Source organism: Taudactylus pleione, unplaced genomic scaffold, assembly GCF_031769625.1.
Source record: "Taudactylus pleione unplaced genomic scaffold, aTauple2 ptg000631l, whole genome shotgun sequence".
NCBI classification, from domain to species: Eukaryota; Metazoa; Chordata; class Amphibia; order Anura; family Myobatrachidae; genus Taudactylus; species Taudactylus pleione.
In genome coordinates, this window is record NW_028285033.1 from 1,633,317 (window position 1) to 1,777,495 (window position 144,179).

At 45.3% G+C, this 144,179-nt stretch overlaps 1 protein-coding gene across 2 annotated transcripts; it reads right to left on the reverse strand.

Moving 5' to 3' along the window:
- Window positions 1–30,128: 30,128 nt before the first annotated feature.
- CUNH1orf115 (chromosome unknown C1orf115 homolog) lies at window positions 30,129–116,986 on the reverse strand. 2 transcript variants are annotated; one of them, XM_088454764.1, is made up of 3 exons: window positions 116,499–116,986; window positions 47,409–47,470; window positions 31,523–31,608 (listed from the first exon to the last, which is right to left on the reverse strand). In XM_088454764.1, the coding sequence occupies exons 1-3, from the start codon at window positions 116,778–116,780 to the stop codon at window positions 31,566–31,568; spliced, it is 387 nt and encodes a 128-aa protein (XP_088310890.1). In that variant the 5' UTR covers window positions 116,781–116,986; the 3' UTR covers window positions 31,523–31,565. The 2 variants fall into 2 exon arrangements, with proteins under 2 accessions (XP_088310889.1, XP_088310890.1); XM_088454763.1 differs by lacking the exon at window positions 47,409–47,470 and having other exon boundaries at window positions 30,129–31,608; window positions 116,499–116,971.
- Window positions 116,987–144,179: the final 27,193 nt, after the last annotated feature.

The window sequence follows — 144,179 nt, forward strand, 5'->3', positions numbered from 1 at the left end:
ACACTCCCTGCAGTCACTCTCTCACACACTCCCTGCAGTCACTCTCACACACACACTCCCTGCAGTCACTCTCACACACTCCCTGCAGTCACACTCTCACACACTCTCTGCAGTCACACTCTCACACACTCCCTGCAGTCACTCTCTCACACTCCCTGCAGTCACACTCACACACTCCCTGCAGTCACTCTCTCACACACTCCCTGCAGTCACTCTCACACACACACTCCCTGCTGTCACTCTCACACACTCCCTGCAGTCACACTCTCACACACTCCCTGTAGTCACTCTCACACACTCCCTGCAGTCACTCTCACACACTCCCTGCAGTCACACTCTCTCACACTCCCTGCAGTCACTCTCACACACTCCCTGCAGTCACTCTCACACACTCCCTGCAGTCACTATCTCGCACAATCCCTGCAGTCACTCTCTCACACTCCCTGCAGTCACTCTCTCACACTCCCTGCAGTCACACTCACACACTCCCTGCAGTCACTCTCTCACACTCCCTGCAGTCACACTCTCACACTCCCTGCCAGACAGGAAATACTGCTGCTGCTCTGAGTCTCTCCTCTCGCACACTCCCTGCAGTCACTCTCTCACTCCCTGCAGTCACACTCACACACTCCCTGCAGTCACTCTCTCACACTCCCTGCCAGACAGGAAATACTGCTGCGGCTCTGAGCCTCTCCTCTCGCACACTCCCTGCAGTCACTCTCTCACACTCCCTGCAGTCACTCTCTCACACTCCCTGCCAGACACGAAATACTGCTGTGGCTCTGAGCCTCTCCTCTCACACACTCCCTGCTGTCACTCTCTCACACTCCCTGCTGTCACTCTCTCACACTCCCTGCAGTCACTCTCACACACTCCCTTCAGTCACTCTCTCACACTCCCTGCAGTCACTCTCTCACACTCCCTGCAGTCACTCTCACACACACTCCCTGCAGTCACTCTCACACACTCCCTGCAGTCACTCTCACACACTCCCTGCAGTCACACTCTCTCACACTCCCTGCAGTCACTCTCACACACTCCCTGCAGTCACTCTCACACACTCCCTGCAGTCACTCTCACACTCCCTGCAGTCACTCTCACACACTCCCTTCAGTCACTCTCTCACACTCCCTGCAGTTTCACTCTCACACTCCCTGCAGTCACTCTCTCACACTCCCTGCAGTCACTCTCTCACACTCCCTGCAGTCACTCTCACACACTTCCTGCAGTCACTCTCTCACACTCCCTGCAGTCACTCTCACACACTCCCTGCAGTCACTCTCACACACTCCCTGCAGTCACACTCTCACACACTCCCTGCAGTGACTCTCACACACTCCCTGCAGTCACTCTCTCACACTCCCTGCAGTCACACTCTCACACACTCCCTGCAGTCACACTCTCACACACTCCCTGCAGTCACTCTCACACACTCCCTGCAGTCACTCTCACACACTCCCTGCAGTCACTCTCACACACTCCCTGCAGTCACACTCTCACACACTCCCTGCAGTCACTCTCACACACTCCCTGCAGTCACTCTCTCACACTCCCTGCAGTCACTCTCTCACACTCCCTGCAGTCACACTCTCTCACACTCCCTGCAGTCACTCTCTCACACTCCCTGCAGTCACTCTCACACACTCCCTGCAGTCACTCTCTCACACTCCCTGCCAGACAGGAAATACTGCGGCGGCTCTGAGTCTCTCCTCTCGCACACTCCCTGCAGTCACACTCACACACTCCCTGCAGTTACTCTCTCACTCTCCCTGCAGTCACTCTCTCACTCTCCATGCAGTCACTCTCACACACTCCCTGCAGTCACACTCCCTGCAGTCACTCTCACACACTCCCTGCAGTCACTCTCTCACACTCCCTGCAGTCACTCTCTCACTCCCTGCAGTCACCCTCTCATACTCCCTGCAGTCACTCTCTCACACTCCCTGCAGTCACACTCTCACACTCCCAGCAGTCACACTCTCACACTCCCTGTAGTCACACTCTCACACTCCTTGCAGTCACTCTCTCACACTCCCTGCAGTCACTCTCTCACACTCCCTGCAGTCACACTCACACACTCCCTGCAGTCACTCTCTCACACACTCCCTGCAGTCACTCTCACACACACTCCCTGCAGTCACTCTCACACACTCCCTGCAGTCACACTCTCACACACTCCCTGCAGTCACTCTCTCACACACTCCCTGCAGTCACTTTCTCGCACACTCCCGGCAGTCACTCTCTCACACTCCCTGCAGTCACACTCTCTCACACTCCCTGCAGTCACTCTCTCACACTTCCTGCAGTCACTCTCTCACACACTCCCTGCAGTCACTCTCACACACTCCCTGCAGTCACTCTCACACACTCCCTGCAGTCACACTCACTCACACTCCCTGCACTCTCACACACTCCCTGCAGTCACTCTCACACACTCCCTGCAGTCACTCTCTCACACTCCCTGCTGTCACTCTCTCACACTCCCTGCAGTCACTCTCACACACTCCCTGCAGTCACTCTCACACACTCCCTGCTGTCACTCTCTCACACTCCCTGCTGTCACTCTCTCACACTCCCTGCTGTCACTCTCTCACACTCCCTGCAGTCACTCTCACACACTCCCTTCAGTCACTCTCTCACACTCCCTGCAGTCACTCTCTCACACTTCCTGCAGTCACTCTCTCACACACACCCTGCAGTCACTCTCACACACACTCCCTGCAGTCACTCTCACACACTCCCTGCAGTCACTCTCACACACTCCCTGCAGTCACACTCTCTCACACTCCCTGCAGTCACTCTCACACACTCCCTGCAGTCACTCTCACACACTCCCTGCAGGCACTCCCACACACTCCCTGCTGTCACTCTCTCACACTCCCTGCAGTCACTCTCACACACTCCCTTCAGTCACTCTCTCACACTCCCTGCAGTCACTCTCTCACACTCCCTGCAGTCACTCTCACACACTCCCTGCAGTCACTCTCTCACACTCCCTGCAGTCACTCTCTCACACTCCCTGCCAGACACGAAATACTGCTGTGGCTCTGAGCCTCTCCTCTCACACACTCCCTGCTGTCACTCTCTTACACTCCCTGCTGTCACTCTTTCCCACTCCCTGCAGTCACTCTCACACACTCCCTGCAGTCACTCTCACACTCCCTGCAGTCACTCTCTCACACTTCCTGCAGTCACTCTCTCACACACACCCTGCAGTCACTCTCACACACTCCCTTCAGTCACTCTCTCACACTCCCTGCAGTCACTCTCTCACACTTCCTGCAGTCACTCTCTCACACACACCCTGCAGTCACTCTCACACACTCCCTGCAGTCACTCTCACACACTCCCTGCAGTCACTCTCACACACTCCCTGCAGTCACACTCTCTCACACTCCCTGCAGTCACTCTCACACACTCCCTTCAGTCACTCTCACACACTCCCTGCAGTCACTCCCACACACTCCCTGCTGTCACTCTCTCACACTCCCTGCAGTCACTCTCACACACTCCCTTCAGTCACTCTCTCACACTCCCTGCAGTTTCACTCTCACACTCCCTGCAGTCACTCTCTCACACTCCCTGCAGTCACTCTCACACACTTCCTGCAGTCACTCTCTCACACTCCCTGCAGTCAATCTCTCACACTCCCTGCAGTCACTGTCACACACTCCCTGCAGTCACTCTCACACACTCCCTGCAGTCACATTCTCACACACTCCCTGCAGTCACACTCTCACACACTCCCTGCAGTGACTCTCACACACTCCCTGCAGTCACTCTCTCACACTCCCTGCAGTCACACTCTCACACACTCCCTGCAGTCACTCTCACACACTCCCTGCAGTCACTCTCTCACACTCCCTGCAGTCACTCTCTCACACTCCCTGCAGTCACTCTCTCACACTCCCTGCAGTCACTCTCACACACTCCCTGCAGTCACTCTCACACACTCCCTGCAGTCACTCTCTCACACTCCCTGCCAGACAGGAAATACTGCGGCAGCTCTGAGTCTCTCCTCTCGCACACTCCCTGCAGTCACACTCACACACTCCCTGCAGTTACTCTCTCACTCTCCCTGCAGTCACTCTCTCACTCTCCATGCAGTCACTCTCACACACTCCCTGCAGTCACACTCCCTGCAGTCACTCTCACACACTCCCTGCAGTCACTCTCTCACACTCCCTGCCGTCACTATCTCGCACAATCCCTGCAGTCACTCTCTCACACTCCCTGCAGTCACTCTCTCACACTCCCTGCAGTCACACTCACACACTCCCTGCAGTCACTCTCTCACACTCCCTGCAGTCACACTCTCACACTCCCTGCCAGACAGGAAATACTGCTGCTGCTCTGAGTCTCTCCTCTCGCACACTCCCTGCAGTCACTCTCTCACTCCCTGCAGTCACACTCACACACTCCCTGCAGTCACTCTCTCACACTCCCTGCCAGACAGGAAATACTGCTGCGGCTCTGAGCCTCTCCTCTCGCACACTCCCTGCAGTCACTCTCTCACACTCCCTGCAGTCACTCTCTCACACTCCCTGCCAGACACGAAATACTGCTGTGGCTCTGAGCCTCTCCTCTCACACACTCCCTGCTGTCACTCTCTCACACTCCCTGCTGTCACTCTCTCACACTCCCTGCAGTCACTCTCACACACTCCCTTCAGTCACTCTCTCACACTCCCTGCAGTCACTCTCTCACACTCCCTGCAGTCACTCTCACACACACTCCCTGCAGTCACTCTCACACACTCCCTGCAGTCACTCTCACACACTCCCTGCAGTCACACTCTCTCACACTCCCTGCAGTCACTCTCACACACTCCCTGCAGTCACTCTCACACACTCCCTGCAGTCACTCTCACACTCCCTGCAGTCACTCTCACACACTCCCTTCAGTCACTCTCTCACACTCCCTGCAGTTTCACTCTCACACTCCCTGCAGTCACTCTCTCACACTCCCTGCAGTCACTCTCTCACACTCCCTGCAGTCACTCTCACACACTTCCTGCAGTCACTCTCTCACACTCCCTGCAGTCACTCTCACACACTCCCTGCAGTCACTCTCACACACTCCCTGCAGTCACACTCTCACACACTCCCTGCAGTGACTCTCACACACTCCCTGCAGTCACTCTCTCACACTCCCTGCAGTCACACTCTCACACACTCCCTGCAGTCACACTCTCACACACTCCCTGCAGTCACTCTCACACACTCCCTGCAGTCACTCTCACACACTCCCTGCAGTCACTCTCACACACTCCCTGCAGTCACACTCTCACACACTCCCTGCAGTCACTCTCACACACTCCCTGCAGTCACTCTCTCACACTCCCTGCAGTCACTCTCTCACACTCCCTGCAGTCACACTCTCTCACACTCCCTGCAGTCACTCTCTCACACTCCCTGCAGTCACTCTCACACACTCCCTGCAGTCACTCTCTCACACTCCCTGCCAGACAGGAAATACTGCGGCGGCTCTGAGTCTCTCCTCTCGCACACTCCCTGCAGTCACACTCACACACTCCCTGCAGTTACTCTCTCACTCTCCCTGCAGTCACTCTCTCACTCTCCATGCAGTCACTCTCACACACTCCCTGCAGTCACACTCCCTGCAGTCACTCTCACACACTCCCTGCAGTCACTCTCTCACACTCCCTGCAGTCACTCTCTCACTCCCTGCAGTCACCCTCTCACACTCCCTGCAGTCACTCTCTCACACTCCCTGCAGTCACACTCTCACACTCCCAGCAGTCACACTCTCACACTCCCTGTAGTCACACTCTCACACTCCTTGCAGTCACTCTCTCACACTCCCTGCAGTCACTCTCTCACACTCCCTGCAGTCACACTCACACACTCCCTGCAGTCACTCTCTCACACACTCCCTGCAGTCACTCTCACACACACTCCCTGCAGTCACTCTCACACACTCCCTGCAGTCACACTCTCACACACTCCCTGCAGTCACTCTCTCACACACTCCCTGCAGTCACTTTCTCGCACACTCCCGGCAGTCACTCTCTCACACTCCCTGCAGTCACACTCTCTCACACTCCCTGCAGTCACTCTCTCACACTTCCTGCAGTCACTCTCTCACACACTCCCTGCAGTCACTCTCACACACTCCCTGCAGTCACTCTCACACACTCCCTGCAGTCACACTCACTCACACTCCCTGCACTCTCACACACTCCCTGCAGTCACTCTCACACACTCCCTGCAGTCACTCTCTCACACTCCCTGCTGTCACTCTCTCACACTCCCTGCAGTCACTCTCACACACTCCCTGCAGTCACTCTCACACACTCCCTGCTGTCACTCTCTCACACTCCCTGCTGTCACTCTCTCACACTCCCTGCTGTCACTCTCTCACACTCCCTGCAGTCACTCTCACACACTCCCTTCAGTCACTCTCTCACACTCCCTGCAGTCACTCTCTCACACTTCCTGCAGTCACTCTCTCACACACACCCTGCAGTCACTCTCACACACACTCCCTGCAGTCACTCTCACACACTCCCTGCAGTCACTCTCACACACTCCCTGCAGTCACACTCTCTCACACTCCCTGCAGTCACTCTCACACACTCCCTGCAGTCACTCTCACACACTCCCTGCAGGCACTCCCACACACTCCCTGCTGTCACTCTCTCACACTCCCTGCAGTCACTCTCACACACTCCCTTCAGTCACTCTCTCACACTCCCTGCAGTTTCACTCTCACACTCCCTGCAGTCACTCTCTCACACTCCCTGCAGTCACTCTCACACACTCCCTGCAGTCACTCTCTCACACTCCCTGCAGTCACTCTCTCACACTCCCTGCCAGACACGAAATACTGCTGTGGCTCTGAGCCTCTCCTCTCACACACTCCCTGCTGTCACTCTCTTACACTCCCTGCTGTCACTCTTTCCCACTCCCTGCAGTCACTCTCACACACTCCCTGCAGTCACTCTCACACTCCCTGCAGTCACTCTCTCACACTTCCTGCAGTCACTCTCTCACACACACCCTGCAGTCACTCTCACACACTCCCTTCAGTCACTCTCTCACACTCCCTGCAGTCACTCTCTCACACTTCCTGCAGTCACTCTCTCACACACACCCTGCAGTCACTCTCACACACTCCCTGCAGTCACTCTCACACACTCCCTGCAGTCACTCTCACACACTCCCTGCAGTCACACTCTCTCACACTCCCTGCAGTCACTCTCACACACTCCCTTCAGTCACTCTCACACACTCCCTGCAGTCACTCCCACACACTCCCTGCTGTCACTCTCTCACACTCCCTGCAGTCACTCTCACACACTCCCTTCAGTCACTCTCTCACACTCCCTGCAGTTTCACTCTCACACTCCCTGCAGTCACTCTCTCACACTCCCTGCAGTCACTCTCACACACTTCCTGCAGTCACTCTCTCACACTCCCTGCAGTCAATCTCTCACACTCCCTGCAGTCACTCTCACACACTCCCTGCAGTCACTCTCACACACTCCCTGCAGTCACACTCTCACACACTCCCTGCAGTGACTCTCACACACTCCCTGCAGTCACTCTCTCACACTCCCTGCAGTCACACTCTCACACACTCCCTGCAGTCACTCTCACACACTCCCTGCAGTCACTCTCACACTCCCTGCAGTCACTCTCTCACACTCCCTGCAGTCACTCTCTCACACTCCCTGCAGTCACTCTCTCACACTCCCTGCAGTCACTCTCACACACTCCCTGCAGTCACTCTCACACACTCCCTGCAGTCACTCTCTCACACTCCCTGCCAGACAGGAAATACTGCGGCGGCTCTGAGTCTCTCCTCTCGCACACTCCCTGCAGTCACACTCACACACTCCCTGCAGTTACTCTCTCACTCTCCCTGCAGTCACTCTCTCACTCTCCATGCAGTCACTCTCACACACTCCCTGCAGTCACACTCCCTGCAGTCACTCTCACACACTCCCTGCAGTCACTCTCTCACACTCCCTGCAGTCACTCTCTCACTCCCTGCAGTCACCCTCTCACACTCCCTGCAGTCACTCTCTCACACTCCCTGCAGTCACACTCTCACACTCCCTGCAGTCACACTCACACACTCCCTGCAGTTACTCTCTCACTCTCCCTGCAGTCACTCTCTCACTCTCCATGCAGTCACTCTCACACACTCCCTGCAGTCACTCTCACACACTCCCTGCAGTCACTCTCTCACTCCCTGCAGTCACTCTCTCACTCCCTGCAGTCACCCTCTCACACTCCCTGCAGTCACTCTCTCACACTCCCTGCAGTCACACTCTCACACTCCCTGCAGTCACACTCTCACACTCCCTGCAGTCACACTCTCACACACTCCTTGCAGTCACTCTCTCACACTCCCTGCAGTCACTCTCTCACACTCCCTGCAGTCACTCTCTCACACTCCCTGCAGTCACACTCACACACTCCCTGCAGTCACTCTCTCACACACTCCCTGCAGTCACTCTCACACACACACTCCCTGCAGTCACTCTCACACACACACTCCCTGCAGTCACTCTCACACACTCCCTGCAGTCACACTCTCACACACTCCCTGCAGTCACTCTCTCACACACTCCCTGCAGTCACTTTCTCGCACACTCCCGGCAGTCACTCTCTCACACTCCCTGCAGCCACACTCTCTCACACTCCCTGCAGTCACACTCTCTCACACTCCCTGCAGTCACTCTCTCACACTTCCTGCAGTCACTCTCTCACACACTCCCTGCAGTCACTCTCACACACACTCCCTGCAGTCACTCTCACACACACTCCCTGCAGTCACTCACACACTCCCTGCAGTCACACTCTCTCACACTCCCTGCACTCTCACACACTCCCTGCAGTCACTCTCACACACTCCCTGCAGTCACTCTCTCACACTCCCTGCTGTCACTCTCTCACACTCCCTGCAGTCACTCTCACACACTCCCTTCAGTCACTCTCTCACACTCCCTGCAGTTACACTCTCACACTCCCTGCAGTCACTCTCACACTCCCTGCAGTCACTCTCACACACTTCCTGCAGTCACTCTCTCACACTCCCTGCAGTCACTCTCACACACTCCCTGCAGTCACTCTCTCACACTCCCTGCAGTCACACTCTCACACACTCCCTGCATTCACTCTCTCACACACTCCCTGCAGTCACTCTCTCACACTCCCTGCAGTCACTCTCACACACTCCCTGCAGTCACACTCTCACACACTCCCTGCAGTCACTCTCACACACTCCCTGCAGTCACTCTCTCACACTCCCTGCAGTCACTCTCTCACACTCCCTGCAGTCACACTCTCTCACACTCCCTGCAGTCACTCTCTCACACTCCCTGCAGTCACTCTCACACACTCCCTGCAGTCACTCTCTCACACTCCCTGCCAGACAGGAAATACTGCGGCGGCTCTGAGTCTCTCCTCTCGCACACTCCCTGCAGTCACACTCACACACTCCCTGCAGTTACTCTCTCACTCTCCCTGCAGTCACTCTCTCACTCTCCATGCAGTCACTCTCACACACTCCCTGCAGTCACTCTCACACACTCCCTGCAGTCACTCTCTCACACTCCCTGCAGTCACTCTCTCACTCCCTGCAGTCACCCTCTCACACTCCCTGCAGTCACCCTCTCACACTCCCTGCAGTCACACTCTCACACTCCCTGCAGTCACACTCTCACACTCCCTGCAGTCACACTCTCACACACTCCTTGCAGTCACTCTCTCACACTCCCTGCAGTCACTCTCTCACACTCCCTGCAGTCACTCTCTCACACTCCCTGCAGTCACACTCACACACTCCCTGCAGTCACTCTCTCACACACTCCCTGCAGTCAATCTCACACACACACTCCCTGCAGTCACTCTCACACACTCCCTGCAGTCACACTCTCACACACTCCCTGCAGTCACACTCTCACACACTCCCTGCAGTCACTCTCTCACACACTCCCTGCAGTCACTTTCTCGCACACTCCGGGCAGTCACACTCTCACACACCCTGCAGTCACTCTCTCACACTCCCTGCAGTCACACTCTCTCACACTCCCTGCAGTCACTCTCTCACACTTCCTGCAGTCACTCTCTCACACACTCCCTGCAGTCACTCTCACACACACTCCCTGCAGTCACTCTCACACACTCCCTGCAGTCACTCTCACACACTCCCTGCAGTCACACTCACTCACACTCCCTGCACTCTCACACACTCCCTGCAGTCACTCTCACACACTCCCTGCAGTCACTCTCTCACACTCCCTGCTGTCACTCTCTCACACTCCCTGCAGTCACTCTCACACACTCCCTTCAGTCACTCTCTCACACTCCCTGCAGTTACACTCTCACACTCCCTGCAGTCACTTTCTCACACTCCCTGCAGTCACTCTCACACACTTCCTGCAGTCACTCTCTCACACTCCCTGCAGTCACTCTCACACACTCCCTGCAGTCACTCTCAAACTCCCTGCAGTCACACTCACTCACACTCCCTGCACTCTCACACACTCCCTGCAGTCACTCTCACACACTCCCTGCAGTCACTCTCTCACACTCCCTGCTGTCACTCTCTCACACTCCCTGCTGTCACTCTCTCACACTCCCTGCAGTCACTCTCTCACACTCCCTGCAGTTACACTCTCACACTCCCTGCAGTCACTTTCTCACACTCCCTGCAGTCACTCTCACACACTTCCTGCAGTCACTCTCTCACACTCCCTGCAGTCACTCTCACACACTCCCTGCAGTCACTCTCACACTCCCTGCAGTCACACTCTCACACACTCCCTGCAGTCACACTCTCACACACTCCCTGCAGTCACTCTCACACACTCCCTGCAGTCACTCTCTCACACTCCCTGCTGTCACTCTCACACACTCCCTGCAGTCACTCTCTCACACTCCCTGCAGTCACTCTCACACACTCCCTGCAGTCACACTCTCACACACTCCCTGCAGTCACTCTCACACACTCCCTGCAGTCACTCTCTCACACTCCCTGCAGTCACACTCTCTCACACTCCCTACAGTCACTCTCTCACTCTCCCTGCAGTCACTCTCACACACTCCCTGCAGTCACTCTCTCACACTCCCTGCCAGACAGGAAATACTGTGGCGGCTCTGAGTCTCTCCTCTCGCACACTCCCTGCAGTCACATTCACACACTCCCTGCAGTTACTCTCTCACTCTCCCTGCAGTCACTCTCTCACTCTCCATGCAGTCACTCTCACACACTCCCTGCAGTCACACTCCCTGCAGTCACTCTCACACACTCCCTGCAGTCACACTCTCACACTCCCTGCAGTCACTCTCTCACTCCCTGCAGTCACCCTCTGACACTCCCTGCAGTCACTCTCTCACACTCCCTGCAGTCACACTCTCACACTCCCTGCAGTCACACTCTCACACTCCCTGCAGTCACACTCTCACACTCCCTGCAGTCACAGTCTCACACACTCCTTGCAGTCACTCTCTCACACTCCCTGCAGTCACTCTCTCACACTCCCTGCAGTCACTCTCTCACACTCCCTGCAGTCACACTCACACACTCCCTGCAGTCACTCTCACACACACACTCCCTGCAGTCACTCTCACACACTCCCTGCAGTCACACTCTCACACACTCCCTGCAGTCACACTCTCACACACTCCCTGCAGTCACTCTCTCGCACTCCCTGCAGTCACTTTCTCGCACACTCCCGGCAGTCACACTCTCACACACCCTGCAGTCACTCTCTCACACTCCCTGCAGTCACACTCTCTCACACTCCCTGCAGTCACTCTCTCACACTTCCTGCAGTCACTCTCTCACACACTCCCTGCAGTCACTCTCACACACACTCCCTGCAGTCACTCTCACACACTCCCTGCAGTCACTCTCACACACTCCCTGCAGTCACACTCTCACACACTCCCTGCAGTCACTCTCACACACTCCCTGCAGTCACTTTCTCACACTCCCTGCAGTCACTCTCACACACTTCCTGCAGTCACTCTCTCACACTCCCTGCAGTCACTCTCACACAATCCCTGCAATCACTCTCACACACTCCCTGCAGTCACACTCTCACACACTCCCTGCAGTCACTCTCACACACTCCCTGCAGTCACACTCTCACACACTCCCTGCAGTCACACTCTCACACACTCCCTGCAGTTACTTTCACACACTCCCTGCAGTCACTCTCTCACACTCCCTGCAGTCACTCTCACACACTCCCTGCAGTCACTCTCACACACTCCCTGCAGTCACACTCTCACACACTCCCTGCAGTCACTCTCACACACTCCCTGCAGTCACTCTCTCACACTCCCTGCAGTCACACTCTCTCACACTCCCTGCAGTCACTCTCTCACACTCCGTGCAGTCACTCTCTCACACTCCCTGCAGTCACTCTCTCACACACTCCCTGCAGGCACTCTCTCACACTCCCTGCAGTCACTCTCGCACACTCCCTGCAGTCACACTCTCACACTCCCTGCAGTCACACTCACACACTCCCTGCAGTCACTCTCTCACACACTCCCTGCAGTCACTCTCACACACTCCCTGCAGTCACTCTCTCACACTCCCTGCAGTCACTCTCACGCACTCCCTGCAGTCACACCCACGCACTCCCTGCAGTCACTCTCTCGCACACTCCCTGCAGTCACTCTCTCACACTCCCTGCAGTCACTCTCTCACACTCCCTGCAGTCACACTCACACACTCCCTGCAGTCACACTCACACACTCCCTGCAGTCACACTCTCACACTCCCTGACAGACAGGAAATACTGCTGCTGCTCTGAGTCTCTCCTCTCGCACACTCCCTGCAGTCACTCTCTCACTCCCTGCAGTCACACTCACACACTCCCTGCAGTCACACTCACACACTCCCTGCAGTCACTCTCTCACACTCCCTGCCAGACAGGAAATACTGCTGCGGCTCTGAGCCTCTCCTCTCGCACACTCCCTGCAGTCACTCTCTCACACTCCCTGCAGTCACTCTCTCACACTCCCTGCCAGACAGGAAATACTGCTGTGGCTCTGAGCCTCTCCTCTCGCACACTCCCTGCAGTCACTCTCTCACACTCCCTGCAGTCACTCTCTCACACTCCCTGCAGTCACACTCTCACTCCCTGCAGTCACTCTCTCACATTTCCTGCCAGACAGGAAATACTGCTGCGGCTCTGAGCCTCTCCTCTCGCACACTCCCTGCAGTCACTCTCACACACTCCCTGCCAGACAGGAAATACTGCTGCGGCTCTGAGTCTCTCCTCTCGCACACTCCCTGCAGTCACTCTCGCACACTCCCTGCAGTCACTCTCTCACACACTCCCTGCAGTCACTCTCACACACTCCCTGCAGTCCCTCTCTCACACACTCCCTGCAGTCACTCTCACACACTCCCTGCAGTCACTCTCACACACTCCCTGCAGTCACTCTCACACTCCCTGCAGTCACTCTCTCACACACACCCTGCAGTCACTCTCACACACACTCCCTGCAGTCACTCTCACACACTCCCTGCAGTCACTCTCACACACTCCCTGCAGTCACACTCTCTCACACTCCCTGCAGTCACTCTCACACACTCCCTGCAGTCACTCCCACACACTCCCTGCTGTCACTCTCTCACACTCCCTGCAGTCACTCTCACACACTCCCTTCAGTCACTCTCACACTCCCTGCAGTTTCACTCTCACACTCCCTGCAGTCACTCTCTCACACTCCCTGCAATCACTCTCACACACTCCCTGCAGTCACTCTCACACACTCCCTGCAGTCACACTCTCACACACTCCCTGCAGTCACTCTCACACACTCCCTGCAGTCACTCTCTCACACTCCCTGCAGTCACACTCTCACACACTCCCTGCAGTCACTCTCACACACTCCCTGCAGTCACTCTCTCACACTCCCTGCAGTCACTCTCACACACTCCCTGCAGTCACTCTCACACACTCCCTGCAGTCACTCTCTCACACTCCCTGCAGTCACACTCTCTCACACTCCCTGCAGTCACTCTCTCACACTCCCTGCAGTCACTCTCACACACTCCCTGCAGTCACTCACTCACACTCCCTGCCAGACAGGAAATACTGCGGCGTCTCTGAGTCTCTCCTCTCGCACACTCCCTGCAGTCACACTCACACACTCCCTGCAGTTACTCTCTCACTCTCCCTGCAGTCACTCTCTCACTCTCCATGCAGTCACTCTCACACACTCCCTGCAGTCACACTCCCTGCAGTCACTCTCACACACTCCCTGCAGTCACTCTCTCACACTCCCTGCAGTCACTCTCTCACTCCCTGCAGTCACCCTCTCACACTCCCTGCAGTCACTCTCTCACACTCCCTGCAGTCACACTCTCACACTCCCTGCAGTCACACTCTCACACACTCCTTGCAGTCACTCTCTCACACTCCCTGCAGTCACTCTCTCACACTCCCTGCAGTCACTCTCTCACACTCCCTGCAGTCACACTCACACACTCCCTGCAGTCACTCTCACACACACACTCCCTGCAGTCACTCTCACACACACACTCCCTGCAGTCACTCTCACACACTCCCTGCAGTCACACTCTCACACACTCCCTGCAGTCACACTCTCACACACTCCCTGCAGTCACTCTCTCACACACTCCCTGCAGTCACTTTCTCGCACACTCCCGGCATTCACACTCTCACACACCCTGCAGTCACTCTCTCACACTCCCTGCAGTCACACTCTCTCACACTTCCTGCAGTCACTCTCTCACACACTCCCTGCAGTCACTCTCACACACACTCCCTGCAGTCACTCTCACACACTCCCTGCAGTCACACTCTCTCACACTCCCTGCACTCTCACACACTCCCTGCAGTCACTCTCACACACTCCCTGCAGTCACTCTCACACACTCCCTGCAGTCACTCTCTCACACTCCCTGCTGTCACTCTCTCACACTCCCTGCAGTCACTCTCACACACTCCCTTCAGTCACTCTCTCACACTCCCTGCAGTTACACTCTCACACTCCCTGCAGTCACTTTCTCACACTCCCTGCAGTCACTCTCACACACTTCCTGCAGTCACTCTCTCACACTCCCTGCAGTCACTCTCACACACTCCCTGCAGTCACACTCACACACTCCCTGCAGTCACTCTCACACACTCCCTGCAGTCACTCTCTCACACTCCCTGCAGTCACACTCTCTCACACTCCCTGCAGTCACTCTCTCACACTCCCTGCAGTCACTCTCTCACACTCCCTGCAGTCACACTCACACACTCCCTGCAGTCACTCTCACACACACACTCCCTGCAGTCACTCTCACACACACACTCCCTGCAGTCACTCTCACACACTCCCTGCAGTCACACTCTCACACACTCCCTGCAGTCACACTCTCACACACTCCCTGCAGTCACTCTCTCACACACTCCCTGCAGTCACTTTCTCGCACACTCCCGGCAGTCACACTCTCACACACCCTGCAGTCACTCTCTCACACTCCCTGCAGTCACACTCTCTCACACTTCCTGCAGTCACTCTCACACACTCCCTGCAGTCACTCTCACACACACTCCCTGCAGTCACTCTCACACACTCCCTGCAGTCACACTCTCTCACACTCCCTGCACTCTCACACACTCCCTGCAGTCACTCTCACACACTCCCTGCAGTCACTCTCACACACTCCCTGCAGTCACTCTCACACACTCCCTGCAGTCACTCTCTCACACTCCCTGCTGTCACTCTCTCACACTCCCTGCAGTCACTCTCACACACTCCCTTCAGTCACTCTCACACACTCCCTGCAGTCACTCTCTCACACTCCCTGCAGTCACACTCTCACACTCCCTGCCAGACAGGAAATACTGCTGTGGCTCTGAGCCTCTCCTCTCGCACACTTCCTGCAGTCACTCTCTCACACTCCCTGCAGTCACTCTCTCACACTCCCTGCAGTCACTCTCTCACACTCCCTGCAGTCACACTCTCACTCCCTGCAGTCACTCTCTCACATTTCCGGCCAGACAGGAAATACTGCTGCGGCTCTGAGCCTCTCCTCTCGCACACTCCCTGCAGTCACTCTCTCACACTCCCTGCAGTCACTCTCTCACTCTCCCTGCAGTCACTCTCTCACACTCCCTGCAGTCACTCTCTCACACTCCCTGCCAGACAGGAAATACTGCTGCGGCTCTGAGTCTCTCCTCTCGCACACTCCCTGCAGTCACTCTCGCACACTCCCTGCAGTCACTCTCTCACACACTCCCTGCAGTCACTCTCTGACACACTCCCTGCAGTCACTCTCACACACTCCCTGCAGTCACTCTCTCTCACACTCCCTGCAGTCACTATCTCACACTCCCTGCAGTCACTCTCTCACACTCCCTGCAGTCACTCTCTCACACACTCCCTGCAGGCACTCTCACACTCCCTGCAGTCACTCTCGCACACTCCCTGCAGTCACTCTCTCGCACTCCCTGCAGTCACACTCACACACTCCCTGCAGTCACTCTCACACACTCCCTGCAGTCACTCTCTCACACTCCCTGCAGTCACTGTCACACACTCCCTGCAGTCACACTCACACACTCCCTGCAGTCACTCTCTCGCACACTCCCTGCAGTCACTCTCGCACACTCCCTGCAGTCACTCTCTCACACTCCCTGCAGTCACACTCACACTCCCTGCAGTCACACTCACACACTCCCTGCAGTCACTCTCTCACACTCCCTGCCAGACAGGAAATACTGCTGCGGCTCTGAGCCTCTCCTCTCGCACACTCCCTGCAGTCACTCTCTCACACTCCCTGCAGTCACTCTCCCACACTCCCTGCAGTCACTCTCTCACACTCCCTGCCAGACAGGAAATACTGCTGCGGCTCTGAGCCTCTCCTCTCGCACACTCCCTGCAGTCACTCTCTCACACTCCCTGCAGTCACTCTCTCACACTCCCTGCAGTCACTCTCTCACACTCCCTGCAGTCACTCTCTCACATTTCCTGCCAGACAGGAAATACTGCTGCGGCTCTGTCTCTCTTCTCGCACACTACCTGCAGTCACTCTCACACACTCCCTGCAGTCACTCTCACACACTCCCTGCAGTCACTCTCACACACACTCCCTGCAGTCACTCTCACACTCCCTGCAGTCACTCTCACACTCCCTGCAGTCACACTCTCTCACACTACCTGCACTCTCACACACTCCCTGCAGTCACTCTCACACACTCCCTGCAGTCACTCTCACACACTCCCTGCAGTCACTCTCTCACACTCCCTGCAGTCACTCTCACACACTCCCTGCAGTCACTCTCTCACACTCCCTGCAGTTACACTCTCACACTCCCTGCAGTCACTTTCTCACACTCCCTGCAGTCACTCTCACACACTTCCTGCAGTCACTCTCTCACACTCCCTGCAGTCACTCTCTCACACTCCCTGCAGTCACTCTCACACACTCCCTGCAGTCACTCTCACACACTCCCTGCAGTCACACTCTCACACACTCCCTGCAGTCACTCTCACACACTCCCTGCAGTCACTCTCTCACACTCCCTGCAGTCACACTCTCACACACTCCCTGCAGTCACTCTCACACACTCCCTGCAGTCACTCTCTCACACTCCCTGCAGTCACTCTCACACACTCCCTGCAGTCACACTCTCACACACACCCTGCAGTCACTCTCACACACTTCCTGCAGTCACTCTCTCACACTCCTTGCAGTCACTCTCTCACACTCCCTGCAGTCACACTCTCTCACACTCCCTGCAGTCACTCTCTCACACTCCGTGCAGTCACTCTCTCACACTCCCTGCAGTCACTCTCTCACACACTCCCTGCAGGCACTCTCTCACACTCCCTGCAGTCACTCTCGCACACTCACTGCAGTCTCTCTCTCACACTCCCTGCAGTCACACTCACACACTCCCTGCAGTCACTCTCTCACACACTCCCTGCAGTCACTCTCACACACTCCCTGCAGTCACTCTCTCACACTCCCTGCAGTCACTCTCACACACTCCCTGCAGTCACACCCACACACTCCCTGCAGTCACTCTCACACACACTCCCTGCAGTCACTCTCACACACTCCCTGCAGTCACTCTCACACACTCCCTGCAGTCACACTCTCTCACACTCCCTGCACTCACACACTCCCTGCAGTCACTCTCACACACACCCTGCAGTCACTCTCACACACTCCCTTCAGTCACTCTCACACACTCCCTGCAGTCACTCTCTCACACTCCCTGCAGTCACACTCTCACACTCCCTGCCAGACAGGAAATACTGCTGTGGCTCTGAGCCTCTCCTCTCGCACACTTCCTGCAGTCACTCTCTCACACTCCCTGCAGTCACTCTCTCACACTCCCTGCAGTCACTCTCTCACACTCCCTGCAGTCACACTCTCACTCCCTGCAGTCACTCTCTCACATTTCCGGCCAGACAGGAAATACTGCTGCGGCTCTGAGCCTCTCCTCTCGCACACTCCCTGCAGTCACTCTCTCACACTCCCTGCAGTCACTCTCTCACTCTCCCTGCAGTCACTCTCTCACACTCCCTGCAGTCACTCTCTCACACTCCCTGCCAGACAGGAAATACTGCTGCGGCTCTGAGTCTCTCCTCTCGCACACTCCCTGCAGTCACTCTCGCACACTCCCTGCAGTCACTCTCTCACACACTCCCTGCAGTCACTCTCTGACACACTCCCTGCAGTCACTCTCACACACTCCCTGCAGTCACTCTCTCTCACACTCCCTGCAGTCACTATCTCACACTCCCTGCAGTCACTCTCTCACACTCCCTGCAGTCACTCTCTCACACACTCCCTGCAGGCACTCTCACACTCCCTGCAGTCACTCTCGCACACTCCCTGCAGTCACTCTCTCGCACTCCCTGCAGTCACACTCACACACTCCCTGCAGTCACTCTCACACACTCCCTGCAGTCACTCTCTCACACTCCCTGCAGTCACTGTCACACACTCCCTGCAGTCACACTCACACACTCCCTGCAGTCACTCTCTCGCACACTCCCTGCAGTCACTCTCGCACACTCCCTGCAGTCACTCTCTCACACTCCCTGCAGTCACACTCACACTCCCTGCAGTCACACTCACACACTCCCTGCAGTCACTCTCTCACACTCCCTGCCAGACAGGAAATACTGCTGCGGCTCTGAGCCTCTCCTCTCGCACACTCCCTGCAGTCACTCTCTCACACTCCCTGCAGTCACTCTCCCACACTCCCTGCAGTCACTCTCTCACACTCCCTGCCAGACAGGAAATACTGCTGCGGCTCTGAGCCTCTCCTCTCGCACACTCCCTGCAGTCACTCTCTCACACTCCCTGCAGTCACTCTCTCACACTCCCTGCAGTCACTCTCTCACACTCCCTGCAGTCACTCTCTCACATTTCCTGCCAGACAGGAAATACTGCTGCGGCTCTGTCTCTCTTCTCGCACACTACCTGCAGTCACTCTCACACACTCCCTGCAGTCACTCTCACACACTCCCTGCAGTCACTCTCACACACACTCCCTGCAGTCACTCTCACACTCCCTGCAGTCACTCTCACACTCCCTGCAGTCACACTCTCTCACACTACCTGCACTCTCACACACTCCCTGCAGTCACTCTCACACACTCCCTGCAGTCACTCTCACACACTCCCTGCAGTCACTCTCTCACACTCCCTGCAGTCACTCTCACACACTCCCTGCAGTCACTCTCTCACACTCCCTGCAGTTACACTCTCACACTCCCTGCAGTCACTTTCTCACACTCCCTGCAGTCACTCTCACACACTTCCTGCAGTCACTCTCTCACACTCCCTGCAGTCACTCTCTCACACTCCCTGCAGTCACTCTCACACACTCCCTGCAGTCACTCTCACACACTCCCTGCAGTCACACTCTCACACACTCCCTGCAGTCACTCTCACACACTCCCTGCAGTCACTCTCACACTCCCTGCAGTCACACTCTCACACACTCCCTGCAGTCACTCTCACACACTCCCTGCAGTCACTCTCTCACACTCCCTGCAGTCACTCTCACACACTCCCTGCAGTCACACTCTCACACACACCCTGCAGTCACTCTCACACACTTCCTGCAGTCACTCTCTCACACTCCTTGCAGTCACTCTCTCACACTCCCTGCAGTCACACTCTCTCACACTCCCTGCAGTCACTCTCTCACACTCCGTGCAGTCACTCTCTCACACTCCCTGCAGTCACTCTCTCACACACTCCCTGCAGGCACTCTCTCACACTCCCTGCAGTCACTCTCGCACACTCACTGCAGTCTCTCTCTCACACTCCCTGCAGTCACACTCACACACTCCCTGCAGTCACTCTCTCACACACTCCCTGCAGTCACTCTCACACACTCCCTGCAGTCACTCTCTCACACTCCCTGCAGTCACTCTCACACACTCCCTGCAGTCACACCCACACACTCCCTGCAGTCACTCTCACACACACTCCCTGCAGTCACTCTCACACACTCCCTGCAGTCACTCTCACACACTCCCTGCAGTCACACTCTCTCACACTCCCTGCACTCACACACTCCCTGCAGTCACTCTCACACACACCCTGCAGTCACTCTCTCACACTCCCTGCTGTCACTCTCTCACACTCCCTGCAGTCACTCTCACACACTCCCTTCAGTCACTCTCTCACACTCCCTGCAGTCACTCTCACACACTCCCTGCAGTCACTCTCACACACTTCCTGCAGTCACTCTCACACACTCCCTGCAGTCACACCCACACACTCCCTGCAGTCACTCTCACACACACTCCCTGCAGTCACTCTCACACACTCCCTGCAGTCACACTCTCTCACACTCCCTGCACTCTCACACACTCCCTGCAGTCACTCTCACACACTCCCTGCAGTCACTCTCTCACACTCCCTGCTGTCACTCTCTCACACTCCCTACAGTTACTCTCTCACACTCCCTGCAGTCACTCTCTCACACTCCCTGCAGTCACTCTCATACACTTCCTGCAGTCACTCTCTCACACTCCCTGCAGTCACTCTCTCACACTCCCTGCAGTCACTCTCACACTCCCTGCAGTCACTCTCACACACTCCCTGCAGTCACACTCTCACACACTCCCTGCAGTCACTCTCACACACTCCCTGCAGTCACTCTCTCACACTCCCTGCAGTCACACTCTCACACACTCCCTGCAGTCACTCTCACACACTCCCTGCAGTCACTCTCTCACACTCCCTGCAGTCACTCTCACACACTTCCTGCAGTCACTCTCTCACACTCCCTGCAGTCACTCTCTCACACTCCCTGCAGTCACTCTCACACTCCCTGCAGTCACTCTCACACACTTCCTGCAGTCACTCTCTCACACTCCCTGCAGTCACTCTCTCACACTCCCTGCAGTCACTCTCTCACACTCCCTGCAGTCACACTCTCTCACACTCCCTGCACTCACACACTCCCTGCAGTCACTCTCACACTCCCTGCAGTCACTCTCTCACACTCCCTGCTGTCACTCTCTCACACTCCCTGCAGTCACTCTCACACTCCCTGCAGTCACTCTCTCACACTCCCTGCAGTCACTCTCACACACTTCCTGCAGTCACACTCTCACACTCCCTGCAGTCACTCTCACACACTCCCTGCAGTCACTCTCTCACACTCCCTGCAGTCACACTCTCTCACACTCCCTGCACTCTCACACACTCCCTGCAGTCACTCTCACACACTCCCTGCAGTCACTCTCTCACACTCCCTGCAGTCACTCTCTCACACTCCCTGCTGTCACTCTCTCACACTCCCTGCAGTTACTCTCTCACACTCCCTGCATTCACTCTCTCACACTCCCTGCAGTCACTCTCACACTCCCTGCAGTCACTCTCTCACACTCCCTGCAGTCACTCTCACACACTTCCTGCAGTCACTCTCTCACACTCCCTGCAGTCACTCTCACACACTCCCTGCAGTCACTCTCTCACACTCCCTGCAGTCACACTCTCTCACACTCCCTGCACTCTCACACACTCCCTGCAGTCACTCTCACACACTCCCTGCAGTCACTCTCTCACACTCCCTGCTGTCACTCTCTCACACTCCCTGCAGTTACTCTCTCACACTCCCTGCAGTCACTCTCTCACACTCCCTGCAGTCACTCTCACACACTTCCTGCAGTCACTCTCTCACACTCCCTGCAGTCACTCTCTCACACTCCCTGCAGTCACTCTCACACTCCCTGCAGTCACTCTCACACACTCCCTGCAGTCACACTCTCACACACTCCCTGCAGTCACTCTCACACACTCCCTGCAGTCACTCTCTCACACTCCCTGCAGTCACACTCTCACACACTCCCTGCAGTCACTCTCACACACTCCCTGCAGTCACTCTCTCACACTCCCTGCAGTCACTCTCACACACTCCCTGCAGTCACACTCTCACACACTCCCTGCAGTCACTCTCACACACTCCCTGCAGTCACTCTCTCACACTCCCTGCAGTCACTCTCACACTCCATGCAGTCACTCTCTCACACTCCCTGCAGTCACTCTCTCACACACTCCCTGCAGGCACTCTCTCACACTCCCTGCATTCACTCTCGCACACTCCCTGCAGTCACTCTCTCACACTCCCTGCAGTCACACTCACACACTCCCTGCAGTCACTCTCTCACACACTCCCTGCGGTCACTCACACACTCCCTGCAGTCACTCTCTCACACTCCCTGCAGTCACTCTCACACTCCCTGCAGTCACTCTCTCGCACACTCCCTGCAGTCACTCTCTCACACTCCCTGCAGTCACTCTCTCACACTCCCTGCAGTCACTCTCACACTCCCTGCAGTCACACCCACACACTCCCTGCAGTCACTCTCTCACACTCCCTGCTGTCACTCTCTCACACTCCCTGCAGTTACTCTCTCACACTCCCTGCAGTCACTCTCTCACACTCCCTGCAGTCACTCTCACACACTTCCTGCAGTCACTCTCACACACTCCCTGCAGTCACTCTCTCACACTCCCTGCAGTCACTCTCACACTCCCTGCAGTCACTCTCACACACTCCCTGCAGTCACACTCTCACACACTCCCTGCAGTCACTCTCACACACTCCCTGCAGTCACTCTCTCACACTCCCTGCAGTCACACTCTCACACACTCCCTGCAGTCACTCTCACACACTCCCTGCAGTCACTCTCTCACACTCCCTGCAGTCACTCTCACACACTCCCTGCAGTCACACTCTCACACACTCCCTGCAGTCACTCTCACACACTCCCTGCAGTCACTCTCTCACACTCCCTGCAGTCACTCTCACACTCCATGCAGTCACTCTCTCACACTCCCTGCAGTCACTCTCTCACACACTCCCTGCAGGCACTCTCTCACACTCCCTGCATTCACTCTCGCACACTTCCTGCAGTCACTCTCTCACACTCCCTGCAGTCACACTCACACACTCCCTGCAGTCACTCTCTCACACACTCCCTGCAGTCACTCACACACTCCCTGCAGTCACTCTCTCACACTCCCTGCAGTCACTCTCACACTCCCTGCAGTCACTCTCTCGCACACTCCCTGCAGTCACTCTCTCACACTCCCTGCAGTCACTCTCTCACACTCCCTGCAGTCACTCTCACACTCCCTGCAGTCACACCCACACACTCCCTGCAGTCACTCTCTCACACACTCCCTGCAGTCACTCTCTCACACTCCCTGCAGTCACTCTCTCACACTCCCTGCAGTCACACTCACACACTCCCTGCAGTCACTCTCTCACACTCCCTGCAGTCACACTCTCACACTCCCTGCCAGACAGGAAATACTGCTGCTGCTCTGAGTCTCTCCTCTCGCACACTCCCTGCAGTCACTCTCTCACTCCCTGCAGTCACACTCTCACACTCCCTGCAGTCACACTCACACACTCCCTGCAATCACTCTCTCACACTCCCTGCCAGACAGGAAATACTGCTGCGGCTCTGAGCCTCTCCTCTCGCACACTCCCTGCAGTCACTCTCTCACACTCCCTGCAGTCACTCTCTCACACTCCCTGCCAGACAGGAAATACTGCTGTGGCTCTGAGCCTCTCCTCTCGCACACTCCCTGCAGTCACTCTCTCACACTCCCTGCAGTCACTCTCTCACACTCCCTGCAGTCACACTCTCACTCCCTGCAGTCACTCTCTCACATTTCCTGCCAGACAGGAAATACTGCTGCGGCTCTGAGCCTCTCCTCTCGCACACTCCCTGCAGTCACTCTCTCACACTCCCTGCAGTCACTCTCTCACACTCCCTGCCAGACTGGAAATACTGCTGCGGCTCTGAGTCTCTCCTCTCGCACACTCCCTGCAGTCACTCTCGCACAGTCCCTGCAGTCACTCTCTCACACACTCCCTGCAGTCACTCTCACACACTCCCTGCAGTCACTCTCTCACACACTCCCTGCAGTCACTCTCACACACTCCCTGCAGTCACTCTCTCTCACACTCCCTGCAGTCACTCTCTCACACTCCCTGCAGTCACTCTCTCACACTCCCTGCAGTCACTCTCTCACACACTCCCTGCAGGCACTCTCTCACACTCCTTGCAGTCACTCTCTCGCACTCCCTGCAGTCACACTCACACACTCCCTGCAGTCACTCTCACACACTCCCTGCAGTCACTCTCTCACACTCCCTGCAGTCACTCTCACACACTCCCTGCAGTCACACTCACACACTCCCTGCAGTCACTCTCTCGCACACTCCCTGCAGTCACTCTCTCGCACACTCCCTGCAGTCACTCTCTCACACTCCCTGCAGTCACACTCACACACTCCGTGCAGTCACTCTCTCACACTCCCAGCAGTCACACTCTCACACTCCCTGCCAGACAGGAAATACTGCTGCTGCTCTGAGTCTCTCCTCTCGCACACTCCCTGCAGTCACACTCACACACTCCCTGCAGTCACACTCACACACTCCCTGCAGTCACTCTATCACACTCCCTGCCAGACAGGAAATACTGCTGCGGCTCTGAGCCTCTCCTCTCGCACACTCCCTGCAGTCACTCTCTCACACTCCCTGCAGTCACTCTCTCAAACTCCCTGCAGTCACTCTCTCACACTCCCTGCAGTCACTCTCTCACACTCCCTGCCAGACAGGAAATACTGCTGCGGCTCTGAGCCTCTCCTCTCGCACACTCCCTGCAGTCACTCTCTCACACTCCCTGCAGTCACTCTCTCACACTCCCTGCCAGACAGGAAATACTGCTGCTGCTCTGAGTCTCTCCTCTCGCACACTCCCTGCAGTCACTCTCTCACTCCCTGCAGTCACACACACACTCCCTGCAGTCACACTCACACACTCCCTGCAGTCACTCTCTCACACTCCCTGCCAGACAGGAAATACTGCTGCGGCTCTGAGCCTCTCCTCTCGCACACTCCCTGCAGTCACTCTCTCCCACTCCCTGCAGTCACTCTCTCACACTCCCTGCAGTCACACTCTCTCACACTCCCTGCACTCTCACACACTCCCTGCAGTCACTCTCACACACTCCCTGCAGTCACTCTCTCACACTCCCTGCTGTCACTCTCTCACACTCCCTGCAGTCACTCTCACACACTCCCTTCAGTCACTCTCTCACACTCCCTGCAGTTACACTCTCACACTCCCTGCAGTCACTTTCTCACACTCCCTGCAGTCACTCTCACACACTTCCTGCAGTCACTCTCTCACACTCCCTGCAGTCACTCTCTCACACTCCCTGCAGTCACTCTCACACACTCCCTGCAGTCACACTCTCACACACTCCCTGCAGTCACTCTCACACACTCCCTGCAGTCACTCTCTCACACTCCCTGCAGTCACACTCTCACACACTCCCTGCAGTCACTCTCACACACTCCCTGCAGTCACTCTCTCACACTCCCTGCAGTCACTCTCACACACTCCCTGCAGTCACACTCTCACACACTCCCTGCAGTCACTCTCACACACTCCCTGCAGTCACTCTCTCACACTCCCTGCAGTCACTCTCTCACACTCCCTGCAGTCACACTCTCTCACACTCCCTGCAGTCACTCTCTCACACTCCCTGCAGTCACTCTCTCACACACTCCCTGCAGGCACTCTCACACTCCCTGCAGTCACTCTCGCACACTCCCTGCAGTCACTCTCTCACACTCCCTGCAGTCACACTCACACACTCCCTGCAGTCACTCACTCACACACTCCCTGCAGTCACTCTCACACACTCCCTGCAGTCACTCTCACACACTCCCTGCAGTCACTCTCACACACTCCCTGCAGTCACACCCACACACTCCCTGCAGTCACTCTCACACACTCCCTGCAGTCACACCCACACACTCCCTGCAGTCACTCTCTCGCACACTCCCTGCAGTCACTCTCTCACACTCCCTGCAGTCACTCTCTCACACTCCCTGCAGTCACACTCACACACTCCCTGCAGTCACTCTCTCACACTCCCTGCAGTCACACTCTCACACTCCCTGCCAGACAGGAAATACTGCTGCTGCTCTGAGTCTCTCCTCTCGCACACTCCCTGCAGTCACTCTCTCACTCTCTGCAGTCACACTCACACACTCCCTGCAGTCACACTCACACACTCCCTGCAGTCACTCTCTCACACTCCCTGCCAGACAGGAAATACTGCTGCGGCTCTGAGCCTCTCCTCTCGCACACTCCCTGCAGTCACACTCACACACTCCCTGCAGTCACTCTCTCACACTCCCTGCCAGACAGGAAATACTGCTGCGGCTCTGAGCCTCTCCTCTCGCACACTCCCTGCAGTCACTCTCTCACACACTCCCTGCAGTCACTCTCACACACTCCCTGCAGTCACTCTCTCTCACACTCCCTGCAGTCACTCTCTCACACTCCCTGCAGTCACTCTCTCACACTCCCTGCAGTCATTCTCTCACACACTCCCTGCAGGCACTCTCTCACACTCCCTGCAGTCACTCTCGCACACTCCCTGCAGTCACTCTCTCACACTCCCTGCAGTCACACTCACACACTCCCTGCAGTCACTCTCTCACACACTCCCTGCAGTCACTCTCACACACTCCCTGCAGTCACTCTCTCACACTCCCTGCAGTCACTCTCACACACTCCCTGCAGTCACACTCACACACTCCCTGCAGTCACTCTCTCGCACACTCCCTGCAGTCACTCTCTCGCATACTCCCTGCAGTCACTCTCTCACACTCCCTGCAGTCACAATCACACACTCCCTGCAGTCACTCTCACACACTCCCTGCAGTCACACCCACACACTCCCTGCAGTCACTCTCTCGCACACTCCCTGCAGTCACTCTCTCACACTCCCTGCAGTCACTCTCTCACACTCCCTGCAGTCACTCACACACTCCCTGCAGTCACTCTCTCACACTCCCTGCAGTCACACTCTCACACTCCCTGCCAGACAGGAAATACTGCTGCTGCTCTGAGTCTCTCCTCTCGCACACTCCCTGCAGTCACTCTCTCACTCCCTGCAGTCACACTCACACACTCCCTGCAGTCACACTCACACACTCCCTGCAGTCACTCTCTCACACTCCCTGCCAGACAGGAAATACTGCTGCGGCTCTGAGCCTCTCCTCTCGCACACTCCCTGCAGTCACACTCACACACTCCCTGCAGTCACTCTCTCACACTCCCTGCCAGACAGGAAATACTGCTGCGGCTCTGAGCCTCTCCTCTCGCACACTCCCTGCAGTCACTCTCTCACACACTCCCTGCAGTCACTCTCACACACTCCCTGCAGTCACTCTCTCTCACACTCCCTGCAGTCACTCTCTCACACTCCCTGCAGTCACTCTCTCACACTCCCTGCAGTCATTCTCTCACACACTCCCTGCAGGCACTCTCTCACACTCCCTGCAGTCACTCTCGCACACTCCCTGCAGTCACTCTCTCACACTCCCTGCAGTCACACTCACACACTCCCTGCAGTCACTCTCTCACACACTCCCTGCAGTCACTCTCACACACTCCCTGCAGTCACTCTCTCACACTCCCTGCAGTCACTCTCACACACTCCCTGCAGTCACACTCACACACTCCCTGCAGTCACTCTCTCGCACACTCCCTGCAGTCACTCTCTCGCACACTCCCTGCAGTCACTCTCTCACACTCCCTGCAGTCACACTCACACACTCCCTGCAGTCACTCTCTCACACTCCCAGCAGTCACACTCTCACACTCCCTGCCAGACAGGAAATACTGCTGCTGCTCTGAGTCTCTCCTCTCGCACACTCCCTGCAGTCACTCTCTCACTCCCTGCAGTCACACTCACACACTCCCTGCAGTCACACTCACACACTCCCTGCAGTCACTCTCTCACACTCCCTGCCAGACAGGAAATACTGCTGCGGCTCTGAGCCTCTCCTCTCGCACACTCCCTGCAGTCACTCTCTCACACTCCCTGCAGTCACTCTCTCACACTCCCTGCAGTCACTCTCTCACACTCCCTTCCAGACAGGAAATACTGCTGCGGCTCTGAGCCTCTCCTCTCGCACACTCCCTGCAGTCACTCTCTCACACTCCCTGCAGTCACTCTCTCACACTCCCTGCAGTCACTCTCTCACATTTCCTGCCAGACAGGAAATACTGCTGCGGCTCTGAGTCTCTCCTCTCGCACACTCCCTGCAGTCACTCTCTCACACTCCCTGCAGTCACACTCTCACACTCCCTGCCAGACAGGAAATACTGCTGCTGCTCTGAGTCTCTCCTCTCGCACACTCCCTGCAGTCACTCTCTCACTCCCTGCAGTCACACTCACACACTCCCTGCAGTCACACTCACACACTCCCTGCAGTCACTCTCTCACACTCCCTGCCAGACAGGAAATACTGCTGCGGCTCTGAGCCTCTCCTCTCGCACACTCCCTGCAGTCACTCTCTCCCACTCCCTGCAGTCACTCTCACACTCCCTGCAGTCACTCTCTCACACTCCCTGCAGTCACTCTCTCACACTCCCTGCAGTCACTCTCTCACACACTCCCTGCAGTCACTCTCACACACTCCCTGCAGTCACTCTCACACACTCCCTGCAGTCACTCTCTCACTCCCTGCAGTCATTCTCTCACTCCCTGCAGTCACTCTCGCACACTCCCTGCAGTCACTCTCTCACACACCCTGCAGTCACTCTCTCACTCTCCCTGCAGTCACTCTCTCACACTCCCTGCAGTCACACTCTCACACACTCCCTGCAGTCACTCTCTCACACTTCCTGCCAGACAGGAAATACTGCTGCGGCTCTGAGTCTCTCCTCTCGCACACTCCCTGCAGTCACTCTCTCACACTCCCTGCAGTCACTCTCTCACATTCCCTGCAGTCACTCTCTCACACTCCCTGCAGTCACTCTCTCACACTCCCTGCAGTCACTCTCTCACACTCCCTGCCAGACAGGAAATACTGCTGCGGCTCTGAGCCTTTCCTGTGACATGACACATTAGAGATCATCCTGTGTGGGACCTAGCAACAAAGGGAGAGTGTGGAAATCCCGAACAGGCTGTACTACAGCACCAAGACGCCCGCAGCGTCCTCTCCTTGAGGCCCTGCCCACATCACTTCACGCATGCGCAGTCGGCTTCCCGACTTGGCAGTGGGGAATCCGGGGGTTTGATTCAATTTTCCGGGACAGCGGGAGGCTCCGCAGTGAAGCGGGCATCTCTCGCAGGAATCGGGAGGGTAGGCAACTCTGCCCTGTGCTCAAGTAAGCATTGGAGTCATTAGCATATTTTCGCAATTGCTGAGAGATCGTAGCTGCGATGGCATTATCGCCTGCATCGGAATCAGGCCCTAGTTCACTCACAAAAGGCAATTAAATTAGATACAAGTTGCCTCGCATAACAATTTTTCAATTGTAATTCACCTATTATTATTATTAAATGAATAGACTGCCGGTGAGAATCATGTCTGGAAACATTTTTCACGGCATCTCCTAGAGTGAGCTAAATTAAAATCTTATATCCAGATATGATCCTTACTTAGGGTCTTGTCATTTAATTACTCTGGCTACATTAAGTTTGGAAAAATAACATTTCAAGTTTCTTGAGTTTAACAGACTAGTTTAGAGTCTAGAAATGTGCATAACAGGTACGGAAAGAGGACAAAGTTTTTTTAATGCTAAAACCATAAAAACACTAATACAGAAGAATTTTCTTATTTTCCATTGAAAATGTTTCAGGAAAATGAATGGAATATTCAGCAGATACAGTGTTCATCCTCATTTACTAATCATTTTGCTAATCTGGCATAAAAACCATCAACCATATCTAGGCAGCAATTACATTCTTGTGCATCCAGCTAACATTAGTATTTGTGTCAGCAAACTTCAGACAATTCTTTTTAGCAAGCAATGCACCTTAAATACTGTAATAATACCCTGAGTATTAAATGTACAATCCAGCCACAATTAAAAACAGACACAATGGGGTCAATCCAATTAGGTGCTAATTGCGCGTAGCAAGTTTGTTTCTTGAAACTCACAGACTTCGTACGAATGCGCGCTCCAGAAAATTCAACAAACCTATTAAAAATGCCTATTTGCAGTACTCGCAGCGGAGGTTTGTGAATTGACTGCCAAATGAGATGTGAGAGAAGTGAATGAAAAAGTGGGGAGACCATCCTGGACCCCCAAAATTGATTATTTCGTTAGCAGGACTGTATAGACGGCTGTTTGTGGGCATTAGGAAGGTACTGAAGGTTTTTAAATGGTGTCAAATGGCTGATTTGGGCTTTTTTTTTTAAATGCAAAAAAATGATAAAAAGCTAACTTTTTTCGCTTAATCTCAAATGGATTAAACAAAAAAAATGTAAAAAAATTAAAAATTTGCGGGTGCCTAAACTAAAGAAAAAGTTTATTTTGGGATAAATTGAGGACAATTTTTTTTTTACCCCCAAAAAATGACAATAGGGGGGTATCCAAGGGGTACAGCATGCTGTCTCAACATTTTAACCTTAAAATAAAATGACTTTCCATCTCTCACCCTCAGGGAAGTGCGAATGGAAAAATGCTAATTCAGTATGACTGATTCAGTGCGAGTTGCTAATTTGATTGCAAAATGAATTCACTATGCAAATTCTAAGAGAATACAGCAACTCGCACCTCACACAAAATTGTATTGACCCCAATGTATCTTTTGTAAAAATATAAAAAAAAATAATGTGCCCCCTTTGTATTTGTTGCAGTAATACTTTTAGATTATGAGTAAACCTGTGTTGGAACCTTATGAAAATAACTTCTATAATCAAGCTCCAACCACAACTACCATTGCATTTGTTAAGGACAATTCATTAAGTGAAAAGTCAGCCATTGCATTTTTAGCCAGATTGGTTCATTACAAACCACCATCGTGAATAAGACCATGTACTGTCCAGTGCTAAGGAGGAGTTTCTGAAACCATTGGACTCCATTGCTAGGCTAATGTGTATTTTTTCCAAAGTATTTTGGATTTGAAATGTTTGGACAAATTTTTTCATAGTGTATTAGTGTGACATGGATGATAGGACCACCGAAGAAACGCCAAATGGAGCAGTGTAAGCATTCGCCAGCCCTTGAAGTCCAATCAGTAGGTAGCGGCAGCCAGTTCTGACCGCTTTACCAACATTCTGAAATATAAAAAAGAAAAATTAGAATCAATTAGACACGCAGCAGAGTAAGAAAGTGTTGGACCCAGAGCAGCAATTAAGACATCATCACTGCAGCAATCCATGTTGGCTTATGACAGGATACAGACACTATTCAAGGAAACATAACATGGCTTAACGTCAACCTCAATAAGGTTCTTAGTAGGAGCTGGTTAGCAAATTATAGCACGGGGGGCTAGTTAGAGCTGTAACAGGGCTTTACAGCGCTCTGTGCCAGCCATGCCCCATTGGCATGACATCATGCCCAGGTGGTAGGGCTACTACCATAACAGCATCTGTGCTGCCCTGACATATGATTTTATATCCGAAACAAAATAACAAAGTAGTACTATTGGCCAAACATAGCTAGATTAAGGGCCGTATTCAATTAGCGGCGAAAAGTCAGAATCTGTGGAAAAGTATTGCGGGTGACGTCACTTCACCAGGCGGAAACTTTTCCCAAATTAACCTTGGCGTTTGGTGGGGGCCTGTGGTGAGAATGGCTCAGAGGATGTAGCTGCCAACTTGCTGAATTGGAGATTGCCTGTCTCCGATACAAAAAGAGGCTAAACAGGGATATACTGCAAAGTTGCTTTAAAACATCATGAACACTATATCAAACCAAATGTAATAAAAAATACATTTATTGTATTGATACATATAAACAGAACTAGCTGCTCCTGAGAGTATATAAATATTTAACACAAAGCAATCAATAAAATCAGTAGTTTGAGAGCATAGTAACTATGGTAGTACAGCTAATAACATAGAGCCACAATGATGTTAATTGCAGAAATGAATAATGAATAAGTCTCAACTGGAAACTAAAGGTCCAATTTTATATTGCAAAAAGATATGGTTTAAATTGGTCTTCCACAGGTATTAAAATGATAGATCACAAGTCAGCTGGAATAATGATCCTTAATATCGGTAAAGTGTATTGAAACAGCACATAGGGGAAATCCCTTGGTACTTACTGCAGTACACTCCTCTTAATCACTCTGGTCTGGCGTGGTGGTTCCAATGGCTGCTGGGCGCAGTGAAAAGTGTCGGGCCATAGGTGAAGGACAAGGGGTATCAGTAAGGGCGATCGTTCTCAGCTGACCGCCGGTCTCCTGTGCGAGTCCTAGTCCATGCTGGGCCTCCGCAATCGGGATCTCCGCTTGCTCCAGCAAACTAGATAATCAGATGCTCTGGCCAGGGGCATCTCAAGAGAGGAGGGGGCCCGTGTGCACTCCCCGTGTGGGCCCCCCTCCTCTCTGCCCGGTGGCCGGCAGCCAACTGACGCGGCTAGCCAGCCACCGGAGCCTTAGTAGACTCCGGGCACTAGAGTGTGTCCGGAGTCTACTGAGCAGAATGCCGGAAAATGGCCGCAGCAACCATTTTCCGGTATTCTGAGCAGCCCAGACAGTCGCTGTGGGACCACGGACAGGTAGGTATTAAATAATATATGTGCAGTGTGTGCGGTGTGGGGCCCCCCTGGACCCGGGGGCCCGTGTGCCCCGCATACACTGCACCCATTATAGATACGCCACTGGCTCTGGCTGTAGAGTGAATGGAAAGTGAATGCTCCGGGATGAAAGGCACCTGTAGCTTCGACGCGTTTCTCCATAGTGCACGGCTTTTTCAAGAAGCAGGTGTCTGAATCAACTGTGATAGAGCTGGTCCTTCAGAATCACAGCTATCGGGATTCTGACTGCTATCGGGATTCTGTCCACCGGCATAGTCTGCATCGGGATGGTGGCTACAACCCACGTCTACACGTCTGCTATTGTGCTTAGTTGCTATTTGTTATTATACTGAAATTATGTGTACACGTGTGTCTGAATGCCGACTGCCTGACAGTAAAATCTCTGGCTCATGTATGTCACAAATGTAGGGGTTTGTGTTTCTGGACTGGAATCTGGGGTTGGAGATGGATTGGAGCCCTATAGGGGGAAAGTTAATGCAATGTAATAGGCGGAAAAGATTTGCCTTTGAATAGGTGGTGAAAAAAGTGCAGAATTGCGGTTTTGGGGTGCAAACGTCGGGAAACCACTCAGCACCCTTGGGACAGCCCCCCAAAAGGATAACTACGTAAAAAAATCCCTAAAAAAAAGTGAGGTACACCCAATGGGGCAGGAGTTTTTTGATTGCTGGTGCTTGCGGCAGTGGATAGGGCGAATAGCGGGGGCGCACCCGATAAGTTTCCTCCTCCAAAACACGCGATGTACGTGAAAAGTAGATTCCGCCGACGGCTGCGAAATTATCACGGCTAATTGAATACAGGCTTAAGTGAGAAAATGTAACCACCCGTTACACCTTGAACTTCGTACCTTTCAATACAAATTTCTGTAAAGCCTATTGCATAGTTGCCTAACCCTAAGGGGTACATTTACTAAGATTCCAGTTTGGGGGAGTTAACAATCTCTGGAGAGTTTGGGCATTTTTTACCACTCACAAATTTACTAATGACAAACTCAGGAGAGAGAGATCTCCTTTACTACGTGAAAATACTGGAGCGTTAGCAAACTCTCTTCACTTCACCATCGGCTAAACACGAGTAACTTTTCACTAGTGAAGATAAGATTCAGGAATTTACCAAGAGGAGAGTTTATAAACTCTCATGAGAACGGACAACACTCCTGTAAAAATTTGTGAAATCAATTCACCTACCTGTGAGCTGCGAGTTTGGCAGAAACATACACAGATCATTGTGATCCAAGTATGTTTCTGCCTGTAAATAGTAAAAAGAGGGTTACATTTAAAAAAAATAAGTAAATGACGTAGGGCCCCCCCCAAAAGCATAACCAGCCCTGGACTGAGGTGTAATGCCACAGCCAGGAGACCCTATCTACAGGTCTCCATGGCCAAAGCATTTGCACCCCAAGATGGTCAGCCTAAGCCAGGGATCTCAGGGGAGGTGGGGACCCCCCTCTCCCGAAACCCCACAGTCGAAGCCGGATGGTTGGCCGAGACCAAAGTTGTAAAATTGATATCTGCAAGACACTATACTGCGTCGTCTACACGATATCTTCGTGTACAGCGCTATGTTATGATTATTAGCGTCGTGCGTCTGCTACTGCACAATGTTAAAAGTTCTCACAATACCAATACGTACATTTACTAATACATATAATATGAACAACCCCACAAAGTACATTTTATGTTGTACACCACAAACACGAAGACGCACAATGCATACTAGCGTCTTTACTCAATAGCCCCACGCTCATACATGCATACTCTTAATAAAAGGTTCCCTAGCATCAAGGATATTAGAGGTTTTATTCGCAATCAATTATGTTGTGAAATGAATGTATTTGATATCTAAGGTTTAGTACATAGTAGACAGGCCATGTTTGGTATCATTCTAAATCACTTTGTATTTGCAGATCTCTGGTTCCATCGGCAAGGAGATTGCAACATGCGACTGCAAGTTATGGATTATAGAGAGTTATGAATTTGGATGTATACTTCTGTAATGTAGTGTCTTAACCAGTTTAAACTCGTTAATCGGCGGGAAAGATACACAAAGAGCCGTTGGAGGGCTGAACTATCACTGTACAAACTGACCTATGACCTGCATCGTACCAAAAGAACCAAGGGCAACAACCAATGGAATTATGCCAGCTCATTTCTATTGAATTGTCCACTCTCTGTAAGATATATAAATTAGCGCTCTCGGTCCTATAGTCAGTCATCTTCTTTCTTTGACGGAGGCTTCACGTTTGATGCCGGGAAATCTGGATCCAGAGCACTAGCGTATGTGTCGGCTGTACCTTTGATCTAACACAATTAGCGCAAAAGACAATTAAATACAAAGCGTGTAACTCTCTTTTTGTTGCAATAAGAACTTTTTGTGCTTTGGAACCACAATCAAAGTCTGGAAAGCAATTATTTCTGTTTAGCGATTTAGGACTATCGATAGTTGGGGGCTCGTAGATTTGGAGGTCACGCTTCCCGATAGGTCTCACGATAGCGTACGGATCTCAATTTCGCAACAAAGGGTGGAAGGCACCATAAGCATGAAAGAACGCACTGTGGGCCTGATTCAGAGCCGGACGCTATTTGCGCTCGCTCGTTCATAAAAAGGGGCCGGATATTTAAATAGAGCGCTCGCTCTTTGCGGTCTGTTGACGCCTCTATGCCTGAGCGAGCGAACGAAATATGCGCTCGCTATTTTGTAAAGACGCCCCCTGGCCGTTCGCATCATACGTCATCTCCTCTATTTATTAGATTGATTGAGTACATCGAAAGGCGTATGAACTGCTCGCAGTGCTTGTGGTTGGATTTACCTACCGCAATCATGCGAACAGTTCAGCCTAAGAGACAACCAAGTGACGTGGCCGATGACGCTGCTTTGTTAATTATGCACTCCCATTAAATGCCCGTTTTGACCTTTTGGCACGCCTGCGTTCGGATCTCCACTCCCCATTTTCTAGCACCTTCCCCTGTTACCACCCACAAACACCTCATCCTGTCACTCAAATTAGCAGGCACTGGCTATTTTGCGAACACACGATTTCCTGAAGGCACTGACTGGTTGGCGCATGCGCAGATGTGCGAACATCGCTCGGAGCGAACGAGCGGCCGCTTACGAGTGGCTCTGAATCAGGCCCTGTGTTCGAAACCTGCACCATCTAGTGTTGTGAAACCAATATCCGTTGTTATGTGATTTCAAGGAGGGCTGACTAGGACCTGGGGCGGGAGAGAAAAGTTTGTTTCTTTCTTTGTCTGTCTTGGCGCTAGAGTGAGAGTCGCACAATAGCGTATATATGTATTTCCTGTATTGTTGCCACGTGTTCAAACAATCGTTCGGATAGTATTGATAGCATGATTACATTGTTTAAAACTTCTGAATCATACTGCCATATTAGCGAAAAGTCTAGTTTCTGCGCAGAAAACGAAAGGTGTATGAAAGCAGCCGTGTGATTGTAATGTGATAGAGGCTACTACTGTGTGTGGGGCATATGCTAGGTACCATGTGTTGGTCCTAAAGACTCAGTAGCTTTCTGCCTCGTCAAACACCTACCGAGTGTGTACACATAGCAGGTGTATTGCAGCAAGGACAGGGATTTTGTACCTTGAAGAAAACAAGGGGTTTTCGAAATTCGGCTCTCAATAGTGGTCGCAGAGCCCATTGATCACTTAGGTTCTCTGGACACTGTGACTAGACTGCACGGTTGGGTAGACCGTGATTGCGACTTGGGTTGTAGTGGAGAAAATCACTGGAAAGGGTAAGTGTTATTGGAACACAAATTCTAACAGGGGAGAGTACTCAAAAAGAATGAGCTACCGGACAAGGGCTGAAAGGTGTCCGGAAAGACGGTTTAACTGTATAAGACGTTATTCTGTTCCTCGTTGTGCGCGCGCCATCCATAACGGTTAGTGAGCCGGTTGTGCACAACGTGATAGGAGTGCGTGAATGAAGTTCCATAGGAATCGTTCACTGGTCCACATTCACTAGCGGTAAGTTGCTCAGCATTTTCCCAGATGGGTGCTAAGCAGACGCTGGGAATGGTCGACGATGTGCTGCTTTTGGAAGGGCCGACAGGTTCAGCAAGGCATATAATGTATACAGAGTATGGTGCGTATGCAACTGCGTACTGTGATGTAAGGGTTAATATGACCGAGAGATGTGTGAAACCTTTTCCTAAAATTGCCAGTTTTGATGTGGAGGTGTAGAATCATTTTAGAGCTGGCATCTGAGTGATGATATCTCTAAAGAAACGAGTAAAGTATAATGATTGTTTGAAATTATGGCAGCATGAGGGGAACACGTGGTTGAGTGGCGTGCTCGCGCCGCTAAGTAGCGTCGTGAGCACTACGCAAAAGGGTGTGCACGCGACGCAAAACAGCATTGCGCATGCACCTCAAAGTAGCGTCATGTGGCGCTTGTTAGCGTCGGGTGCGCACCACAATGTAGCGTACACGCACCGCAAGGTAGCAGCGCTAAAGGTATAGGTATTCGCGCATGCGCACCTCCACCGCCCTATGTGGCTAAAGGTGATGGTACAGCCGATACTAAAAATGATAAAAATGTAACAAGTAATTTGTACCCTATCCTGAGTAATCATAAGGAAAATGTTTGTGTAGATGATGAACCTGTTGGAATGTCAGCCGTTGCATATGCAGTAAATCTGTTACACACAGCACTAAACCTAGAAAGGGAAGTGATCCAACCAGCTGTATCAGCAGAAGGGATCCCATCAGTTATACCAACAGTAGAAATTGATGAAAGTAATACAGTGCATAGTAGTAACAGATTGAACCCCCAGAGTACTAAGGTAAAAGTTCCCATAAGTAACCCTAAAAATAGCAACGTGGTAGGTGTCTAAGTGGTAGGACAATAACTGTTCCCAATGGGAATCCGGACGTAAATGGTGTAGTACCCACAAGGGATGTAGCAATGCATTGTCCATGGACAAGAGCAGAGTTATATTCAATAATGACAGAATTTCCCGAAAATAATTAGCTAAGTAGAAAAAATTTGTAAAAGATTTAGGTAATGCTCATGAGCCAACCAACAAAGATTGGCGAATGGTATTAAGGGCATGTCTTCCATCGAATACCGATGTGAAAAAGTTTATCACAGATTGTGTATTCAATGGAGATAGGGGCCTATTCATCAACACTAAAATAACGTTTTTAAGGACATTTTCCTTAAATAACGTTATTTTGGTATTCATGAACAGACTTAACACAGGAGATATCACAGATATCTCCTTGCTAAGTTCCCCTGCGTTAATTTCCACACTCCCCATACATTAGTACGTTAGTATTAGTACATTAGTATGGGGATGTGGAAATTGTGGTATTCATCAAATTCCGAAAATTATAAATTTTCGGAATTTGATGCAGTTACTATTCGCCACTGTGAGGTGGCGAATAGCAGAATCCACTTACCTGTATCAGCGTGTGCACGTCCCCCGATGAGTCCCTCCGGCGCTCTGCTCCGTCCTCAGGCTCCGGAGGCTGATCTGTCATGTGTGCTCCCCAGCAGAGCACAAGAAAGTTTAGAAAATGAAAAAAATTATTATTTTTTTTCTAACCTGTCATGTGGTCTGCTGGGAAACATGACAGACCAGCAGGACGGAGCCGGAGGCTGCTGCGCGGACAGGTAAGTCGGGGGGTGGGGGGTGTCGGGGGGGGGGTACGAAATTTAACGCATCTGTAGGCAGTGCTGCGCATGCGCTGGTTTTACAGATGTAACAGCGCATGCGCAGCACTGTTTCTAGATGAGATAAGGTAGTGTAGAGAGGGAAAAGTATCTATTTCCCGAAAAGCTGTCATCGCAAAATTGACAGCTTTCCGGAATAGATACTTATGGAGAGGTGGAATGCTGAATTCCACCTATAATTAGCTAGAACTCCATGAGAGTTCTAAAGCTAATTATCTCCATTGAATTTTTACGGTTAATGAATAGGCCCCTATAGTCCCTTAACTGAGGAGAACAATCAAGGTAACATTACACGTATAGTCACTCAATTGGCCGTATATTTTCGAGTAGTAGTGAACTGGAGCAAAAATTTCACCATCAGGCAAAAGGATAGTGAGTCTGCAGCAGATTATTTCACCCGAGCACTGCTGACAATATCCCAATATACAGGTATAGAAAATATAAAAGACAACACACACCACAGGGAAGTAGCTGTCACGGTACTTATGGATGGTCTTAAAGACACTCTAAAGACCAGGGTTCAAACCTCTCAGCCTAACTGGAGAGGAATTACTGTAGATGCCCTCAGGGAGTCAGCTATAGAACATGATAAAAACATCCTCAGGAAAAAGGAAACGCAAAGTGAGAAGCCAATGGCTGTTAGCATTCAAGCTTTAGAAGGAATGAAAAACACACAGCCACTAAATTCATACCACACACAGCCACAAAACACATATCAACATACCCAGCCACAAACCTCATACCACACGCAACCACAAACTGTCCATGCACAACAACCTACACGACAACTTTCCAACATAAGATGTTACACATGAAAGGACACATAAGTAGATACTGTCAAGAGAGAAATGGGGGGACAAATAATAAGAAAATACATAGGTTCATACCAAAAGGATACCAGCAGAATGTAGGAAATCCTCAGCAGTCAGAAGCTCACATAGTGGCCGTGAATGCTTTACTGGAGAATGATAGTCAGCTCTAGGGGTCAGGTCATACCTGTAGTCTACAGCCAGTCAGGTTAACTGAGAGTACTAGGGAAGAGCCTACAGTGACATTAGATATAGCTGGTACTAAACACTCTTTTCTTGTAGACACAGGGGCGACCAGATCTGTTCTAAATTCTCCATCAAATTTATAGGTGACAAACAAGACAGTACCAGCAATGGGAGTAACGGGTAAAGTGCAGCATTATCCTCTAACCAAATCTGCAGAGATTACTAAACGGGCCGCTGCAAACTAGGCATTCCTTTCTTCTGGCGGCAGCAGCTCCTACTAACCTACTGGGAAGGGATTTGTTATGTAAGATGGGATGTGTCATTTACTGTACCCCTGATGGTATATTTCTAGATATCCCAGAGAAGGTTGCGCATGAGGTAAGGGATATATTGGACACTCCACAAAGGTTAATGCTTCACTCTACCATTTTAGAACAGAACCCATCCCAAGTAAAAGAGATGTTATCTCAAATACCGGGTTCACTTTGTAACAAGGATGGACAGGACACTGGATTGATGGCAAATGTATCTCCTGTAATGGTAAATTTAAAAAGTAATAGGCTAGCTCCAAAAATTCCCCAATATCCGTTAAAGCCAGAGGTAGAACTGGGGGTTTATCCAATAATTGAAGTTGTTACAGGGGATTTTAATCCGTACAGCTAGCCCAGCTAATAGTCCCATTTTCCAGTAAAGAAGGCTGGGGGGAGGGGTTATAGGTTAGTACAGAATCTTAGGGGTGTAAACAAAGTAGTTGAGAGCCAATTCCCCGTAGTGCCCAATCCAGCTGTCATCCTCTTGCAAATTCCACCATCTACAACCCATTTTACTGTCATTGACCTATGTTATGCTTTCTTCTCTGTCCCTCTTCACCCTGTATCTCTTTGCATTCACCTACAGGTGGGTACAATATACATGGACACTATTGCCCCAGGGTTTCATAGATAGCCCCAGTATTTTCTCTCAAGCCTTACACGACTGTTTGCAATCTTTTCAACCAGGCAATGGATCTGTTCTAATTCAATATGTAGATGATTTGTTGTTGTTCTCTGATTCGTTTGTGTCATGTTTAAATGATACTAAACTGTTATTGCTTCATCTCTCACAGACAGGACACAAGGTTGCTAAGGACAAATGACAGCTATGCCAGACTAAGGTTAAATACTTGGGACACTGTCTAACCCAGGGGCTACGACATTTGACAACCGACAGAATACAGACCAAGACACTACCGCAGAACCAACAGGAAATCCATACTTTCTTGGGCATGTGTGTATACTGAAGAACGTGGATCCCAGGTTTTTCTATTTTGGCCTTACCTTTGCAGGAATTGGTGTCATCCTCAAAACCTGACCTGTCACACACACTGAGGAAACAGAGCAGGCTTTCCTTAACCTTAAGTATAGTCTGACAAGAGCACCTGCATTGGGAATACCAGATTATGAAAAACCTTTTGATTTATATTGTACGGAGGCTGATGGTTGCGCGGCAGGTGTCCTCACACAAAAACATGGTGATGAAAGTAGACCTGTAGCAAACTACAGTGCACAATTGGACATTGTGGCAAAATCACTCCCAACGTGTTTAAGAAGTGTAGCAGCAACTGCTCTTTTGGTCAGTAAGTGAGGATGTAGTATTAGGCCATGATATGATTGTTTATACACCCCATGCTGTATCTGCTTTGCTGAATTCTGCCCAAACCAGACATACTTCCTCAGCTAGGTTCACAAAATGGGAACTAGCTCTAATGGCACCTGCAAATATCACCATTAAACAGTGCAGTACCTTAAACCCAGTAACATATTTACCATATGTGCCTCAGAATACACGGTGAAGAGAGGTGAGTCGCTGGTTGAAGGTGAGTTTTGCAGGTATAGTGATACACATGATTGTATGGAATATTTGAATCAGACCTTTACTGCACTACCTGACATATGTGATAAACCAATAGAAAATGCAGATTTGACGTTTTACACGGATGGGAGTTGTCATAGACAAACTGACACAGAATTATGCACAGGTTATTCTGTTGTAGATGACGAGGATGTTGTAGAAGCTGAGCCACTTGGTCCACCTCATTCAGCACAGGTGGCTGAACTGGTGGCATTAAGGAGAGCGTGTGAACTGGCAGAAGGTAAGTCAGCTAATATCTACACTGACTCTAGGTACGCCTTCAGGGTAGTTCACGATTTCGGGACTCTTTGGCGTCTACAAAATTTTATGACAGCAGCAGGCACACCAGTTGCACACTCACACCACATAAAAGGACTCTTGACAGCAATCCAACTACCAAAGGCAGTAGCTGTCATCAAATGTAAAGCCCATACATGTGAAGGAGACCCAGTGTCACTGGGTAGGTATACAATCAGGAAACCGGCTGCCTTAATACCGGCAGCCAGCTTCCCGACTGTCATATCCCGGCGAGGGTGAAATGCCCGGCGTCTAGATGAAGACGCCTGACATTTTCCCAACGCCGGAAGACAGGCGACCGGCATCCCGATCGAAGGGATGCCGGGCGCCGCGAGCGGACAGCTGCGGGGGAGGGTGAGGGTTAGGGAACCCGGGGGGGACTTAGGGTTAGGCTAGGGGGACGGTTAGGCACCCCCGGGGGACTTAGGGTTAGGCACCCCCCCGGGAACTTAGGTTTAGGCAGCAGGGAAGGGGGGATTAGGGTTAGGCACTTGGGGGGAAGGTTACTGTTAGGCACCCCTAAGGAGGGTTAGGGGGTAAGGTTAGTTTATACTTACCTTAGGAATGATCGGGAATTCCAGCGCTGTCGGGCTTCCGCTGCCGGGCTCTGCTGATCTGTCGTGCTGCCGCTGCCGTGAATCGAACTGCTGGCCATGCGGCAGCCGGGATTCCATACCAAGTCCCACTGGGCAATAACAGAGCAAACGAAGCTGGCAAATGGGCAGCAGGGTTAAGAGTTAATATACCAGTTAATCAAATGATGGTTTTTCAGGCAATTGATACGCAGAAATTTATTGAGATGCAAAATTTGTGTTCCATTCAGGAAAAGGCACTCTGGAGATCAAAGGGATGTGGACAGGAGTCCTCTGGACTCTGGAGAGATGGACAAGGTAAGCCGGTGGCACCCAAGGCATACTACCCAAACTTGGCTGAGGCAGCGCATGGTCTGATTCACCTGGGAAAGCAAGGTATGTGCAAGTTGGTCAGAGCGTATTGGTGTGCACCGGGTTTTTCTTCACAAGCTGAAAAGAGGGCAATGTCCTGCATGTCATGCTTTAGGAAAAACAATACTAACCGAGCCATCCCACATCCCTCCGACAGATGGACCTTTTCAGGTAATACAAATTGATTTCATCCAATTACCACCCTGCAGGAATCTCAAGTATGTATTAGTTTGTACAGAGGTGTTTTCTAATTGGGTAGAGGCATATCCAGCGGCCACTAATACTGCTGTTTTTACTTCTAAAAAGATTGTTCAGGAATTTGTATGCAGATATGGTATCCCTAGAATCATAGAAAGTGATAGGGGTACTCATTTCACTGGAGATGTTTTCCAGAACATGTGTAAGTTAATGGGTATTAATAGTAGACTTCACACCCCCTACCGACCGCAAGCCAGCGCAAAGGTGGAGAGAGTGAACAGTACTATTAAGAACAAACTTAGTAAGGCCATGGCTGAAACTGGATTAGGATGGCCAGAAGCCTTACCGCTAGTCCTCCATAGTATCAGGACCACTCCTAGACCTCCTCTTAATCTGTCACCCTTTGAGATACTGTTTGGTAGGTAGCCTCATTTGATTGTAAGTCCACAGGAGGATTTGAAGAGCAACAACGAGGTTACTGGGAAGTATCTCATAACAATGAGTATACAGCTGAAATAGCAACAGCAGAAACTGAAAAGGTTATCACCTAATATGCCAGAAACAAACTGTCATGATGTTGAACCAGGAGAATTTGTTATGATTAGAAATTTTTTACGTTCAGGTTGTCTGACAGATCAGTGGGAAGGCCCATATCAAGTGTTGCTGACAAGTACGACATCCTTGAAAGTGGCAGAGCGAGATACCTGGGTCCATTCCACTCACTGCAGAAAGGTCAACTATCTGGTGGAGATACAAGGCGGAGTTGAGACAGATAACGTGGACCTGTCAATTGCGAGCCTGTTCCGGGAGAGTTAGAGTTTGCAGTGGAACACCTGAGCTAGAGAAATTTGCAGACCACTATTCCAGCAATGGAGTGGTGGGCTGGGGTTGTGTTTCCTTCCAGGGTTCTCATCATATTCATTTGTTTCAGGATTTTCTGTTCTGTGATGGAGGACAGATGATGGAGAGGGAGGTTGATGGTGATATCGATGGAGTGGGGTCAGGATTAGGAGCGATAAAACCATTAGGGTGGTATTTGGCAAAACCCAGTACAGTAATTAAGAGATCTGTCATCCTAGAAACTCGGAGTCAGTGTGAAGGTCTATTGTCTGAGGAATACTGTATGCGTGCAAACTGTGGATCCCTAATTGATGAAAAATGCATCCAGCGATGCCAGTCCAAGAGTAATCTGTATTTGGGCGAGCATCCTTTAGAGGATTACCATTCCTTAGTGGGTAAGGTCTTAAACCAGACTGAGTGTTGGGTTTGCACTCATGTGCCTCAGGGACAACATAATGTAGCTTTAGTACCATTTTCATTAAATGTCTCTGAGGTTCTTGGATTACATAAGGGAAAAATGCTAGACGGGATATTCATTAAGTCCAAACCTCCAAATTTTAAGCTCCACCCGTACCAAGTAGATAGAACTCTCATGTTTAAACTTCACCAATTCCAATAAACCAGGAAGTTGGGAGGTGACCGGGAACAATCAGGCAATGACCTTCTCACTCAGAGTTGATAATGGACCACTAGATGATAAACTTGTACATGACATTACTAACAGTGGGAGATATTTCCAGTATAGGTATACTCATAGTTCCATCAAGGAGATGGTTGGCAGAGTACCAGTAGGGTCCTGTGCAGATATCATATAACCAGAGACATGTATTAGCCAAATGGGAGAACCTGGGATAGGGTCCGTTGTCATAGAAATGTGCTTAATGGTAATGATGCATTCTATTCCCTATGTACTCCCAGACGATGTGTATTATATATGTGGAAGGAAAGTGTACAAGTGGCTCACTCCGAGTTCTGAAGGTTTATGTTATCTGGGAAGGGTACTCCCAGAGGTTATGACCCTTACACATTGTGAAATGCTTGGCATTCATAAAAACACACCATCACCATATCTTCATACACAGTATGAACACAGAGACAAAAGAAACATGATACCTGGTGATGTACAGCCACACAGTTGATTAGCAAAACAACTGGCTTCCAGATTTTGGTAACATTAGATCCCACCAGGTTCGCTCGGGGTACTTTAAATTTTAGATACATCCAAGACCTTGCTAAATTAATAGATAATATCACCGAGATGTATGATGACACGTTCAGGTACACAGGCAAGGAGCTACAGGCCTATAAGAAAGAACTTGTGCAACATAGACTAGTGTTAAATTATTTAACAGCTGTTACTGGTGGATACTGTGTGACTCTGGCCACCCAAATTTGTGTCAAGTGTTGCACTTACATCAAATAATACTAGTGATCCCAAGGAGGTGATAGACCGGAAGATGGATGAGATTCTGCAGCTGAAATGGGAATTTCGAAAGAACCATAATGCCTCATTAACTGAGATAGAGGAAAAGGTAGAAGAGTGGTTCTCGTGTTTGAACCCTGTAAAATGGTTCTCCGGTCGAGGAGAGTGGGTCCAGGAAATGGTTGCTAGCGTAGGTAAACTCCTGATCCTAATATTAGTTGTCATCTTAGTAATTGGCTTGTGTGTCAGATGTGTTCCTACTGTGTTAAAGTGTGGAAAAAGTAATGCTAAGGTAACCCGGGAGAATTAAATTATGATGGTGGTTAGTAGTAATAGTATGAATACCAAGGTAAATGAAGAACTGCATTACAATCCTGAACTAGAATGTACCATCAGATAATGTATAGATTTAGACATGCATGAAATGTATTATTGAATGGTATTTGTAAACATCTTAAATAATGTAAGCCCCTATCCCCTTCAAGACTTCCTTTATAGGTTAGGTGCATCCCCACATCTTTCCCATGATCTTCCGAGATCCGCGGTGTGCGTATAAGGGTAGTTTTATGTCCCTCCCAGGGGCGCATTATTGATGATTTAATGACCGAATTGTGCCATCCCATAATATAACATTAAATAGTATTTTATAGTGTATGACTGAATAGATTAAGAAAAGTAGGTGATAGCGTATTGTTTGCCATCAAAGGGTGGACTGTCGAAGCCGGATGGTTAGCTGAGACCAAAGTTGTAAAATTGGTATCTGCACAACGCCATTTTGCGTTGTCTGCACAATGCCATTTTGCATCGTCTACACGATAACTTCGTGTACAGCGCTATGTTATGATTATTAGCGTTGTGCGTCTGCTACTGCACAATGTTAAAAGTCCTCACAATACCAATACGTACATTTACTAATACATATAATATGAACAACCCCACAAAGTACATTTTATGTTGTACACCACAAACACGAAGACGCACAATGCATACTAGCATCTTTACTCAATAGTCCCATGCTCATACATGCATACTCTTAATAAAAGGTTCCCTAGCATCAAGGATATTAGAGGTTTTATTCGCAATCAATTATGTTGTGAAATGAATGTATTTGATATCTAAGGTTTAGTACATAGTAGACAGGCCATGTTTGGTATCATTCTAAATCACTTTGTATTTGCAGATCTCCGGTTCCATTGGCAAGGAGATCGCAACATACGTCTGCAAGTTATGGATTATAGAGAGTTATGAATTAGGATGTATACTTCTGTAATGTAGTGTCTTAACCAGTTTAAACTCATTCATCGGTGGGAAAGATACACAAAGAGCCGTTGGAGGGCTGAACTATCACTGGACAAACTGACCTATGACCTGCATTGTACCAGAAGAACCAAGAGCAAGAACCAATGGAATTATGCCAGCTCATTTCTACTGTATTGTCCACTCTCTGTAATATATATAAATTAGCGCTCTCGGTCCTATAGTCAGTCATCTTCTTTCTTTCTTTGAGGGAGGCTTCACGTTTGATGCCGCTATCAATTCCTACCTACCTATACCTTCTAAAATTGTCGCTATTTAGTGTAATGAGCTGCACAAGAAATAAATGCTTTCAGGCTTTGAGTGTGGTTCCAAAGCACAAAAAGTTATTATTCAATATAAAAACAGATGGTTACACGCTGTGATCTAAATACAATTTGCACAAATAAATCATACAGACCCAAGGTACAGTTGTTACATACGCACACGCTCTGGACCCAGATACCGGCATCAAAATAGAAACCTCCATCAGCAGCAAAGCAGTCAGACTGGCATCCAAGTTTAGAGAACCCACATATATACTGTTACAGAGATAGGCAATACAATAGAACAGTTTGGCATGATTCCATTGGTTCTTCTTCCTGGTTCTTCTTGTACAGTATAGTTCATAAGTTAATTCGTATGGACACAAACCAGTCTCCACAAGCTCTTTGTGTCCTGTTTCCAACTGCATAATAAATCTAAGCTGGCTATATTACAGAGTACATTTTAATATTTACCTCTCTATAGTCCATAGTTTGCAGACACATGTTGCGATCTTCTCACCGATGGTACCGGGAATCTGCAAAGACACAGTGGATCAGTACAACACCAAACACGGTCTGCTTACCATGTACTAAATCTTAGATATCAAATTAAATTTATTTCACAACATTAATAATACTGAATAAACATTGAATATTACACTTTACTGCTAGGGAACCTTTTATGTAAGTGTGCAGTGTGTAAGTATTGGGGAATTGAGAAAAGACACTAGTTAGCTTTGTGCGACTATGTGTTTGGGGAGTACACCATGGTACGTGTTTGCAGGGTTAATCATTTTATATGTTTTAGTGACTGTCTGTATTTATATGGTGAGGACTTTTAACTTCTATTGCGTGGGAATCGCACGACGCTAAATAATAGCATCGCCGTATGTACTTATAATGGGCGAGATTCACTAAAATGGCGCTGGGCGGTCAGTCGCAAAATGGCGTCTCATTGCCATTCGCAAAATGGCGTCGCGCAGATTTAATTTTGAACCGATCCTGTCTCAGCCAATTATTCGGCTTCGACACCGGGAAATCTGGATCCAGAGCGCTAGCGTATGTATTGGCTGTACTTTTGTATTTAATTGTCTTTTGCACTAATTGCGTTAGATCAAAGTGTGTAACTCTCTTTTTGTTGCAATAAGAACTTTTTGTGCTTTGGAACCACAATCAAAGCCTGGAAAGCAATTATTTCTGTTTAGCGACTTAGGGGTATCGATACCAGGCTTGGGCTGAAGTCCGGGGCTCTTCCCCGCCCCTCTGGGCTGTGGGCACGGGGGTAATAATGTGTTAAATAGTTATAAAATATTGTATTTTATAGTGGAACTACAGGTGCCAGCACGCCTGCCCTTTTGCACTTGTGGAACTACAAGTGCCAGCACCCGTACCCCCACTGTAAAATAAAGTTTAAAAAAAGACAGAACACAGACACTGTCTAATGTAAAACTTTATTACACACCTACCTACCTCACACATACTTACCTGTGCCAGCTGGTCGGTCCACTTCTCTCATGTAGAATCCATTTGGAGTACCTGGAATAAAGATCCTATACTCACCTCCATCCTCGCACTGCTCTCCATAGCATCCAGGGGACTTGGCAACATAACAAACCGAGTAACCGAACCCATACGGACAAGTGTTGCTATGTGTGTTGGCAAACATACCAATACTTCACGAATGCCAGCTGATGAGCCTCCTCGGGAAATTCCACGGCCCGCCAGCCAATCAGAGGCTGCTTTATATGTAGCGGCCGCTCATTGGCTGGTTACATGCAAAATGCTGCCAATTGGGAGTGGGCGGAGCTAAAATTAAACTATTTAATCATTTTAGCCACACCTCCTCCTTACAGAGCTGGTCATCTTGATTTATCTTACCAACCTGTACAATTTCACTAGGAAGTGGTGGGATGTGAGAAATCCGCCTACTCCTGGAGGGAGTGCGGGGGACTATCTGAAAAATCTGGAGTCTCCTGCACCTTCTGGGAGAGTACTAACCTTGCAGAGTACATACCACCAGTCACCACATCCTTACTGATCATATATTGGCTAACATATGTGATCAGTACCACAAAGGACAGCTATTCCGATAAGAACTGTCCTTAGCAATCAGCGCTAATGCAAGGCAAAATGCCATCTTCCCATTGTCAGCTCTTGCATGTTTTGGATTGCATATTAAAGTCCCTCCCTCATGATCGGCACCGTGTCACACAGGAGACCGGAGGGAGAGGGTATGGGACTGAGCTGCAGCACTGTGAGGCACTAAAAAAACACCATTAGGAGTGGACTGAAGTACTGTGTTATACCTACAGTGACAATTGGGCATAAAAAAATTATTAGAAGCATTGTGTTAAAGAGGCACTGTAGAGGCACTGAGGAGTGTGGGCTGCAGCACTGTGTTGTGTGTTAATGGCCAGGCCCTAAAAAACATCATTAGGAGCACTGTGTTGAAGGGGCACGGTCATTAAAAGAAAAAAAAAAAACTGTGGCACTGTGGGCTGCAGCAATGTGAGGCACTGTGTTCTGAAATATTTAAATAAAATGTTCAGGCACTGTGTTAAAGAAAATTAAAATAAAACTGTTGTGTGTTCAGGTACTGTGTTAAAAATAACGGAATTAGGGTGCCATTACTAGAAGTGCAGTGAGGCACTGTGTTAAAAACAGAAATAAAACACTTACAAAATATGGTGTGGGTTCAGGCACAGTGTTAAAAGAATAATTTCATTAGAGTGCCATTACTAGGAGTGTTGTGAGTCAATATGGATCAGTCGATAGAAGAGCAGGAGCAGCAACCCAGTACTAGTACTGCAGCTCCTGCCAGTCATGATAGTACTTCAACATCTACTAAAGCTGGTGGTCAAGGGGAAAGAAGGTTTAAGAAAGGGCACCTGAAATCTAAGCACTATTTTAACAATGTTAAAAAAAACATCACCTCTAATAAAGGGAAAATGTACGTCAAATAAACGTGACACCTCTACTGTGACTCAATCTGATACACTAAGCAGTGGAGGAATATTTTAATGACAATGTACAAATTTTCATGGTCACACCGTCCCAAAAAAAAGGGAATTTGGAGCCCCTTGTACAAACTAGCTTTGCTTTACTTAAGCGGCCCACCCTCCAGTGTGTACTCGGAAAGTGTTTAGCACAGCCAGGTTCCTTGTGAGTGATCGACATACAGTAGGAGGCTGCTTCCTCAAAATGTGGAACAACTGATGTTCATAAAAATGAACTACGAATTCTATGAGGAAAACCTGTGTCGCCAATTACAACAAAGTACAGAGACTTCTGTAATGGTGGATTCCAGTGGGGATGAGCTAATATTGTTAGATGATAATAAACACTGATGAGGGTGATGGTGAGGATGATAATGACATATTACAACTGCAGATATGATTAACAATACTGTTAGCCACCTTAAGTCCATTGGCAGCTTGTTTTGTTGGGTCCCAAACAAACCAAGCATTTCAGCCACAAAAATGTCCCTCGCTGAAGTGCTTGGCTTGTTAAACTGTGTATGTCCTTTTTAATACACAACATAAGGACAATTTCATCATGCACAACTTTTCTTTTCATTGTAGCCTAATTCTCTTTGGGAAAAGCTCAGAGAGTAAATGCAAATTACCCCTTTGGGGCGTGGACCCATTAGGGCCACACCCTCGCTGTGGCAAAATATTGCCAATTGTGCGGGGCTAGTATTCCATTCTCACCGGTTTGCTGTCCTCATGTTTCTCCTTTTTTGTCCTTTTTTTCTTCTTTTTCTAATCAGGTCTCCAGTGCTGTCACTTGTTTCATCCATATATCAGTGGTTCCCAAATGTGGGTGCCTCAGGGCATTTGCAGGGGTGCCTCAGGTTGGTGGACCAGTATCAAATAAAATGATTTTTAGTCAGTGAGATTGGCAGTCATTAGCAGTGGTTTTGCCTATCAAAAAATTTGTGGACAAAAAGAAGCACAGCCCTGTGTCAACCACCACAAAACTGAACATAAGGGCAACATATAAATACAATTTGCTTCATTTAATTTCTGCCGAATTACTCAATAAGAAACTTTTGACCCAGGGGTGCCGTGATAAAAATACTGATAATCTAGGGTGCAGGGATTCGAAAAAGTTTTTGGAACCACGGTTCTATAGCCTTCGTAGGAAGACCTGCTATACAAAAATGATGTGGCTAAATTAGGATCCGATGCTAGAGGAACTCTGTGTAGCCCCGCCCCCATGGTGATGTTAGGAGATATAATCGGGAATGCTGTAAAACCTGTGGCCTGCCAATTCTAATACATGCTACCTGCAAACCCACTTCTCATGAAGACTGTGCTGACAGAGGGACCATGTGTAGCTACACCTCCACAGTGACATAGGTGGATACCACCAGGAGATGTGACGCCTGTTGTCTGCTGCTTCTGATCTATGCGGACGGCAGCCGCTTCCACCTCTCTGCCTCCCACAGTGTGCTTCCATTACTGTCATTCATTCGAAATCATTCCATGAGGTACATGCCATCAGCAGCTCCTGGTTGTTAATAAGAGGTTTCTCAAACCTTCTAAAGATGAAAAGTGAAAGTGTGGCCCATAGCAACCAATCAGATATTATAGAATGTAATATAGAAATGGTAGCATCTGATGTGTGGCCCATAGCAACCAATCCGATATTATAGAATGTAATATAGAAATGGTAGCATCTGATGTGTGGCCATAGCAACCAATCCGATATTATAGAATGTAATATTGAAATGGTAGCATCTGATGTGTGACCCATAGCAACCAATCAGATATTATAGAATGTAATATAGAAATGGTAGCATCTGATGTGTGGCCATAGCAACCAATCCGATATTATAGAATGTAATATAGAAATGGTAGCATCTGATGTGTGGCCCATAGCAACAAATCAGATATTATAGAATGTAATATAGAAATGGTAGCATCTGATGTGTGGCCCATAGCAACCAATCAGATATTATAGAATGTAATATAGAAATGGTAGCATCTGATGTGTGGCCCATAGCAACCAATCAGATATTATCGTATGTAATATAGAAATGGTAGCATCTGATGTGTGACCCATAGCAACCAATCAGATATTATAGAATGTAATATAGAAATGGTAGCATCTGATGTGTGGCCCATAGCAACCAATCCGATATTATAGAATGTAATATAGAAATGGTAGCATCTGATGTGTGGCCCATAGCAACCAATCCAATATTATAGAATGTAATAGAGAAATGGTAGCATCTGATGTGTGGCCCATAGCAACCAATCAGATATTATAGAATGTAATATAGAAATGGTAGCATCTGATGTGTGGCCCATAGCAACCAATCAGTTATTATAGAATGTAATATAGAAATGGTAGCATCTGATGTGTGGCCCATAGCAACCAATTAGATACTATAGAATGTAATATAGAAATGGTAGCATCTGATGTGTGGCCCATAGCAACCAATCAGATATTATAGAATGTAATATAGAAATGGTAGCATCTGATGTGTGACCCATAGCAACCAATCAGATATTATAGAATGTAATATAGAAATGGTAGCATCTGATGTGTGACCCATAGCAACCAATCCGATATTATAGAATGTAATATAGAAATGGTAGCATCTGATGTGTGGCCCATAGCAACCAATCCGAAATTATAGAATGTAATATAGAAATGGTAGCATCTGATGTGTGGCCATAGCAACCAATCCGATATTATAGAATGTAATATAGAAATGGTAGCATCTGATGTGTGACCCATAGCAACCAATCAGATATTATCGTATGTAATATAGAAATGGTAGCATCTGATGTGTGACCCATAGCAACCAATCAGATATTATAGAATGTAATATAGAAATGGTAGCATCTGATGTGTGGCCCATAGCAACCAATCCGATATTATAGAATGTAATATAGAAATGGTAGCATCTGATGTGTGGCCCATAGCAACCAATCCAATATTATAGAATGTAATAGAGAAATGGTAGCATCTGATGTGTGGCCCATAGCAACCAATCAGATATTATAGAATGTAATATAGAAATGGTAGCATCTTATGTGTGGCCCATAGCAACCAATCCGATATTATAGAATGTAATATAGAAATGGTAGCATCTGATGTGTGGCCCATAGCAACCAATCCGATATTATAGAATGTAATATAGAAATGGTAGCATCTGATGTGTGGCCATAGCAACCAATCAGATATTATAGAATGTAATATAGAAATGGTAGCATCTGATGTGTGGCCCATAGCAACCAATCAGATATTATAGAATGTAATATAGAAATGGTAGCATCTGATGTGTGACCCATAGCAACCAATCAGATATTATAGAATGTAATATAGAAATGGTAGCATCTGATGTGTGACCCATAGCAACCAATCAGATATTATAGAATGTAATATAGAAATGGTAGCATCTGATGTGTGGCCCATAGCAACCAATCCGATATTATAGAATGTAATATAGAAATGGTAGCATCTGATGTGTGGCCCATAGCAACCAATCAGATATTATAGAATGTAATATAGAAATGGTAGCATCTAATGTGTGGCCCATAGCAACCAATCAGTTATTATAGAATGTAATATAGAAATGGTAGCATCTGATGTGTGGCCCATAGCAACCAATTAGATACTATAGAATGTAATATAGAAATGGTAGCATCTGATGTGTGGCCCATAGCAACCAATCAGATATTATAGAATGTAATATAGAAATGGTAGCATCTGATGTGTGACCCATAGCAACCAATCAGATATTATAGAATGTAATATAGAAATGGTAGCATCTGATGTGTGGCCCATAGCAACCAATCCGATATTATAGAATGTAATATATAAATGGTAGCATCTGATGTGTGGCCCATAGCACCCAATCCGATATTATAGAATGTAATATAGAAATGGTAGCATCTGATGTGTGACCCATAGCAACCAATCAGATATTATAGAATGTAATATAGAAATGATAGCATCTGATGTGTGACCCATAGCAACCAATCAGATATTATAGAATGTAATATAGAAATGATAGCATCTGATGTGTGACCCATAGCAACCAATCAGATATTATAGAATGTAATATAGAAATGGTAGCATCTGATGTGTGGCCCATAGCAACCAATCAGATATTATAGAATGTAATATAGAAATGGTAGCATCTGATGTGTGACCCATAGCAACCAATCAGATATTATCGTATGTAATATAGAAATGGTAGCATCTGATGTGTGACCCATAGCAACCAATCAGATATTATAGAATGTAATATAGAAATGGTAGCATCTGATGTGTGGCCCATAGCAACCAATCCGATATTATAGAATGTAATATAGAAATGGTAGCATCTGATGTGTGGCCCATAGCAACCAATCCAATATTATAGAATGTAATAGAGAAATGGTAGCATCTGATGTGTGGCCCATAGCAACCAATCAGATATTATAGAATGTAATATAGAAATGGTAGCATCTGATGTGTGGCCCATAGCAACCAATCCGATATTATAGAATGTAATATAGAAATGGTAGCATCTGATGTGTGGCCCATAGCAACCAATCCGATATTATAGAATGTAATATAGAAATGGTAGCATCTGATGTGTGGCCATAGCAACCAATCAGATATTATAGAATGTAATATAGAAATGGTAGCATCTGATGTGTGGCCCATAGCAACCAATCAGATATTATAGAATGTAATATAGAAATGGTAGCATCTGATGTGTGACCCATAGCAACCAATCAGATATTATAGAATGTAATATAGAAATTGTAGCATCTGATGTGTGGCCCATAGCAACCAATCCGATATTATAGAATGTAATATAGAAATGGTAGCATCTGATGTGTGGCCCATAGCAACCAATCCGATATTATAGAATGTAATATAGAAATGGTAGCATCTGATGTGTGGCCCATAGCAACCAATCAGTTATTATAGAATGTAATATAGAAATGGTAGCATCTGATGTGTGGCCCATAGCAACCAATTAGATACTATAGAATGTAATATAGAAATGGTAGCATCTGATGTGTGGCCCATAGCAACCAATCAGATATTATAGAATGTAATATAGAAATGGTAGCATCTGATGTGTGACCCATAGCAACCAATCAGATATTATAGAATGTAATATAGAAATGGTAGCATCTGATGTGTGGCCCATAGCAACCAATCCGATATTATAGAATGTAATATATAAATGGTAGCATCTGATGTGTGGCCCATAGCACCCAATCCGATTTTATAGAATGTAATATAGAAATGGTAGCATCTGATGTGTGACCCATAGCAACCAATCAGATATTATAGAATGTAATATAGAAATGATAGCATCTGATGTGTGACCCATAGCAACCAATCAGATATTATAGAATGTAATATAGAAATGATAGCATCTGATGTGTGACCCATAGCAACCAATCAGATATTATAGAATGTAATATAGAAATGGTAGCATCTGATGTGTGGCCCATAGCAACCAATCAGATATTATAGAATGTAATATAGAAATGGTAGCATCTGATGTGTGGCCCATAGCAACCAATCAGATATTATAGAATGTAATATAGAAATGGTAGCATCTGATGTGTGGCCCATAGCAACCAATCAGATATTATAGAATGTAATATAGAAATGGTAGCATCTGATGTGTGACCCATAGCAACCAATCCGATATTATAGAATGTAATATAGAAATGGTAGCATCTGATGCGTGGCCCATAGCAACCAATCAGATATTATAGAATGTAATTTAGAAATGGTAGCATCTGATGCGTGGCCCATAGCAACCAATCAGATATTATAGAATGTAATATAGAAATGGTAGCATCTGATGTGTGGCCCATAGCAACCAATCAGATATTATAGAATGTAATATAGAAATTATAGCATCTGATGTGTGATCTCCAATCCGACTTACAATAATATGATAACAATATAGTTCTGTAAAATTAGAGGTTATCAATAAAGAAAAAGAACTATTGGTAAAACATACTTTCACGGCTTGTCAAACCTACAATCATTCCCGCTGATCGCTGATTGCCATATCATCATAAAATATTAAGCACCCCAAATAAATGTAAGTCTTCAAATTATAACATTTTGTCATTTGCAAAGATAAGTAATATATATCTTTGAAATATAAAGCACCTACAACAAATAATCAGTTCGCTACACTGAAAGCATAAAACAGTTAGGGGTCTATTTATCATTGGTGTCCCTTATAATATATATTAAAAATAAATCTAGGACACACCCTTGAGTTGCATCAATATCAAAATATCAATACATCGATGAAGAGTTCCGCGCAGAGGCGTATTAATAGAGGGGGCCCGTGTGCATTACACCTCTGGGGCCCCTTCCTCTCTTCCCGGTGGCCAGCTGTGCACTGACCGCAGAAGTAAACTCTGGGCACTAGTCTGTGCCCAGAATCTACTGGGCATGTGCAGGTTTCCAGGAAAATGGCACGGCTGCCATTTTCCTGACGATTTCCCACACCCTACCCCCATTATAAATACACCCCTGGTTCCGGGGACCACTGACCAGCCATGGCATATGATCAGCTGCCCAGCGGGGACCTGGTAGTCAAGCCATAGCTCAAACCCGTGGGCTGCAGAATCAGTGGGTGCATCGCTGGTAGTTGCAGCACACAGCGTGTGGTCACCGTCCGAGATCAAATAGGCTCCTCAAACTGGCGGGCTTACCAGGACAGCTGTAGAGTAGCAATGGTGATTGTGAGGCTCAAGCCCAGTGCTTGTGATCTGGAGCTGGTTTATGCAGGGTTTGTGGAGGCAGGTGGATCCAGGAAGGCTCAGCTGGGTGTGACTGCTGCAGCAGCTTTGTTTGTTGGTTGGCGTTCCTGGACACTGTGACTGGGTGCGGTGAGACCACAAGATCACCCTCAGTCACAGCAGCAGCGGCCGCCCCTCCAGTGACAGCGGCCTCCCTCTCCACAAAGCTGGGACATTTGGACGTCCCAAAGACTGCTTTCAGGTCACTGGGACACAATTTTTACATTTTTGTAAACTGGGACATCTAGCAAACCTACCCCAAAAGCTACGGCCATGGTCAAAAGTTTTGAGAATGACACAAGTATTGGTTATCACAAAGTTTGCTGCTTCAGTGTTATTAGACTTTTGTCAGATGTTACTATGGTATACTGAGGTAACATTACAGGCATTAGATAAGTGTCAGATGTTACTATGGTATACTGAGGTAACATTACAGCATTACATAAGTGACAAAGGCTTTTATTGACAATTACATTACGTTTATGCAAAGTCAATATTTGCAGTGTTGACCCTTCTTTTTCAAGACCTCTGCAATTGGCCCTGGCATGCTGGCAATCACCTTCTGGGCCACATACTGACTGATGGCCACCCATTCTTGCCTAATCAATGCTTGGAGTTTGTCAGAATTTGTGGGGTTTTGTTTGTCCACCCACCTCTTGAGGATTGACCACAAGTTCTCAATGGGATTAAGGTCTGGGGAGTTTCCTGGCCATGGACCCAAAATTTCGATGTTTTGTTCCCCAAGCCACTTGGTTATCATTTTTGCCTTATGGCAAGGTGCTCCATCATGCTGGAAAAGGCATTGTTCCTCACCAAACTGTTCTTGGATGGTTGGGAGAAGTTGCTCTTGGAGGATGTTTTGGTACCATTCTTTATTCATGGCTGTGTTCTTAGGCAAAATTGTGAGTGAGCCCACTCCCTTGGCTGAGAAGCAACCCCACACATGAATGGTCTCAGGATGCTTTGCTGTTGGCATGACCCAGGACTGATGGTAGCACTCACCTTTCCTTCTCTGGACAAGCATTTTTCCAGACGACCCAAACAATCTGAAAGGAGATTCATCAGAGAAAATAACTTTATCCCAGTCCTCAGCAGTCCAATCCCTGTACCTTTAGCAGAATATCAGTCTGTCCCTGATGTTTTTCTTGGAGAGATGTGGCTTCTTTGCTGCCCTTCTTGACACCAGGCCATCCTCCAGTAGTCTTCGCCTCACTGTGTGTGAAGATGCACTCACACATGCCTGCTGCCATTCCTGAGCAAGATCTGCACTGGTGGAGTTCCGATTCCCGCAGCTGAAATAACTTTAGGAGACGGTCCTGACGCTTGCTCGACGTTATTGGGTGCCCTGAAGCCTTCTTCGCAACTATTGAACCTCTCTCCTTGAAGTGCTTGATGATCCGATAAATGGTTGATTTAGCTGCAATCTTGCTAGCAATATTCCTGCCTGTGTAGCCCTTTTTGTGCAAAGCAATGATGACTGCACGTGTTTCCTTGCAGGTAACCATGGCTAACAGAGGAAGAACAATGATTTCAAGCTCCACCCTCCTTTTAAAGCTTCCAGTATGTTAATCTAACTCAATCAGCATGATAGAGTGATCTCCAGCCTCATCCTCGTCAACACTCTCACCTGTGTTAACGAGAGAATCTATGACAATATGTCAGCTGGTCCTTTTGTGGCAGGGCTGAAATGCAGTGGAAGTGTTGTTTTTGGGATTAAGGGGATCATTCAGACCCATTCGCGAGCAAAGGACGCTCGCAAACGGGTCGATGTTACCCCATCGTGCGCATGCGCGAGACCCGGAGAGCGACGGGCTCTCCATCGCTCCGGGTCTCGCACCAAAGGGGGCGTGCTGTCGATGTTGATTGACAGCACGCCCCCTTTGGTGGGCGTGCCGGTGGCGTGCCTGCCAGACGGAGGCTTTCCCATGGGAACGCCTACCGTCTGAAGCCGGCCCCACTGATATCACTAGTGATGTCAGTGGGAGTGATTTTGGCTCTGATAGAGCCAAAATCACTCCAGGGCTTGCGGCAGGGAGACCCTACCGCAGGGTCTCTGTCGCAAGCCCGATGGTCATCATCATGGACGCTCGCTATAGCTGTGGGTGGTAACGCTATGCAAGCGTCCATGAGGACGCTCCTAAAACAGGTAGGAGGGCCCTGATTCAGAGCGAGCGCTCTGGTCAGAGCGTTCAGCTCTGAATCAGGCCCTAAGTTAATTGTCATGGAAAAGAGGGACTTTGCAATTAATTGTAATTCATCTGATCACTCTTCATGACATTCTGGAGTATATGCAAATTGCCATAATAAAAACTGAAGCAGCAGACTTTGTGAAAACCAATACTTGTGTCCTTCTCAAAACTTTTGGCCATGGCTGTACATTACTTATCACTGCATACTAATACTGTTGCAATTAGGAAGATTTTGGGGGGTTACATATGAATGTAGTCATCCTGGGACAGCTGTACTGATGAGCAGCAGTTTGGCGAATTTAAGATGCTGAACTTTTGTGGATGTGTATATTTATATTCATATTAGAATTATATTTTATGTAGTTATTCAATTGGTGTTATATCTATGACATTATCCATTGTAGATAGGATAGAGGTTAACCAGCACATGTGCACACTTTCTTTAGCGTGTATGTGTATGTATATATTTATATATGTGTATTAACATTTGAGCATCCTGCTTATGAGTTCTCCAACCAGAAAATAGAGCGATTTATATTATATTATTATTTTAAAATATTTTTTTATTGATACGTATTTTCTAAGTTTATATATGGGTATAATTTATCATGTTTTACTATTTTTATTGTAGGATACTTTTTATCTATAAATATTCTTTAATTGAGTTTTGTGTTTGTTATATATAATATGCTTATGAGTTTTATGAATATTGATCAATGTCTCCATATGTATGAAGGTTTTTAATACCTTATAAATCTTAATTGTAGTCCAACGAGACACAGGTTGATACTAATTAAACTCTAATAACATGTGTATATATACCGGAGAAACAATCTCCTATTCCATTATGCCTCTGAGGAAACGGCCCCATTGATTGGCTGAGAAATGCGTCAGGTGTTCACCATCAGGAAGTGCATCATTGAGCCAGGAGACAAGAGACGCTGGGCATCTAATGAATACGAGCACACGTTGACTTACAGTGTTAGCCCAGTGGTAAGCAGACAAGCGGGCCTCTGCACCAGCGAGACAGCAGACGCCATCTGCGTCATCACGCCTCGACCAGCTGACTTTGAAGGACCGCGAGTGAGGACGGCTGGACACCCGCTACATAGCCGTGTCCATTCAGGCGGCCACGACCTCCCCAATAGCCTTTCCGGTGAACGGATCCCCATGTGCCTAGGCACACGGTGGTGAGCGGCTGGTTCTGACGCTGGTGTCTTTTGGAGTTTCCACTAACATCCTCTCAGCGACAGCAGTAAGGTACCCCAATTGAGGGATTTTATTGGTGAAGCATTGTGTATTAGCTGACCGGGACGCCGGTATCAGCTGATTAAAATATATATTTTTCACCTCAAGAGCATAATTTCTCTAAGCACCCAGGAGTCTGTGGATTGATTCTATGCATTAATAGAGGTGCCTAACATTATATTCTGAGACTACTCGGAGGTTACCATTTTCTGCTGCCTGCTACTCTGAACTGTTTTATGTTACTAATACCATCTAATCTATACTAACCCATTGCCGGGGTCTCACTGGTTACTAACACTTGTGCTAACTATGGAAATTTGCTCATGATCTCTACTTGTCCTATTTTTGTGACCCTAACCATTTTCCATTGGAAGCATGCTATATATTTTTCATTTCATATATATTTTTTAATCATATTGCTGCTTGGTCTCATTTAAATATTTATCTGTGTGCACACTAGATTTTTGAATGTAGACTCCTTTGAGCTCAATGTCTATCCTGTAGGAGAGATTGTTGTTATTTTCATTCTTGCATTTATATATTGAATATATGTATCTGTTTTAATATTTTTATTAAATATACATTTGTATCATTGCCGCAGCGCTCCCCGTTTTCTTTGTTTATGAACTTTTGTAGTTGACTGCAGGGGCAAAACTTTATACTGCTGGGTCCTTTCCAAGCACATACCTCACAACTTTTCATCTTCCAAAAGGAGGCGCGCACGACCGAAAGGGGGGCATGGTTTAAGAAAAAGGGACTGAGCTTAATGAAAATGGGGTGGAGCCTCGTGGCTTCCCCCGTTTTCGTCACTTTGGGGGTGTGCCCAGCACAGCGGGACAGTTGGGAGGTATGCATACAACAAGCTAAGGTCACTTATGCGCACAAAATAATTAAGAGTTCAGCATTCTGAATGTGTCCTTCACACGCTGATAACATCGTCCATTGGAAAAATACTGCTAACTCCATGATGGTATTTGCTAAAGGATAGATACGGTGTCGACAAGCAGTATGTGGACCCCTGAAGGTAGGTGCCGGGATGTCGGCAAGTGTGAAATGCTACTTCAATAATAAATTCATCAGGTTTACAGTTGTACTGCTGGTGGGTGTAAAATGCTACAACTAGGGGTATATTTACCAAAGTACGGGTTTTTAGAACTATTAATGTTGCCCATAGCAAGCAATCAGATTCTAGAAGGTGCAAGATAAATGATAAGTACAATCTTGGCAACAACTCCACTTCTATAAACCCGTACTTTAGTAAATATACCCCCTAATATTTCACACCTGCCAACATCCCGGAGCCTGCTTTCCTGGATCCCCATAATGCTTGTTGACAAGCACATTACATCACTTATCTTACATCACCACAATATGTTTTCAGAGTTTGATAAACTGAAAAATTGTAACGTCTCCATATATTAAATGGGGACCATAGACATGTAATATACTGCAGTAAGCAAAAGGTAAATAGGAAAAATAGATAAACAATGTAGAGATCAATAAGGTTTGTAATAGTCCCCGAATATCACAACGTTATTCAGCTACCCCTTTTACCATAACAAACATTTTTTCCAGAGCTTTAATAAGAAACCCAGCTAAGGTACTACCAACAGGGAGCCAGAAAAGAGGCCCAGCCTCCAGCAGCTGCAATTCCTTCTAATGCTGGGAAAGAGCTTTCTCGTGACACGGCTGGAAGAGGTTTATTCACTTTTCTGTTAGCCATAATCTAACATGGGAAAAATATTTCCAGAAACCTATTGGCGGAATTCAATTGTTTTTGCGGCCCGGATTTCCAGTCTAAAGTGACGGGAGATCGCGGGCCGCTATTCAATTGTTTCAGCTTTTCGCGCTGATCGCGCCCAAAGTGGTAGGCTTTAGCCGCGTAAATCGGCTAACCCCGACCAAAGTCCAGGGCGCGATCACGAAAAGTGCCTCTGGGGCATACTTGCCTACCCTCCAGATTTGGTCGGGAGCCTCCCGAAAATCGGGTGCCGCTCCCGACCTCCCGGGAAGGCAGGCAATCCTCCCGGCCCCGGCGATGTGTCCGGACCCCCCCACGCTTTTTAGTAGAAACCCCAGCAGCAGGGGGGCCGGTGACGCGATTCGCGCTGAATCGCGTCATCGTGGCTCCGCCCCCGGCTGCACAATGCCATTAATCACGGCATTGTGAAGAGGGGGCGGAGCCACGATGACGCGTTTACGCGGTCATGCCCCCATGCTCCGCCCCCAACGCCGCGTCATGTGCCGGGCCCCGCCCCCTTTGGCCGCGTCACGCCCCCAGCCCTGTAAGTCCGACAGCTCCCTCCCGGAAGGAGGGGGCTAAATGTCGGCATGCATGCTCTGGGGCTGCGAGCTGAAATGGAGTGCTGGCAGCGCGCCCGACAGGAGCAACAATTGAATAGCTCCGTCGGGCGCTGGAAACAATTGAATTCTGCCCTTTGTGTTTAAGTTTATTAATGAGAGTAATATACTGTATTGCACCCAGTGCAGAGCATAACACTCTGCCCTAATGCATAGACACACATCATCCCCAGAGTTTCCCAAAGTCTGCCATTACAGTCCACATTTTAAGGAAATCCATGCTTGAGTCCAGATGGTTAAATCAACTTAACTGAGGAACTAATTAAGTCTCCTGTGCTGTAGCATGGACGTCCTTAAAATCTGGACCTTAATGGTGGAGTTTGGGAAACTCTGCATAAGGAAAAGGATTAACCTCTTTGTGTAGTCAGTGGCTAAAAGACCATCAGATTTATAATATAAGTTGATTTCTAGCACAGGTTCTCAAACTGTATCCTCAGGACACCAAACAGTGCATGTTTTCTAGGTCTCCTCACAGAATAACAAGTAAAATAATTAGCTCCACCTGTGGATGTTTTAAAATGTGTCAGTGAGTAATAAATACAACTGTACACCTGCTGGGTGACCTGGAAAACATGACATGTGTGTGGGATCCTGAGGACCAAGTTTGAGAACCACTGGTTTATAGAAATGAGCATTTTAATAACTAGTCAAAATACATATGTAAAACCAGCCAATCACAGGTCCATCGGCACAAACGATGACCACACACAGGGGAAAGATGTTCAGACCTTCTAAAGAGGCCAACTGGAGCAGTTGCCCATAGCAATGAAGCAGCTACTAGGGGGTATATTTAGTAAAGTGCAGGTTTTCAGAAGTGGAGATGTTGCCCATAGCAACCATTGAGATTTTGTATACAAGCACTGAATCCTTGGGCCGTAGCCCACAGTGTATACAAACACCATGACTCTGTTGTACCCCACTGTGTATACAAATACTGTGACTCTGTGGGCTGTACCCCACTGTGTATACAAGCACTGTAACCCCTTGGGCCGTAGCCCTCTGTGTATACAAGCACTGTGACTCCTTGGGCCATAGCCCAATGTGTATACTAGCACTGAATCCTTGGGCCATAGCCCACAGTGTATACACAGTGGGCTACGGCCCAAGGAGTCACAGTGTATAGGGGGCACACTGATGTATGCTGCACTATACTCTGCTGATTAAGTGGCTGTGTCCAGACTCACAAGTGGCTGTGCTGGTAAAGTGACTGTGTATAGGGGGCACACTGCACGCTGATGTAAACTGCGCTATTTTATCGTTCATGGCGGCGGCCATTTTTCTGGTGTTCTGAGCAGCACTGACACCCGACGTGGGACCACGGACAGGTAAGTTTAAAAAAATATGGGTGCAGCGTGGGGCCCCCCTGGACCCGGGGGCCCGTGTGCCCCGCACACAATGCACCTATTATAGATACACCACTACAGCTAGCCCACTCTCACATTGGCTAGATAGCATGGATGATTCCTATATCTGACAAATAGCTCAGTGTTCTATTTGACAAGTATGTTTTCAGTAGTAAGTCATCATAGTATATATTAATGTAACTGAAATAATATTTGGTTTAATCAGCTGAGCTCAATAACAACTAGTTCTAGGTTAGCTGATTGTGACTTTGCTTCAGGGAATTAGAGCCACAAGTGTATTCACTATTTAGTGTTCTCTGTAAATCATCGCTCAGGATTAGTTGAATAAAGTTTAGTCCTCATCAGTGAAAGGCAACCTAATACACTTCAGGGGCCACACATTACAATTACAGTGCTGGTACGTGCATAAACACCTATAAAATCATACTTGCGACCTTCGATTCATGACTGCCAAAATATTAAAAGAAAATTATTGTACCACCGCACACACCCAATTCCAGGCTATACTCACAGCAGATGTACTCTTAGTTTTGTGGGGGTGTTGTAGTATTATGTTGTGTTATGTACCTACTGCAAGACAGTGCAATGTTTTGTTGCTGCAAACATATACCTCCCAACAAACTGAGTCCCAGAGTCAGGACCTCCACGCGCCAAAGGCACGCGCGTCCAAAAAGGGGGCGTGGCCTGATCGTAAAGGAGGCGTGGTCTGAATACAAGCCCCCATTTACATCACTATTGGGGCGTGCCCAGCATCTCCGAGATGCTGGGCTGCCCCCAGGCTTCCCCCAGTACTGTGAATAGATGCTGTGCGCATGAGGTGAGCGCATAGAAATAATAATATGCTCCACAAGCAGGCTCCTCCAGCCACACACATGCACAAGACCCATCCACCGACTCCTAATGACAATCTCCACATGCCACGATGACTCACAGCAACAGAGAATCTGCATTTACCACCGGTCCATCACAGCCCAGTCCGATGGATCCTCAGCATCCTCACTGTCTTAACTGCGGATGTCAGCAATCTCTGACACTGCGCATGCGCAAAGGAGAACAGGGGGGGCAGCCGCGGAAGAGATTCTACTACTAGATAACTCAGCGGGCCCGCTGCTACCACCCAGCACCAGCACGATGTGCATGTGACAGACACTCTAGAAAGAAGAAGAAACCCATCAGAGACATACATAGATAGGTGGATAGATGTAGAAAGCCCCAAGAGATAGAATGTAGATAGATGTAGAAACCCCTCAGACTGTAGATAGATGTAGAAACCCTTCAGAGACTGTAGATAGATGTAGAAACCCCTGAGAGACTGTAGATAGATGTAGAAACCCCTCAGAGTGAGAGAATGCAGATAGATGTACAAACCCCTCAGAGACTGTAGATAGATGTAGAAACCCCTCAGACGGTAGATAGATGTAGAAACCCCTCAGAGACTGTAGATAGATAGATGTAGAAACCCCTCAAAGTGAGAGAATGTAGATAGATGTAGAAATCCCTCAGAGAATGTAGATAGATAGATGTAGAAACCCCTCAAAGTGAGAGAATGTAGATAGATGTAGAAATCCCTCAGAGAATGTAGATAGATGTAGAAACCCCTCAGAGACTGTAGATAGATGTAGAAACCCCTGAGAGAATGTAGATAGATGTACAAACCCCTCTGAGAGATGGTAGATAGATGTAGAAACCCCTCAGAGACTGTAGATAGATAGATGTAGAAACCCATCAGAGTGAGAGAATGTAGATAGATGTAGAAACCCCTCAGAGACTGTAGACAGATGTAGAAACCCCTCAGAGACTGTAGATAGATAGATGCAGAAACCCCTCAGAGTGAGAGAATGTAGATAGATGTAGAAACCCCTCAGAGACTGTAAATAGATGTAGAAACCACTCAGAGACTGTAGATAGATGTAGAAACCACTCAGAGACTGTAGATAGATGTAGAAACCACTCAGAGACTGTAGAAAGATAGATGTAGAAACCCCTCAGAGTGAGAGAATGTAGATAGATGTAGAAACCCCTCAGAGACTGTAGATAGATGTAGAAACCACTCAGAGACTGTAGAAAGATAGATGTAGAAACCCCTCAAAGTGAGAGAATGTAGATAGCTGTAGAAACCCATCAGACTGTAGATAGATGTAGAAACCCCTCAGAGAATGTAGATAGATGTAGAAACCACTCAGAGAATGTAGACAAATGTAGAAACCCCTCAGAGACTGTAGATAGATGTAGAAACCCCTCAGAGTGAGAGAATGTAGATAGATGTAGAAACCACTCAGAGACTGTAGAAAGATAGATGTAGAAACCCCTCAATGTGAGAGAATGTAGATAGCTGTAGAAACCCCTCAGACTGTAGATAGATGTAGAAACCCCTCAGAGAATGTAGATAGATGTAGAAACCCCTCAGAGACGGTAGATAGATGTAGAAACCCCTCACAGAGAGAATGTAGATAGATGTAGAAACCCCTCAGAGACTTTAGATAGATGTAGAAACCCCTCAGAGACTGTAGATAGATGTAGAAACTCCTCAGAGAATGTAGATAGATGTAGAAACTCCTCAGAGAATGTAGATAGATGTAGAAACCCCTCAGAGTGAGAGAATGTAGATAGATGTAGAAACCCCTCAGAGACTGTAGATAGATGTAGAAACCCCTCAGACACTGTAGATAGATGTAGAAACCCCTCAGAGTGACAGAATGTAGATAGATGTAGAAACCCCTCAGAGACTGTAGATAAATAGATGTAGAAACCCCTCAGACACTGTAGATAGATGTAGAAACCCCTCAGAGTGAGAGAATGTAGATAGATGTAGAAACCCATCAGAGACTGTAGATAGATAGATGTAGAAACCCCTCAGAGACTGTAGATAAATAGATGTAGAAACCCCTCAGAGTGAGAGAATGTAGATAGATGTAGAAACCCATCAGAGACTGTAGATAGATAGATGTAGAAACCCCTCAGAGTGAGAGAATGTAGATAGATGTAGAAACCCCTCAGAGTGAGAGAATGTAGATAGATGTAGAAACCCCTCAGACAGTAGATGTAGAAACCCCTCAGAGTGAGAGAGTGTAGGTAGATGTAGAAACCCCTCAGAGACTGTAGGTAAATAGATGTAGAAACCCCTCAGAGTGAGAGAGTGTAGATAGATGTAGAAACCCTTTCAGAGAATGTAGATAGATGTAGAAACCCCTCAGAGTGAGAGAATGTAGATAGATGTAGAAACCCCTCAGAGTGAGAGAATGTAGATAGATGTAGAAACCCCTCAGAGAATGTAGACAAATGTAGAAACCCCTCAGAGACTGTAGATAGATGTAGAAACCCCTCAGAGTGAGAGAATGTAGATAGATGTAGAAACCCCTCAGAGACTGTAGAAAGATAGATGTAGAAACCCCTCAAAGTGAGAGAATGTAGATAGCTATAGAAACCCCTCAGACTGTAGATAGATGTAGAAACCCCTCAGAGAATGTAGATAGATGTAGAAACCCCTCAGAGTGAGAGACTGTAGATAGATGTAGAAACCACTCAGAGATTGTAGAAAGATAGATGTAGAAACCCCTCAAAGTGAGAGAATGTAGATAGCTGTAGAAACCCCTCAGACTGTAGATAGATGTAGAAACCCCTCAGAGAATGTAGATAGATGTAGAAACCCCTCAGAGAATGTAGATAGCTGTAGAAACCCCTCAGAGACTGTAGATAGATGTAGAAACCCCTCAGAGACTGTAGATAGATGTAGAAACTCCTCAGAGAATGTAGATAGATGTAGAAACTCCTCAGAGAATGTAGATAGATGTAGAAACTCCTCAGAGAATGTAGATAGATGTAGAAACCCCTCACAGAGAGAATGTAGATAGATGTAGAAACCCCTCACAGAGAGAATGTAGATAGATGTAGAAACCCCTCACAGAGAGAATGTAGATAGATGTAGAAACCCCTCAAAGTGAGAGAATGTAGATAGATGTAGAAATCCCTCAGAGAATGTAGATAGACGTAGAAACCCCTCAGAGACTGTAGATAGATGTAGAAACCCCTGAGAGAATGTAGATAGATGTACAAACCCCTCTGAGAGACGGTAGATAGATGTAGAAACCCCTCAGAGACTGTAGATAGATAGATGTAGAAACCCCTCAGAGTGAGAGAATGTAGATAGATGTAGAAAACCCTCAGAGACTGTAGATAGATGTAGAAACCCCTGAGAGAATGTAGATAGATGTACAAACCCCTCTGAGAGACGGTAGATAGATGTAGAAACCCCTCAGAGACTGTAGATAGATAGATGTAGAAACCCCTCAGAGTGAGAGAATGTAGATAGATGTAGAAACCCCTCAGAGACTGTAGATAAATAGATGTAGAAACCCCTCAGAGTGACAGAATGTAGATAGCTATAGAAACCCCTCAGACTGTAGATAGATGTAGAAACCCCTCAGAGAATGTAGATAGATGTAGAAACCCCTCAGAGTGAGAGACTGTAGATAGATGTAGAAACCACTCAGAGACTGTAGAAAGATAGATGTAGAAACCCCTCAAAGTGAGAGAATGTAGATAGCTGTAGAAACCCCTCAGACTGTAGATAGATGTAGAAACCCCTCAGAGAATGTAGATAGATGTAGAAACCCCTCAGAGAATGTAGATAGCTGTAGAAACCCCTCAGAGACTGTAGATAGATGTAGAAACCCCTCAGAGACTGTAGATAGATGTAGAAACTCCTCAGAGAATGTAGATAGATGTAGAAACTCCTCAGAGAATGTAGATAGATGTAGAAACTCCTCAGAGAATGTAGATAGATGTAGAAACCCCTCACAGAGAGAATGTAGATAGATGTAGAAACCCCTCACAGAGAGAATGTAGATAGATGTAGAAACCCCTCAAAGTGAGAGAATGTAGATAGATGTAGAAATCCCTCAGAGAATGTAGATAGACGTAGAAACCCCTCAGAGACTGTAGATAGATGTAGAAACCCCTGAGAGAATGTAGATAGATGTACAAACCCCTCTGAGAGACGGTAGATAGATGTAGAAACCCCTCAGAGACTGTAGATAGATAGATGTAGAAACCCCTCAGAGTGAGAGACTGTAGATAGATGTAGAAACCCCTGAGAGAATGTAGATAGATGTACAAACCCCTCTGAGAGACGGTAGATAGATGTAGAAACCCCTCAGAGACTGTAGATAGATAGATGTAGAAACCCCTCAGAGTGAGAGAATGTAGATAGATGTAGAAACCCCTCAGAGACTGTAGATAAATAGATGTAGAAACCCCTCAGAGTGACAGAATGTAGATAGATGTAGAAACCCATCAGAGACTGTAGATAGATAGATGTAGAAACCCCTCAGAGACTGTAGATAAATAGATGTAGAAACCCCTCAGAGTGAGAGAATGTAGATAGATGTAGAAACCCATCAGAGACTGTAGATAGATAGATGTAGAAACCCCTCAGAGTGAGAGAATGTAGATAGATGTAGAAACCCCTGAGACTGTAGACAGATGTAGAAACCCCTCAGACACTGTAGATAAATAGATGTAGAAACCCCTCAGAGTGACAGAATGTAGATAGATGTAGAAACCCATCAGAGACAGTAGATAGATAGATGTAGAAACCCCTCAGAGACTGTAGATAAATAGATGTAGAAACCCCTCATAGTGAGAGAATGTAGATAGATGTAGAAACCCATCAGAGACTGTAGATAGATAGATGTAGAAACCCCTCAGAGACTGTAAATAGATGTAGAAACCCCTCAGACTGTAGATAGATGTAGAAACCCCTCAGAGAATGTAGATAGATGTAGAAACCCCTCAGAGTGAGAGAATGTAGATAGATGTAGAAACCCCTCAGAATGAGAGAATGTAGATAGATGTAGAAACCCATCAGAGACTGTAGATAGATAGATGTAGAAACCCCTCAGAGTGAGAGAATGTAGATAGATGTAGAAACCCCTCAGAGACTGTAAATAGATGTAGAAACCCCTCAGACTGTAGATAGATGTAGAAACCCCTCAGACTGTAGATAGATGTAGAAACCCCTCAGAGAATGTAGACAAATGTAGAAACCCCTCAGAGACTGTAGATAGATATAAAAACCCCTCAGAGTGAGAGAATGTAGATAGATGTAGAAACCCCTCAGAGACTGTAGATAGATGTAGAAACCACTCAGAGACTGTAGATAGATGTAGAAACCCCTCAGAGACTGTAAATAGATGTAGAAACCCCTCAGACTGTAGATAGATGTAGAAACCCTTCAGAGAATGTAGATAAATGTAGAAACCCCTCAGAGTGAGAGAATGTAGATAGATGTAGAAACCCCTCAGAGACTGTAAATAGATGTAGAAACCCCTCAGACTGTAGATAGATGTAGAAACCCTTCAGAGAATGTAGATAGATGTAGAAACCCCTCAGAGTGAGAGACTGTAGATAGATGTAGAAACCCCTCAGAGTGAGAGAATGTAGATAGATGTAGAAACCCCTCAGAGACTGTAAATAGATGTAGAAACCCCTCAGACTGTAGATAGATGTAGAAACCCCTCAGAGAATGTAGACAAATGTAGAAACCCCTCAGAGACTGTAGATAGATGTAGAAACCCCTCAGAGTGAGAGAATGTATATAGATGTAGAAACCCCTCAGAGACTGTAAATAGATGTAGAAACCCCTCAGACTGTAGATAGATGTAGAAACCCTTCAGAGAATGTAGATAGATGTAGAAACCCCTCAGAGTGAGAGAATGTAGATAGATGTAGAAACCCATCAGAGACTGTAGATAGATAGATGTAGAAACCCCTCAGAGTGAGAGAATGTAGATAGATGTAGAAACCCCTCAGAGACTGTAAATAGATGTAGAAACCCCTCAGACTGTAGATAGATGTAGAAACCCCTCAGAGAATGTAGACAAATGTAGAAACCCCTCAGAGACTGTAGATAGATAGATGTAGAAACCCCTCAGAGTGAGAGAATGTAGATAGATGTAGAAACCCATCAGAGACTGTAGATAGATAGATGTAGAAACCCCTCAGAGTGAGAGAATGTAGATAGATGTAGAAACCCCTCAGAGACTGTAAATAGATGTAGAAACCCCTCAGAGAATGTAGACAAATGTAGAAACCCCTCAGAGACTGTAGATAGATGTAGAAACCCCTCAGAGTGAGAGAATGTAGATAGATGTAGAAACCCCTCAGAGACTGTAGATAGATGTAGAAACCACTCAGAGACTGTAGAAAGATAGATGTAGAAACCCCTCAAAGTGAGAGAATGTAGATAGCTGTAGAAACCCCTCAGACTGTAGATAGATGTAGAAACCCCTCAGAGATGGTAGATAGATGTAGAAACCCCTCAAAGTGAGAGAATGTAGATTGCTGTAGAAACCCCTCAGAGACTTTAGATAGATGTAGAAACCCCTCAGAGACTGTAGATATATGTAGAAACTCCTCAGAGAATGTAGATAGATGTAGAAACCCCTCACAGAGAGAATGTAGATAGATGTAGAAACCCCTCAGAGACTTTAGATAGATGTAGAAACCCCTCAGATACTGTAGATAGATAGATGTAGAAACCCCTCAGAATGAGAGAATGTAGATAGCTGTAGAAACCCCTCAGAATGAGAGAATGTAGATAGATGTAGAAACCCCTCAGAGACTGTAAATAGATGTAGAAACCCCTCAGAGTGAATGTAGATAGATGTAGAAACCCCTCAGAGACTGTAGATAGATGTAGAAACCCCTCAAAGTGAGAGAATGTAGATAGCTGTAGAAACCCCTCAGACTGTAGATAGATAGGTGTAGAAACCCCTCAGAGAATGTAGATAGATGTAGAAACCCCTCAGAGACTTTAGATAGATGTAGAAACCCCTCAGAGACTGTAAATAGATGTAGAATCCCCTCAGAGTGAGAGACTGTAGATAGATGTAGAAACCACTCAGAGACTGTAAATAGATGTAGAAACCACTCAGAGACTGTAGATAGATGTAGAAACCACTCAGAGACTGTAGAAAGATAGATGTAGAAACCCCTCAGAGTGAGAGAATGTAGATAGATGTAGAAACCCCTCAGAGACTGTAGATAGATGTAGAAACCACTCAGACTGTAGAAAGATAGATGTAGAAACCCCTCAAAGTGAGAGAATGTAGATAGCTGTAGAAACCCCTCAGACTGTAGATGTAGAAACCCCTCAGAGAATGTAGATAGATGTAGAAACCCCTCACAGAGAGAATGTAGATAGATGTAGAAACCCCTCAGAGACTTTAGATAGATGTAGAAACCCCTCAGATACTGTAGATAGATAGATGTAGAAACCCCTCAGACTGAGAGAATGTAGATAGATGTAGAAACCCCTCAGACTGAGAGAATGTAGATAGATGTAGAAACCCCTCAGAGACTGTAGATAGATGTAGAAACCACTCAGAGACTGTAGAAAGATAGATGTAGAAACCCCTCAAAGTGAGAGAATGTAGATAGCTGTAGAAACCCCTCAGACTGTAGATAGATGTACAAACCCCTCAGAGAATGTAGATAGATGTAGAAACCACTCAGAGAATGTAGACAAATGTAGAAACCCCTCAGAGACTGTAGATAGATGTAGAAACCCCTCAGAGTGAGAGAATGTAGATAGATGTAGAAACCACTCAGAGACTGTAGAAAGATAGATGTAGAAACCCCTCAAAGTGAGAGAATGTAGATAGCTGTAGAAACCCCTCAGACTGTAGATAGATGTAGAAACCCCTCAGAGAATGTAGATAGATGTAGAAACCCCTCAGAGACGGTAGATAGATGTAGAAACCCCTCACAGAGAGAATGTAGATAGATGTAGAAACCCCTCAGAGACTTTAGATAGATGTAGAAACCCCTCAGAGACTGTAGATAGATGTAGAAACTCCTCAGAGAATGTAGATAGATGTAGAAACTCCTCAGAGAATGTAGATAGATGTAGAAACCCCTCACAGAGAGAATGTAGATAGATGTAGAAACCCCTCACAGAGAGAATGTAGATAGATGTAGAAACCCCTCAGAGACTTTAGATAGATGTAGAAACCCCTCAGATACTGTAGATAGATAGATGTAGAAACCCCTCAGACTGAGAGAATGTAGATAGATGTAGAAACCCCTCAGAGTGAGAGAATGTAGATAGATGTAGAAACCCCTCAGAGACTGTAAATAGATGTAGAATCCCCTCAGAGTGAGAGACTGTAGATAGATGTAGAAACCACTCAGAGACTGTAAATAGATGTAGAAACCACTCAGAGACTGTAGATAGATGTAGAAACCACTCAGAGACTGTAGAAAGATAGATGTAGAAACCCCTCAAAGTGAGAGAATGTAGATAGCTGTAGAAACCCCTCAGACTGTAGATGTAGAAACCCCTCAGAGAATGTAGATAGATGTAGAAACCCCTCACAGAGAGAATGTAGATAGATGTAGAAACCCCTCAGAGACTTTAGATAGATGTAGAAACCCCTCAGATACTGTAGATAGATAGATGTAGAAACCCCTCAGACTGAGAGAATGTAGATAGATGTAGAAACCCCTCAGACTGAGAGAATGTAGATAGATGTAGAAACTCCTCAGAGACTGTAGATGTAGAAACCCCTCAAAGTGAGAGAATGTAGATAGATGTAGAAACCCCTCAGAATGAGAGAATGTAGATAGATGTAGAAACCCCTCAGAGACTGTAAATAGATGTAGAAACCCCTCAGAGTGAATGTAGATAGATGTAGAAACCCCTCAGAGACTGTAGATAGATGTAGAAACCCCTCAAAGTGAGAGAATGTAGATAGCTGTAGAAACCCCTCAGACTGTAGATAGATAGGTGTAGAAACCCCTCAGAGAATGTAGATAGATGTAGAAACCCCTCAGAGACTTTAGATAGATGTAGAAACCCCTCAGAGACTGTAGATAGATGTAGAAACTCCTCAGAGAATGTAGATAGATGTAGAAACTCCTCAGAGAATGTAGATAGATGTAGAAACCCCTCACAGAGAGAATATAGATAGATGTAGAAACCCCTCACAGAGAGAATGTAGATAGATGTAGAAACCCCTCAGAGACTTTAGATAGATGTAGAAACCCCTCAGATACTGTAGATAGATAGATGTAGAAACCCCTCAGACTGAGAGAATGTAGATAGATGTAGAAACCCCTCAGAGTGAATGTAGATAGATGTAGAAACCCCTCAGAGACTGTAGATAGATGTAGAAACCCCTCAAAGTGAGAGAATGTAGATAGCTGTAGAAACCCCTCAGACTGTAGATAGATGTAGAAACCCCTCAGAGAATGTAGATAGATGTAGAAACCCCTCAGAGACTGTAGATAGATGTAGAAACCCCTCAAAGTGAGAGAATGTAGATAGCTGTAGAAACCCCTCAGAGACTGTAGATAGATGTAGAAACTCCTCAGAGAATGTAGATAGATGTAGAAACCCCTCACAGAGAGAATGTAGATAGATGTAGAAACCCCTCAGAGACTTTAGATAGATGTAGAAACCCCTCAGATACTGTAGATAGATAGATGTAGAAACCCCTCAGAATGAGAGAATGTAGATAGATGTAGAAACCCCTCAGACTGTAGATAGATAGATGTAGAAACCCCTCAGAGTAAGCAAAAGTAGATAGATGTAGAAACCCCCCAGATAAACTGTTGTAATAGTACTGTTATGCAGTATTGTAGGGGGTCTTTTTTTAAGAATCAAACTGACTGCCATTTTTTTTTTTACAGCTACTCCAGAGTTCAGGGACCCCCCCTAGGTAAGAAAGTAGTGATAGATAAGCTGGCTAAAAATTTTACTTTGGTTGGTCTGTACCAGCTACAGTTGAGTCTCCCATATCCAAATATTCCGAAATATGTACACAAACTTTGTCTAAAGCACAATTTATTAAAAATAAAGTATAAAATTACCTTCAGGGTGTGTGTATAAGTTGTATATGAAACATAAATGAATTTCATTTCTGTACACAAATTTTGCTGGAGCCACAAAATTATTGAAAATATTGTATAAAATGACCTGCAGGCTGTGTGTATAAGGTGTATACAGTGGCGTACCTAGGGGGGTCGGGCAGGGTGCGTGCCCTGGGCGCCGTGGGACCGGCGGCGTGGGGGGGCGCCACCGGCCACAGTCCGGCCTGCCCTAGTTAGCCACAAGTGTAGCGCCGACCGCAGTGATTGCGGTCGGCGCTACACATTTACACAGGACCGGCACTAGGCTTCCAGCGCCGGTCCTGTGCTGCACACCTGAGCCCGTTCCCTCCCCCTGAGCGCTTGCCCAATAGCGCCAGGAGGCGGGCATAGGCTGTGCATAACACGCATCGCCACCAGCGCTGGCGGCGATGCATGTGTTAAACAACAGCCAATGAGAGTCAGATAGACTCTCATTGACTGCAGCAGCACCCACTGCAAGAGCCGGACTTCCGTCCGGCTCCTGCAGTGGGTAATGGGACTGACGTCATGACGTCTGTCCCATAATGCTGAGCGCGCCAGCCCGGGAGGACTGGCGGGCGGCGGCGGGAGCGGGGCAGCAGGTAAGTATGTTTTTATATATATATATATATTTTTTTTTTAACCTATCTGCAGAACGGGGGAGGGGGTGGATACTACTGGGAGGACCTCTACTGGGGGTGGGGGCACCATTATTGGGAGGACTACTACTGGGGGCACTTAATCGGGAGGGGAAACCTCTACTGGGGACTACTACTTGGGGGGGAACTACCACTGGGGGCATTATAAAAGGGGCATACTATTAGAGGCACTGCACACGGGGGACCACTACTGGGGGCAATAATAGGAAGGGCCACTACAGGGGGCACTGGATAGGGGGGATCACTACTGGGTCCCTGCATAAGGGGACCACTTCTGGGAAAACTGCATGGGGGTGGGGACTACTGCTGGGGGCACTATATAAATGGCACTGCATAGGGGGGAGGACTACTACTGGGGGCACCATATAAAGGGCACTGCATCAGGGGATACCGCTACTGGGCACACTACATTGTGGGGACTGCTACTGGGGACACTGCATAAGGGGGAACACTACATGGGGCACTGCATTTGGGGGGACCACTACTGGGGATACTGTATAAGGGGCACTACTATGGGCCTGCATAAGAGGGACCACAACTCCATACTGGGGGTACTGTATAAGGGGTACTACTGGGGTTAAGGTGCATATGGATAGGAATGTTCAGTGTGAAAATAAAGGGGTGTGTCATGTTGACACGCCCCATTTTTAAGTGACCATGCCTAGTTGCGCCACTGGGTGTATATAACACATAAATGCATTCCGTGTGTATATTTGGGTCCCATTCCAAAGATATTTCATTATGGCATGCAAATATTCCAAAATACGGAATATTCCATTATCCAAAATACCCCTGGTCCCAAGCAATTTGGATATGGGAGACTCAACCTGTATCTCTAAACAATGTTGTTCACAGACATACAGTACTGTATTGTGTCAGCTGCAGGGGCGCCAAGAGGGGGGGGGAGCGGGTACAGATTACCCGGGCCCGGGCTTCCTGAGGGGCCCGGTGGGGGCCCGGGTCCGGCACCGCTCCCGCTCCCCCTCACAGCAGCCCAGCACACTGATCGCGCCCCTCTGGCTTTGCGCCGGGCTGAGGGGGCTCAGAGCGCCCCCCCTCCCCAGCGCGCAGCGACGCTCCGCTGCAAATGTTTTTTTTTTTCTCGCCAAGGGGGCGTGGCCACGCCTCCCGCGATTAGGCCACGCACCCTATTACCGGGGCCCGCCACGGCTCTTGGCGGGCCTGGTCAGCTGTCCAGAACAGTGAATGTCTGATATACAGTACTGTATAGATTCTGCAGAAGTACTTTAAACACTTGCTGCATATGAGTTGTGAAATCTAGGGGCCTGATACAATTACAGTAAGTCATTGGGGGACCCATTCTGCACAGATATTGTACTGTAGGTTCCATTGCCTTTATCTGTACAGTCTCACCCTTGACTGTTTCTCTCAGCCTCACCTCCCATGTCTTTCTGCCTTTCCCTAACCCCCTGTGTCTTTCAGCTTTCCATTTTGGCTGTCAGTTTACCCCTCCCCCCTGGCTATACTTCCTCGTGTTTATCAGTTCCCCTCGCCCCGTCTTTCTCAGGGGTGTAAGGCAGAGGGGGGCAGTTGCCTCTCCATAATTTCTGTTGGGTGGTTAAAGACTGTGTTTTGCCCCCTCTTGAACTTGTACACAAGCAGAATGGGGATAAATGAAATAGGAATGTGGTTGAAGAGTTACTATATTAGAACTAGCCAACTTTAGTTGTTGTTTCTGTCATTTACTGTACCTTTTTTTTTTTACTATAACAGACCACGCTACTCAGAGACAACTGGCGGATGGCCAGGGACCCCCGCCGCTTAATAGATGTACTGTTCAGTAATAATAATTTTTATTTTATATACAGTATTTTAGCACTCTTTCTCCAGCAGGGCTCAAGGTGCTTAACACACAAAGCGCACACTGTGAATTAGGTACTGTACACTAATACAGAAGTAAAAAAGTAAACTAGAGTGCACAGTAGAGTAGGCATCAAGCAGATTAGGTACAGACATTTTGGGTATTAACTTCCATTGACTGTACTCTATATTCCACCCACACTGGTATTACAGTACCTTGGGTGGAATATTCGAGATTAAGCCTAAAGAGATGACACAAAAATACTGTAGGTGGTTGCAGCATCTTATTGCTAGGAGTAGAGTCCCAAAATACATAAGTCAGGTCCATGTAGTTTTTTCATTAGTATTAAAGTAGTACTTGCATGAAGTTTATATATTTATAAATATTCTATAATATAAATATATACTATACAGTAAACATATTTATAGTGTGCATACATGTGTGGGCAGTTTAAGAATGAATCCTGAACCTGCCCTTCTCTACTACATTCTCCTCCTACTTCCAGTCTCCCATTTTCAGACAGTGACCTCACATCATAGCTTTTTGTACATTATTTATCTTTTTACTTCTTCTATCTCTTTTATTTCCCTCCCTTGTCTTTATGACCCTTCCTAAGCACTCTGCCCTCTCTCTCCAGCTCACCTCCTTATCTCTCCCTCGTCTCTACAATGTAGCAACTATATACACTGGTGGACAAAATTGCGGACATATTTTGAAATTTGAATGTTCTTCAACTTTTAATGCTTATAAAAACGGTTTCACTTCAGGCAGTGCAATGATTCATATATCAAATGAAAGGAAATTTATGCTGAATTCAACACAATAAACAGAGGTCAAATATTTGCATTACAAGGGAAGTTATGCTACTTTCAGTCTGACAAAGAAGCACAGATGCGTGAGATTCAAGAAGCGGATTGTAGTAACATCTACTACAAGCCAATCGGAATCGTCGTTCTGAGGACCAATCAGCTGTGGTTTATGAGCAGGTGCAAGGTAATGTTCAAAGGTGGGAAAGGTTGGTTTGGCCGTTTCATTTTGCAGAATAAAGTTGGTTACTGAAGTGCAATTACGGTTGGATGTTGTGTGTATTGTTTAGTGCTATTGACGGTGTAACAAATAAATACAACAATGTCATCCAGGCAAAGTGGTGACTGGTCACCCAGGAAGAGATCCAGGATAGTGGTGTTACGTGAAAATGGTCTTTCATATGCAGCAATTGCGAGAGAAGGTGGTGGGAATGTGACATCAGGAGTACGAAAGTTTTGTTTACGCTATCAGGAAACACAATCTATACAAAACAAAGTAGGAAAAGGCCTAAAAAGTGCACAACTGCTGTTGATGATAGGAGAATAAAACAAATTTGCGTCAGGGACAGATGGATGTCATCTGCAGCCATTAGCAGTGACCCGAGTGCAATTAGTGTTTTTGTCAGTGCAAGCACGGTACGGAGAAGACTAACGGTGGTTTTTCCTAAAAGGTAGGATTCCCCGAAAAAAGCCATTGCTGAATAAAAGCAGCGGCAGAAATGAATACAGTGGGCAAAAGAACACATTGCATGGACAGAAGGTCAGTGGAAACAAGTGATATGGTGTAACGAAACTAAGATATCGATATTATGCAGTGATGGGAGAAAATATCGGAGACGTTGCATCGGGGAAGAGGTACATCCAGATTGCATTCAAGCGACAACAAAGAATCCTACAAGTGTTATGATCTGGGCATGTATGACAGCAGATGCTGTAGGCCGCCTTTATGTCATAGATGGCACACTGACACCATCCTACAAGTGTTATGATCTTGGCATGTATGACAGCAGATGCTGTAGGCCGCCTTTATGTCATAGATGGCACACTGACACCATCCTACAAGTGTTATGATCTTGGCATGTATGACAGCAGATGCTGTAGGCCGCCTTTATGTCATAGATGGCACACTGACACCATCCTACAAGTGTTATGATCTTGGCATGTATGACAGCAGATGCTGTAGGCCGCCTTTATGTCATAGATGGCACACTGACACCATCCTACAAGTGTTATGATCTGGGCATGTATGAGAGCAGATGCTGTAGGCCGCCTTTATATCATAGATGGCACACTGACACCATCCTACAAGTGTTATGATCTTGGCATGTATGACAGCAGATGCTGTAGGCCGCCTTTATGTCATAGATGGCACACTGACACCATCCTACAAGTGTTATGATCTGGGCATGTATGACAGCAGGTGCTGTAGGCCGCCTTTATGTCATAGATGGCACACTGAACAGCAGAAACTACATTGACACCATCCTACAACCAAAACTTCTACCTTTTATCAGGGATCTTTTTCCAGATATTGCCCCATTTTTTTCCCCATCAGGATTTAGTTCCCTGCCACACTGCACAGATATGCAAACAGTGGTTCACAGAGAATGACATACAGGTGCTGGGATGGCCAGGAAACAGCCCCGACCTGAACCCCATAGAACATTTGTGGTTCAGTTTGAAAAAACTGGTACATCTGAGGCGTCCATCCAAAAAAAGACAATTAATTGAGGCTATAATTGTCTCATGGCACCACATAATAAAGAAGGAAGAGGTCCAAACACTGGTTGTCTCAATGCCACATCGCTGTGCTGCTGTCTTGAAAAATAAAGGATACCCAATGAAATACTGATAGGACAGTAACATCATAAGTACACAGGGATTTTCACCCTAAGTGTTGTTTTCACTGCATAACTTCCCTTGTACTGCAAATATTTGACCTGTGTTCATTGTGTTGAATTCAGCATTAAATTTCCTTTAATTTGATATATGAATCATTGCACTGCATGAAGTGTAACAGTTTTTATAAGCAATCGAAGTTGAAAAACATTCAAATTCAAAAAGTGTCCGCAATTTTGGCCACAAGTGTATAGTGACTAAATGGCCAAATATGTATTTTCTGCTCATCACCCCTTCCCTCACCGCCATATATATGTTATGCCCATCACCCACTCCCCTCACCCTTTACATATTGTATGCCCATCACCAGAGCCATAACTAGACTTTTTGGTGCCCTGTGCCAGAGAGAGTATTGGTGCCCCCCACCCCATTATTTAAATAGTGACATAAGATAGTGCACCTGAAAAAGGCCAATGGCCTCATGGGGAAGGGCCAGGGAAGAGATAGGGGAGGCCAGGAGATGCTGGGGATAAATAGGGACATAATATAGTGCACCTGAGAGAGGGCCATGGTCTCATGGGGAAGGGCCAGGGAAGAGATAGGGGAGGCCAGGAGATGCTGGGGATAAATAGGGACATAATATAGTGCACCTGAGAGAGGACTATGGCCTCATGGGGAAGGGCCAGGGAAGAGATAGGAGAGGCCAGGAGATGCTGGGGATAAATAGGGACATAATATAGTGCACCTGAGAGAGGGCCATGGCCTCATGGGGAAGAGCCAGGGAAGAAATAGGGGAGGCCAGGAGATGCTGGGGATAAATAGGGACATAATATAGTGCACCTGAGAGAGGGCCATGGCCTCATGGGGAAGGGCCATGGAAGAGATAGGGGAGGCCAGGAGATGCTGGGGACAAATAGGGACATAATATAGTGCACCTGAGAGAGGGCCATGGCCTCATGGGGAAGGGCCAGGGAAGAGATAGGGGAGGCCAGGAGATGCTGGGGACAAATAGGGACATAATATAGTGCACCTGAGAGAGGGCCATGGCCTCATGGGGAAGGGCCAGGGAAGAGATAGGGGAGGCCAGGAGATGCTGGGGATAAATAGGGACATAATATAGTGCACCTGAGAGAGGGCCATGGCCTCATGGGGAAGGGCCAGGGAAGAGATAGGGGAGGCCAGGAGATGCTGGGGACAAATAGGGACATAATATAGTGCACCTGAGAGAGGGCCATGGCCTCATGGGGAAGGGCCAGGGAAGAGATAGGGGAGGCCAGGAGATGCTGGGGATAAATAGGGACATACTATAGCGTACCTGAGAGAGGGCCATGGCCTCATGGGGAAGGGCAAGGGAAGAGATAGGGGAGGCCAGGAGATGCTGGGGACAAATAGGGACATACTATAGCGCACCTGAAAAAGGCCCATGGCCTCATGGGGAAGGGCCAGGGAAGAGATAGGGGAGGCCAGGAGGTGCTGGGGATAAATAGGGACATAATATAGCGCACCTGAGAGAGGGCCATGGCCTCATGGGGAAGGGTCAGGGAAGAAATAGGGGAGGCCAGGAGATGCTGGGGATAAATAGGGACATAATATAGTGCACCTGAGAGAGGGCCATGGCCTCATGGGGAAGGGCCAGGGAAGAGATAGGGGAGGCCAGGAGATGCTGGGGATAAATAGGGACATAATATAGTGCACCTGAGAGAAGGGCATGGCCTCATGGGGAAGGGCCAGGGAAGAGATAGGGGAGGCCAGGAGATGCTGGGGATAAATAGTGACATACGATAGTGCACCTGAGAGAGGACCATGGCCTCATGGGGAAGGGCCAGGGAAGAGATAGGGGAGGCCAGGAGATGCTGGGGATAAATAGGGACATAATATAGCGCACCTGAGAGAGGGCCATGGCCTCATGGGGAAGGGCCAGGGAAGAGATAGGGGAGGCCAGGAGATGCTGGGGATAAATAGGGACATAATATAGTGCACCTGAGAGAGGGCCATGGCCTCATGGGGAAGGGCCAGGGAAGAGATAGGGGAGGCCAGGAGATGCTGGGGATAAATAGGGACATACTATAGCGCACCTGAGAGAGGGCCATGGCCTCATGGGGAAGGGCCAGGGAAGAGATAGGGGAGGCCAGGAGATGCTGGGGACAAAAAGGGACATACTATAGCGCACCTGAAAAAGGCCCATGGCCTCATGGGGAAGGGCCAGGGAAGAGATAGGGGAGGCCAGGAGATGCTGGGGATAAATAGGGACATAATATAGTGCACCTGAGAGAGGGCCATGGCCTCATGGGGAAGGGCCAGGGAAGATATAGGGGAGGCCAGGAGATGCTGGGGATAAATAGTGACATAAGATAGTGCACCTGAGAGAGGACCATGGCCTCATGGGGAAGGGCCAGGGAAGAGATAGGGGAAGCCAGGAGATGCTGGGGATAAATAGGGACATACTATAGCGCACCTGAGAGAGGGCCATGGCCTCATGGGGAAGGGCCAGGGAAGAGATAGGGGAGGCCAGGAGATGCTGGGGACAAATAGGGACATACTATAGCGCACCTGAAAAAGGCCCATGGCCTCATGGGGAAGGGCCAGGGAAGAGATAGGGGAGGCCAGGAGATGCTGGGGATAAATAGTGACATAATATAGTGCACCTGAGAGAGGGTCATGGCCTCATGGGGAAGGGCCAGGGAAGAGATAGGGGAGGCCAGGAGATGCTGGGGTTAAATAGGGACATAATATAGTGCACCTGAGAGAGGGCCATGGCCTCATGGGGAAGGGCCAGGGAAGAGATAGGGGAGGCCAGGAGATGCTGGGGATAAATAGTGACATAATATAGTGCACCTGAGAGAGGACCATGGCCTCATGGGGAAGGGCCAGGGAAGAGATAGGGGAGGCCAGGAAATGCTGGGGATAGATAGGGACATAATATAGTGCACCTGAGAGAGGACCATGGCCTCATGGGGAAGGGCCAGGGAAGAGATAGGGGAGATCAGGAGATGCTGGGGACAAAAGAGGAAGCTACAAGTGAGGATAATAAACAGAAAAGTTGGCAGGCCCAAACAGCGCCCCCTGCCCTGCGCCATGGCACAGGTCTCACTACCCTAGTTACGGCTCTGCCCATCACCCCCTCCCCTCGCCCCTACATATTTTGTGCCCATTGCTCCCTCCCCTCACCCCTATATATGTTATGCCCATCACCCCATTTTTGGTCAGTATAGGTTAATTATAGCATGCTTTTTTTTCTAAAAGGCTGTCTATGTACAGACATGCTACTCTAGATACTTGTATCAGTCTATAAATTCTGAACCTGGGACCTAATCATGTGGGAAATATATCCCAGCATCACTTATTTGTGTCATGCACTTTAAATGACTTTTTGGAAGCCTGCCCTGCATCTGATGATTTATTATCTCAAATAGGAGACATCCCCCACTGCTGTAATGACAACATGCTTATTAGCCATGTGTTTGCTGAGTCTGACTGTCTTCATCCTGCTGCAATGCTTCATGGGACTTGTAGTTTCTCTTTTACTGCTGTGTCTGAGCAGTAATAGATAAACTCCCATGCCTCTCCTCCTCCTCTGGCCGGCTGGGTGCCTCAGGCTGACAGATGACTGGGCTGAGTGCCTGTATGTGGTTGCCGTGGCCAAGTCCCAGCTGGCGCCCACAGCTCTTCCCGTGCCCAGCCTCTACACTGCGCTACCTAGATATAGCTGCACTGCTCTAGCTCCTGCCGACTTACTGCAGAATCAGTAGGTGGGCGGGGCTGGGGCAGTGTGTTACCCCGTCACACACACTGATCACCTCCCACTGCCCCTGGGGGTAGGTTAGAGTTATGCACACCCCGGGAGGGTCATGTTTAGGGTGTGGTAAGGAGAGTTACAGTAGGTTAGGCACCTCCGGAAGGTTAGGGTTAGCCAATAGAAAGGGATGTTGGGGTTAGGCACCAATAAGGGAGGGTTAGGGGGGCAGAGGGGCAGGAATAGGGTACAGTACTTACCTTCTCCCTTCTGGCTGCTGGCGTCGGGATACTTCATACCCATTCTCTGTGTGCATGCATGTTTTACTAAACTTTCTATGGTGTGTGTGTCTTGTGTTTATTTTAATATTTATTTTGCTGTGGAACTACAGGTACCAGCGGACCCGTAATGCCCTGCATGCTGGTATTTGTAGTTTTCCAATTATCAGCATTCGGGGGAAGCTTGCTGGGACCTGTAGTTCCACAGCAAGACAATAATTGTAACTTTAAAAAAAAAAAAAATCCCATTCCAGGTCTCAAACCTGGCATGCCCACTCTGCAAAATGGTTCCGCAAGTGTGCGTCTTACAACGCAGTCAGTTTGTAATCCAGGGACCCCTCTGTGACTCAGACCCCACTACTAGTTTCTAAGACATGCATTCTCTACAGTATCTAAGTCTGGGACAGTGCCGCAATTGTGCACCTTCTTTCTGGGTTGACTTCTAGTTCAGTGATGGTTTTATGCACCACTATTAAGACAACACTACAAATTGCTAAAACATGCCATCACGTATTCTGCAGTGCCACAGCAACCATCACATTCCTAGCGGCACATCAGTTGTCCTAGCAGATGGTGTCCTTGGCAATGGTCACCATTCCTCGCCTTTTCAGGACACAAGGGCAGACCTTGAGCTGACTGCTTAAATGGCTAACAAAGCATCCTTATTATAGTAATGAAAGGCTCTTGCTTGCTTTGTGGGAAGGGAACTGATGCACTGTGTGTGTGACTCCCAACCGGCTCAACTGGGCATGCGCAGTACTATGAGACTCCATAAGCCACAACATAGCACGACTAGCAGGGCGCTACATGGCATATGGAGCGGCTCCACTGGGCATGCGCCGGAGATCCCAAGCACCACAGCGCCGCCGATGTGCCGACAGTGCCGCAAGTGTGCGTCTTAAAACGCACAATCAGTTCGTAATCCAGGGAACCCTCTTTCACTCAGACCCCGCTACTAGTTTCTAATCTAAGACATGCATTCACTACAGTATCTAATCACGACACAAGTGTGCGGCTTAGCATGCACAGTCAGTTTGTAATCCAGATACCCCTCTTTTAAACAGAGTCCACTACTAGTTTCTAAAGTCTAGTACAGCGGTCGCCAACCTGTCGCTCACGAGCTACCAGTAGCTCGCGGCCACAAGCATGGTGGCTTGCCAACCCATCGCTTGCAGGCTACCAGTAGCTCGTGGCCGTAAGCATGGTGGCTTGCCACTGATCGCAATTATACGGGGACTGGGGACTCACTTTTGGACTAAATTTTTCATAGAAAAACAATGCATTTATTAGTACAATGATATTTATATTTATAAATAAATTATGGCTCTTCAAGACGTCTTATTTTTCTCAAGTAGCTCCCACCCAAATTAAGGTTGGAGACCACTAGTCTAACATCTAAGTCAGGGATGCACTGTTTGACTCCCGACCGGCTCTACTGGACATGCACAGTACTATGAGACTCCATTCTCTATAGCGCGACTAGCAGGGGACTATGGAGCGCTGTACACCCCTTTCTTGAGCACAGAGTGCTTCAGCAGTACAGTGGCATCAAGTAGCATAGAAATGCCAGGTGGTATGAAGTTGTGGACAATATATTGAGTTTAGCAGGCTGATAAAAATACTGAACTTTAATTGCTCTGTCTTTATGCAATGCTGCGAGTGTGTATTTTTGGTCAACACAGATACCTGTATAAATGACAGAACTCATACCCCACCAAGTCCTGTAGCGAAGATTTGTAAAAAAAAAAAAAAAAAAAAAGTCCCTTACCAGGTCTCAAACCCGTGATGCCCACGCTTGCAATGCGGTCACCCATACCACTAGCCCATACACAAAAGCCGTGTCAAAGTCTGCACCTGTTGTGTACAGCACACAGTGCATCAGCCTAGTGCTGATGCACTGTGTCACTCCTGACCGGCTCCACTGGGCAGGCGCAGTACCACGAGACTCTCACCGCCATAACGCGACTAGCGGGGTGCTACGTGGGTACTGAATGGAGCGCCGTTCACCACTTTCTTGAGCACAGAGTGCATCAGCACTACAGTGGCGTAAAGTAGCATAGAAATGCCAGGTGGTATGAAGTTTTGGATAATGTATTGAGTTCAGTTGGCTTTGAAAAAAATACTGAACTTCAACTGCTCGGTCTTTATACAAAGCTGAGAGTGCGTCTTTTTGGTCAACACAGATACCTGTTTAAATGACAGAACTCACACACCACCAAGTGATTTATTTTTAAATCCTGTAGTGAAGATGTAAAAAAAAAAAAAAAAACATGCTCTTTTCCAGGACTCGAACCCAGGACAAGCACTGTTGCAAGGTGCTCACCAAACCACTAGCCCACACACGCTAGCCGTATCAAGAACCGCACCTGTCATCATGTATGTGATGTGACGTCTGTGAATTGCAGCAGGCAATATGTACGATGTCAATAGCAGGCTCATCCGTGTGCACTCCGCCCACCCGCTGCTGTTTTTAATAATAACAAAATGTGTCTTCCTTTTAAAATATTATACTAGTACATATATACACAGTACCCCACCATTAGAGAATAATTCTTCCCGACTCATTGAAAGGTATGCGTGCATCTCATTAATGTATACAGTAGTAACGGTCATAAGAACACGGCAATTACACTACTGTACAGCTATGTATGTGTACTGATTTGCTTATGTGATATTAAAAAGATGGGTTGTGTGAACATGCAATATGCAAATATACTGCGTGAATGTGATATCCATCCAATTTAACAGTATGGTATTTAGTACAAATGACATCAGTGGAGCACTCCCCACCCAGCGGTTAAGCGGTGTATTACATGCCGTAGCGGATCTTTTGTTGCAGAATACCACGGTACGCCAGAGTACAGCCATCACATAACGTTCCATGGCGTAACAAGCTGGGAACCCCCCAGAGAGTGAGAGACTATAGAAAGATAAATGTAGAAACCACATACAGAGACTGTAGATATCCCTCAGAGTGGGAGAATGTAGGTAGAAACCACAGAGACTGTAGATAGGTAGATGTAGAAACCCCCCAGAGAAAGGCTGTAGATAGATAGATTTAGAAACCCCCAGAGAGTGAAAAACTGTAGACTGATAGATGTACGAACCCCCCAGATACGATAGATATAGAAACCCCCCAGAGAGTGAGACTGTAGATAGATATCTGGAGAAAACCCTCAGAGAGAGAGAGTGTAGATAGATATAGAAACTCCCCAGAGAGTGAGAGACTGTAGATAGATAGATGTAGAACCCCCCCAGAGAGTGACTGTAAATAGATTTAAAAAAACCACAGACAGTGAGAGACTGTAGATAGTTAGATGTAGATAAACCCAGAGAGAGAGACTGTAGATAGATGTAGAAACCCCCCAGATAGTGAGAGACTGTATATAGATAGATGTACAAACCCCCCAGATACGACAGATAGATGTAGAAACCACACAGAGCGAGACTGTAGATAGATATAGAAACCCCCCAGAAAGACTGTAGATAAATATAGAAACCCCCAAGAAATAGACTGTAGATAGATGTAGAAACCCCTTTAGAGATAGACTGTAGATAGATATAGAAACCTTCCAGTGAGTGAGAGACTGTAGATAGATGTAAAAAACCCCAAGATATAGACTGCAAATATATAGCTGTAGATACCCCACAGAGAGACTGTAGATAGATAGATATAAAAAAAAAACAGAGACTGTAGATATATATATATATATATATATAGATTTAGAAACCCACTAGAGAGAGACTGTAGGTAGATGTAGAAACACCCAAGAGATATACTGTAGATAGATATATAGATGCAGAAAGCCCCCAGAGAGTGAGATCCTGTAGATAAATATATAGATAGATGTAGAAACCCCCCCGAGAGAGACTGTAGATAGATGTAGAATCCCCTTAGAGAGAGACTGTAGATAGATGTAGAAACCCTCCAGGGAGAGACTGTAGGTATATAGACAGATGTAGAAACCCCCAGAGAGAGACTGTAGATAGTCCATAGTTTCCACAGGGTTGACCTTGGGGTATAGCTGGATCTGGATCACGGGCACCACACAGTTAAAGCTTTAGCTCCCAGGGTGCACTGGGTCCATCCTCCTCTATACCCCGCCCCCGAGCCACAGGCACCTCAGTTGGTAAGTAGCCAAGGTCGGAGGAGGATAAACAGAGAGAAGGAAGAATGGAACACACAAGAACCATACTCACAGAAAGGGAGACGGAAAACTGGTGACCAGCCACATAGCCCATATGAAGCCAGGTGTGTCAGGGAGGGTGCCCTGTGGACCCTATGTACTTCGTAGAAACAGAGATAACAAAAGGTAAGTTCTTACCATATCTCTTGTTTTCTACTTCAGGGTCCATAGGGGGTCCACAGGGTTGACCTTGGGGATGTTCCAAAGCAGTTCAACAAAGGGCGGGGACGCTCCTGTGCTGAAAGGAGAATCCGGCGCCCGAAGGATGCATCCTGAGAGGCGAAGGTTTCAAAAGCATAGAACCTCAGAAAGGTCTGGATGGAAGACCACGTGGCCTCCTTACACAGCTGAACAGCCGAGGCACCACGGCTAGCAGCCCATGAGGGACCCACAGACCTAGTAGAATGAGCCTTAACAGAGGCTGGAACAGGCAAACCCTCCTGTGCATAAGCCTCAGAAATAACCAAACGAAGCCAACAGGCCAAAGTTTGTTTGCTGGCAGGCCAACCTCTTGTGAAAACCAAATAGGATGAACAAGGAATCCGACTTCCGAATGGAACTAGTCCGGTCCACATAAACTTTGAGAGCACGGACCACATCTAAGGAAGCCTCACCAGCCGAGAGATCAAGTGACTGAAATGCTGGCACAACAATTTCCTGATTAATGTGGAACTGGTGAAAAATCAGAAAAGGAGGATGACAGGAAAGCGCCCCCAATTCTGACACCCTTCTGGCCAAAGCAATCGCCAGGAGAAAAACAGTCTTAACCGTCAACCACTTGAGGTCCACACACTCAAGAGGTTCAAATGGAGGACCCTGTAAGGCCTGAAGCACCACCAAATCCCAAGGAGCCACTAGGGGAACAAAGGGCGGCTGAATCCTGAGAACACCTTGGAAAAAGGTGCGTACATCTGGTAGAGTAGCTATCTTACGCAGGAACCACACAGATAGTGCAGACACATGAACTTTCAAAGAAGCTAGGCGTAAGCCTAGGTCCAAACCAGACTGAAGGAACGCCAAAACCCTAGAAACACGAAACGCCTGAGGATCGTAGTTTCTGGACTAACACCATTGAAAATAAATATGCCATACTCGGTGGTAAATCCTGGCGGAAGCAGGCTACCGCGCCTGTAGCATTGTGCTGATGACTGAGCTGGAAAAACCCCGGGACCTTAAGACGGATGTCTCAAGAGCCACGCCGTCAAAGACAGACGACCCAGATCCGGGTAAAGGCAGAGCCCCTCAGACAACAGGTCCCGACATTGAGGCAAAAGAAACAGAGTGTCGATGGAAAGGCTCCGAAGATCGGAGTACCAAGGACATCTGGGCCAAGCCAGAGCCACCAGCAGAAGCATGCCGCCATCCTGTTTGAATTCCGGAGGACCCGAGGCAGCAGGGATATCAGAGGGAATAGATACACCAGCTGAAACAGCCATTTCACTGACAGCGCATCGACCAGGCCTGCACCGGCGTCTCTTGCCCTGGACCCATACACGGGCAGCTTGCGTTTGTAATGGTAGGCCATGAGGTCTACCTCCGGCAGTCCTCACCTGTCCAGGAGTAGTTGAAATACCTCTGGGCAAAGCAACCATTCCCCGGGATGCACGTTGTGACGGCTGAGGAAGTCTGTCTCCCAATTGAGGACTCCTGGAATGAAGACTGCCGAGTTGGCCGGAAGGTGGCACACTGCCCAAGACAGGATGCGTGACACCTCCGACATCATTGCTCGACTGAGTCCCCCCCTTGACGGTTGATGTACGCCACCGTGGTGGCGTTGTCGGATTGAACTTGCACGGCTCTTCCTTGAAGAGAGTGACCGGACATCTGGAAGGCCCTGTACATGGGTCCCAGAATGTTGATGGGAAGAACTGCTTCTTCCGCCGTCCAACAGCCCTGAAGCGAAAGTGGACCCATCACTGCACCCCAACCCCGGAGACTGGCATCTGTCGTGAGCATAACCCAGTCCGGAATCCAAAAGGGGCAACCCTTGTTGAGATGTGATGTCTGAAGCCACCAACCAAGTGACAGGCGCACCTCCGGAGACAACACCAGCATCTGAGTCCTGATCCGGTGTGGTAACCCGTTTCATTTGGATAGAATCAGCCCCTACAGGGGCCTGGAATGAAACTGGGCATACTCCACCATGTCGAATGCCGACACCATGGACCCCAGAACCCTCATTGCCGAGTGAACCAACACCTGGGAACTCTTCAGACAACTGCTCACTCGTAGTTGTAGGGAGGAAATCTTTCCTGGAGTCAGAAAGATCCATTGCTGACGAGAGTCCAGAAGGGCTCCCAAATGAACCATCCTTTGTGACGGAATCAGGGAGGACTTTTTCCAGTTTATCAGCCACCCGTGCACTTGCAGACAAGCGATCGTCAGGTGCAGATGTTGTAGAAGTACCTCCGGAGAGCCTGCCAGCAATAGGAGGTCGTCCAGATACGGCAGAAGCCGTATACCCTGGCTGCGCAGATTGGCAGCCATGACAGACATAATTTTGGTGAACACTCTTGGAGCCGTGGAAAAGCCAAAGGGCAGAGTCTGACATTGGAAGTGAAGCTGGCGTATAGAAAACCTCAGATACCGCTGCTATAAGAACAAGAGCTAGGCGTCCTGGATGTCCAAGGAGACCATATAATCCCCCGGTTCCACAGCCAGAATGATGTAACGCAAAGTTTACATCCTGAATTTGGGCACTCTGAGGAACTTGTTCAGCAACTTCAGGTTGAGGATAGGCCGATGAGACCCATTGGGTTTTGGAACCAGAAACAGAGAAGAGTAGTAAACCGTCCCGCATTGAGAAATTGGAACGGGAACAATGACCCCTGCTTTCAGCAAGGACTCTATGGCTCCCTGAATCTGCAAGACCTTGGTCTTGTCCTGGGAAAGACTCATGCAGAAGAACTGTTGGGGGGTTCTGTGATGAAAGGAAAGGGCATACCCCTGAGAGACCACTTCTCGTACCCAAGCATCCGTGGTGGTATTGCACCAGCACTGGGCGAATTGAAGAAGTCGGTCTCCCACTCTAGTATCTCCCAGAGAGAGGCCCATCCCATCAGGCTGAAGGCTTATCCTCTGGCTTGGAAGCAGGGCGTCTAGTGCTCCAGGCCTGCTTCTTTGGTTTAGGGGCAGCCTTTGTTGACGACTGCCTTGGGAAGGACTGACCCTTGGACTTACCCCGAGTACGAAAGGACCGAAAGGCAGGAGGTCCTAGCCTTAGAAGGCGCAGCTGCTGATGGCAGAAATGCTGACTTAGACTTTACCAGGGTATCAACAATTTTGTCCAGGTCAGGGCCGAACAAAATCTCCCCATTAAAAGGTAAGGCCTCCAGGCCCTTCTTGGAATCTGCATCCTCTCTACAAGACCCTGCAAGGGAATGACAGACTGCTGCATCAACGGAGAAGACTGAAAATACATAGGTAACCCGTATATGGATTAACAGTCTTAAGCCCGGGGAGGGGGGGGGGGGGACTGTACACCCTGAGAAGGGGGGATGGCTGTCTGGGGTAACTCCCTATGGGGGAAAGCAGTGGGGACCGCCAGACAGTCCGCGATAGAAGCCAGCACCTGAGAAAACACCGCCCAATGAGGATCCTGTCCCGAATTTGGGTGGTTAGAGGGACCAGGTACCTGACGGCACCTCACACACAGCCCATCCTGTGATAAATCCTCCATATTTACCCCTGCAGTGCATCGTCTGCAGGAGAACAGAGTGGGAGCCGCAGAGCGCTCAACTTCCTCATCAGACATGATAAAATATATATACAGATATATATCAACACGACAGGAAAGCTTAGTGTTACTCTTGGTGTACCCACAAGCATGCAGCACACAAGCCCGCAGATATGGCACCGTGTAGCCACAACTGTATGTGACCAACCTCACAAATACATGAATTTATAGAAGTGATATCCAAGAAAAGCCTTCTCACACACCCCTGCCAGGGCTGTAGGAGAAGGAAAGGGATAGGTATAGACTGACAGTAAGTAGAAATAAAGCACAGACAGTCAGCACTAGCAAAAGTCATATACAATGCAGAAAGTTATACTCACTGCACCTTTACCGCTACATTCAACCTGCCCAGATTCAGTGTCTGGGAGCGCTATAGTGCGGTGAACGCTGTCCTAACAGGTGAGAGGTACACAGGGGGACTGGCCTACTCACTGCCCGAGAGATCTGCGATGTGCCAGGGAAGATGGCCGCAGGAGAACTCACTGGAGGTGTGGCCGTAGGAGGAGAGCAGCACAGCGTCGCCAGACCCAAGCGGAAAGGCGCGCTGAGCTGAGGGGATGAGCCGCTAACCAGGGAATGCTGCCTTCCCTGGCTGGACATTAATCCCTGGGATGCCGGCTCCCGCTTACTGCCATATTTCCCTGGTGGTCTAGTGGAAGTGCGGGCCATGTCTCTTAAGAGGGGGAGCCCGCCGTCATCGCCAGTGCCTCCGCTCTGTCCCCAGAGACCGGAGGCTGAGGACTGCAGACTGTACTCGCGGGTCACCGGCAGCGTCGACCCTTGCATCTTACCTGATCCTCGTCGATACGGCCACAGTCCAGGGATTCCCCAGAGCCCGGCTAGTACAGACTCTGGGGTGTAGGAGCGGCAGGGTGGACATCCACTGGACAGTCCGACACTGCCAGTGTAAAGTAAAAATAAAAAGAACTAAAAAAAATAAATAAATGAATATAAGCTTAGGGGCTGTTAAGCAGCCCCCCAGTGCAAACGGTGACCCGACTCCGGCCAGGCACCAACTCAAACTGAGGTGCCGGTGTATTGGGGGCGGGGTATAGAGGAGGATGGATCCAGTTCATCCTAATAAGCTAAAGCTTTAACTGTGTGGTGCCCGTGGATCCAGATCCACCTATACCCCAAGGTCAACCCTGTAGACCCCCTATGGACCCTGAAGTAGAAACCCCCCGTAAAGAAAGAGACTGTAGATAGATAGTTGTAGAAACTACCCAGAGAGAGACTGTAGATAGTTAGATAGATGTAGAAATGCCCCAGAGAGTGAAATAGATGTGGAAACTCCCCAGAGACACTAGATCGATAGATATAGAAAAACACAGAGTGTGAAAGATTATAGATAGATGTAGAAACCCCCCAGAGAGAGACTGTACATATATAGATTTGCTTGCTGTCAGATACATACATATCCACGTTGCTGTCAGATACATACATACATACATATCCATGTTGCTGTCAGATAGATACATACATATCCACGTTGCTGTCAGATAGATAAATACATATCCACGTTGCTGTCAGATACATACATACATATCCACATTGCTGACAGATACATACATACATATCCACATTGCTGTCAGATACATACATATCCACATTGCTGTTAGATACATACATACATACATACATACATATCCACATTACTGTCAGATACATACATATCCACATTGCTGTCAGATAGATACATACATATCCACATTGCTGTCAGATACATACATATCCACATTGCTGTCAGATAGATACATATCCACATTGCTGTCAGATACATACATATACACATTGCTGTCAGATAGATACATATCCACATTGCTGTCAGATACATACATACATATCCACATTGCTGTCAGATACATACATATACACATTGCTGTCAGATAGATACATATACACATTGCTGTCAGATACATATACACATTGCTGTCAGATACATATACACATTGCTGTCAGATACATACATACATATCCACATTGCTGTCAGATAGATAGATACATATCCACATTACTGTCAGATACATACATATCCACATTGCTGTCAGATAGATACATACATATACACATTGCTGTCAGATACATACATCCATATCCACATTGCTGTCAGATACATACATATCCACATTGCTGTCAGATACATACATATCCACATTGCTGTCAGATACATACATACATATCCACATTGCTGTCAGATACATACATACATATCCACATTGCTGTCAGATACATACATATCCACATTGCTGTCAGATACATACATATCCACATTGCTGTCAGATACATACATACATATCCACATTGCTGTCAGATACATACATATACACATTGCTGTCAGATAGATACATATCCACATTGCTGTCAGATAGATACATATACACATTGCTGTCAGATACATATACACATTGCTGTCAGATAGATACATATACACATTGCTGTCAGATACATATACACATTGCTGTCAGATAGATACATATCCACATTGCTGTCAGATACATACATATCCACATTACTGTCAGATACATACATATCCACATTGCTGTCAGATACATACATATCCACATTGCTGTCAGATACATACATCCATATCCACATTGCTGTCAGATACATACATATCCACATTGCTGTCAGATACATACATATCCACATTGCTGTCAGATACATACATACATATCCACATTGCTGTCAGATACATACATACATATCCACATTGCTGTCAGATACATACATATCCACATTGCTGTCAGATACATACATATCCACATTGCTGTCAGATACATACATACATATCCACATTGCTGTCAGATACATACATATACACATTGCTGTCAGATAGATACATATCCACATTGCTGTCAGATAGATACATATACACATTGCTGTCAGATACATATACACATTGCTGTCAGATAGATACATATACACATTGCTGTCAGATACATATACACATTGCTGTCAGATAGATACATATCCACATTGCTGTCAGATACATACATATCCACATTACTGTCAGATACATACATATCCACATTGCTGTCAGATACATACATATCCACATTGCTGTCAGATACATACATACATATCCACATTGCTGTCAGATACATATACACATTGCTGTCAGATACATACATATCCACATTGCTGTCAGATAGATACATATACACATTGCTGTCAGATACATATCCACATTGCTGTCAGATAGATACATATACACATTGCTGTCAGATACATATACACATTGCTGTCAGATACATACATACATATCCACATTGCTGTCAGATACATACATATCCACATTGCTGTCAGATACATACATACATATCCACATTGCTGTCAGATACATACATACATATCCACATTGCTGTCAGGTACATACAAACATATCCACATTGCTGTCAGATACATACATACATATCCACATTGCTGTCAGATACATACATACATATACACATTGCTGTCAGATAGATACATATACACATTGCTGTCAGATACATATCCACATTGCTTTCAGATACATACATACATACATACATATCCACATTGCTGTCATATAGATACATATCCACATTGCTGTCAGATACATACATATCCACATTGCTGTCAGATACATACATACATATACACATTGCTGTCAGATACATACATACATATACACATTGCTGTCAGATACATACATACATATCCACATTGCTGTCAGATACATACATATCCACATTGCTGTCAGATACATATCCACATTGCTGTCAGATACATACAAACATATCCACATTGCTGTCAGATAGATACATATCCACATTGCTGTCAGATACATACATATCCACATTGCTGTCAGATACATACATATCCACATTGCTGTCAGATACATACATACATATCCACATTGCTTTCAGATACATACATACATATCCACATTGCTTTCAGATACATACATACATATCCACATTGCTGTCAGATACATACATACATACATATCCACATTGCTTTCAGATACATACATACATATCCACATTGCTTTCAGATACATACATACATATCCACATTGCTTTCAGATACATACATACATATCCACATTGCTGTCAGATACATACATACATATCCACATTGCTGTCAGATACATACATACACATTGCTGTCAGATACATACATATCCACATTGCTGTCAGATACAAACATATCCACATTGCTGTCAGATATATACATACATATACACATTGCTGTCAGATACATATACACATTGCTGTCAGATACATATCCACATTGCTGTCAGATACATACATATCCACATTGCTGTCAGATACATACATATCCACATTGCTGTCAGATACATACATATCCACATTGCTGTCAGATACATACATACATACATACATATCCACATTGCTGTCATATAGATACATATCCACATTGCTGTCAGATACATATCCACATTGCTTTCAGATACATACATACATACATACATATCCACATTGCTGTCATATAGATACATATCCACATTGCTGTCAGATACATACATATCCACATTGCTGTCAGATACATACATACATATACACATTGCTGTCAGATACATACATACATATACACATTGCTGTCAGATACATACATACATATCCACATTGCTGTCAGATACATACATATCCACATTGCTGTCAGATACATATCCACATTGCTGTCAGATACATACAAACATATCCACATTGCTGTCAGATAGATACATATCCACATTGCTGTCAGATACATACATATCCACATTGCTGTCAGATACATACATATCCACATTGCTGTCAGATACATACATACATATCCACATTGCTTTCAGATACATACATACATATCCACATTGCTTTCAGATACATACATACATATCCACATTGCTGTCAGATACATACATACATACATATCCACATTGCTTTCAGATACATACATACATATCCACATTGCTTTCAGATACATACATACATATCCACATTGCTTTCAGATACATACATACATATCCACATTGCTGTCAGATACATACATACATATCCACATTGCTGTCAGATACATACATACACATTGCTGTCAGATACATACATATCCACATTGCTGTCAGATACAAACATATCCACATTGCTGTCAGATATATACATACATATACACATTGCTGTCAGATACATATACACATTGCTGTCAGATACATATCCACATTGCTGTCAGATACATACATATCCACATTGCTGTCAGATACATACATATCCACATTGCTGTCAGATACATACATATCCACATTGCTGTCAGATACATACATATCCACATTGCTGTCAGATACATACATACATATACACATTGCTGTCAGATACATACATATCCACATTGCTGTCAGATAGATACATATCCACATTGCTGTCAGATACATACATATCCACATTGCTGTCAGATAGATACATATCCACATTGCTGTCAGATACATACATATACACATTGCTGTCAGATACATACATATCCACATTGCTGTCAGATACATACATATCCACATTGCTGTCAGATACATACATACATATCCACATTGCTGTCAGATACATACATATCCACATTGCTGTCAGATACATACATATCCACATTGCTGTCAGATACATACATATCCACATTGCTGTCAGATAGATACATATCCACATTGCTGTCAGATACATACATATCCACATTGCTGTCAGATACATACATACATATCCACATTGCTGTCAGATAGATACATATACACATTGCTGTCAGATACATATACACATTGCTGTCAGATAGATACATATCCACATTGCTGTCAGATAGATACATATACACATTGCTGTCAGATACATACATATCCACATTGCTGTCAGATACATACATATCCACATTGCTGTCAGATACATATACACATTGCTGTCAGATACATACATATACACATTGCTGTCAGATAGATACATATACACATTGCTGTCAGATACATATACACATTGCTGTCAGATAGATACATATACACATTGCTGTCAGATACATACATATCCACATTGCTGTCAGATACATACATATCCACATTACTGTCAGATAGATACATATCCACATTGCTGTCAGATACATACATATCCACATTGCTGTCAGATACATACATATCCACATTGCTGTCAGATACATATACACATTGCTGTCAGATACATACATATCCACATTGCTGTCAGATACATACATATGCACATTGCTGTCAGATACATACATATCCACATTGCTGTCAGATACATACATACATATCCACATTGCTGTCAGATACAAACATATCCACATTGCTGTCAGATACAAACATATCCACATTGCTGTCAGATACATACATATCCACATTACTGTCAGATACATACATATCCACATTGCTGTCAGATACATACATACATATCCACATTGCTGTCAGATACATACATATCCACATTACTGTCAGATACATACATATCCACATTGCTGTCAGATACATATACACATTGCTGTCAGATAGATACATATACACATTGCTGTCAGATACATACATATCCACATTGCTGTCAGATACATACATATCCACATTGCTGTCAGATACATACATACATATCCACATTGCTTTCAGATACATACATATCCACATTGCTGTCAGATACATACATATCCAGATTGCTGTCAGATATATACATATCCACATTGCTGTCAGATAGATACATACATATCCACATTGCTGTCAGATACAAACATATCCACATTGCTGTCAGATACATATATATACACATTGCTGTCAGATACGTACATATACACATTGCTGTCAGATAGATACATATACACATTGCTGTCAGATACATACATATCCACATTGCTGTCAGATAGATACATACATATCCACATTGCTGTCAGATACATACATATACACATTGCTGTCAGATAGATACATACATATCCACATTGCTGTCAGATACATACATATACACATTGCTGTCAGATACATATACACATTGCTGTCAGATACATACATATACACATTGCTGTCAGATACATACATATACACATTGCTGTCAGATACATACATACACACTGCTGTCAGATACATACATACATATACACATTGCTGTCAGATACATATACACATTGCTGTCAGATACATATACACATTGCTGTCAGATACATATACACATTGCTGTCAGATACATACATATACACATTGCTGTCAGATACATATACACATTGCTGTCAGATACATATACACATTGCTGTCAGATACATACATATACACATTGCTGTCAGATACATACATACATAGACACATTGCTGTCAGATACATACATACATAGACACATTGCTGTCAGATAGATACATATACACATTGCTGTCAGATACATATACACATTGCTGTCAGATACATACATATACACATTGCTGTCAGATACATATACACATTGCTGTCAGATACATACATATACACATTGCTGTCAGATACATACATACACATTGCTGTCAGATACATACATACATATACACATTGCTGTCAGATACATACATACACATTGCTGTCAGATACATACATATCCACATTGCTGTCAGATACATACATATCCACATTGCTGTCAGATAGATACATACATATACACATTGCTGTCAGATACATACATACATATACACATTGCTGTCAGATACATACATATACACATTGCTGTCAGATACATACATACATATACACATTGCTGTCAGATACATACATATACACATTGCTGTCAGATACATACATATACACATTGCTGTCAGATACATATCCACATTGCTGTCAGATACATATACACATTGCTGTCAGATACATACATATACACATTGCTGTCAGATACATATACACATTGCTGTCAGATACATACATATACACATTGCTGTCAGATACATACATATACACATTGCTGTCAGATACATATACACATTGCTGTCAGATACATACATATACACATTGCTGTCAGATACATACATAGACACATTGCTGTCAGATACATACATAGACACATTGCTGTCAGATACATACATATACACATTGCTGTCAGATACATACATATACACATTGCTGTCAGATACATACATATACACATTGCTGTCAGATACATACATACATATACACATTGCTGTCAGATACATACATACACATTGCTGTCAGATACATACATATACACATTGCTGTCAGATACATACATATCCACATTGCTGTCAGATAGATACATACATATACACATTGCTGTCAGATACATACATACATATACACATTGCTGTCAGATACATACATATACACATTGCTGTCAGATACATACATACATATACACATTGCTGTCAGATACATACATATACACATTGCTGTCAGATACATATCCACATTGCTGTCAGATACATATACACATTGCTGTCAGATACATACATATACACATTGCTGTCAGATACATATACACATTGCTGTCAGATACATACATACACATTGCTGTCAGATACATACATACATATACACATTGCTGTCAGATACATATACACATTGCTGTCAGATACATACATATACACATTGCTGTCAGATACATACATAGACACATTGCTGTCAGATAGATACATATCCACATTGCTCTCAGATACATACACACATTGCTGTCAGATACATACATACATATCCACATTGCTGTCAGAGACATACATATACACATTGCTGTCAGATACATACATCCATATCCACATTGCTGTCAGATACATACATATACACATTACTGTCAGATACATACATACATATCCACATTGCTGTCAGATACATACATATCCACATTGCAGTCAGATAGATAGATACATATCCACATTACTGTCAGATACATACATACATATCCACATTGCTGTCAGATAGATACATACATATCCACATTGCTGTCAAACAGACACATATCCACATTGCTGTCAGATACATACATATCCACATTGCCGTCAGATACATATCCACATTGCTGTCAGATACATACATATCCACATTGCTGTCAGATACATACATATACATTGCTGTCAGATAGATACATACACATTGCTGTCAGATACATACATACACATTGCTGTCAGATAGATACATACACATTGCTGTCAGATACATACATACACATTGCTGTCAGATACATATACACATTGCTGTCAGATACATACATACATATACACATTGCTGTCAGATACATACATACATATACACATTGCTGTCAGATACATATACACATTGCTGTCAGATACATACATACATATACACATTGCTGTCAGATACATATACACATTGCTGTCAGATACATACATATACACATTGCTGTCAGATATATACATATCCACATTGCTGTCAGATAGATACATACACATTGCTGTCAGATACATACATACATATACACATTGCTGTCAGATACATATACACATTGCTGTCAGATACATATACACATTGCTGTCAGATACATACACATCCACATTGCTGTCAGATACATACATACATATCCAAATTGCTGTCAGATAGATACATATCCACATTGCTGTCAGATACATACATATCCACATTGCTGTCAGATACATACATATCCACATTGCTGTCAGATAGATACATACATACATATCCACATTGCTGTCAGATACATACATATACACATTGCTGTCAGATAGATACATATACACATTGCTGTCAGATACATATACACATTGCTGTCACATACAAACATATCCACATTGCTGTCAGATATATACATACATATCCACATTGCTGTCAGATACATACATACATATCCACATTGCTGTCAGATACATACATACACATTGCTGTCAGATAGATACATATACACGTTGCTGTCAGATAGATACATACACATTGCTGTCAGATACATACATACACATTGCTGTCAGATAGATACATATCCACATTGCTGTCAGATACATACATATCCACTTTGCTGTCATATACATACATACATATCCACATTGCTGTCAGATACATACATATCCACATAGCTGTCAGATAGATACATACATATCCACATTGCTGTCAGATAGATACATATACACATTGCTGTCAGATAGATACATATACACATTGCTGTCAGATACATATACACATTGCTGTCAGATACATACATACATATACACATTGCTGTCAGATACATACATACATATACACATTGCTGTCAGATACATACATACATATACACATTGCTGTCAGATAGATACATATACACATTGCTGTCAGATACATACATATACACATTGCTGTCAGATACATAGACACATTGCTGTCAGATACATACATACATAGACACATTGCTGTCAGATACATACATATACACATTGCTGTCAGATAGATACATACATACATATCCACATTGCTGTCAGATACATACATATACACATTGCTGTCAGATACATACATATACACATTGCTGTCAGATACATACATATACACATTGCTGTCAGATACATATCCACATTGCTGTCAGATACATATACACATTGCTGTCAGATACATACATATACACATTGCTGTCAGATACATATACACATTGCTGTCAGATACATACATATACACATTGCTGTCAGATACATACATATACACATTGCTGTCAGATACATATACACATTGCTGTCAGATACATACATATACACATTGCTGTCAGATACATACATAGACACATTGCTGTCAGATACATACATAGACACATTGCTGTCAGATACATACATATACACATTGCTGTCAGATACATACATATACACATTGCTGTCAGATACATACATATACACATTGCTGTCAGATACATACATACATATACACATTGCTGTCAGATACATACATACACATTGCTGTCAGATACATACATATACACATTGCTGTCAGATACATACATATCCACATTGCTGTCAGATAGATACATACATATACACATTGCTGTCAGATACATACATACATATACACATTGCTGTCAGATACATACATATACACATTGCTGTCAGATACATACATACATATACACATTGCTGTCAGATACATACATATACACATTGCTGTCAGATACATATCCACATTGCTGTCAGATACATATACACATTGCTGTCAGATACATACATATACACATTGCTGTCAGATACATATACACATTGCTGTCAGATACATACATACACATTGCTGTCAGATACATACATACATATACACATTGCTGTCAGATACATATACACATTGCTGTCAGATACATACATATACACATTGCTGTCAGATACATACATAGACACATTGCTGTCAGATAGATACATATCCACATTGCTCTCAGATACATACACACATTGCTGTCAGATACATACATACATATCCACATTGCTGTCAGAGACATACATATACACATTGCTGTCAGATACATACATCCATATCCACATTGCTGTCAGATACATACATATACACATTACTGTCAGATACATACATACATATCCACATTGCTGTCAGATACATACATATCCACATTGCAGTCAGATAGATAGATACATATCCACATTACTGTCAGATACATACATACATATCCACATTGCTGTCAGATAGATACATACATATCCACATTGCTGTCAAACAGACACATATCCACATTGCTGTCAGATACATACATATCCACATTGCCGTCAGATACATATCCACATTGCTGTCAGATACATACATATCCACATTGCTGTCAGATAGATACATATACATTGCTGTCAGATAGATACATACACATTGCTGTCAGATACATACATACACATTGCTGTCAGATAGATACATACACATTGCTGTCAGATACATACATACACATTGCTGTCAGATACATATACACATTGCTGTCAGATACATACATACATATACACATTGCTGTCAGATACATACATACATATACACATTGCTGTCAGATACATATACACATTGCTGTCAGATACATACATACATATACACATTGCTGTCAGATACATATACACATTGCTGTCAGATACATACATATACACATTGCTGTCAGATATATACATATCCACATTGCTGTCAGATAGATACATACACATTGCTGTCAGATACATACATACATATACACATTGCTGTCAGATACATATACACATTGCTGTCAGATACATATACACATTGCTGTCAGATACATACACATCCACATTGCTGTCAGATACATACATACATATCCAAATTGCTGTCAGATAGATACATATCCACATTGCTGTCAGATACATACATATCCACATTGCTGTCAGATACATACATATCCACATTGCTGTCAGATAGATACATACATACATATCCACATTGCTGTCAGATACATACATATACACATTGCTGTCAGATAGATACATATACACATTGCTGTCAGATACATATACACATTGCTGTCACATACAAACATATCCACATTGCTGTCAGATATATACATACATATCCACATTGCTGTCAGATACATACATACATATCCACATTGCTGTCAGATACATACATACACATTGCTGTCAGATAGATACATATACACGTTGCTGTCAGATAGATACATACACATTGCTGTCAGATACATACATACACATTGCTGTCAGATAGATACATATCCACATTGCTGTCAGATACATACATATCCACTTTGCTGTCATATACATACATACATATCCACATTGCTGTCAGATACATACATATCCACATAGCTGTCAGATAGATACATACATATCCACATTGCTGTCAGATAGATACATATACACATTGCTGTCAGATAGATACATATACACATTGCTGTCAGATACATATACACATTGCTGTCAGATACATACATACATATACACATTGCTGTCAGATACATACATACATATACACATTGCTGTCAGATACATACATACATATACACATTGCTGTCAGATAGATACATATACACATTGCTGTCAGATACATACATATACACATTGCTGTCAGATACATAGACACATTGCTGTCAGATACATACATACATAGACACATTGCTGTCAGATACATACATATACACATTGCTGTCAGATGCATACATATACACATTGCTGTCAGATAAATATACACATTGCTGTCAGATACATACATACATATACACATTGCTGTCATATACATACATATCCACATTGCTGTCAGATACATACATACATATACACATTTCTGTCAGATACATACATATACACATTGCTGTCAGATACATATACACATTGCTGTCAGATACATACATACATATACACATTGCTGTCAGATACATATACACATTGCTGTCAGATACATACATATACACATTGCTGTCAGATACATACATATACACATTGCTGTTAGATACATACATATACACATTGCTGTCAGATACATATACACATTGCTGTCAGATACATACATACATATACACATTGCTATCAGATACATATACACATTGCTGTCAGATACATATACACATTGCTGTCAGATACATACATATACACATTGCTGTCAGATACATATACACATTGCTGTCAGATACATATACACATTGCTGTCAGATACATACATATACACATTGCTGTCAGATACATACATAAATAGACACATTGCTGTCAGATACATACATACATAGACACATTGCTGTCAGATACATACATACATAGACACATTGCTGTCAGATACATACATATACACATTGCTGTCAGATACATATACACATTGCTGTCAGATACATACATATCCACATTGCTGTCAGATAGATACATACATATACACATTGCTGTCAGATACATACATACATATACACATTGCTGTCAGATACATACATATACACATTGCTGTCAGATACATACATACATATACACATTGCTGTCAGATACATACATATACACATTGCTGTCAGATACATATCCACATTGCTGTCAGATACATATACACATTGCTGTCAGATACATACATATACACATTGCTGTCAGATACATATACACATTGCTGTCAGATACATACATACACATTGCTGTCAGATACATACATACATATACACATTGCTGTCAGATACATATACACATTGCTGTCAGATACATACATATACACATTGCTGTCAGATACATACATAGACACATTGCTGTCAGATAGATACATATCCACATTGCTCTCAGATACATACACACATTGCTGTCAGATACATACATACATATCCACATTGCTGTCAGAGACATACATATACACATTGCTGTCAGATACATACATCCATATCCACATTGCTGTCAGATACATACATATACACATTACTGTCAGATACATACATACATATCCACATTGCTGTCAGATACATACATATCCACATTGCAGTCAGATAGATAGATACATATCCACATTACTGTCAGATACATACATACATATCCACATTGCTGTCAGATAGATACATACATATCCACATTGCTGTCAAACAGACACATATCCACATTGCTGTCAGATACATACATATCCACATTGCCGTCAGATACATATCCACATTGCTGTCAGATACATACATATCCACATTGCTGTCAGATAGATACATATACATTGCTGTCAGATAGATACATACACATTGCTGTCAGATACATACATACACATTGCTGTCAGATAGATACATACACATTGCTGTCAGATACATACATACACATTGCTGTCAGATACATATACACATTGCTGTCAGATACATACATACATATACACATTGCTGTCAGATACATACATACATATACACATTGCTGTCAGATACATATACACATTGCTGTCAGATACATACATACATATACACATTGCTGTCAGATACATATACACATTGCTGTCAGATACATACATATACACATTGCTGTCAGATATATACATATCCACATTGCTGTCAGATAGATACATACACATTGCTGTCAGATACATACATACATATACACATTGCTGTCAGATACATATACACATTGCTGTCAGATACATATACACATTGCTGTCAGATACATACACATCCACATTGCTGTCAGATACATACATACATATCCAAATTGCTGTCAGATAGATACATATCCACATTGCTGTCAGATACATACATATCCACATTGCTGTCAGATACATACATATCCACATTGCTGTCAGATAGATACATACATACATATCCACATTGCTGTCAGATACATACATATACACATTGCTGTCAGATAGATACATATACACATTGCTGTCAGATACATATACACATTGCTGTCACATACAAACATATCCACATTGCTGTCAGATATATACATACATATCCACATTGCTGTCAGATACATACATACATATCCACATTGCTGTCAGATACATACATACACATTGCTGTCAGATAGATACATATACACGTTGCTGTCAGATAGATACATACACATTGCTGTCAGATACATACATACACATTGCTGTCAGATAGATACATATCCACATTGCTGTCAGATACATACATATCCACTTTGCTGTCATATACATACATACATATCCACATTGCTGTCAGATACATACATATCCACATAGCTGTCAGATAGATACATACATATCCACATTGCTGTCAGATAGATACATATACACATTGCTGTCAGATAGATACATATACACATTGCTGTCAGATACATATACACATTGCTGTCAGATACATACATACATATACACATTGCTGTCAGATACATACATACATATACACATTGCTGTCAGATACATACATACATATACACATTGCTGTCAGATAGATACATATACACATTGCTGTCAGATACATACATATACACATTGCTGTCAGATACATAGACACATTGCTGTCAGATACATACATACATAGACACATTGCTGTCAGATACATACATATACACATTGCTGTCAGATGCATACATATACACATTGCTGTCAGATAAATATACACATTGCTGTCAGATACATACATACATATACACATTGCTGTCATATACATACATATCCACATTGCTGTCAGATACATACATACATATACACATTTCTGTCAGATACATACATATACACATTGCTGTCAGATACATATACACATTGCTGTCAGATACATACATACATATACACATTGCTGTCAGATACATATACACATTGCTGTCAGATACATACATATACACATTGCTGTCAGATACATACATATACACATTGCTGTTAGATACATACATATACACATTGCTGTCAGATACATATACACATTGCTGTCAGATACATACATACATATACACATTGCTGTCAGATACATATACACATTGCTGTCAGATACATATACACATTGCTGTCAGATACATACATATACACATTGCTGTCAGATACATATACACATTGCTGTCAGATACATATACACATTGCTGTCAGATACATACATATACACATTGCTGTCAGATACATACATAAATAGACACATTGCTGTCAGATACATACATACATAGACACATTGCTGTCAGATACATACATACATATACACATTGCTGTCAGATACATACATATACACATTGCTGTCAGATACATATACACATTGCTGTCAGATACATACATATACACATTGCTGTCAGATACATATACACATTGCTGTCAGATACATACATATACACATTGCTGTCAGATACATACATACACATTGCTGTCAGATACATACATACATATACACATTGCTGTCAGATACATACATACACATTGCTGTCAGATACATACATATCCACATTGCAGTCAGATAGATACATACATATACACATTGCTGTCAGATACATACATACATATACACATTGCTGTCAGATACATATACACATTGCTGTCAGATACATATACACATTGCTGTAAGATACATACATACATATACACATTGCTGTCAGATACATACATATACACATTGCTGTCAGATACATACATACATATACACATTGCTGTCAGATACATACATATACACATTGCTGTCAGATACATACATATACACATTGCTGTCAGATACATATCCACATTGCTGTCAGATACATATACACATTGCTGTCAGATACATACATATACACATTGCTGTCAGATACATATACACATTGCTGTCAGATACATACATATACACATTGCTGTCAGATACATACATATACACATTGCTGTCAGATACATACATACACATTGCTGTCAGATACATACATACATATACACATTGCTGTCAGATACATATACACATTGCTGTCAGATACATACATATACACATTGCTGTCAGATACATACATATACACATTGCTGTCAGATACATACATACACACTGCTGTCAGATACATACATACATATACACATTGCTGTCAGATACATATACACATTGCTGTCAGATACATATACACATTGCTGTCAGATACATATACACATTGCTGTCAGATACATACATATACACATTGCTGTCAGATACATATACACATTGCTGTCAGATACATATACACATTGCTGTCAGATACATACATACATAGACACATTGCTGTCAGATACATACATACATAGACACATTGCTGTCAGATACATACATACATAGACACATTGCTGTCAGATAGATACATATACACATTGCTGTCAGATACATATACACATTGCTGTCAGATACATACATATACACATTGCTGTCAGATACATATACACATTGCTGTCAGATACATACATATACACATTGCTGTCAGATACATACATACACATTGCTGTCAGATACATACATACATATACACATTGCTGTCAGATACATACATACACATTGCTGTCAGATACATACATATCCACATTGCTGTCAGATACATACATATCCACATTGCTGTCAGATAGATACATACATATACACATTGCTGTCAGATACATACATACATATACACATTGCTGTCAGATACATACATATACACATTGCTGTCAGATACATACATACATATACACATTGCTGTCAGATACATACATATACACATTGCTGTCAGATACATACATATACACATTGCTGTCAGATACATATCCACATTGCTGTCAGATACATATACACATTGCTGTCAGATACATACATATACACATTGCTGTCAGATACATATACACATTGCTGTCAGATACATACATATACACATTGCTGTCAGATACATACATATACACATTGCTGTCAGATACATATACACATTGCTGTCAGATACATACATAGACACATTGCTGTCAGATACATACATAGACACATTGCTGTCAGATACATACATAGACACATTGCTGTCAGATACATACATAGACACATTGCTGTCAGATACATACATATACACATTGCTGTCAGATACATACATATACACATTGCTGTCAGATACATACATACATATACACATTGCTGTCAGATACATACATACACATTGCTGTCAGATACATACATATACACATTGCTGTCAGATACATACATATCCACATTGCTGTCAGATAGATACATACATATACACATTGCTGTCAGATACATACATACATATACACATTGCTGTCAGATACATACATATACACATTGCTGTCAGATACATACATACATATACACATTGCTGTCAGATACATACATATACACATTGCTGTCAGATACATATCCACATTGCTGTCAGATACATATACACATTGCTGTCAGATACATACATATACACATTGCTGTCAGATACATATACACATTGCTGTCAGATACATACATACACATTGCTGTCAGATACATACATACATATACACATTGCTGTCAGATACATATACACATTGCTGTCAGATACATACATATACACATTGCTGTCAGATACATACATAGACACATTGCTGTCAGATAGATACATATCCACATTGCTCTCAGATACATACACACATTGCTGTCAGATACATACATACATATCCACATTGCTGTCAGAGACATACATATACACATTGCTGTCAGATACATACATCCATATCCACATTGCTGTCAGATACATACATATACACATTACTGTCAGATACATACATACATATCCACATTGCTGTCAGATACATACATATCCACATTGCAGTCAGATAGATAGATACATATCCACATTACTGTCAGATACATACATACATATCCACATTGCTGTCAGATAGATACATACATATCCACATTGCTGTCAAACAGACACATATCCACATTGCTGTCAGATACATACATATCCACATTGCCGTCAGATACATATCCACATTGCTGTCAGATACATACATATCCACATTGCTGTCAGATAGATACATATACATTGCTGTCAGATAGATACATACACATTGCTGTCAGATACATACATACACATTGCTGTCAGATAGATACATACACATTGCTGTCAGATACATACATACACATTGCTGTCAGATACATATACACATTGCTGTCAGATACATACATACATATACACATTGCTGTCAGATACATACATACATATACACATTGCTGTCAGATACATATACACATTGCTGTCAGATACATACATACATATACACATTGCTGTCAGATACATATACACATTGCTGTCAGATACATACATATACACATTGCTGTCAGATATATACATATCCACATTGCTGTCAGATAGATACATACACATTGCTGTCAGATACATACATACATATACACATTGCTGTCAGATACATATACACATTGCTGTCAGATACATATACACATTGCTGTCAGATACATACACATCCACATTGCTGTCAGATACATACATACATATCCAAATTGCTGTCAGATAGATACATATCCACATTGCTGTCAGATACATACATATCCACATTGCTGTCAGATACATACATATCCACATTGCTGTCAGATAGATACATACATACATATCCACATTGCTGTCAGATACATACATATACACATTGCTGTCAGATAGATACATATACACATTGCTGTCAGATACATATACACATTGCTGTCACATACAAACATATCCACATTGCTGTCAGATATATACATACATATCCACATTGCTGTCAGATACATACATACATATCCACATTGCTGTCAGATACATACATACACATTGCTGTCAGATAGATACATATACACGTTGCTGTCAGATAGATACATACACATTGCTGTCAGATACATACATACACATTGCTGTCAGATAGATACATATCCACATTGCTGTCAGATACATACATATCCACTTTGCTGTCATATACATACATACATATCCACATTGCTGTCAGATACATACATATCCACATAGCTGTCAGATAGATACATACATATCCACATTGCTGTCAGATAGATACATATACACATTGCTGTCAGATAGATACATATACACATTGCTGTCAGATACATATACACATTGCTGTCAGATACATACATACATATACACATTGCTGTCAGATACATACATACATATACACATTGCTGTCAGATACATACATACATATACACATTGCTGTCAGATAGATACATATACACATTGCTGTCAGATACATACATATACACATTGCTGTCAGATACATAGACACATTGCTGTCAGATACATACATACATAGACACATTGCTGTCAGATACATACATATACACATTGCTGTCAGATGCATACATATACACATTGCTGTCAGATAAATATACACATTGCTGTCAGATACATACATACATATACACATTGCTGTCATATACATACATATCCACATTGCTGTCAGATACATACATACATATACACATTTCTGTCAGATACATACATATACACATTGCTGTCAGATACATATACACATTGCTGTCAGATACATACATACATATACACATTGCTGTCAGATACATATACACATTGCTGTCAGATACATACATATACACATTGCTGTCATATACATACATATACACATTGCTGTTAGATACATACATATACACATTGCTGTCAGATACATATACACATTGCTGTCAGATACATACATACATATACACATTGCTGTCAGATACATATACACATTGCTGTCAGATACATATACACATTGCTGTCAGATACATACATATACACATTGCTGTCAGATACATATACACATTGCTGTCAGATACATATACACATTGCTGTCAGATACATACATATACACATTGCTGTCAGATACATACATAAATAGACACATTGCTGTCAGATACATACATACATAGACACATTGCTGTCAGATACATACATACATATACACATTGCTGTCAGATACATACATATACACATTGCTGTCAGATACATATACACATTGCTGTCAGATACATACATATACACATTGCTGTCAGATACATATACACATTGCTGTCAGATACATACATATACACATTGCTGTCAGATACATACATACACATTGCTGTCAGATACATACATACATATACACATTGCTGTCAGATACATACATACACATTGCTGTCAGATACATACATATCCACATTGCAGTCAGATAGATACATACATATACACATTGCTGTCAGATACATACATACATATACACATTGCTGTCAGATACATATACACATTGCTGTCAGATACATATACACATTGCTGTAAGATACATACATACATATACACATTGCTGTCAGATACATACATATACACATTGCTGTCAGATACATACATACATATACACATTGCTGTCAGATACATACATATACACATTGCTGTCAGATACATACATATACACATTGCTGTCAGATACATATCCACATTGCTGTCAGATACATACATATACACATTGCTGTCAGATACATATACACATTGCTGTCAGATACATACATATACACATTGCTGTCAGATACATACATATACACATTGCTGTCAGATACATACATACACATTGCTGTCAGATACATACATACATATACACATTGCTGTCAGATACATATACACATTGCTGTCAGATACATATACACATTGCTGTCAGATACATATACACATTGCTGTCAGATACATACATATACACATTGCTGTCAGATACATACATACATAGACACATTGCTGTCAGATACATACATACATAGACACATTGCTGTCAGATACATACATATACACATTGCTGTCAGATACATATACACATTGCTGTCAGATACATACATATACACATTGCTGTCAGATACATATACACATTGCTGTCAGATACATACATATACACATTGCTGTCAGATACATACATACACATTGCTGTCAGATACTTACATACATATACACATTGCTGTCAGATACATACATACACATTGCTGTCAGATACATACATATACACATTGCTGTCAGATACATACATATCCACATTGCTGTCAGATAGATACATACATATACACATTGCTGTCAGATACATACATACATATACACATTGCTGTCAGATACATACATATACACATTGCTGTCAGATACATACATACATATCCACATTGCTGTCAGATACATATACACATTGCTGTCAGATACATACATATACACATTGCTGTCAGATACATATACACATTGCTGTCAGATACATACATATACACATTGCTGTCAGATACATACATACACATTGCTGTCAGATACATACATACATATACACATTGCTGTCAGATACATATACACATTGCTGTCAGATACATACATATACACATTGCTGTCAGATACATACATAGACACATTGCTGTCAGATACATACATAGACACATTGCTGTCAGATACATACATAGACACATTGCTGTCAGATACATACATATACACATTGCTGTCAGATACATACATACATATACACATTGCTGTCAGATACATATACACATTGCTGTCAGATACATACATACACATTGCTGTCAGATACATACATACATATACACATTGCTGTCAGATACATATACACATTGCTGTCAGATACATACATATACACATTGCTGTCAGATACATACATAGACACATTGCTGTCAGATACATACATATACACATTGCTGTCAGATACATACATATACACATTGCTGTCAGATACATACATATACACATTGCTGTCAGATACATACATATACACATTGCTGTCAGATACATACATACATATACACATTGCTGTCAGATACATACATATACACATTGCTGTCAGATACATACATACATATACACATTGCTGTCAGATACATACATATACACATTGCTGTCAGATACATACATATACACATTGCTGTCAGATACATATCCACATTGCTGTCAGATACATATACACATTGCTGTCAGATACATACATATACACATTGCTGTCAGATACATATACACATTGCTGTCAGATACATACATACACATTGCTGTCAGATACATACATACATATACACATTGCTGTCAGATACATATACACATTGCTGTCAGATACATACATATACACATTGCTGTCAGATACATACATAGACACATTGCTGTCAGATACATACATAGACACATTGCTGTCAGATACATACATATACACATTGCTGTCAGATACATACATACATACATATACACATTGCTGTCAGATACATACATATACACATTGCTGTCAGATACATACATATACACATTGCTGTCAGATACATACATACATATACACATTGCTGTCAGATACATACATACATATACACATTGCTGTCAGATACATACATATACACATTGCTGTCAGATATATACATACATATACACATTGCTGTCAGATACATACATATACACATTGCTGTCAGATACATATCCACATTGCTGTCAGATACATATACACATTGCTGTCAGATACATACATATACACATTGCTGTCAGACACATATACACATTGCTGTCAGATACATACATACACATTGCTGTCAGATACATACATACATATCCACATTGCTGTCAGATACATACATACATATACACATTGCTGTCAGATACATATACACATTGCTGTCAGATACATACATATACACATTGCTGTCAGATACATACATATACACATTGCTGTCAGATACATACATATACACATTGCTGTCAGATACATACATATACACATTGCTGTCAGATACATACATACATACATACATACATACATACATATACACATTGCTGTCAGATACATACATATACACATTGCTGTCAGATACATACATACATATCCACATTGCTGTCAGATACATACATATACACATTGCTGTCAGATACATACATATACACATTGCTGTCAGATACATACATATACACATTGCTGTCAGATACATACATACATACATACATACATATACACATTGCTGTCAGATACATACATATACACATTGCTGTCAGATACATACATACATATCCACATTGCTGTCAGATACATACATATACACATTGCTGTCAGATACATACATATACACATTGCTGTCAGATACATATACACGTTTTCCTATTACAGGCAGCTGTTAGAAGCACAGTTAGTAGTAAACGGGACATCACTCACGGGTGTAATCACCTATGTGATGTTATATATGTTTATTTCCGGATGAGAAGAAATATCTAATAGATTATAATAATGTTTATTCCCATAGGGTGACATGGTTAGAGGAGTCCCTGCCATCTGTACCACCGGTTATTATATTGGTATCTTTCCACTAGTATATATATATATAATCAGAAAGATGTGAATAGTCCTCAGATTACATACTAATAATCAGACTAATGTGGAACTAGAAGAGCCAGCATTCCCTGGAGCAGCACAGGTGGGTGACATTATTACTAGGAGGGGTCTCACCTTGGCATATTTCCTCACTTTCTGCTTCCGCTTGTACTTCTTGTCCTTCTTACTTTCAGCCTCCTCCGCCGTCTCTTCCAGGGGATCATATCTGTCTGGCAGCGGGGACAGGTGCACCTTCTTACGGCTCCGCTTCTTCTGACATTGCTCTGCAGATCCCGGGGGTCCCGGCTGGCGGCTGCTGGGCTCTCTCTCTGCCTCCCCCTCCTGCACCTGCTCCTTGTCACTGTGCAGCTTTCTGTACTTGTTTTTCTTCCTGCCCCTGGTTTTCTTGTGCCCCATGCTGCCGTCCTCTCTCCCCCAGACTTAGTGCAGGGCAGGTATCTCTTCCTCAGACTTGCTGCCCCTGTCCTGTGCAGGCCAGGTAATAGGTATGTCTCAGTGCAGGTAAATGTGACACAAGTACATGGACTTTGCTACTATTGACTGCACAGGAATGTTTCCTTCTCTCCTTCGCCAACTAGCGGCCACTCTACAACACTGCAGCGTCCTCAGCATTTCCTCCCATGTAATCCTCCAGTGACTGGGAGCAGAGACTTTGTTCTGTGACACAATGGGGGGTCTCCGGCTCATTGTTCTGTTAGACATTATTTATTTTCTTTACCTTTCCAGGACATCCCCTCCTTGCCAAATGATTGTTTTGTCCCAGCCCCGCAGATCCTTCATGTGGTTTCTGTAGTGTAAACATTTCTGATTTACAAACCATCCTCATAAAAGTATTCTGCAAATAGTGAGGCGTATACAAAACAATGCTGTCCAAAAATAAAGGGCCCGATTCAGACCTGCTCGATAGGCTGCGTTCGGACGTAGCCTGCCAATGTTTGCAATCTGCGCATGCGTATAAGAAGCAATGTGCGTACACGAACCAGTCCATACAATCGCGAAGCAATCGCCCATTGTACTTAGACGCCTAACTATATTGAGAGACAGGACGAGCCGATTGTGGGTGGTGACGGGGTGGTCGATGGTAACGGGGGTGTGGTGGTGCGAACGCAGTCGTGTCTGTGCATCTTAACGCCGTTTCAGAGGCGTGCATAATTAAGATGCACCGTCATAATACATGTCACATGGCTGAATTACACACTGAAGCACTCGCAGTGCTTGCGGAAGGGTATGGTCAGCCACGAGTGCTGCGTATGGGTCCGATGTTACTCCATGTTACCGATTGTTGCATACACTTCCTGGAGATGACGTGTATCACTGAGGGAAAGTGGGCGTCTTAAGGCAGGCTGGTGGGTATCTAAATACACACCGCGATCGCACGCCAAGACATAGTGGGTGTGCTAATGCCTTGCCGTACGATCACGGGATTTGCATACTTTGGCTGCGTGCGAACGCATCTAGTGAGCGGGTCTGAATCGGGCCCAAAATGTGCTCTATTAAATGTAATATCTGTTACTCTGCATAGAAAACCATTCCGTTCTGATGAATTAATAAACAAAACTTATAAATGTTCATAAAAGATTTTTTTTAGAACACGTCAGTAGTTGGGAAGAAAATGATGAGGAGATGAAAAGAGAAAATGTTAGTGTTCTTGGCACTTACTTACATATTGGCACTTCCCCTTCATTATATCAGCTGGAAGCCTTGGCTGGAGATTGCAGTTTTTAAAGTGCAAAACTGTAGCGTTAGACCTGCGTTATTAGTTAATTCTTCTGCTGATCTTGAATGAACTGACCGCACCTCTCTTCCTAACCAACAGGTAATTATTTGCTGAATCTGACTGCAGAGTATCCTACCTTCTGTGCCTGGCTTATTAATTATTCTAATAGGTAATTATTTGCTGAAGCCATATGCTATTGTTCTAAGGCCTTATTTGTAATAGTAGTTATTTTGTTATAAGGATTATCTCCTGTTTATTGACTGAAGTGAAGGCATGATTTATATCTACTGCTAGATGTTTGGTATGTGCTGACTGTTTACTTAAGCCATTTATTACTAGTTTTCCCTTGGATGGCCAGTGTGGGTTTTTCACTAATTAGTGGCAACGCTTGCCTAAATCTCTGTATAAGTATAATTATATCAGCTGGAAGCCTTGGCTGGAGAGTGCAGTCTTTTTTAAGTGCAAAACTGTAGCGTTAGACCTGCGTCAAACCGAAGATAAACAGAAGGAGGATAAATTCCAACAATCTACAAACCACTGCTGTCTACATATTCAGGACTGTTACACCTGGACTCCCTGCGCAGTCACATCAAGAAATCAAAAGTTCTACTGCTACTAATAATGCTGGCCTTCTGAGGTTTACATACATCTCAATGCATACTTGTGCCCATGTTAGTTTGCCTCTTTCCAATTGGAAATACTTTCTTTTATCTTAGCTCTCTTGCCCAGCCTCACTTCCTTTATCTGCTTACAGTGTACATTAGTATCCAAATTCTACACACATTTCATCCCCACTTTTAATCCACTCAATAACAAACTTGTTAATCTGCATACATATTTACCAACATTGTTCTTTCACTTGTATTTCTACAAATCTCTTGCGTTCATATTTCATTTATATTTCCAATTTTCAACCCTCTAGTTTACTTACCATGACTAGGTTTTCTTCAACTCCCTCCTTCACTCAGTCTCTACCTAATCCTCTGTTCAGCCCCCTACTTCCACCTTTATCCTTTCCCCCTTACCTCTTCCACCTCCTTCTCCTCCTCCACTGTCTTTCTACTCTCCCATTACTCCACTTTCATCCTGTTCTACCACCCTTTTGTCCTACTACTCCACCACTAATCCCTCCTCCTACTCTCCTCTCCATCACTTCACTCCACTGCCATCCACATCTCCCTCCCTGCCCACCTCCTACAGGTTCCCTTTCTAGCTCAGGTGCCCGCACCATCACTAAACTCTATTCATATCGGTCCCCCAAATTAATCTTACCTCCACGTTACAGCAACCCGGATAATCTTATTCACATCTCCCTCACAAACGCTGTCTCTCTATCCTGTGCCCTCTGGAATGCCAGGTCAGTCTGTAATAAACTGGTCCCCACCCATGACCTTTTCATCTCCAACTCCCTGAATCTCCTAGCCATTACTGAAACCTGGATCTCACCCTCTGACACCACTTTTCCTGCTGCTCTGTCCTCTGGGGGCCTCACCTTCTCCCACACCCCCCAGCCTGGGGGTCGCCATGGGGGTGGTGTTGAGGTCTTTCTATCCGCCAATTACTCCTACCAGCTAATACCCTCTGAACCATTCCTTACATTCCCCACATTTGAGGTTCATGCAATTCGCCTCTTCCAACCAGTAAACCTCAGAGTAGCTGTCATTCCCCCTGGCTCTCCCTCCAAATTCCTTGATAACTTCGCTTCCTGGCTCCCTCACTTTCTCTCCTCAGATCTTCCCTCCATTATCCTAGGTGATTTTAATATTCCTATTGACATTCCCACAGAATCCTCTGCAGCTAAACTCCTTACCCTCACCTCTTCCTTTGGTCTCGTCCAATGAACCTCCCCCCCTCCCCTCCCATGTGAGTGGGCACTCGCTTGACCTGGTCTTTACTCACCATTGTGATATCTCCGATTACTCCAATTCCCCATTCCCCCTCTCTGACCATAACCTTCTCTCTTAACTTATCCCTCTCTCCTTCCCCTCCTTTACCTCCTAAGGCTACCATTACTAAACATAATATTGAGGCTATTGACACTGTTGATTTTTCCTCCCTGCTGGACTCTCTTCTCTCTCTTGTCCTGAACAAGCCGCTTCCCTGTACAATGCCTCCCTTACTTCTGCTCTTGACTCTGTTGCTCCAGCAATAACTACTCATCCTTGCAGATTCACACCACAACCCTGGCATTCCAAATGCACCAGATACCTGCAGAAGTGTTCAAGAATTGCTGAGCGCCAGTGGAGGAAATAGCGCTCTAACGCAGACTTCCTCCATTTCAAATTTATTCTCTCATCTTACAGTGCTGCCCTGTCCCTCTCCAAACAATCATATTTCAAGAACCTCATCTCCTCCCAGTCCGCAAACCCCTGGCGTCTCTTTACCACTTTCAACTCCCTCCTCTGCCTTTGTCCTCCTCGCCTCCCCTCCTTGCTTTCTGCCCTTGACTTTGCCACCTACTGTAAATCTAAAATTGTCTCCATACGTGAGGACATCTTATCCCATCAGACCCTCAGCACTCCTGCCCCTCCCTTCCCTGACCACCCCTCCCCTTCTGTCTCACCAACTCTGACATCCTTCTCCCCTGTTTCTGGAGAGGAAGTCATGGCCCTCATCCGGTCCTCCCCTCCTTCCACCTCCCCCCTTGACCCTATCCCTTCCTGTCTCCTCTGTTACCTGTCTCCCTCTGCCTGTTCCCATCTTGCCCACCTCCTCAATCTCTCCCTATCATCTGGCACTGTCCCTTCTGCATTTAAACATGCCCTTGTCTCCCCCATTCTTAAAAAACTGTTGAAGTCGAATAATTGCATGCGACCGCAATACAACTGTTTTCGGACGATTTGGTCGTCCGCTGCCCGATTTATGTTGGTACAATCCACAATGTAACATTGCGTGCGCATACACCCAGGACCTCATTCAGAATCGGTCGAAGCGGCTGCACGGTCATACGGGAAAAGGGGCCGGATATGCAAATGATTCCCTCGCAAGTTGCGTCCCTAAGTTCGGATCGGTAGCTGGCCGTCCAAGGGGAGGAAGCGGCCGGAAGACAGAAAAAATACGCCCACTTCTCGTACATATTGCACGTCATCTCCGGGCATATAAGGATTAATTGAGACCATCGGAACCATCGGAACTGGTCGTAGAGCTTAAGGTTGACCATACAATCTCTAAAGCTCTACGATCATGTCAGTGTAAAAACCTCCCATGTCACATGTGCCATGACGCTACTTTGTTAATTATGCACTCCCATAAACCGTATGCACTCCCCTAAAATGCTGTTCGCATAAATAGGCACGCCTGCGTCCGGATCTCCACTCCCCCGTTTTCAAGCACCTTCCCGTTACCACCCACAAACGCCACAATCTGTCAATCAAACTACCGACCTGACTGTGTTCAAGGAGAGAGAAATTTCTGATCGTAGCGGCTAGTTTGCGCACGTGCATTGTGAACTTTACGCATGCGCAGTATAGCGAACATCGGTGGCGTACGACCGTGCGGCCACTTCGACCGACTCTGAATGAGGTCCCCAGTGTGTGCACATATCCACACATTCGCACAACACTAAATAGTGAATAATATACAACACTCTCACACTGACAAACACACTATTCATGCAGGGTTTAGTTAGTAACAAGAAATAGCTTCTGTATACATGTCTGAGAAAAGTAATTAAAAAACAATACACCAGGATACTGTGAGTGTTTTACATATAAATTGGGAAGCCCCGCATAGACAAGTATGGCTGTGGCAATTGAAATATAACCCAGACATTGATATGCACAATTGAATTTGACTGAATTAACAATGGTCAGAGGTTTTGCTTACCAGACACAGTGGCAACGACAATCAGCTGGGGGTCCCCACCCTGCTTTAAAGTGAACCTAGCTGCTTGTAACACCTTGCAGTATAGTTTTAAAAATATGTTAGTAAGGGATAAAATATATATATATTAAATCCATCATTAATAGACTCACATGCATAAACACCACACATTACGCACAGTTGCGCTGTTTATCATAAGCACTCTACATATAAATGCACCACGCATATTAGCAACTTTATGCAATATTCTCTTACACATACACAAATTACATAAAAAGGTTCTGCAGTAATAAAGGTTATTACCCAAAGTGTTATTATGTACTAAACCATAAATATCATATATTTAAGTAGATCATGTTTGGTGCCATTCTGATCCGCTGTGTATTTGCAGGTCTCCGGTTCTATCGGTGGGGAAATCGCTACAAGCATCTGCAAGTTATGAACTATAGGGAATTAGGTGATAGAATGTACAATGTATGAAGTGTTCATTGCTTAGTTATGCAGCAGGAAAAAGTACACAAAGAGCCACTAGGAGGCTGAACTTCTCAAGTACAAACAGACCAATGAACTATGTCGTAACAGAAGACCAAAGAAGAAGAACCAATGAAACAATACCAGCTCATGTCCATTGAATTGCCAATTCCTGAAAGAGTATATATGTGCGCTCTCTGACCCCAGTCTTGAGTCTTCTTGCTGTGCTGTTGATGGAGGTTTCTTGCTGATGCCGGTATCTGGGACCAGAGCGAGTGCGCATATAACAACTGTACCTTGGGTCTGTATGATTTATTTGCGCTAATTGTCTTTAGACCACAGCATGTAACTATCTGTACTTTTCTTGAATAATAACTTTTGTGTGTTGGACCACAAGTGCCAAAGTCTGAGAGCATTTATTGGGGTGTGCGACTGGTCATAGCGCTACTTAGCTCCATCTATGTTTAGAGGTTTATAGGCAGGATTGTACCAAGGTTTAATCAGGATATAACAGTTGGGGGCTCGCAGTGTGAATCACGCTATCTGATATACGGTAACATTCGGTCAGTTGTCTCTCAGCAAAAGGGTGGAGGCGCCATAACAGGAGATGCATTTAGCAGTCGCCTGTTACCAATTTGTTGCTGAGAGCGCACTGCCGGTTATTGTGTAAAAGGAGTGCTGATTAGAATCCAGGGATAAGGAAGGAAAAAGTTTGTTTTCCCTCGTTGATAGAATTGTATGTTTAGAAGGGAAAGTCGCATTATTGTGTATGCGACCAGTCGCACAATAGCGTACATGTATTTCCGGTAGTGCTGTCACATGTTTTGAACAAAGCCGTTGAAATTGCATTGTGTTATTGATAGTTAACATTGTTGTAAGTATCTCGATCGGTGTTGCCATACTCTGGGAGAACGTTTATTTTTCTGCACAGGAAAAAAAGTGTAGGAGTGAGCATTTGTTGGTTTAGGGTGTAACACGGTTCCTAAATGTTAAGGGTATCGTAGGACCCTTAAGTGCTAGGCGTAAGGAGCAGCCTGGTGACTTGGTAGCAGCTTACTGTTTACTATACACAAAGCAAGTGTATGGTTTGTTATTTTTGTTAGGGTTCGGCTCTCAGTGTGATTACAGTATTCAGTAATCGGTTAGGCTTATTTGAGCACTGTAATTGAACTGCATAGTTTTGGCTAAACTATGATTGTGAACTGATGAGAGGGTGGATGAAATCAACTGGAAAACAAAGGGTAAGTATTACCCCCTAGCAGTTGAAAAGTAGTCAAAAAGGGATTTCTGCGTGGAAGCAGCTTCTTCCATAGGAGAGCGGAGGCGTCTAGAGGTCTTCCATAGGGTTTGTGGATACGCCCTGTTTCAAAGACGTCCACAGGTAAGTGAAAGTGTCTTGAGTGTCTTTCACCAGTTTAAGTCTTTATTGAAAAACGTAGGGGTTGTCCCAGGATGGGAGCCATGCAAATAGTAGAGATGTTTGATTTGCTGCTAATGGAAGCGCCGCTTGGGTCGGCACGCCGTATTATGCATACTAAGTACGGTGCTTATTCAATTAGGTACTGTGATGTATGGTTTAAGATGATGATGAAGAGTGTTAGACCATTTCCCAGAATTGGTAGCTTTGATAAGGATGTATTGAACAATGTCCAAGATGACATCAGTCTGGTGCGTTCTCGAGTGAAAAAGGTAAAATATAATGAAAGTTTAAAATTATGGCAGCATGAGGGAGATGCGTGGCTTAAAGGTGTGCAAGCGACGCAAACTAGCGTCGCGAGCACGATACCGGAAAGTACACCCACAACGCTAAACTGCGGGGCGTGTGTGCCTCGTGATAGTGCGCACGTGCAGCAAGGTAGCATTGTGGAAGGTATTTCCAGTGGTTCACGTGCACCACCACCGCCCTATGCGGATGGGGGTGCAGGTACAGTTGTTGAAAAAACCCATAAAAATGTAACAAGTAATTTGTACCCTCTTAAGTAATCATAAGGAAAATGTTTATGATGCGGATGATGAGCATATTGTTATGTCTGCCATTTCCCATGCTGTACACACATTAGATGTTCCATCACAGCAAGAACAAGTGGTGCCGCCATCTCCATCAGTGATAGTACAGGAAGTGTTAACATCCACTGCACCCGTAGCGGAATTTGTCAACCATATACGTAGCAGTAATAGACTATACCTCCAGCCAGGTAATAAGGTCAAAAGTAGCAGTGCGGCCGGTCTGCATCCTATCCGGACAATAACTGTTCCGAATGGGAATGCGGATGCGAACGGTGTAGTGCCCACCAGGGAGGTAGCAATGCATTGTCCTTGGATAAGAGTGGAACTAAACTTCATAATGAATGATTTCCCCGATCCAAAAAGGAATTAGCCAAATGTCAAAGATTTTTGAAAAATGTGGGTAGTTCTCACAAGCCAACCAACAAAGATTGGCGAGTGGTGTTAAGGGCTTGTGATAAATTTTGTCACGGATTGTGTATTGGATGGAGATGTTCCCTTAACAGACGAAGTTAACCAAGGTAACATTTCCCGCATTGTAACTCAATTGGGTGTATATTTTCCAGTAGTAGTTAACTGGAGCAAAATTTTCACCATAAAACAAAAGTGAGTGAATCTGCAGAGGATTATTGTAACCCAGCTCTGCAGGCTATCTCCTAGTATACTGGGTTAGAAGATATTAAAGATAGCACTCACCACAGGGGAACTCACCACTGTACTTATGGATGGTCTAAAAGAGAACCTAAAGACCCGAGTTTGGACCTCACAGCCTGGCTGGAGGGGAGTCACTGTAGACACCCTCATAGAATCCGCTATTGAACATGATGAGAACATCTCTAAAAAGAGAGAGACCCAGGGCGAGAAACTAATGGCTGTTAGTATCCAAGCTCTAGAAGGAATGACTGTAATATCACAGCCAGCAGACACACCTGCATCTGCACAGCTACACGTCCTCACTAATCCTACACCACCACAAAGACAGCCCTACCCCACTTATCCCACACAACCACAACTCCCATACTATCCACAACCACCATATCTCCCTCAATATCATTACCCACCACATTTCCCTCCTGCTCAACCCACACAGCAATCCTTTCATCCACCCCACTCACGAAAGTGCTTTAATTGCACCCAACCAGGACATGTGAGTAGGAACTGTACAGTGAAGAGGGTAGGACCCCCTAATCAGGGAGTACCTGGATATCTCCAATGGGGATATACACAGAGACCAGCAAATGTCCAACAGGCACCAACTCCAATTGTGGCTGTAAATGCTTTATTGGAGAGTGGGAGTCAACGCTAGGGGTCAGGTCATACCTGTAGTCTACAGATAGTCAGGTTAACGGGAAGTACTAGGGAAGAACCGGTGATGATGGTTGATGTAACTGGTACTAAATATCCTTTTCTTGTAGACACGGGCGACCAGGTCAGTGATAAAATCTCCCGTTAATTTACAGGTAACCAACGAGACAGTACCAGCAATGGGCGTAACGGGTAAAGTGAAACATTATCCTTTAATGAAGTCCACAGAGGTCACTATCGGGCCATTTCATACCAGACATTCTTTTCTCCTGGCAGCAACGGCTCCTACTAACCTACTGGGGAGGGATTTGTTATGTAAGATGGGATGTGTCATATATTGTACCCCTGATGGTGTATTTTTAGATATCCCAGAGAGAGTTGCGCACGAGGTGAGGGATATGCTGGACACTCCTCAAAGGATAATGTATCACTCTACCAGTTTAAGTGAGAATCCATCTCAGGTAGATCAAATGTTGTCCCAAATTCCACATTCACTTTGGACCAAGGATGGACAGGACACTGGATTAATGGCAAACATAAGTCCCGTATTGGTTTATTTATAAAGCGGTAGGCCAGCTCCAAATATTCCCCAGTACCCATTAAAACAGGAGGTAGAATTAGGGGTTTATCCTATAATTGAGCGATTGTTACAGTAGGGAATTTTAGTTCGTGCAGCTAGTGTAGCCAACAGTCCCATCTTTCCTGTAAAGAAGAGTGGTGTGAGGGTTTATAGGCTGGTACAAGACCTTAGAGGTGTTAATAAGGTCGTAGAGAGCCAATTCCCCGTAGTGCCAAATCCAGCTGTCATCCTGATGCAGATCCCACCAAATGCAACCCATTTCACTGTCATTGACCTCTGTTCTGCTTTCTTCTCTGTGCCTCTTCATCCTGACTGTCAGTACCTATTCGCCTTTACATACAGGAGTGTACAATACACATGGACATGATTTCCCCAAGGTTTCATAGACAGCCCCAGCATCTTTTCCCAGGCCTTATATGACTGTTTACAATCTTTTCAACCTGCCAATGGATCTGTTCTAATACAGTATGTGGACGATTTATTGTTATGTTCTGATTCGTTTAGGTAATGTTTAAATTATACTAAACTTTTGCTGCTTCATCTCTCGCAAACAGGACACAAGGTTGCCAAGGACAAACTACAGTCATGCCAGTCCAGGGTTAAATATTTGGGACACTGCCTAACTCAGGGGTTATGACATCTCACAAACGACAGAATCCAGGCCATACAAAACATGACATTGCCGCAGAACGAACAGCAAATTCATACCTTCTTGGGAATGTGTGGATACTGCAGAATGTGGTTCCCAGGTTTTTCTATTTTGGCCTTGCCATTACAGGACTTAGGACCTCATTCAGAGTCAGTCGAAGCGGCCGCACGGTCGTACGGGAAAAGGGGCCAGATATGCAAATGATTCCCTCGCAAGTTGCGTCCCTAAGTTCGGATCGGTAGCTGGCCGACCAAGGGGAGGAAGCGGCCGGAAGACCAAAAAATACGCCCCCTTCTCGTACGCATTACACATCATCTCCGGGCATATAAGGATTAATCGAGACCATCGAGTACCATCGGAACTGGTCGTAGAGCTTAAGGTTGACCATACCCTCTCTTAAGCTCTACGATCATATCAGTGTAAAAACCTCCCATGTCACATGTGCCATGACGCTACTTTAATTATGCACTCCCATAAACCGTATGCACTCCCATAAAACTCAGTTCGCATAATTAGGCACGCCTGCGTTCGTATCTCCACTCCCCCATTTTCAAGCACCTTCCCCTGTTACCACCCACAAATGCCTCAATCTGTCACTCAAACTACCGACCTGGCTGTGTTCAAGGAGAGAGAAATTTCTGATCATAGCGGCTAGTTTGCGCACGAGCATTGTGACCTTTATGCATGCACAGTATAGCGAACATCAGTGGCGTACGACCATGCGGCCGCTTCAACCGACTCTGAATGAGGTCCTTAGTCTCTTCCTCAAACCTCGATCGTGTCATACACACAGAGGAATCAGAGCAGGCTTTCCTTAATCTTAAGGAAAGTCTGACAAGAGCACCTGCATTGGGAATACCTGATTATGAAAAACCTTTTGATTTGTATTTTACGGAAGCCGATGGTTGAGCAGCAGGTGTCCTCACACAAAAACATGGTGATGCCAGTAGGCCCATAGCATACTACAGTGCACAGTTGGACACTGTGGCAAGATCACTCCCAATGTGTTTAAGAAGTGTAGCAGCAACCGCTCTATTGGTCAGTAAGAGTGAGGATGTAGTACTAGGCCATGATATGATTGTCTATACTCCCCATGCTGTATCTGCTTTGCTAAACTCTGCCCAAACCAGACATGTCTCCTCAGCTAGGTTCACAGAATGGGAACTAGCCTTAATAGCACCTGCAAACATCACCTTCAAAAGGTGCAGTACGTTAAATCCAGCTATGTATTTACCATATGTGCAACATGATGCACAAAGGGTGGAGAGAGGTGAGCCGCTGGCAGCAGATGAGTTCTGCAGGTATATTGATGCACATGATTGTATGGAATATATGAATCAAACCATTACCGCAAGACCTGACATATGGGATACACCTTTAGAAAATGTAGATGTGACATTTTACACGGATGGGAGTTCCACCACACTCGGCCCAAGTGGCGGGACTGTTGGCACTAAAGAGGGCGTGTGAATTAGTGGAAGGTAAATCTGCTAATATCTATAGTGACTCTAGGTATGCCTTCGGAGTAGTACATGATTTCGTGCCTTATGGCATCTGAGAAAATTTATAACAGCAGCAGGCACACCAATTGCACATTCCAAACATATAAAAGGACTATTAACAGCAATCCAATTCCCAAAGGCAGTGGCAGTAATTAAGTGTAAAGCCCATACATGTGAAGATGATTCGGTGTCACTGGGCAACAACAGGGCAGACGAAGCTGCAAAATTGGGCAGCAGGGTTAAAAATGAATGTACCAACTGAACAAATCATGACTTTCCAAACAATTGATATGCTGAAATTAATTGAGATGCAAAATTTGTGTTCTACCCAGGAAAAGTCAGTCTGGAGGTCCAAGGGATGTGAGCAAGAGTCCTCTGGACTCTGGAGGGACGGACAAAGTAAGCCAGTGGCTCCCAAGTCATACTACCCCAGCCTGGCTGAGGCAGCGCATGGTCTGATTCATTTGGGAAAGCAAGGTATGTGCAAATTTGTGAGAGCATTGTGGTGCATACCGGTTTTCTCCTCAAGCGGAAAAGAGAGCAATGTCCTGTCTGACCTGCTTGAGGAAAAACATTGGGAAAACGATCCCTACCGAACCATCTCACATTCCTCCGACTGACGGCCCTTTCCAGGTAATACAAATTGATTTCATCCAATTACCACCCTGCAGGAATCTCAAGTATGTATTAGTGTGCACTGATGTGTTTTCCAATTGGGTTGAGGCATACCCAGCTGCTACTAATACTGCTGCGTTTACTGCCAAGAAAATTGTTCAGGAGTTTGTGTGCAGATACGGTATCCCTAAAATTATTGAGAGTGATACTCATTTCACAGGTGATGTTTTTCAAAATATGTGTAAGCTGATGGGTATTAATAATCGACTTCACACCCCCTACCAACCGCAAGCCAGTACCAAGGTGGAAAGGATGAACAGAACTATTAAAAACAAACTAAATCATGGCAGAGACTGGACTAGGATGGCCAGAAGCATTACCGTTGGTCCTACATAGCATGGTACCACTCCTAGACCCCCTCTAAATCTGTCCCCCTTTGAAATACTGATTGGTAGACAACCTCATTTGATTATAAGCCCGCAGGAAGATTTAAAAGGTAACAATGAGGTAACTGTAAAGTATCTTACGTCAATAAGTAAACAGTTAAAACAGCAACAGCAGAAACTGAAATTGTTGTCCCATGATATGCCTGAAACAAACTGTCATGATGTTGAACCTGGAGAATATGTTATGATCAGAAATTTCTTGCGTTCAGGTTGTCTGACTGATCATTGGGAGGGTCCATATCAGGTGTTGCTGACGAGTACCACATCTTTGAAGGTGGCCGAGAGAGATACCTGGGTTCATTCCACTCACTGCAAAAAGGTCAACCAACTGGTGGAGAAACAAGGTGGAGACGAGGCTGATAACGTGGACCTGTCGATCGCAAGCTTGTTCTGGGAGGATTAAAAGGTGGCTGTGAGATACTTGAGCTAAATAAATTTGCAGGTCCTTGCTTAAGTGATGGACTGGTCTGCTGTGTTCATTTTTATATTCTCTTCCAGAGTTTCCATCATCCTGGTTTATTCGGGGATTTCTGGTTTCTGTGATGGGGACAGATAGAGGAGATGGGAGCTGATGGCAGAATTGATGGAGTAGAGTCGAAAGGAGGAGTGCTAAGCCAATCAGGGGAGTTTTTGACCAATCTTAGTACTGTAATTGTTAAGAGATCTGCTATTTTGGATACTCGGAGACAGTGTGAAGGTCTATCGTCTGAGGATTATTGTATGTGTGAGTTCTGTGGGTCCGTAATTGATGAGAGATGCATCCAACGGTGTCAACCCAAGTATAATCAGTATTGGGGTGGGTATCCTTTAGAGAATTATCACACCATGGTGGGCAAAATTTTGAACCAAACCGACTGTTGGGTGTGCTCTCACGTGCCACAAGGACAGCATAATGTAGGATTAGTGCCCTTCCCGTTAAATATCTCAAATTCTAGAATGGCAAAAAGGGAAGACACTGGACGGAAAATTTCTTAATACCAAACCACCCCATTTTAAGCTCCACCAGTATCAAGTAGATAAATCACTTTTATGTTTAAACATGACCAACTCCAATGAACCAGGAAGTTGGGAGGTGACTGGGAATAATCAGACGATGACCTTCTCACTAAGAGCTGACCGTGAGCCTATGAATTATGAACTGTTACGCAAAATTAGGTCAGGTGGAAGACACCTCCAGTATAAATATACACTGAGTTCCACCAAAGAAATGGTTGGTAGAATACCAGAAGGGTACTGTGCTAAGATTATACAATCAGAAACATGTATTTGCCAGATGGGAGAACCTGAGATAGGATTATTTGTGAGGGAAATGTGTTTGATGATCATGATGCATACTATTCCTTATGTGCTCCCTGATGATGTATATGTTATATGTGGAAGGAAAGCGTATAAGTGGCTCTCTCCGAGTTCTGAAGGTTTGTGTTATCTGGGAAGAGTAGTCCCAGAGGTTATGACCCTCACACATGTTGAAATGCTTGGTATTCATAAAAACACACCATCACCCTATCTTCACACACAGTATGAACACAGAGACAAAAGAAATATGATACCTGGTGATGTGCATAAAGCCACACAGTTAATTAGTGAGACAACTGGCTTTCAGGTTTTGGTAGCACTGGATCCCACCAGGATCGCTCGGGGTACACTAAATTTTAGATCTTGCTAAATTAATAGATAATATCACCGAGATGTATGATGACACATTCAGGTATCAGGTAGGGAGTTGCAAGCGTACAAGAAAGAACTGGTGCAACACAGACTAGTATTAAATTATTTAACTGCTGTCACTGGAGGGTACTGCGTAACTTTGGCCACCCAATTTGGAGTAAAGTGTTGCACTTACGTCACAAATGATACCAGCAACCCCAAGGAGGTGATAGACCGTAAGATGGATGAAATTCTGCAGTTAAAATGGGAATTTTGAAAGAACCATAATGCTTCAGTGGCTGAAGTAGAGGAATGAGTTTCATGGTTGAACCCAGTGAAATGGTTCTCAGGTCTAGGAGAATGGGTCCAAGAAATGATTTCAAGCATAGGTAAACTCCTGATCCTCATACTGGTTGTCATCATAGTAATTGGCATATGTGTCAGGTGTGTTCCTACAGTGTTGAAGTGTGTAAAATGTAAAAATAAGGTAAACTGGAAGAACAAAATTATGATGGTGGTCAGTAGTGACAATATGAATGCTGAGGTAAATGTAGAACTGTATTACAACCCTGAATTAGAATGTATCCTATAGTAATGTAATCTGGATTTGTGTGGTTGTGCATAAATATATCGTTGATGTTATTTTAAGTCATCTTAGGTAATGCAGTCCCAATCCCCCTTCCCAAACTTCCTTTATAGGTTAGGGAAGTTCCCACATCCTGCCCATGGTCCCTTAAGGATCTGCAGATGGCATATAAGGGTTGTTTCACCCTCCTTGAGATGCATTATCTAATGGTTCAAATGACCAAACTGTGTCATACCATAATAACACTAAACTGTATTATTCTCATGCATGGCTAAACAGATTCAAAACAGGTTGTGATAGAGTTTGATTGTCTATCAAAGGGTGGACTGTCGAAGTCGAATAATTGCATGCGACCGCAATTCAACTGTTATCGGATGATTTGGTCGTCCGCTGCCCGAATTATGTTGGTACAATCCTCGATGTAACATTGCGTGCGCACGCACCCAGTGTGTGCACGTATCCACACATTCGTACAACACTAAATAGTGAATAATATACAGCACTCTCACACTGACAAACACAATATTCATGCAGGGTTTAGTTAGTAACAAGAAACAGCTTCTGTATACATGTCTGAAAAAAGTAATTAAAAAAACAATACACCAGGATACTGTGAGTGTTTTACATATAAATTGGGAAGCCCCGCATAGACAAGTATGGCTGTGGCAATTGAAATATAACCCAGACATTGATATGCACAATTGAATTTGACTGAATTAACAATGGTCAGAGGTTTTGCTTACCAGATGCAGTGGCAATGACAACCAGCTGGGGGTCCCCACCCTGCTTGAAAGTAAACCTAGCTGCTTGCAACACCTTGCATTATAATTTTAAAAATATGTTAGTAAGGGATAAAATATATATATTAAATCCATCATAAATAGACTTGCATGCATAAAACACACACATATAGACTCACATGCATAAACACCACACATTACGCACAGTTGCGCTGTTTATCATAAGCACTCTACAAATAAACGCACCTCACATATTAGCAACTTTATGCAATATTCTCTTACACATACACAAATTACATAAAAAGGTTCTGCAGTAATAAAGGTTATTACCCAAAGTGTTATATTTATGGTTTAGTACATAATAAGTAGATCATGTTTGGTGCCATTCTGATCCACTGTGTATTTGCAGATCTCCGGTTCTATCAGTGGGGAAATCGCTACAAGCATCTGCAAGTTATGAAATATAGGGAATTAAGTGATAGAATGTACAATGTATGAAGTGTTCATTGCTTAGTTATGCAGCAGGAAAAAGTACACAAAGAGCCACTGGGAGGCTGAACTTCTCAAGTACAAATAGACCAGTGAACTATGTCGTAACAGAAGACCAAAGAAGAAGAACCAATGAAACAATACCAGCTCATTTCCATTGTATTGCCAATTCCTGAAAGAGTATATATGTGCGCTCTCTGACCCCAGTCTTGTGTCTACTTGCTGTGCTGTTGACAGAGGTTTCTTGCTGATGCCGATATCTGGCACCAGAGCGCGTGCGTATATAACAACTGTACCTTGGATCTGTATGATTTATTTGTGCTAATTGTCTTTAGATCACAGCGTGTAACTATCTATACTTTTCTGGAATAGTAACTTTTGTGCGTTGGACCACAAGTGCCAAAGTCTGAGAGTATTTATTGGGATGTGTGACTGGTCATAGTGCTACTTAGCGCCATCTATGTTTAGAGGTTTATAGGCAGGATTGTACCAAGGTTTAATCAGGATATAACAAAACCTACCCTGGATCCTAACATACTCTCCAACTACCAACCCATCTCTCTCCTCCCTTTTGCTTCCAAACTCCTTGAGCATATTGTTTACAACCGCCTTACCACCTTTCTTTCTTTCCACTCCCTCCTTGACTCATTTCAATCTGGCTTCCGTTCTCTCAACTCCACTGAAACTGCCCACACGAAAGTCAGCAATGACCTCCTTGCTGCCAAATCCAAGGGCCACTACTCTCTGCTCATTCTCCTTGACCTCTCTGCTGCATTTGACACTGGAAACCACCCTATCCTCCTGCAAATCCTTCACTCTCTTGGTTTCCATGGCATTGCCCTCTCTTGGCTGTTCTCCTACCTCTCTGATCGTTCCTTCTCTGTCTCCTCTCAGGACTCCTCTTCCCCCCCCACTTCCACTAAAAGTAGGAGTTCCCCAAGGTTCTGTTCTTGGACCTCTCCTTTTCTCCCTATATACGTCCTCTCTAGATGAACTCATTAACTCTATTGACCTCCAAAATCATCTCTATGCTGATGATACTCAAATTTACCTTTCCACCCCTGACCTCTCCCCCTTGTTCCTAACCCGTATCTCCAACTGTCTGTCTGCTATCTCTTCATGGATGTCCCAGCGCTTTCTTAAACTTAACATGTCTAAGACTGAGCTTATCATCTTCCCACCCTCTTCCATTACCTCACTTCCCACAATTTCTTTATCTATTGATGGCACAAGTATCTCCTCTATCCCCAAAGTGCGCTGTCTTGGAGTTATTCTAGACTCCTCCCTCTCCTTTAAACCACGCATTCAGCACCTCTCGCAGTCCTGTCACTTCCACCTAAAAAATATTTTCAGGATTAGACCCTTCCTCACCCAGGATGCCACTAAAACCCTCATCCACTCACTGGTCATCTCCAGATTGGACTACTGTAACCTTCTCCTAGCTGGCCTCCCAGTCTCCTACCTCTCTTTACTACAATCGGTCCTTAATGCTGCTGCTCGGCTCATCTTCCTCTCCAGACGTTCTACATCTGCTTCCCCTCTCCTTCAAGCCCTACACTGGCTCCCCTTCCCCTTCAGATGCCAATTCAAGGTTCTTACCCTCACCTACAAAGCCCTCATTAAATCCTCCCCCACATACATTTCTGACCTTCTCTCCCTTCACACTCCCGCCCGTCCACTTCGCTCAACAAATGCATGCCACCTCTCTTGCCAACTGATTACTTCCTCCCACTCCCGCCTCCAAGATTTTGCCCGTGCTGCTCCCTACCTTTTGGAACTCTCTCCCTCTCCTTATCAGACTCTCCACCTCACTGCATATCTTCAAACGGGCTCTCAAGACCCACTACTTCATCAAGGCCTTCCAGCTCTCATACTAACCTACATAATACTCTCTCCTCCCTATATTCCCCTTCTGTGTCACACCTGTCTGTCTGCCCCTCCCCTTTAGAATGTAAGCTCTCACGAGCAGGGACCTCTTCCCTCATGTGCTTCTCCTTACACTTTCTTCTACTCCTTACTCCTCATAAGGGCACCTAACACGTCTCTGCCAACTCCTGCTGCTTATTGTGAGTGTTTTAACCACTATTGCAGCAATGTACATAATGTCCTTCACTGTACTGTAAGTTACTTGTTTGTTTGGTTTTTTTTTCTGTTCACTTATTAGTTTTATGTACTATGTAAGGCGCTGCGGAACACTTGTGGCGCCATATAAAGAATGATAATAATAATAATATATATACACAGAGACTGCAGAAGGTGGCACTCCCATATTCCGGCATCACCAAGAGGAGGTGATAGGGAGAGAGCCCTCCTCAAATTAGAAGCAAGATGGATCCATAATATGAATAGTGTGGCCCCATTTGGTCTTAATGAGAACTTGCATTTATCCTGTTTTTTATAACATATGTATATTCAAATATCCCATAAGGACTGGTACAGATGGTGTATGTCCCATATGGGGATCTAGAGTTCTTATCTATGTGTCTTGGTAGAAATTCATTACTTTTTGGATCGATAGTAGGTTTGTTTGTTTTTTACAACACGATAACCTGTTTTTTTATTTTTCATATTTCTTTCTAGTTTTTGATATTTTTTCATTTATATACATATTTTTCTAAATTCATATTTTTTTACTGTGTTTTGACATATGTCCAGGTTCTGCCTTCTCTGTTGAAGGATATTTAATTGGATGCTACTATTGTAGCTTAGGTAATTTAGCTCCTACCTTTTTGCCCTATGTTCTGTGTTAGAACCATGCATGGACAGTGACAGACTATTCTCAAGTCTTTCATATTGACAGTGCTCTCCTTACATAAGATTGTGTCAATTCAGAATGTCTTTATTCAAAACTATTTCTTTATTCTAAGGGCGCTTTTGTCTGTTTCCCGTTGTCCAATATATGTCCCAGTCTGTTTGTTTATGTTTCTCTCATATTGGTTTTATTGGTATTTGTTTTTAGTGGTGCTGGGTATGTCACTATGGTTACCAGCTGCAGCCCGTGGAATGAGAACGCCGCACGTCCCAACAGTGGGGCGCTGCATGATGACGTCATCTCTCCCGGCGCTGGCTCCTGAATGTGCTGCACACGTGGGTTTTTCTATAATGATGTTTATCTGTGTATTTGGTTGACCCTGAGGAAAATCTCCAATAAAGGGGATTGAAATATCGGCTTACAGCTTGGGCTAAGCGTCTTTCAATTGTTATATTATTGAAAGTCCTCAGAGTGCCACCTTCTGCAGTCTGTCTATTTTGGAGAATACTTCTCCCCCGGGGGGTCACCAAGGTAAGGTCAGTTCTTTAAAACAGGGAGTGCCGGATTTGTTGCGTGTGTGTGTGTGTGTATGTATGTATGTATGTATGTATATATATATATATATATATACACTTACTAACTGTAGTACCCGGCGGTAGGCATCCCAGACCAATTACCACCCCTCTGAAGTTTTCATCCAAATGCATCTGGCTCCCGGGGTCAGGGTTCTGCCCAGCATACACCAACAGGAGGTCCGACCAAGACCTTAACCCCTCTAAAACCTTGCCAGGATCCAAATGGACCAATGGAGGGGTCCCAGAGGTGTCCGACAGACAGACAAACCAACAGACCAATTAATTTTATATATAAGATACATTATAAATACAAGATATTGGGCAAATTTTGCTAAGCAGCGGTTTGACGGCGGGTTCTATTTTGTTCTAAACCCCGGGGGTTTGGCAGCGGTTTTGCTATCTGCGGATTTACTAAGGCCAAAACCGCTGCAAAACCGCCATCAAAACATATTTTAGAATAGAATAAAACAGGGCTGTCATTTAGAAAGCGCTACAAAACCGCCACCAAACCACTGGGGTTTAGAACCCGCTGCTTAGTAAATTTTGCCCATTATTTCAATGCGACATCAGGGAAAGGAGCAATAAAGAAAAAAAACAGAGGCTTGACATTCGGCATCTGCAGTGTGCAGCTCCTCAAGCCAAAAATGACTATGTATATAAATATAATTTTAACCCTAACCCTAACCCCCTAACTGCGTAAGGGGCACCATTACAGTGGGCATCTAATGTTTTAGGGGAAATACTATGGTTATTGTGTAAGATCTAAGTTAGGGGGGCCCCTTAAAAATGTTGCTATAGGGCCCAAAAAGTTCTAGTTACGCCCCTGAGATTAAGGGCCTGATTCAGACCCGAACGCTATTTGTTTCCGCTCGCTGGCTAAAAGGGTCCAGCTATTTAAATCATGTGCTCGCACTGCGTCACGTAAAGCCGCCCACTATACAATAGCGAGCGGCCGCACTATGCGCTCGCACCTGTATAAAAACGCCCCTTAGCCACTCGCAACACACGTCATCTCCGGGAATGGTAGGATTTATCGGGAACATCGAGAGCCATCGGAGCTGCTCGCAGCACTTGTGGTAGCCTTTTCCCACCACAACATTGCGAGCAGTTCTGGCTAAAATATAACCCAGTCACGTGTGTAATGACACTACTTTGCTAATTATGCACGCCCATTAAACGCCGTTCTGACGGTCGGGCACGACTGCGTTCGCACATCCACACCCCCGTTTACAAGCACCTTCCCCTGTTACCACCCACAAACGGCACTATCTGTCACTCAAAATAGCGGCCCAGCTATGGGTGAGCACTTTCCCATCGCAATGACTGGTTTGCGCATGCGTATTGTGACGCATGCGCAGATTGCGAAAAATTGCTCAATGTGAGCGAGTGCAGCATAGCGTCTGAGTCTGAATCAGGCCCTAAATCTGGACTTTGACCTTGGAGCCTTTATAAAAATATGATTTAATTACAAAAAATATGACTAAAAAAAACAAAAAAAGAACATGAATTTTGCACATATTTATTTATATGTGTGTGTGTGTATGTATGTGTGTATATATATATATATAATTACTCAAATACATTTTTAATTTTTTTAATATATTTTGACATTATTACTTTATTTTTAATATTTTTTTTATAGACATTGTTTATATATAATTTTTTATTTATTTAATTTTAGATTATTTATTATGATTAAAGCTGGGTACACACTGACAGATACCGTCGGGCAGTGTGTAGCCGCAATATGTCGGTGAACGTCGGCGTCTACAGACGCATCGCATTGGCTGTGCTGCACATATCTGTCCATCGGCAGGTGTGTATGGGCAGTCTGCAGACCGCAGTGGCAGCCGTGAGGGGGGCAGGACATGCCCCCTGCCTGCCGGGACACGCCCCCAGCATGCCCCCTGGCCGTCGGGACCTGCAGGCAGACACAGATGATGATTGTTCAGTGTGCACGAACAACCATCATCTGATGATATATCTGTATAGTGTGTACCCACCATTACTGTGATACATTGTTGTGTTGACTGATGTTTTATCTAGCAACATGAAGAATATAGGCTAAAGGTGCCCATGCACTAGAAGACATGAAAACGACTGCACGATTATGACATTGTAATCGTGCAGTCATTTGTCAGTCTGTGATGTGCCTACACTGAGCGATCAGTCATTTGTCAGTCTGTGATGTGCCTACACTGAGCGATCCGTCATTTGTCAGTCTGTGATGTGCATACACTGAACGAGCAGTCATTTGTCAGTCTGTGATGTGCATACACTGAGCGATCAGTCATTTGTCAGTCTGTGATGTGCCTACACTGAGAGAGCAGTCATTTGTCAGTCTGTGATGTGCCTACACTGAACGATCAGTCATTTGTCATTCTGTGATGTGCCTACACTGAACGAGCAGTCATTTGTCAGTCTGTGATGTGCCTACACTGTGCGATCAGTCATTTGTCAGTCTGTGATGTGCCTACACTGAGCGATCAGTCATTTGTCAGTCTGTGATGTGCCTACACTGAGCGATCAGTCATTTGTCAGTCTGTGATGTGTCTACACTGAGCGATCAGTCATTTGTCAGTCTGTGATGTGCCTACACTGAGAGAGCAGTCATTTGTCAGTCTGTGATGTGCCTACACTGAACGATCAGTCATTTGTCATTCTGTGATGTGCCTACACTGAACGAGCAGTCATTTGTCAGTCTGTGATGTGCCTACACTGTGCGATCAGTCATTTGTCAGTCTGTGATGTGCCTACACTGAGCGAGCAGTCATTTGTCAGTCTGTGATGTGCCTACACTGAGCGATCAGTCATTTGTCAGTCTGTGATGTGTCTACACTGAGCGATCAGTCATTTGTCAGTCTGTGATGTGCCTACACTGAACGAGCAGTCATTTGTCAGTCTGTGATGTGCCTACACTGAACGAGCAGTCATTTGTCAGTCTGTGATGTGCCTACACTGAGCGAGCAGTCATTTGTCAGTCTGTGATGTGCCTACACTGAGCGAGCAGTCATTTGTCAGTCTGTGATGTGCCTACACTGAGCGAGCAGTCATTTGTCAGTCTGTGATGTGCCTACACTGAATGATCAGTCATTTGTCAGTCTGTGATGTGCCTACACTGAGCGATCAGTCATTTGTCAGTCTGTGATGTGCCTACACTGAGCGAGCAGTCATTTGTCAGTCTGTGATGTGCCTACACTGAACGAGCAGTCATTTGTCAGTCTGTGATGTGCCTACACTGAGCGAGCAGTCATTTGTCAGTCTGTGATGTGCCTACACTGAGCGATCCGTCATTTGTCAGTCTGTGATGTGCCTACACTGAGCAATCAGTCATTTGTCAGTCTGTGATGTGCCTACACTGAACGAGCAGTCATTTGTCAGTCTGTGATGTGCCTACACTGAGCGAGCAGTCATTTGTCAGTCTGTGATGTGCCTACAATGAGCGATCAGTCACTTGTCAGTCTGTGATGTGCCTACACTGAACGAGCAGTCATCTGTCAGTCTGTGATGTGCCTACACTGAGCGATCAGTCACTTGTCAGTCTGTGATGTGCCTACACTGAGCGATCAGTCATTTGTCAGTCTGTGATGTGCCAACACTGAGCGATCCGTCATTTGTCAGTCTGTGATGTGGCTACACTGAGCGATCCGTCATTTGTCAGTCTGTGATGTGCCTACACTGAGCGATCAGTCACTTGTCAGTCTGTGATGTGCCTACACTGAGCGATCAGTCACTTGTCAGTCTGTGATGTGCCTACACTGAGCGATCAGTCATTTGTCAGTCTGTGATGTGCCTACACTGAGCGATCAGTCACTTGTCAGTCTGTGATGTGCCTACACTGAACGAGCAGTCATCTGTCAGTCTGTGATGTGCCTACACTGAGCGATCAGTCACTTGTCAGTCTGTGATGTGCCTACACTGAGCGATCAGTCATTTGTCAGTCTGTGATGTGCCAACACTGAGCGATCCGTCATTTGTCAGTCTGTGATGTGGCTACACTGAGCGATCCGTCATTTGTCAGTCTGTGATGTGGCTACACTGAGCGAGCAGTCATTTGTCAATCTGTGATGTGCCTACACTGAGCGATCAGTCACTTGTCAGTCTGTGACTGAAGGACTTTCCTTCGCTCGTCGCGTCTGGCGCGTGCGCACAACGGAGCTCCCTCCGTCGTGCACATGCTCAGTGCATAACATCGACCCACTTGCGAGCGGACAGCCGCTCGCGAGTGGGTCTGAATCAGGCCCATTGTGTACACCAAACAGATATATGCACTGAAGAGCTATAAACATAGCACTGTCTTTTCATTTATGTATTCAATACATGTTTGTATATTTTTTTGGTACATGTAGATTAAATTTGCACTTCAACACAGCGCTTTCATATATTATTTATTCTGGATTCCTTAGGGATTCATATGTATTAAAAGCAGCTTTTAAAATAAAACATTAGGGAATGCTAGGCTAAATTACTTTTCTGGGAAAATGATGTGTTTCCTCATTCTGGGATCCAGGTGTGGCGGGAATACCCAAGCCAGGACTCTGACACACTCAGATCCCTTAAACTCAGGAGTGTTTGGATTATGCAAAAACCAAACCTCACGTCTCTAGTATTAATGTGACTGGTGCGATCCCTTTGTATTATTTATGTGATAATTGCAATTTGTCCATGACAGGAAAATAAATTTACATTACTAAAGGGGAAGAAATTGAATGTTTGTGTTGATTTCAACTTAGTACTATTGTTTTGTATTTGTGTCTTTATTTAATTGCATTTTAAATGTAAAATTTGACTTAGGGCTGATTCAGCAGCGTACGCAAATACAATCGCCTACGGATCGTAGTTGCTAAAATATGGGGCAGATGTATGAAGCTCTGGGAAGTGATAAAGTGGAGAGTGATAAACGACCAAACAATGACCCTTAGGAGCTGAGTGGCTGGTAGTTTATCACTTGCCAGAGCTTCATACAGTACATCTGCCCAATGGTATGGTGCCCACATATGTACCCAAATGGGGTCCCCCATTTGTTTTTGGATAGGACCCCATATCAGCCTCATAAATCATAATAGCAGGGCTGCATTGAACTTTATCTGACCCCTTCTCCCAGGAGGCTACTGAGTCAGCGCAGCCCCAGGGCAGATTTTAGCTCTCTGTTGGTATTGGCCAGAGTCCGGGAAAATGACCCCACCTCATTGGTGGCAGTGTTCAGGGGGCTGTTCCCAAGGAGGTCCCGGGACTGGAAGCCAGTGAGCAGTGCAGAGCCAATGGGAAGCGGAGAGCCAGCTAGCAGCGGGTTACAATATAAGGGGACAGTGGAGGAGCGGAGGGGGAAGACCAGATGAATGTAAGGGGACAGTGGAGGAGCGGAGGGGGAAGACCAGATTAATGTAAGGGGACAGTGGAGGAGTGGAGGGGGAAGAGCAGATGGATGTAAGGGGACAGCGAAGGAATGGAGGGGGAATACCAGATGGATGTAAGGGGACAGTGGAGGAGCGGAGGGGGAAGACCAGAAGAGCGGGGACAGCGGAAGAGCGGAAAGGGAAGAGCATATGAAAGTAAGGGGACAGTGGAGGAGAGGAGGGGGAAGAGCAGATGGATGTAAGGGGACAGCGGAGGAACAGAGGGGGAAGACCAGATGGATGTAAGGGGACAGTGGAGGAGCGGAGGGGGAAGACCAGATGAATATAAGGGGACAGCGGAAGAGCGGAAAGGGAAGAGCATATGAAAGTAAGGGGACAGTGGAGGAGAGGAGGGGGAAGAGCAGATGAATGTAAGGGGACAGCGGGGAGGGAGAAGAGCAGATTAATGTAAGGGGACAGCGGAGGGGGAAGAGCAGATTAATGTAAGGGTTAGTGTTAGGGGTTGGGGTTAGGGGTTAGCGTTAGGGTTACCTGCGCACTTCTGCGGGTTAGGGGTTATGGATTCGGGTTAGGGTCAGGGTTAGCGTTTAGGGTAAGGGTTAGGGTTTAGGATTAGGGGTTAGGGATAGGGTGTGGGTTAGGGTTAGCGTCAGGGTTAGGGTCAGGTTCAGGGTTAGGGCCAGGGTTAGGGTTATGGTTAGGGTTGGTTTAGCTTTAGGGTTAGGATTAGGAATAGGGTCAGGGTTAAGGTTATGGTCAGGGTTAAGGTTAGGGTAAGGGTTAGAGTCAGTGTCTGGAACAGGTTTAGGGTTAGGTTTAGGGTTAGGGTTTGGGTGAGGGTTAGGGTTAGGGTTAGTGATTAGAGGTAGGGTTAGGGTTTAGGGTTAGAGAAAGTGGTTAGGGTTAGGGTCAGGATTGGGATCAGGGTTTGGGTTAGGGGTTAGGGTTATGGGATAGGGTTTGGGTTAGTGTTAGGGTTTAGGGTTAAGGCTAGGGTTAGGGCTAGGGAAAGGTTAAGGGTGAGGGTTAGGGTTTAGGGTTACGGGGTTAGGGATAGGCCTAGGGTTAGGGTCAGGGTTAGGGTTATTGTTAGGGTAGGGTTATGGTTAGTAAAGGAGTCAGGGTCAGGGTTAGAGTTATGGTTATGGTTAGGGGTTGGGGTCAGGGTTAGGGGTTAGGATTACGGTTTAGGGTTTAGGGATTGGGTTAGGGTTTAGGGATAGGGTTTGGGTTAAGGTTAGGGGTTAAGGTGAGGTTTAGGGTTATGGTTCTAGTTAGTGTTAAGGTTTAGGGTTAGGGTTAAGGCTAGGGCTAGGGTTATGGCTAATGGTAGGGTTAGGTTTACGGTGAGGGTTAGGGTGTTAGGGTTAAGTTTAGGATTAGGGGTTAGGGTTATTAGGGTTAGGGTTATTAGGTTTAGGGCTAGGATTAGGGCTAGGGTTAAGGTAGGGCTAGGGTTAAGGTTAGGGCTAGGGTAGGGATTAGGGTTAGGGTTGGGGTTATGGTTAGGGTTAGGGGTTAGGTTTAGGGTTAGGGTTAGGGTTTTGGGTTAGGCTTTGGTTAGGGGTTATTGTTAGGGATAAGGTTAGGATTAGGGTTTAGGGTTAGGCTCAGGGTAATGGTTAGGTTGTGAGTTAGGGTTAGGGTTAGCTTTTGAGTTAGGGTTAGCGTCAGGATCAGGGTTAGGGTCAGGTTCATTGTTAGAGTTAGGGCCAGGGTTAGGGTTATGGTAAGGGTAGGTTTACCGTTAGGATTAGGATCAGGGTTAAGGTTAGGGTGAGGGTCAGGGTTAAGGTTAGGGTAAGGGTCAGTGTCAACGTCTGGAAGAGGGTTAGGGTTTAGGGTTAGGGTTAGGGATAAGGTTAAGGGTTAGGGGTTAGGGTTTAGGGTTAGGGTTTGGGTTAGGGTATAGGGTTAGAGGTTATCATTAGGGTAGGGTTAGGGTTAGAGGGTTAGGGTTAGGGGTTAGGGTTAGGGTTAGGGTTTAGGGTTAGGGTGGTTAGGGTTAGGGTGGTTAGGGTCAGGGTTAGGATCAGGGTCAGGGTTAGGGGTTAGGGCATAGGGTTAGGGGTCAGGGTTGTGGTTAGGTTAGGGTTAGGGTTTAGCTTTACAGTTAGGGTTTAGGGATAGGGGTTAGGGTTAGGTTAGGGGTTAGGGTTAGAGTTTAGGGTTATGGTTTAGGGTTAGAGTTTAGGGTTAGGTTTAGGGTTAGGGTTAAGGTTTAGGGTTAGGGTTAGGGTTTGGGTTAGGGTTAGGTTAGGGTTAGGGTTTAGGGTTAGGGTTTGGGGTTAGGGTTAGAGTTTGCGGTTGGGTTAGGGTTAGGGTTAGTGTTAGGGTTTAGGGTTAGGGTTTAGGGTTAGGTTAGGGTTACGGTTTAGGGTTAGGGTTTAGGGTTAGGGTTTAAGGTTAGCGTGGTTAGGGTTAGGGTGGTTAGGGTCAGGGTTAGGATCAGGGTTAGGGTTAGGGTTAGGTTAGGTTTAGGGTTAGGGGTTGGGGTTAGGGTTAGGGGTTGGGGTTAGGGTAAGGGTTTGGGCTTGG

Bases quoted from the DNA above. Each gene is read 5' to 3' on its own strand.
- CUNH1orf115 (XM_088454763.1), bottom strand. From the start codon at position 116,780: ATGGGGCACAAGAAAACCAGGGGCAGGAAGAAAAACAAGTACAGAAAG. The intron at 31,609-116,498 runs GTGAGACCCCTC...TTTATATTTCAG, and splicing joins AAGTGAGGAAATATGCCAAG to AATGTTGGTAAAGCGGTCAG.